General features: G+C 36.1%; 3 protein-coding genes across 5 annotated transcripts; 2 read left to right on the top strand and 1 right to left on the bottom strand.

The window, feature by feature from the left end:
- The first annotated feature begins 36,503 nt into the window (after nucleotides 1–36,503).
- On the top strand, nucleotides 36,504–117,103 carry rasa1a (RAS p21 protein activator (GTPase activating protein) 1a). The gene is made up of 25 exons (XM_056458396.1): nucleotides 36,504–37,432; nucleotides 74,616–74,768; nucleotides 76,674–76,809; nucleotides 79,604–79,674; nucleotides 83,389–83,506; nucleotides 83,620–83,651; nucleotides 85,639–85,691; nucleotides 86,180–86,330; nucleotides 89,899–89,977; nucleotides 90,065–90,188; nucleotides 93,483–93,639; nucleotides 93,837–93,924; nucleotides 96,056–96,136; nucleotides 96,490–96,647; nucleotides 99,566–99,642; nucleotides 101,168–101,340; nucleotides 103,729–103,888; nucleotides 106,627–106,769; nucleotides 106,927–107,042; nucleotides 109,123–109,209; nucleotides 109,297–109,364; nucleotides 111,706–111,794; nucleotides 111,876–111,953; nucleotides 112,042–112,176; nucleotides 116,052–117,103. Exons 1-25 carry the CDS (start codon nucleotides 37,056–37,058, stop codon nucleotides 116,133–116,135), a joined length of 2,988 nt encoding a protein of 995 aa, XP_056314371.1. The 5' UTR covers nucleotides 36,504–37,055; the 3' UTR covers nucleotides 116,136–117,103.
- A 2,444-nt stretch (nucleotides 117,104–119,547) lies between these two features.
- ccnh (cyclin H) lies at nucleotides 119,548–131,372 on the bottom strand. 3 transcript variants are annotated; one of them, XM_056458400.1, is made up of 10 exons: nucleotides 131,188–131,372; nucleotides 130,159–130,288; nucleotides 128,133–128,255; nucleotides 127,917–127,990; nucleotides 127,630–127,840; nucleotides 127,316–127,479; nucleotides 126,334–126,404; nucleotides 124,353–124,455; nucleotides 119,824–119,887; nucleotides 119,548–119,745 (listed from the first exon to the last, which is right to left on the bottom strand). In XM_056458400.1, the coding sequence occupies exons 2-10, from the start codon at nucleotides 130,273–130,275 to the stop codon at nucleotides 119,713–119,715; spliced, it is 960 nt and encodes a 319-aa protein (XP_056314375.1). In that variant the 5' UTR covers nucleotides 130,276–130,288; nucleotides 131,188–131,372; the 3' UTR covers nucleotides 119,548–119,712. The 3 variants fall into 3 exon arrangements, with proteins under 3 accessions (XP_056314375.1, XP_056314374.1, XP_056314373.1); XM_056458399.1 differs by lacking the exon at nucleotides 131,188–131,372 and adding an exon at nucleotides 130,485–130,682; XM_056458398.1 differs by lacking the exon at nucleotides 131,188–131,372 and adding an exon at nucleotides 130,490–130,682.
- Nucleotides 130,969–132,570, top strand: LOC130229540 (uncharacterized). Its single transcript, XM_056458397.1, is given in 2 exon segments — nucleotides 130,969–131,785; nucleotides 131,788–132,570. Coding segments are annotated over 2 exon segments (1,308 nt in total). The 5' UTR covers nucleotides 130,969–131,013; the 3' UTR covers nucleotides 132,324–132,570.
- Nucleotides 132,571–144,179: the final 11,609 nt, after the last annotated feature.

The following is a 144,179-nucleotide window of genomic DNA, read 5'->3' as shown; positions in this document are numbered from 1 at the left end:
TGGTGGCGATCGGCTTTAGCCTTGGTGAGCTCACCCACTTAGAGGAGGGTCTGTCTGGCCCTGTTCCAAGGGCGTTGGCACCTCTGGACAAAGGCATGGGCGGAGGGATCCGCGACTTCGGATTCTAGACTGGGAAAACTGATGGCTGGTAACCTACACTGAAACGGAGAAAGGCCCATGGCTGACACTGGAAATGAGTTGTGTGCATACTCCACCCATGGGAGCTGCTGACTCCAAGAGGTGGGATTCTGGGAAACCAAACAATGTAACATACGATCGAGATCTTGGTTGGCCCGTTCTGTTTGTCTGTTACTCTGAGGATGGAAATCAGAAGAACGACTTACAGTCGCCCCCAATAAACGACAAAAATTTATAGACAAACTGAGGCCCCCTGTCAGAAACCACGTCCGTCGTGAGGCCATGAATGCGAAAAACGTGATTAATGACAGCATCCGCTGTCTCTCTGGCTGAGGGTAATTTGGGCAGAGGAATAAAATGAGTAGCATTCGAGAACCGGTCCACAGCGGTCAAAACAGCCGTATTGCCACCAGATGGCGGGAGACCTGTGACAAAATCTAGCGAAATGTGCAACCAGGGTCTCGAAGGCACTGACAGAGGATGAAGGAGTCCAGCGGGAGGGCGATTAGAAGTCTTAGAAGCAGCACAAACAGAACAGGCCAAAACAAACTTACATATGTCCCGTGCAATAGCTGGCCACCAGAATCGCTGTTTAACCAAAAATAATGTCCACCGATCCTGCCTGTAGCTAAGTCGTTTGGCGAACTTCATTTATTTAAGGTTCTTATGGTCGGTCCAAACGATTAAGGGAACCCTCCAACCGCCACTCCTCCAAAGCGAGTTTGACAAAAAAAACAACTCCCTATTACCAATGTCGTAATTCCATTATGCGGGAGATAATTGGTGTGAAAAAATGTGCAAGGATGAATTCTGTTGTTTGAGGTTCTTATGGTCGGTCCAAACGATTAAGGGAACCCTCCAACCGCCACTCCTCCAAAGCGAGTTTGACTACCAACAACTCCCTATTACCAATGTCGTAATTACATTCTCCGGGAGATAATCGCTGTGAAAAAATGTGCAAGGATAAATTCTGTTGTCCGAGGATGCATGCTGGGACAGGATAGCGCCTACCCCCACAAACTGCCGGGAGGGATCAGGGGTCACTAGAATGGGGGCTGAAACAAAACGGCCCTAATTTTGTGAATGCAGCCTGTGCTGTACTTGACCACCTGAAGGGAGTCTTGGGGGAGGTTAAGGATGTCTATGGGGCAGCAAGCTGGCTGAAATTGCAAATAAAACGCTGGTAAAAAATGGAGAAGCCCAAAAATCTCTGCAGGGCCTTACGAGACTCCGGAATTGGCCAATTCACCACAGCCTGAATCTTCTCTGGATCCATGTGCACCCCCTCGACCGACACAATGTGTCCTAGAAAGGGAACAGACTATGCATGGAAAACGCATTTCTCTGCCGTGACAAAAAGCCCATTCTCTAGCAGCCTCTGAAGCACTAGCCTGACATGCTGCACATATTTCTGGAGAGAACAGGAAAAAATCAGAATGTCATCCAGATAGACATAAATAAACTGATCTATCATGTCAACACGTCATTTACAAGTGCCTGGAAAACTGCAGGAGCATTAGAAAGCCCAAAAGGAAGAACACAATATTCAAAATGCCCCCTGGGGGTATTAAATGCAGTTTTCCATTCATGACCCTGCTTAATGCGAACCAAATGATATGCGTTGCTGAGATCTAATTTCGTGAAAAAAAGATGCCCCTTGCAGACGCTCGAACGCTGAAGACATCAGCGGCAAAGGATACATATTCTTTACCGTGATGTTGTTCAGCCCTCGATAATCTATGCAAGGTCGAAGAGACCCATCTTTCTTTTTCACAAAAAATAACCCTGCCCCCGCCGGTGAGGAAGAAGGGCAATTGATCTTGGCCGCTAGAGAATCAGAAATATATTTCTCCATGGCCTCCCTCTCAGCAATAGAAAGAGAGTATAATTTGCCTTTAGGTGGAGACGTACCTGGCAATAAGTCTATAGCACAGTCATAGGGACAATGAGGAGGCAGAGAAGCAGCTCGAGACTTACTGAACACTCTCTTCAGGTCGAGGTACTCATTGGGCACGTTTGACAGGTCCATGCGCTCCTCCTGAAACACAGAACAAGACACAGCAGAATGAGCAGATGAAAGACAAGACTCATGACAGTTCTCACTCCACAATAATGTCGTATTAAGACCCCAGTTAATATGAGGTTTATGGAGAACCAACCAAGGATGACCTAAAACCACCGGTGTGAACAGTCTGTTAAAAAAATTAAATGTGTTCAACATGATTTCCACACGTAATAAGTTGTATGGGTTTAGTGGAGTGAGTGATGGTGGGAAGGGAAAGTCCGCTGAGATCGCGTATTTCAATGGGTTGTGAAAGGGCAATAACTGGAAATTTAAAACTGGAAGCAAAACTAGAGTCAATGAAATTCCCCTCTGCCCTGGAATCAACAAAGGCATGGGTGTTCTGGCTTTCGAAAACATATGATAAGGTGATGGGCAGTAAAGTAGCCGCCGCAGAGGGTTTATCCAGACTGATTTCACCCATCAGTAACCTCTTACATACTGATGGGTGTTGTCTTTTACTGGTCAAGAAGCCACATGATGTCACGCACCACCACAGTAAAGGCAGAGTGCCTCATTTCTCCGCCGGCGCTTCTCCTGCACAGACAGGTGAGATCTGCCCACCTGCTTAGGTTCCGGGTCAACACTACCTACTTTCGCCGAAGCCAGAGGGTCAGAGATTGGATCGAAAAACCTGCCTTGCTGCATGCGGTTCTCTCGGCGAAGTAGTCTAGTGTCCACCCGGATAGCCAGATCTACTAGTTCATCCAGAGTCTCAGGAAGATCTAATGTATAGATTTCATCCTGAAGACGGTCTGATAATCCATGCAGGAACATGTCCCACTGCGCCTCCGTGTTCCAGCCGCATTCAGCAGCCAAGGTCCGGAACTCAATCGAGTAATATGCCACGCTTCACTTCCCCTGACGGAGTTCGGCAAGGATTTGGGCAGCCTTTCTCCTGGAAGCGGCTCGATCAAAAACTTTTTTGAGTTCCTTGGAGAACAGCTCGAAAGGAGAACAGCATGGCAGTTTTTGTTCCCAGGCTGTAGTTCCCCATTGAGCTGCCTTACCCGAAAGGAGAGTGATCACAAAGGCAACCTTAGACTGCTCTGTGGAGAACAATGATGGTTGCAACGTAATGTACAAGGAACACTTGGATAGAAAGGACCGGCATAAGTGAGGCTCTCCAGAATAGCAAGTCGGGGGAGGAAGGCGAGGTTCAACAGAGCGGTTAGCAACCACCGATGCTGGCCACACTTCAGGGGCTGGTGCGGCCTCAGCTTGAGCCACTCCAGTAACCAACTGTTGGACCTGAGTGGTGAGCAAAGAAACCTGGCCGACCAGAATCTGAGCCAGAGTCATCGCCTGAGCAGTGGTGGCCAATGCCTCATCCTGCCGGTCAATCATGGAGTGGCTGAGTGAGACGAACTCGGAGATCTGGGACACACTCCCTGAATCCATAATAAGGTCAGTTCATTTTGTCACAATTAAATAAGGATATAGTGAAGGATCCAATATGCAAGTAATAAGTTTATTTGATGCAGTCAAACTAAACCAACAGGGCAGATAATATGAGCAAGGACATGGGGAATACTGGACAGGAACAGACAGACGAACAGGGTCCAGCAGTCACTCCTCACAGTCCTGAGCACAGACAGAACACACACGAGCAAACACAATGAACTGACAAGGAAACATAGAAGTGTAGCCCAGATATCGTGCCCAGGCACGATAATGAACCTCAGCTGCAGAGCTAATCAAAACAGCTGAGTGCCGTCATAACACGTGACCATGACAAATACACGTGGACAACCAAAACAAAAAAACCCACGTGACAAAACAGACACCCCGGAAGGCGCACAAACCTGCAACCGTGACAAGCATAACATGTAAGCCTACATAACATGCAAAGTGATTGTTCAACAAAATACAGGTGGTATAAAACTGATAATAATCAAATCACCTTGGAATATTTACAAAAATTGAGCTTTAGTAAAAAGAGAGCACATATGCACATTTATTTCAATGTTTAAATCAGCTCCAGAAATAAGTTACTCTTGACCGCACGCTGAGAGAAACCAAAAGTAAAGCTGAAATACAGCTCAGGTAGCAAAATTCATGTGCCTCAAATCTGGCCCACACCAGACACTTACATACGGCCCACATACCGCATTGAATGATGGCACTTGGGCGGTCCGCTCCTGTTACCCAGATCTGGGCCACAATTAAGCCATAGCAATATCACATTTCAGCCAGAATTCAACCAAATGAACCAGAACTGACCCTATTCTGGGCCACAATTTGCTTTTATTCTGGCCCAGATCCGGCCCATACCAGACACTCACATCTGGACCACATACTGAATGGAATGATGGCTCTAGGGTGGTCCGCTCCTGTTTGTCAGATCTGGCCCACAAATAAGCCAAAGCAATACCAGATATTAGCCAGAATTCAACCAAATGAACCAGAATTGACCCTATTCTGGGCCACAATTAGCTTTTATTCTGGGCCAGATCTGGCCTACACCTTACACTTGCTGGGTGTGGCAAAGTACAATTATCCCAGCATGCATTGCAGTATGAATACATTATATAGCTTATTGATGCTACAGTTTTCATTATTTGCTTTTGATTCTGCTGTTAATGTTGATGTTGTTGATTTTGTCACTTTTAGTATCCTGTTTGTAATGTTTGTGAGTTTTGTTCATTTTGTTAATTGTCACCATTGTTGAGGTTCATATGCTGATTATTGATGTCTCTGTGAGCAGATGTTGAACCATAGAATTTTTTTAGCTTTTTTAGAATTTTTTAATTTTTATAAACCTTCATAATTCTGTGGCACGTGCAAGCATGGTATTTCATTACTTTTAATAATTGATTAAACATTGGTTAACATCAGTAAATTATAATCTTTCATCACAGGTTGTGCCTCACTTAATTTTATTGCTTTTTTTTTTACTTGTCTTGTTTGCTGTAATGAATAAACTTTTCAAGCAAAGTTCTTAAAAGTTACAGCAGCCCAAAAGAAAATTTATATTAAGAGGTTTAGGGCTATGAGCCCAACAAAAGCAAACACTTTTCTCCATGATGGTGACTTTAGTCTATGTGGTCCACATATGTTTCATGATAACTGGGCCACATTTGCCAAATCTTCTCTGGGCCGCTTTAGGCTCACAACCACATTAGCCAGAGTTTACTGTGCCAAATATTTGCCAAAAGTGGTCCACATATGTCTTAAGACAACCTGGCCACATTTGCACCTACACATGTGAGCCACTTGAGGTTTAGACCCAGATTACCCTAAATGACTATGCCACATTTTTGCCAACTGTGGCCCACATTTGTCCTCCTTCATTTGGGCCAAATTTTTTCATTTTCCACATGGGCCACATTAGGCTAACATTCAGATTACATTTTGCCATATGTGCCAAATCTTTAACCATATGCATTAAATGGCCCATATATGAATTTGAATCTTTGGCCCCCCTTTGCCATTGTACAAGTGGGCCACTCCAGGCTCACATTCATTTTGTCTGAGCCGAAGGAATACCACCAGTGCAGCATAACTGCCTAAAGTGGCCCACATTCATATGCTATCTGGGAGTATAATAGAGTGCAGTACTTTAAACGTCTAATAGGTGAGGGGTCAAAACCACAAGTGGCTATATGCACAACAGTCATAGTGATTAAAAAATATATGTTTTGGGGGGGCTGAATCTCGTTATATTTTTAAAGTCAGTTGCGGGCCGAAGAGAGGAGAAGGGGCGGGGGTGTAAATGGCCAGTGGGAAGGGAGTTTGTCACCTCTAACGGGTGACATCAAATCATGAAAAAGTTTTTGTTCACTGACTTGTCAATTTTTAGACTTAAAACAATGTCATCCAAAGATTTATACACTTAGAGGATCATAATCCTATCTAAAATCATATATGTATGGTAGCACCTTATTATCTTATGTCAAGACATCTCAAACAATGTCATCTTTGCATTTAAAATGACTGAGTGACACTTAATGACAGTTGCCATAAGCATTCATAAACTCTATCTCTCATGTCATGAATATAAAGTTGTCTTGACAGTCTTACAAACAAAGTCATACACGAGATATTTCATTTATATTAACCATAAACTATTTAGTTTTAAAGTAAGAGCATACTGTATATTCAGATTTTGTTTCTCGATTAGAGGAAGATATTTTCTGCCCTATTCTTTAGACAAGCAGGGCAAAGCTAGAAAAAAATAGGCCAAGTATTGCCAGTAAGGACAAAAGCATGACTCGTGATCCGCAGGCAAATCAACATCTTTTGTGAGATGTGACAGCTGAGACCCACAACAGGTGCTGCTTTGATGACTCATTAGGGCATAAATCACAAGATAAGTCAAAGCATCAGCAGTTAAATGAGATTTACTCAGGCCTGGTTTAAAAGCCATCTTTATTAACATTTTATTATGTTATACAAACACTCACCAGCCACTTTATTAGGTACACCTTACTAATACTGGGTTGGACCCCCTTTTGCCTTCAGAACTGCCTTAATCCTTTGTGGCATACAGTCCATTCAAAGAGCTTTTGGTCCTTATTGACATCATAGTATCATGCTATTGCCGTAGATTAGTTGGCTGGACATCCATGATGCGAATTTCCCGTTCCCCCCATTTGCCAAAGGTGTTCTATTGGATTGATGTCTGGTGACTGTGAAGGCCATTTTGAGTGCAGTGAACTCATTGTCATGTTCAAGAAACCAGTCTGAGATGATTCGCGCTATGACATGGTGCGTTATTCTGCTGGAGGTAGCCATCAGAAGGTACACTGTAGTCACTTTGGTACTAATGAGCCCAAAGTGTGGCAAGAAAATATCCCTCACACCATTACACCACCACCACCAGCCTGAACTGTTGATACAAGGCAGTATGGATCCATGCTTTCATGTTGTTGATGCCAAATTTTAAACCTACCATCTGAATGTCACAGCAGAAATGGAGACTTATCAGACCAGGCAACGTTTTTCCAATCTTCTGTTATCCACTTTTGTGTTTGTCAAGTTTAAAACTTTTGCCACTGTGTGGATTAATAGTAAATGTGTGTCTTTGTTATTACTTATGGTTAGGAATAAAGCAATACGCTGGTGTTTAACTGTATTGCTTTAATGCACTCCTGCAATGAGCTCACACATACAGTACACTCTGCACTGTGGCTACATCAACAATGTTGATAAGGTGTGATAACCGATTCTTTCTGTCTCGCGTTGAATGCAGTCGACCAATCACAACAGACTGGCTCATCGGACCAATCAGCGCAGATTAGCATCTCGCAAAGGTGGGGTTTGGGAACAAACAAATCACTGAGCAAACCATATGGGAGTCGTTGGGATAATTTGGTAAACATAAATGCATATTATAAGACAATAAAAGTGTTTTTTGACCTCAAATACATATCAGACGGTTATTGGAGACCCTCAAAACCAAAATATGACCTTTTTAATGCATAATAGGGGCTCTTTAAATGGTCGAACAAAAAAACAAACAGTGTTACAACTAACCCCGGTTAACATACAATCCCCGGTTTCCCTCTAAATTGGATTTTTCATTATTTCTATCCTTACTAGATCTGGTTTCTTTCTGTCTGTACAACATGGCAATCATTTTTCTAATTTATAATGATAAAATGGTCTAGAACTCTCAGAGCAGCTCTGGAGATAAGGTCCATGTCTCAAAAGTAAGACCTCAAATCCTGAAAACACTGTGTAGAAAACTAAACATGCTATTCATTGTCAGAGACAAGCAAAATTGGCAGACTTAATATTTAAACAGTCTTTTGATGGTTAAAATTTACAGACGTTAATCTATATTACAATTTGATAAAGGTGCACAGTCATAATTTTTATTTATTCAACCAAAATTGTCCCAGTTTTTTGACATATTATCTTATTCAGTAAATGCATTTTTTATAAGTGAACTCCAAGATTCCATTAGAATTTCATAGTGCTTCACTCTTCTTAAACCAGGGGTTTGCACATGGTGGTCAGTAATATTACATAAACTTAAATAAAATAATAAAAACAACAGCAGCAACTCGTTGACTTCAGGAATAAACATTTTTCCTTATGCAAGGTTTAACAAAATACCAACACAACATTATATAATTTATTTTTATTATAATGTTTTCAGAATAAATCACAATTTATTTTCTTTTGTAGATTGTTAACATAATATTCTACACATATGGTCAAAATGACTTGTAGTGAGAGTCCAGTTCGGCTCTACTATGACAATACAATGTTAGATGCTATAAATACTATACAGCATCATTGAGGGAGATTTTAAGCATCATTCACGTCCTCTCACTCTCTGGACCATCTGATGGAAGCGTATTGATCCAGCTCTCTCAAAAGTGGCTTTATTGAATCATCTGGAGAAGTTCTATGATTGATCGACTGAAAGTCACCATTGCCAGTTTACTCACTCCTTGTTCAGCTCAGTTGCCATCTGAAATCATAAAGCAGTCTAGTTTTTTCCTATTTAGCATTTTTTTTTTTTTTTTTTTTGCATGCTTCTACATTTGTTGGCACTATCAGCTTAAATGTTTACTCTTTTGCTAAGTGTGTGTCAACAAATGTTATACTCATGTCATTGTAAATTACTATCAGCATAAAAAAATGGTCAGTGCTGAGTTTTGCCTTCGTTTCACGATGCAGATTAGAGAAAAAAGAAGGCCACTTCAGAAAATATCTTCTGGGAATTTCTATTATTTACACTCTGCCTTCCTGTGGACTCAATGTGACTTGACAGCAACCATATGAATCTCATAAATAAAACCATGGGTGTTTAAAAGCAAGAGGGAAGCACAGATTGTTGCCATGGTCAAAGGTGACAGGTTACGTATTTTGGGGGTTAAAAAAAAAAATGAACCCAGTTAATATTCCACAATTCACTGGATTACTTATTTCCCTCCATTTGCTAATAGCTCAAGTAATTTTAAAAGCTTTGTCAGCTAAATGAATCCCAAATCATACTAATTTAACGACACTTCATTTACATTTGTCAACCCAGACTCTTTCTGATTTTGTACCTCTACATATATTTCTGGAGACCATCAAATACATTTCTGGAAGCCGTGTTTTTTTGCAGTTTTTGTTTTCGTGAATCCAACAGAGGCCACTGTGTTTGCTTTTTGAGATCTCAAATTTCTCTTGCGGGTGCCATTTGTGCCTACTGTTCTCTCATAAATCCACCAGAGGGTGCTGTTGACTGATTGCTTGACTGACTAACTGACCGACCGATTGACAGACCCACCCTCCTCCTTCCCTAAACCCAACCAATAGTATTTTAAAAAGCAGATTTGAGCAGGTTGAGCACAGATTCTGGCTACATAATTCACAATCTCCAGAAATGTATATAGGCCTACATTTTCAGAATGAGCCTATGTTGGCAAAATACATCCCAGGAGCTGTTTTTTTTTGCAATTTTTGTTTGCGCGAATCTACCAGAGGCTGCTGTGTATGTTTTTTCAGATCTCAAATTTCTCTCACGAGTGCAATTCACGCCTGCTGTTCTTGTGTAAATCCACCAGAGGCCACTGTTGACTGACTGAATGTCTGACTTACTGACCGACCGATCCCCCACTCTCCCACTTTCCTAAATCCAACCAATAGTGTTTTAAAAAGCACAGATTGACCCGCCCACCTCCTTCTCTAAACTCAACTGCAGTGTTTTAAAAAGCAATCCAGAAAAAGAAAAGCTCTCACCTGATTTTTGCCACGTTTTCAAATATAACCTTATTCTCACCCTGTTATTTACTTGTTTATTTTAATTTTTAGCTTTAGTTTTTGTCTTACCTGCTTTCTAGAATCGGCCTTCACCAGACTCAAACCCTGTTGTCACCGTCAACTAGCTACCGGACGAACTGGTAACAGCAGGAAAGCAGTCCACATAGTAAGCAGTCAGCTGGTAAGCACGAAAAGGAACGCCATCATACATCCCGAAGCATTTGTTTTAAAAATGAAATGCAGCCACACGTACTTCTGGCTACATAATTCGCAATCTCAAATAAATATAGGGCTATGTTTTAAGAATGACCCTATGTTGACATGTTAAACTTGTATATCACACATGCATGTAGTGAGCTGCATATCACATGCTAAGATACTTGATATTTTGCTGCTTGATGATGACATTGCCACCCTCCCTACAGAGAAGGAAATAGTAGCCGCTTTTCCACAGTTTAGGCCAGTGCAAGCCAGGGCTTTCATCAGGTCAGCTGGGGCCAATAGCTCTGGAGCCACAAGCGAGTCATCCTTTTAGTTGTGTTTTTCTGCCACATACTGCTTACAATTCAAAATGTCAGAAGGATTGTGAGCTACCTTTTTCACAGTCCGTATTGATACTAAAAATTAAGATCAACCAAGATTTGGCCTTTAGCTCTGCATGAGGTTTCTGTCTTCCCTGAGCTTGCCTGAGGACTTTCCTGCGGGATAGGTAACATTTGTTGACCAATAGGAGCGAGAGCCCACTCTACTAGGAGTATGGTATCCTCCTGGGCTTGGACGGACAGGATTTCTATTGATGATATCTAGATATATACATGGCTTGGTTGATTGACTTATTTTCAACATAGACTCGTTATGAAAATGTAGCCCTATATATATTTCTGGTGATCGCGAATTATTTAGCCAGAGATATATATTGCGCACTGCATCTTTAAAACGAATGCTAGGGGTGGTATGACGCCATTCCTTTTTGTGCTTACCAGCTGAACACTTACCTCCGTATGGATGGCCTTTACGCTATTACCAGTTTGTGAAGTCTGGGGAAGAACGGCTCCAGAAAGCGGGTAAGGCAAAAACAAAAGCTAAAAAAAAAAAAAAAAACAGTAAATAGCATGGTGAGAATGTGGTAAAATCTGAAAACGTAGTAAAAAACACTGCAGTTGGGTTTAGGAAAGGGGATGGGCGGGTCCATTGGTGCTTTTTAAAAAACAATTGGTTGGAATTGGTTTAGGGAAGGGGGAGGGTGGGGTTATCGGTCCGTTGGTCAGTCAGTCAGTCGACAGCGGCCTCTGGTGAATTTATGTGAGAACAGCAGGCACGAATGGCACTCGAGAGAGAAATTTGATATCTGAAAAAGCATATTTAGAAGTGTTTAAACTTCTAAGGTCTAAGTGATTTGATCTGCTCTTTGCATGATGTGATTGGATCCGTTTGACATATGCAAACAAATGCAACTTAAGTAAATATTCAAAAAGGAACACTCTGTTTGGGACTATCATGTCTTATTCAGGGCCAGTGTGGTGCTAGAAGAGCCCAGAATCCCTGAAAACCTCTCAATCTCATTAGCTTTCCATACATTCAATCTCTGACCTGTGTGTCTTAACTAGCAGCAGATATTAATAGCTAATCATATCACTCATTATGCCGTTGAACGTATGCCAGCAGAAGCAACCCACATCACACAATCTCCCTTGAGGCAGGGATTATAGATGAAAACCTCAAACATCCTGCTGGAGTCTAACATGACATATGGTTTATGCAAAGCATATGTTTAAAACTCATTCAAAAGCAATCTGGACTTCTTTATTTATTATTTTATAAAAAATTTTACTATTTAATGGTGCAACATCTGAATGATAACTATTACCATATTAACTGATATTATTACAGTACACATATTACGATAACAGCTTCTTGTTTAGTGCTTCACAGTTGTAGTAAAAATGTCATCATCAAGGATCGTGAAAAGTGATTTATATGTCAAAATAAAGTTGTACTGACAAATAAATAAATTAATTAATAACTGAAAAATCTCATCTCATTTTCATCCCTTATCCAGGGCCGGGTCGCAGGGGCAGCAGTTTTAGGAGAGAACTCCGTGCTTCCCTCTCCCCAGACACTTCCTCCAGCTCCTCCGTGGGATCCCGAGGCATTCTCATGCTGGCCAGCCGAGAGACATAGTCCCTCCTTGGTCTTCCTCGAGGCCTCCTCCTGGTGGGACATGCCTGGAACACCTCCCTAGGTAGGCATCCAGGAGGCATCCAAAAAAGATGCCCGAGGCACCTTAGCTGACTTCACTCAATGTGAAAGAGCAGCAGCTCTACTCCGAGCTCCTCCCGGTTGACAGAGCTCCTCGCCCTTGTATCCGAGATCTTGTCCTTTTGGTCATGATTCAGAGCTCATGACCATAGGTGAGAGTAGGAACGTAGATTGACCGGTAAATCGAGAGCTTTGTCTTTCGGCTCAGCTCCTTCTTTACCACAACAGGCTGGTACATTGACCACATTACTGCTGTCACTGCACCAATTCACCTGTCAATCTCACATTCCATCCTTCCCTCACTTGTGAATAAAACCCCAAAATACTTGAACTCCTCCAACTGGGGTAAGGACTTTCCTCACTGAAAAATGTAGATATTTTTAATTTATAGATGTAAAATAAAACACAGTAATATTTATAAAATATTATCTTATTAAAAACAGTCATAACAGCAGGTTTTAATGGTGCTCTTACATAGTGAAAATTTTTAAGGGTATATGATTGTTGATTAAAGACATTTGATTTAATATTGTATTTTATTTTGTTCTAGTTGAAATAAAACAAATAAGACTTGATTTGAAAAAATATTATAGAAAATACAGTGACATTTTTCTTGCTGTTAAACATCAATTAGTTGGGCTAAAATTTATATTTAAATATATTAAATATATATTTATTCAACAGGTCTGTCTGGTTCTCGAATCTGATTAGAAGCCGTGTGATATTTTGCAGTAACATAGTGACAGCAGATCAATAAATTTGTACTAATGTACTCTTGAGGCTTTTTAGTCTAGAATGTAGTTGTTTAGATTGCAGCTATTCAGTTTATTTATAAGGACAATGCCTATTTTAAAATATTTATAATTTCGGAAATTGGCGGCCATCAGACTGTCACACTGAGCTGAGCAAAGACGTGACAAGATGGCGACAGAGACCTCATAAAAGTCCTTAGGGGCAAAAAACTCAATGTTTTCTTTTCGTACATCTGATCAAATCACTGTAAAACAGGTAAGTGACAGTCTAAGTCGATCTCTCTCTCTTGTATTTCGCAGTGCTGTATTTATACCTCAGTAATCTGCTAGTGTTTGCTTTGCTTTGAATATTACAGAGTTAATTACTGTGATCTCCCAATTGCAAAAGAGCAATACTGATAAATCTGTAGACTGATGGCATTTCATGCCATTCAGCCTTATAATCTTAAAATGTGAGCAAAATCACCTGTTTTGTTATCAATTTAGACAGTACGCTAGAGAATCATTCAAATACTAGCTCTAAAGTGACGTTGGTAAAGTAGCAATGGTTTCTGCTGTTCTGACATCAGTTGCAAATGTGAATGAATGGCGGAAGAAAGTAGTTCCTTGTACAAAAGGGTTTTTGAGACTCTCTGTGTTTGAGTTTCTTTTTATACACACAATTATGCCATTGAACGGTTGTATAAGTGCAATACCACACGTATAGCAGGTTTATATGGCTGTATATTGCCACTGGTGGCCTGTGGCCTGGTGCCAACACACGCTTCCCACCAGTGCCAAAATATAGCCATATGCCACTGCTATGAGCGTGATATTGTTCATATATACCAGGGGTGGGCAAACTCGGTCCTGGAGGACCGGTGTCCTGCACAGTTTAGCTCCAACACTAATCAAACACACCTGAACAAGCTAATCAGTGTCTTCAAGATCACTAGAAATCCATAAGCAGGCGTGTTTGATTAGAGTTGGAGCTAAACTGTGCAGGACACCGGCCCTCCAGGACTGAGTTTGCCCACCCCTGATATATACAATATATATATATATATATATATATATATATATATAGATAGATAGATAGATAGATAGATAGATAGATAGATAGATAGATAGATAGATAGATAGATAGATAGATAGATAGATAGATAGATAGATAGATAGATAGATAGATAGATAGATAGATAGTTTAGAATTTTTGTGTACTGCAAAGCTTTTATTCTGTGATGATGTCATCCAGCTGCCATTTTTCAGTCTGTCATACATAAGAGCCATTCAGTCTGCCATATTATTGATGTTTCAGCCTAGTAAATTTTAAGAGGGAAGGTTTGCCAGAGATGACGACTCATGCAGGCTCCCTTAATGCTCTTGTAAGTCTTACCATGGCTGCTTCAGACGGGAACAGAGGTGAGCTGGGATAAAATCATCTGTAAATTACATTAAAGCTGTTCTGCTGTAGGCGCAGTGCCATGAAATGCATTTCTCAAAGTGACAAAACTCTTCAGTGTGTATTTGTGTGTATCTATTCAGCATATGTGTATAACTTTTGTTATAGTTGTAGACAAAATTGACTGCAAACAAGAAATTTACTTATCTAGCAAGAAGACACATACAGATAAGTCAAAGACAAAAAATTTGTTTTCAAGCATCAAAAAAATTCTAACGTAATACAGATTGTAATGCATAAATAAATAGTAAATGAAAAAACTCTTGAGTATTAGTCCTTAGGGGAGAATAACTCAGTGTTTTCTTTTCGTACAGCTGATCAAATCATTATAAAACAAGTAAGTGACATTATAAGTTGATGTCTCTCTCTTTTGTATGTTGTAGTGCTGTATTTATATCATAGTAATCTGCTAGTTTTTGCTTTGCATTGACTTTTTCGGGGTTAATTATTGTGATCTCCCGATTACAACAGAGAACTTCTGGAAAATATCTGTAGACTGGTGGCATTTCATGCCGTTCAGCCTTATAGTCTTAAAATGTAAGCAAAATCACCAGTTTTGTCATCATCATTTAGATATTACGCTAGAGAACCATTAAGATACTAGCTCTAAAGTAACATTTGTTTAAGTAGCAACGGTTTCTGCTGAATGAATGACAGAAGAAAGTAGTTTCTCATACAAAATGATTTTTGAGACTCTCCTTGTTGATTTTCTTTTTATACACACGATTATGCCGTCAAAATGTTGTATAAACGCAATATCACACGAGTAGCTGGTGGGCATTCACACAGGGAGTCAGCATCAACGCTTCCCATTCACTTTGAATGGGTGATGTCAAGCATTGTCAAACTGAATTGTGGATCTGTCGGCACCCCTTCAGTGGTGTTGCTCACTGCAGAAGTTGGGAATTTCTCAACTCTTCAAGTGCCAACGAATGTGTCAGCCAATCAAATCGCTTTTATGCAAATACTCCAGCTCAGACAGCAGCTGATTGTGGACTTGTTTCATTGGCTGATGCAGCTATGACGATCATGTCAGCCCCAATTTCAGACACGCCCTCCGTCAAGAGTTGACGCTGAAGCCCCGTGTGAATTCATAGTAAGGCACCCAGTAAGGCACCCACAGTCCAAAGACATGCGGTGCAGGTAAATTGAATAGCTAAATTGGCCTTTGTGTATGTGAGTGTGTGGGTGTTTCCCAGTGATGAGTTGCAGCTGGAAAGGCATCTGCTGCGTAAAACATGTGCTGGATAAGTTGGTGGTTCATTCCACTGTGGCAACCACTGATTAATAAAGTGACTTAGCTGAAAAGAAAATGAATGAATAAATGAATGAATAATAATTATTATTATCATTATTATTGTTGTTATTATTATTAGGATTGTTGTTGTTGTTGTTGTTTAAATTTTGAATATATTCATATTTAATTTTAGCATAAAACTCTTATCTTATGTTGAATGATGATGAAATATTATATCACCTAGTTTGACATTCTGTTTTCACAATAAAAACTATCATTAGCAACAATAAAATATACACTTGCAATGCTGGCGTCTTGTTTTTTTTACCCGTATACACAGTATTTTAGTTAAATTAATGAATAAAATTATTTACTGTGAGTGTTTGCTGTGCACACACACAACCACAATATATTGTTTCATTAGCTGATGCTATAATTAATGCCTGCCATTTTTAAATCAACAAAACATATTTATATTCACACATCTGAATTATACTCTTTAAAATATTTCTCCCAGAATAGCCTAATCAGCCGCACTTACACGTGTCATGTAGTGTGACAAAAGCTCTGCATGTTGTAATGATGCTTGAACACCATATAAATTAGTCTTGTCATCCTCAATGGCAATAATTTAGATTATTTTATTCTGCTTTATTGCTGTTGTTGTTTTATGAAATCTGATGTTATCCTTATCCACAGAGAAACAAAATATGTTCATGCTGCATTGTAGGTGATAAATAAATGCACATCACTGTCATAATTAATTATCAGCATGATACACTATCTTTCAAGTCAAATGATTTTTGTGCCCAAAGTTCTTTTTGCTTTTACACATCTTTTTTTTAACACTAGTGATGTTGTCATACAGCCATATTGTAGACAGTGGTCAGTGTGCCTTATGAATATTTCATGAAAGCCATTGCAAGAGAGACAAAAAATCTAATTGAAGACCAATATAAAATAACACCATGCTATGTGTAGCCTGAGGTTTGCCTGCAGCAAAGCATCATGTGTGCTTGTTTGCCTCTCTTAGTCCCTCAAGGGAACAATGAGATGTGTGTTGTGGACAGTCCATGTATTTTCTAGCACATGCGAATCAAGAATTGATGGACTGAGGCATGCTAAAAAGAGACATGAACATGGAAACATGGAAGACACATAGACTTAGGATGCATGGGAGATTTTTAAAGATGCAATATGTATTGTTATAATATAGGTGTTCCAGCCTGACCAGCTTAAACCAGGCTGGAAATGACTGAAATGGCCAAAACCCCTATAAAACCAGGCTGGTCGACCAGCTAAAACCAGTAAAACTGCCTAAGCTGGTTTAAGTAGTTTTTTCAGCAAATATTTTCCTTACAAACATATTTTTGCCGCATGTTAGCAGACCACTGTAATCCACACATGTGGGTCCACACGCAAGCTGTGCTTTTATCACTGGGAAATGGAAACAAAACCTTCATTGTGGCACATTTATAAATGCAACTCTGATGACCCGTGTCTCCGAACAATTCTTTTTCTTCTACTTGTTTGAATTACTGTTGGCATTGAAACAAATGTGCATTAAAGGTGAGCTGTGATTTCTCTAACACACAACATAAGCCTTTTTTTATTAACATGTGTTTTGACACCAATGTTAGATGTCAATTTGATATCATTTTGACATCAAGGTACAGTAGTTTTAATGCATTGTAGGGAAAAAAATCCAGTTTAAATATATTCGAAATTGAAGCTTTACGATGAATATACCATTTCTTATTTTATAATACTTTCTGTGGTCTCAAGGTTTGGACATCAAATTGATTGGCGTCTTTTAAAACTTTCTTGATCTTTTGACATCAAGGTGCCCCTTGGGACACTGTCTTTTTTGGTTAACTTTTTTATTTAGAAAAGATCAGTGTGCTGTAGTTTTTTTTTATGAAAAGAAATCAGCTGTCTTGTCAGTCTAGCTTGAGCACTCTAAAATTTTCTTTGCTGCCCACCACTTGACATTACCCTGGATACTTACTGTCTTGGTCACAGCTGCGCCAGCGAGAAGAATGTGGAATGGGTTGTGCAATCAATGAAGATTGGCCACCAGGCTTCTCCAACACTGTAGTAAAATCTTCATGTATACATGTACATGTATGACTTCTTAACCACCCCAAAGAACCACTGAAGAACCAATTTTTCTGAGTGTAAAAAGGAGGTGATTTAACAAATTATTAGAAAAAAAATCAATAAATAAAAAGCGTTTAGAGTTTTATTTCTGATCACAATTCTCAGACTTTGTTGGCACACTTTTAAAAATAAAAATATGACATATCTAAACAGACCTGCATCATGACGATGATGAGACCTCACTGTTGTTGAGTTGACCTTAATTTGTCCATAACCAGAATGTTTCATCTCTGTGTATGAAAGCACTCATATCCTCTAGTGCACTGAGCTGGCTAGAGGACTGCTTAAACATTCATGGATTTCGCTCATTTCAGAAATATAAAATTCATATCATTTATTTTTAAGCACTCTGGCTGCTTTTGGACATTTTTCCCCTTCAAGACTTTCAAGAAGATAGTGATAATGCTAAAAATTCCCTACAGACACTTTCTGACCTAGACTTTTTATAACACTCATGGCGGTTTTAAAGTTTTATTTTAATGTACCCAAAGATTCATTGACATTTTGACCTAACTGTAGTGATTTTATACAATTGGTTGGAAAGGTCATGTTGGATTTGTTAAAAACATTACAATGTATAAAGTCTGACAGATTGTGGCCCACGATGTTCTATAAAAAGAAACACATTAAACTGTTGTTTTGCATGACATGTTGTGCCAGAGTTAGCTAAAAAGCTAATTTACATATGTAGTCCTTGGGAAGGAAGTTGTAACAAATTTAACAGTAAAAATAATACATTATACACTTACAATAGAATAGTCATTTAGGTTACAAAACTGTCATTCTCACTTTAAAAAAGATATGGTTGTTTTAAAAAGCCCATATTATACATGAAATAGGGTCATATTTAGGTTGTAAGGGTCTCCAACAACAGTCTAATATGCATGCAAGGTCAAAAAACACTTTCATGGTCTTATAATCTGCATTTATTTTTACCTAATTATCCCAATGACTCCCATATGAATCGTTCAGCGATTCATTTGTTCCCAAACCCGTCCTCAGCGCGAAGCTAATCTGCGCTGATTGGACCGATGACAGCCTGCTGCGATTGGTCGACACGGATAAGGCTTTAGCGCGAGGCAGAGTGAAATGCCCAGCAGCTAATCAACGATATAAAAGTAGTCACAGTGCATACACGCTTCATAGTGGATTTTGGCTGCCAGAGGGTGAATGTAAACACAGACGATGGACTAGAAAATACTGACGACTAACTATTTTATTGAGCAAAAAGTCCAAGAACTGGCGAGGAGATCTCCTAGCCCGTCGCAGTCTACTTGCTCTTTTCACACACACACACACACACACACACACACACACACACACACACACACACACACACACACACACACACACACACGGCCGGCGTGTCCATAGAGGAGACCTAGGGCGGCAGAATAGAGAGGGCGCGGCGCTCCGTTATATATCCGCAGTTTTTGTTACTTCTGTATTGGCTTCCCGAGGTAGAGCGGGAGGTTGCCCCTTGGTTTCGTAGCCGCGTCATCACGAAACACCTAATGACTCGTTATCAAGACGACTCGTTTGAAGCACTATGAGTCGACTCTTTTATAGATGAATCAATAGTTTTAAACACTGTACACTTACAGATTTAAGCCTTAGGTGGACATTTCACTTCACTTAGAGCTGTGTGACACACTACATGGAAGGGCATTTTCAAAAACCCATAATATGGGCTCTTTAAGTACATTTCACACAAAAAAAGTGGTCTTTGTAGAACGTTCCTCCTTTCGGCTTGGTCCCTTTATTAATCAGGGGTCGCCACAGCTGAATGAACCACCAACTTATCCAGCCTATGTTTTACACATTGAATGCCCTTCCAGCTGCAACCCATCACTGGGAAACACCCACACACTCTCATTCACACTCATATACTACGGACAACTTAGTATACCCCTATAGCGCATGTCTTTGGACTGTGGGGGGAAACCAGAGCACCCAGAGGAAACCCACACGAACACGGGGAGCACATGCAAAGTCCACACAGAAATGACAACAGAACCAGCCAAGGGTCGAACCAGCAACCTTCTTGCTGTGGGGTGACAGTGATACCCACTGCGCTACCACAACACCCTATCATCTGAAATTTTCCTCTAAAATTTGTGTTTTTCTCAGCCTATTATGTTCAATTATTTCACTTTAAAGGCAATGAAAATAACCTATTCTTAGGGCAAAATTACTGAAAATACACACAACAGCCTGAGATGCTAATTTTAAACGAAAATTTCAGACGGCACTTAGAGGTTTTTACACTCTTCATATGTATTTTGATTGATAAAAATTCATTCATTTAAGGATTTTAGACCCAAGAAAATAGTGCCAAAACACAAATTTTTTGCAACTTTTAAAGTTAAATTAGCATATTTAATTTTTTTTGTTGAAAAAATGTAAAAATTAAATGTTGATTTAAAAAAAAAATTATCTTTGCCAAGAAAATAAATGTCTATTAATAAACATTTTGGCATTTTTTGGCTCAAATGGAACATTGATTAATCATTAATGCTTTCTAAATGGGAAGTTTTTGTTATTAACTTTATGAGTGTAACATTCCTGTATCTACTGTAACAGATTTACGAAAGTAAGCGAATATGTATGAGTAAAGTGTATTTTTTTATTTTATTCTGTAAACTACTGATTTCATTGAGAGTATTATATATTTATTTATTTTTTTATATTTTTATTTATGCATAAGATATCAAAAAATTGCCACGTTTTCAGGTATGTACACCACCTGACAAAAATCTTGTCGCCTTTCAACTTTTAGGAACAATAAATGATAAATTGACTTCTGGTTGACCATTTGGTATTAGAAGTAGCTAATATAAAAGGTAAAGGCCTCTAGATTACACTTATTTGACCAAAATAAAATATGATCATGCCTTGATTTTTAATTATTTAATTAGGACAGTGAGGTCTGACTTAGATTAGAGATTAGACAAAAGTCTTGTCTCTTAACATAAACAATGTGCAGCATATAATATAATATAATATAATATATGTTCTACAGCATAGAATATATATTCCACTGCATTATAAATATAATGCAGTGGAAAAAGAATGAAAATTGTGTATGACTCTCATGAGCTTGGAGGACTGCATCAATACATCTCTGCAATGACTCAAATAACTTAAGTCATCTGAAATGGCAAAGAAAGTGTTCTTGCAGGACTCCCAGAGTTCTTCAAGATCCTTTGGATTCATTTTCAATGCCTCCCCTTCATTTTACCCCAGACATGCTCAATAATGTTCATAACTAGTGACTGGGCTGGCCAATACTGGAGCACCTTGAACTTCTTTGCTTTCAGAAACTTTGCTGTGGAGGCTGACGTAAAAGAAAGTATCGTGCTGAATATATCCTGCTGAAGAATTTGCCCTCTCTTGTTGTTTGTAATGTAATGGGCAGCACAAATGTCTTGATACATCAGGCTGTTGATGTTGCCATCCACTCTGAAGATCTCTTGCATGCCCCTATAGTGAATGTAACCCCAAACCATGATTTTTCCATCTCCAAATTGATTTCTGTCAGAAACTTGGGTCAATGCGGGTTCCAACAGGTCTTCTGCAGCATTTGTGATGATTGGGATGCAGTTCAACAGATGATTCACTGGAAAAATCTACCTTCTGCCTCTTTTACAATTGATCAACTATGTCAAGTTTTTATTTGTTGCTCTTACAACTGGGATCGATGACAAGACTTTTGTCATGTTGTGTATATTCCTTTTCACACAACACAATTCTAATGTTTCATTAGAAGAGTCAAGAAATCAACATTTGGTGGAATTAGTCATTCACTGGAATAACAAACAATTACATCAGTAATAAATCAAGTACATCAGAAAAAGTGAAAATTGACAAACGGTTGCTTCAGTTTTATTTGACCTTCTACACTTTCTTAATTTTTATATGACCTTCTTGCTGGTAATCACATCAGACATTTGATTGTAAACCATGATTCAAGAGAAACCTATGTTCTCAACTAAAATATCTAGATTTTTGAACTATAGCTCATCTAAGATTATTTTTCAGAAGTAAATATCCTTCAGATTAACTTCAGAAGTCACTCACACACATGCATCCACATGTATGCGTGGACACACTCAGAGAGAGAGAGAGAGAGAGAGAAATGTTTACAATGACAAAGTGAGGGTCTAGTGCTGATCAGCAGGTGCTCGTGCTCCTCTGCTTGGCTAACAGTGTAAGATGGACGATTAGCTGCACCCTGCTTTGAATCTCATTATCGTGGGTCTGGCAGACGCCATGGCAGCCGCAGGACAAAGAGCCGTCCCGTTTCCCTACAAATCATCCACACAACACAAGCCGGTGTCCCGCAGCGCCGCCCAATCACACCACTGAGAAAACCTATTTCCAGCACAATGCAATGAATTATTACACACTGGATTGGAGAGGGTGATTATCTTGCACAGTTTCTTGACTCTATGAACAGAGTTCTGACTGCAGTAGAGGATAAAAAAAAACACAAAGAATTACGTGTTTACAAATATATACAGTGCTCAGGATTTCTCAGTGAATAGTTAAATCTATTAAAATAAGAGTTTGGTCATATAACATCTTTAGGAATATATAATGCATTTAAGTGTAAACATTCATTCACTCATTTTCCTTTGGCTTAGTCCCTTTATTCATCAGGCCAACTTATCCAGCATATGTTTTACACAGCAGATGTCCATCCAGCTTCAACCCAGTACTAGGAAACATCCACACTTACTACAGCCAATTTAGCTTACCCAGTTCACTTATAGTCTTTGGACTGTGTGGGAAACTGAAGCACCCGGAGTAAACCCACGTTAACACGGGGTGAACATGCAAACTCCACACAGAAATGCCAAATGACCCAGCTGGAACTCGAACCAGCGACCTACTTGCTGTGAGACGACAGTGCTAACCACTGAGCCACTGTGTTGCCCTAAATGTAAACAAGCTATTGCAAAAAATTTATTTACCAACTGCAAAATGTCAACTAAATTGGATATTTGTTATGTTTCTCTTGGTTTTGCCTGTTTATTAAAGTTTATATAATATTTTTCCACAACCCATTACTTTAGGTGTTTTGATACATTCAATACATGTCTTTAAATCAAAAAATTCTTATTGCCTTCAGGATCCTTTATGGCAATGTTACAAAAGAAATGGTTTCCACAATATGAAAGGATCATTTGTTTTTAATTTGTTAACCTGATAAATGTTTGCGAAGCATCAAATCATCATATTAGAAGGATTGTGAGACACTGACATGTGTTGTTTACTTATTTACAACCATATCATCCTGAAGCCCAAGACCAGTTACTCACTTAAGCTAAGCAGGGCTGAGCCTGGTCAGTACATGGATGGGAGAACTCATGGGAAAGCTAGCTTGCTGTTGGAAGTGGTGTTAGTGAGGCCAGCAGGAGGTGCTCAACCTGTATTCAGTAGTCCTAACGCCCCAGTATAGTGAAGGGGATGCTATACTTTCAGTGGTCACTGTCATTTGGATAAGACATTAAATCGAGGTCCTGACTCTCTGTGGTACTTCTCGTAAAGAGTAGGGGTGTAACCCTGGTCCCCTGGCAAAATTCCCTCCATCGGCCCTTACAGATCATAGCCTCCCAATCATCCCCATCCACTGAATTGGCTCTATCATCATCTCTCAACTCCACCTATAGCTGGTGTGTGGTGAGCGCACTGGCGCTGGTGTCCTGTGGCTGCCGTCGCATCATCCAAGTGGATGTTGCACACTGGTGGTGGTGTGGAGAGACCCCCCTCTCATGATTGTGAAGCATTTAAGGTGTATGGCCATACACAATAAATGTGCTATTAAAATACACATTACATTTCATTACGTTACACTATCTATCTGTTATTTATACCAGATATTTATTCTCATGTTTATTATGCATTTATATTTTAGCATTTATCAGACTGCTTTTTTGCTATTATTGAATGCGACTCACCCTCGTGAACACACACCTGGAGCAGAGGGCTGTTTAGGGAGCAGTTGAGGTCTTTCTTCAGTGCCTTGCTCAAGGGAATCACTTCAGCTGTGGTATTGAGGGTGGATGAGAGTGCTGGATGTTAATAGAACTACTTTGTCAAAAAAGTACTAATTACTCAATAAGTAACCTAAGTACTTGACTCAATACTTAAAATCCTTATAAATCTCATAAAAAATGTATTTTGCAAACATGGCCTTTAAGCTTTATATACAGTGGCTGAGAGAACTTAGCATGCTGCAATTTAAGAAAACACATGCAATTACAAAAAAAACCATCAGCAAATTAAGAAAACATCTTCATCAGTTTGACAGCACACATGCTGCAAATCCTCATAACGCAAACACATTTTTAAAAAGCATTTTCCCACAATGCAAACAATTTATAAAAAAAAGCACTGCATTTCTTCACAAAACTTGCAAATAGCACAGAACACAATGGAAATGTTTCAAGAGGACCCAAAAATGTGACGGACGCTGTGCCTTGACTGGTGCTCAGTGGAGTTGTAGATTATCTTTGAAAGGTGAGTTTTTTGTTAGTTTATTTTAACATCCTGATTTCCTCGTCTTTTGTATTTTATTAGCCTAAATAACCATAACCTAAATAGCCAGGTCTGTCACATTTTAGGGTCCTCTTGAAACATTTCCATTGTATTCCGAGCTATTTGAAAGTGTTTGGGTTGTGAAAAATGCAGCACATTTTTTAATGTGTTTGCGTTGTGAGGATTTGCAGCATGTGTGTTTTCAAACAGATGAAGATCTTTTCTTAATTTGCTGGTGTTTATAGTTATTGCACATGTTTTCTTGAAATGCAGCACGTTAAGCTCTCTTGGCCACCGTATTTATCCCCCCTACAAAAAGGAATAATTAAGAAGAGTTAATCATTGTATATATCAAAAAGTCTAAATAATGATATCCTATATCATTTGTCAAATTGTCATTATGCATATTTGGATACATAAACACACACACATACACACAGACAAACAATTACATGCTTCTCTGAATTTACACCATATATGGACACAATCTTATTTATAACTTGATTAAATTCAACAAATAGACAGAATTGTTCAGCAAAATATATTTGTATAACAGCAATACTCTGCATTAATCTATACAGAATTGTTGACTTTATTACTGGTATGAAAGGCAAGTACATTAAGTAACTTTTTGTTAGAAATGCTTTATGTTTGTTTCTGTGTATGTTTATATAACTCCTATCTTCATTTATAGCACTTCATTTTCGCATTGAAATATAATATCTCCTATTCAGATATCACTCTGCTGCTGATAAAAGCATGAACAAGTTTCTCTAAGTCTTCACTGGAAACAAAGCATCTAATTCTTGCAATGTTTTTGAGATGATAGTATGCTGATTTACTAACTGCTTTGATATGACTATTAAAACTCAGATCTGACTCCAGAGTCACACCAAGATTTTTGACCTTATTTTTTGTTGTTTGACCCTTAGAGCCAAGGTACGCATTCACCTTGAGAACCTCATCTCTGTTCCCAAACGCAATCACTTCAGTTTTCTCTTTGTTTAACTGAAGAAAGTTTTGGCACATCCAATTGTTAATTTCATCAATGCATTGGCAGAGGGTGTCAATGGGGCTGTAGTCATTAGGCAGTAAGGCTAGGTAGATCTGAGTGTCATCAGCATAGCTGTGGTAGGAAATTTGTTTTTTTCTCATTATTTGGCTCAGAGGGAGCATATAAAGGTTGAACAGGAGTGGTGCCAGAATCGAGCCTTGTGGGACTCCACATGTCATGGGTGTCCACCTCGACCTATGGTCACCTATACTGACATAGTAACCTCTTCCTTCAAGGTAAGATCTGAACCATTTGAGGACCGTCCCAGACAGCCCAACCCAGTTTTCCAGCCTATCCAGAAGTATGCTGTGATCGACAGTGTCAAATGCGGCACTGAGATCGAGCAGTACCAGCACTGTTAGTTTGCCTGAATCTGTATTTAGGCGGATGTCATTGATTATCTTTATAAGGGCACTCTCTGTACTGTGATGTGGTCTGAAACCAGATTGAAAATTGTCCAAACACCCCTTGAAGTTTAAGAACTTGTTAACCTGGTTAAAAACAACTTTTTCAATGATTTTGCCAATGAAAGGGAGATTTGAGATGGGCCTGTAATTGCTCAATATGGTGTTATCCAGGTTGCTCTTCTTCAAGAGGGGTTTAACAACTGCAGTTTTAAGTGAGTTAGGAAAAATCCCTGAGAGAAGTGAAACATTTACCACTTTTAGAAGATCCATTTCTAAACAGGTAAACACCGTTTTAAAGAATGATGTGGGGAGCGTGTCAAGACTGCAGGTTGATGTTTTCATAATTTGCACGATCTCTTCTAAGATTTTGCCATTAATTGCCATGAAATCGGACATAATGTCTGATTTCTTAAGTTGTGGTTGAGTTAGTCTGACGTCGACACAACTTGGCTGATTGGATGAGCTGATTGTCTTTCTGATATTATTGATCTTGTCAGTAAAGAAATGAGCAAACTCATTACATTTGCTTTCAGAGAGTAGCTCACTGGGAATCAGACTGGGGGGGTTGTGAGTTTCTCTATCGTTGCAAAGAGTTTACGAGCATTGTTTACGTTGCTGTTTATAAGGCTTGAAAAGAAAGTCTGCCTAGCAGTTTTTAGTTCCATATTAAAAGCACGAAGACTGTCTTTATAGATATTATAATGGATGACTAGTTTCGTCTTTCTCCACATACGCTCAGCTTTTCTGCACTGTCTTTTCGTCATTTGTATTCTTGGGGACATGGTCCAAGATCCCCTTTGCCTGCTAGTTATATTCTTGGCTTTAACAGGAGCAATGTCATCTATGACATTCTTAACTTTAGAGTTAAACAAATCAAGGAGAGAATCAACAGAGTCTGCAGATATACTTGGTGCTAGCGATAAGGCCTTCATAAACTGCTCATTAGTGTTCTCATTGATGCATCTCTTTCTGACAGAGACAGATCTATCTTTAATAGCTGGAGTGATCAATATGTCAAAGAAAATACAGAAATGATCAGATAGTGCAACATCCTTAACAACAGTTGATGAAATGTGTAAACCCTTAGTTATAAGTAGATCAAGAGTGTGTCCACGATTGTGTGTGGGTCCTTGAACATGCTGAGTCAGACCAAAAGTGTTCAAAACAGTCATCAGTTCTTTTACAGCATTGATTTCTGGATTATCAATGTGAATATTAAAATCCCCAGCAATGGTAAAATAGTCAAATTCAGAGGTTACTATTGATAACAGCTCTGTAAAATCATCAATAAAAGTTGGAGAATATTTTGGAGGTCTGTAGATAATGATCAGTAAGATATGTGGAGCACCTTTTAGTGCTATACTCAGATATTCAAAAGACAAAAAGTCACCAAATGACTCTTGTTTACACTCATAGACATCTTTAAACAGGGCAGCAATGCCTCCACCTCTCCTATTGGCTCTGCAAACACTCAAAAAGTCAAAGTTTAAAGGAGCTGTTTCATTCAGAACTGCTGCACTACAGCTGTCATCTAGCCAAGTTTCATTTAAAAGCATAAAATCAAGGCAATTTGAGCTGATAAAATCATTGACTAAAAGTGACTTATTGTTAAGTGATCGGATGTTTAAAAGTGCTAACTTAACAGTTTTAGCTGTTTTTGCTACAGTAGTCTAGCTAATGGTGTAGTTAAGCTACGCTAATTATATTCTTTGTTCTCTATTTCCACATAGGGATGCCCATCCTGACACCTCTAGAGATTGTGCAGCACCATTGATGAGATCCAAGACCTGTGAAGAGATTAGATTATGCCAACCATTGAGGACTTCAAGGACAATACATACACTTAAATACACTTCATTAAACATGTACACATAGACATCACCTACATGCTATAAAACTGCAGGGTAGCAATGTTTATATATAATATATTTGATTGTGAATTAACTTAATTTGATTGTAATGCAATAATGTGCACCTTTTGTAAAGCTGCTCTGAAACAATTATTGTAAAAAGTGCTTTACAAATAAACTTGAATGAAATTGAATTAACTGCAATTACCTAAAACTTAAATGTAACCAATTACTTTACTTTTCAGCAAATAAGTCATTTAACAGGTTACTTTGTGACTAATTACACCTAACACTACAATCCATCTACCTCTCAAGATAAATAAAATTGTATGCATGAAAGCAAAGTCTGTGTTTGTACAGTAGATGCAAACCAGTTAATTTATTACATGGATGGCCATAGGAGCAATGAACATAGAGAGCTTCTATCAATATGACAGAGGCAAGTGTTTGGTCTCCTATACTGTGACATTTAAGAAATGTCATTGAGCTTTATATAGTGTCCTCAGCACTAGAGGAGGATGTTTTGACTGTACAAGGAACAGGGAGCACACATGTATCTTAGTTCCTATGACTACATCAGATTATTGCCTGATTACTGACATCCAGCAACATCTCTGCATCTTCTCAAGCACAGCGCTGCAAATATTGCCTCAACTGTACAGAGACACTATAGAACTCAATATAATACTAATTATAAATAAATACATTTAAAATATTTGAAAACTAAGTAATTTTTCATTCATTTATTTTCCTTCGGTCATCACAGTGGAATATACCGCCAACTTATCCAGCATATGTTTTACGCAGTGCCCTTCCAGCAGTAACCCAGTACTGGGAGAAAGAGAGAGAGAATTTTGATTTTGTTGCCATTTCAGCTTCTATGGCTATGTCATGGAAAAAACAAACGGATCAAGTTTACCACATTTTATAAATTCTATAATTATAAAAATATTCTTCTTATTAAAAGTCAACAGCAATAAATAATAAACAAGGTAAAATACATAAATAATGATAATAATGATAATATATAAGATAAAAATCTAAAAGGTTTACTTTTGGTGTAAAAAAATTTAAATTTTAGAAGGATTTCCATTTAAAAATATTTCATTTAAAGTCTCTTCAGATAGAAATTGTTGTCTGATAGCATTAAAATAGGGCATTCCACAAGAATATGTTTAACAGTTTGGTTTCTGTTGCAATATTGACATTTTGGGGGTTCTTCTTCTTTGAGTAAATGTTCACGTGTGAGTCTTGTGTGCCCACTACGGCCTCTTCTGTAAACATTCTCATCATGTTAAGTTATAAAATTATTTAGATTTTCTTTCTATTTCTGGCTGATTTTTAAAAAGTTTATTTTCTGAGCACAGATCCCAATCTGTTTGCTATTTGTTTAGAATATAGCCTTTTATTAGTGCCTTTAAATCCGGAATAATGCACTCCTTTAGCTTTCCGGCCAGGGCTGTTTTGGCGGCTTTGTCAGCTTGTTCATTTCCAATTAATTCAGCATGTTCTGGGATTTAGCAGAAAACCATATTACAAAACTTTCTCTGCAGTTCGTTCCCCAGTACAGGGAAACACCCATACACTCTCACATTTACCTGCATGTGTTTAGATGTGAACGTGGGGAGAACATGCAAACTCCACACAGAAACGCAAACAGACCTAGCCGGGGCTCGAACCAGCGATCTTCTTGCTGTGAGGCAATGGTTAATTGGTTAATTGACCATTTAAATAACAATAAAATCAGTTAACACATTTTTTATAGATTTTAAACAGTTTTTCTTTTCCACAAGCAGTTCATGTTGTTCATCAGATTGTCAAATGCCCTTTGCCAGTTCACTTGTGATCAGACAATCAGATTTTGAACAAACAGAATATATGCTATCTCAAAACACTTAAACAGACACAAGAGAAGTCAGTACTGTTTTATTTGTGTTATAGTTTTTACACTACACTAAATATTACAACAGTGGTGAAATGCCTCAATCTAACAAAAACAATGTGTATGTGCAGTTAAGTACCAGAAAAAGTAAACACAGTATAATAAAAAAGCTGAATTATTTCAACCCAATTTTGGCTAAAATATGGACAAAGACAACTGATGGGTTCATTTTTTAATTTAATTTTTTTGGAACAAATTTACCCAACATTTAGGTTTTTCAATATTGGGTAGATATAACCCAACATTTGGGTTGAAGTAACCAAGCATTTACTGTTTTTTTTTTCTTTTACTGCTAACAAGCATTGTGATATACTGAAGCATGTTTTCAAAACTGTTCACACAGTGTGCATTACAACATGACTCTAGACTGCAACACAACTCTAGACCAAACAGTTGAGCGCACCTTCAACACCTGATAAGAATTCTTATTCAGAAAACATCTAAACACTGACCTAAAAAAGACTTGAACAACACGGAGCGCTTAATAAATAAATTTATTCATTTTCCTTCGGCTTAGTCCCTTTATTCATCAGTGTTTGCCACAATGGAATGAACCGCAACTTATCCAGCAAATGTTTTACACAGCGGATGCCCCTCCAGCTGCAACCCACTACTGGGAAACACCCATACACTCTTATTCTCTCTCTCTCTCTCTCTCTCACACACACACACACACTCATACACTACGGCCAATTTAGTTTATCAATTCATCTATAGCGCATGTCTTTGGACTGTGGGAAACAGTGCCACAGTGCTAACCACTGAGCCAAGGTGTCGCCTCTATTAAACAACTTTTATTTTTGAAGTTTGAATGATTTTTCATGTTCATCATTTACCACCTTGAATGTTAAAAGAAACGTGATAAAAAAATTAAAATGCTGCAACTTTTTTTTTTTCAAAGAAAATGTAGTACTTTTACAGTAAATGTGAAAAATCACAATTTTTCTTAATCACTTGAGCAAATATTTCAAAACATCAAGCAGATTAAAGAGGCAAACTTTGAGTCAAAACATTTCCTGTATTGTAATCCACATCAAAATGCTGGTTCATGTGAAAATATAGACATTACACACGTAGTTCCTTTATCATCAAAGGATGCTGATCTCATCTGTTTTGTCATACGTTTTGTACAAACCTGTGAAAGTGTGCTCATTTGTCTCTCAAAGCCCAAGGTTTACAACATGCTCAAGAAAACTGTGGCCATGGTAAACTTTATCTTCTCAACACTCTCACTATCACCATCTTTATCACTGTATACCTTCTTTTTCCCTACCTACCTGTATTTTCTGATTCATTTACCTAACAAAATCTGCTTCAAGTTATCCATTTTTTACAGAAATAAAAATGAAAAATGGTAACAACACTAAACCCTAAGTAGACTTTAAGCTGAATTGTGATCAGCTTGGAATTATCATGATGTTTTCTGGTAAGATATTCAAAATAAATACAGCAAAAAAATGCATGGACGCTTGTGCAGCACCATGAAGGCATACAAGACCAGTGAAGAGATGAAGCCAACCATTAAAGACTTCAGGGACAACACACTTAATACACAAATACACTTCATTGAACATGTACACACAGACATCACTTATATGTAGGGCCAGACAGATTCTACAAACATTTTTTGTAGTTCTGAGCAGAATTGTCTTAAAAATCTGCATATTTATGCAGACCTATTTTGGAAGTAGCATAACTAAAACCTTAATATATGAAATAAAAAGTAATACCTTTTTAACTTTTATTTAGTGTTTACAATGCAAATCCAATTAAACCCACTTTATTTGGTAAAGAAAGCAAGTCTCTCATATAATATCTCTACTAAAAGACAGAAAAAAATATTTTATTTAACTGTATTGTAAATAAATCATATTAACATTTTCATATTAGTCAATAATATTACTGAAATCAATTTAAAAACTTAATATATGTAAATTTACACACATTCACACAAGTAAATAAACAGAATCAATGATGGGCTAAAAATCTGCGCGCGCAGATTCCATGTGGGCCTACCTATATGCTATAAAACTGCTGGTTAACTATGTTCATATACAATACGTCCAACTGTTCAAATCTATTAGTTAATTAGTTAAAGTTATTACAAAGACTCTAGAATACAAAGGACGGTGATGAGTCTGCTTACAGACAGGAGGTTAAGGAGTTGGCTGTCTGGTGCAGTCACAACAACCTGGAGCACAACACGCTCAAAACAGTGGAGATCATAGTGGACTTCAGGAGAAACCCCCCTGCTCTCCCCCCACTGAGCATCATGGACAGCATTGTGGCAGCAGTGGAGTCATTCAGGTTCCTGGGCACCACCATCTCTCAGGACCTGAAGTGGGACACTCACATTGACTCCATTGTCAAAAAAGCTCAACAGAGGCTGTACTTTCTTCGTCAGCTGAGGTTGAACCTCCCAAAGGAGCTGCTGAAACAGTTCTACACCTCCATCATTGAATCAGTCATCTGCACATCAATAACTGTGTGGTTTAGCTCAGCTACTAAATACGATCTCCAAAGACTATGTCGAATAGTTCGGACTGCTGAGCGAATCACTGGTTCAACCCTTCCTACTCCCTAAGAACTGTACTTATCCAGAGCGAGCAAAAGGGCTGCCAAAATCACTCTGGACCCCTCACACCCAGCACACTGCATCTTTGAACTTTTACCTTCTGGTCGACGCTACAGAGGACTGCACACCAGAACAGCCCGACACAGAAACAGTTTCTTCCCTCAGGCAATCCATCTCATGAACACTTGATGATAATTGTGGAACCAACATCACTACTTGCTATACACTTTTATACACGTATACACTTATTTAACAACACACTTTATATGCCAATTTGCACATAACAGGTGCACGTATAACGTCGTATATAGTAATATACCTGTACATACACTTGTCAATTTGTATATTTGCATTCACTACTTGTATTTTTTTAAATATATTTATTATCTGTTTTTTGTCCTGTGTCTGTAATCCTGTTGCACTGTAGAAGCTCTGTCACGAAAACAAATTCCTCGTATGTGTGAACATACCTGGCAATAAAGCTCTTTCTGATTCTGAAGACATGTCACTCGTATCTTTTTGAGTTGGGAAAAGTGTAACTTTTCAATATAGTATTACGGTCAATATGGTGAATAAAGCCTGCCTTCTAGTTCCAGAGCCAATCATCGATTGATATAAGGCGAATAAAGCCCACCTTCTAGTACAGGAGCCAATCATCGATAGACTGACATAAATCCGAGAGAGGGCTGAGACCAGACATGAGTTTCTACCGATTTTGTGTGATTTGGGTGTTTAAAAATGAAACTAAAGGGGCAGTTGTTGTTTAATTTTATTGATGATTCCTAATATCAAATTCAATCAACAGTTCATCATCAACAGTTTTGGAGAATTTGATGTTTCCTCATTCAAACAAAATGCCCGGGCATACTGCCCAAGAGGCATTTCAAAGACGGCCGCTGATTGAATTGAATTGCCTTAAAGGGACTTTAGTTATTAGTAACTCATAAAGTTATGGTTACTATTAACCTTAACCTTTTTTCTGAATTTGACTGTAATGCAATAATGGGCATCTTTTTAAAGCTGCTTGAAACAATTATTACCGTGAAAAGGGCTATAAACTTGAATTGAATAGAATTGACCATCAGTCTATTTTAAAACTAATGTTATCATAGCATAGCAAATAAGGCCACTTTTTTTGCCACTTGTAGAGAATAAATGAAAAAGTGTATGGGAATTTTGAAAAAAAAAAAAAACAAACAAACAAAAAAGTGTTCAATGCATGTACGTGTCAATGCCACGAATAAAAAAAATGGTTCAGTTTTTTTTTTTTTTATTGCAATTTTATAACACAGAACATACAAGGGCAATAACAACATTACATTGACATCAAAACAAATACAATATAAAAAGAAAAGAAAGAAAATTACAATTATTCATAAGCAAAATTTAAGGCTTTAAAATAATTACAGTTCTTTTTGCTTTGGTATTTTTTTGTTTCTTTTATCGTACATAGGTAATGACCTATTTCTATTTTAAAGTGAGTAAAACTTGTTTTTTTTCACTGCCAATTTACATTTATGAATAAAAAAATCCATATTTAATGAGCAAATTAAAAATATGCCAAATTTTTAAGTCGACTGTATTCTCATAAAAAAAATAAGACATCTTTTTCTTTGAATTCCAACGCAATATTTGTACTCTGCTTAACAAAAAAGAAAAGATCACTCCAAAACAATTGTGTATAAATACAATCTTAAAATAAATGAACAATACTCAAACAAAATGAACAAAATTTTGCAGTTACCTGTTTTAAAGGATAAATACGATGAACAATTTTAAATGATACCTCTCTAATTTTATTTGTTATACAAAAACATCTGCAAATCTTAAAAGTCTCGTTCCAGTTAACATCTTGAAATTGTGATCTCCAATAACCAATGGCTGAAGGAACATTGACAATCCGGCAAATCATTCTAAGATAATTATTATTAAAAAATATTTCTTTTCTATTTAAACCTTCCAATTTAAGGTTTAACATCTAATTCAATTTAACATCTAAATTTGTATTTTGAACTATATCATTTTCTAATAATTTCTTACGCTCTGAGGGAATACCATTAATTACATCATATACTCTTTGACATGTATATAAAAGAAACATTTTTCTAGAAACTCTACATAGGTAAGCATATGACATACTATTTAAAAGGTGTGAAACCAGCAAAATAATATTTCTAAACCAATTAATTTAAAAAAATAGACTTATTTTCGGTGTGTAATATATCTATTATTCCAAATGAAACATTTGTGAGGGGAAAATTGTGTTTATATATAATCATCCATGATAACAATGCCTGTTTGTGAAAATTAGAAAGTTTTACGGGAAGCTTATTGGTTCACAGTTTGCTCTGCATAGTCTTTTGTTTGGCTGATTGTGTGAACAGTTTTGAACTTGTGGCTTCGGTATTGCACAATACTTGTTAGTGGTTGAAAAAAATGTAAGCAGGTAGGCCTATATCTGGTTACAGTGTGAAACGTGAATTAACTATGAGTTGAGGAATGATATTTGAAAACAAGTACACTTACATCCTTTTCTTGGTACAAAAATAGGTGAACATAAATAATAAAAATCAACAAAACATCCGGCGGCACAGTAGCACAGTGGTTATCACTGTCAGATCACAGCAAGAATGTTGCTGGTTCGAGTCCCGGCTGGGCTAGATGGCATTTCGGTGTGGAATTTGTATGTTCTCCCTGCGTTGGTGTGGGTTTCCTCACACATGTGCTTTGGGTGAATTGGGTATCAAAATTGGCCATTGTGTATGAGTGTGTGTGAATGTGAGAGTGGGTGTTACCCAGTACTGAGTTGCAGCTGGAAGGGCATCCGATGTGTAAAACATATGCTGGATTAGTTGGCAGTTTCTTCCACTGTGGCAACCCCTGATAAATAAGGGACTAAGCTGAAAGAAAATTAATGATTGAACAAAACAACTGCAGTTGCATTTGCAGAGAGCACATGTTTTCTTTACTTAGGGTAGAAAATATCAGAAAGCTGTCAGTTGCAGAGATGCAAGATAGTCAAATTAATTACTAAAATGATAAATAAAAACTCAATTCAATAACTTAAACATAAAAAATGTTAATGGACTAATGAAAACTTTATGTTTTAAAATCTAGTTAAATAAAATAATAAATACTTTAGTGTAGGCCTACATTGACTTACCTCAGGTCCATAGCCTGCCTGGTGAAAGGGGTGCTTCTTTTTTTTCTCAAAAAGTGGACCTTTTTGCAGTTATATGCCTCATTTTTTATTTAACTATGAGGTTTAAATGAAGCACTTTAGTAACATCTTAAGCACTGTTTTAGCTGGATTCTGTTGGATGGTCATTATAACCACACTTTTTTTATGTACCAAAAATATTTCCTATAGATTTACAATAAAGAAATAAGAAATAATTCTCGTTAAATTAAGAAGCAGTTAAAGTTTTTAATTAAAAACTGTGGCCTATTATTTTTTAGGCAAATAACTGGCCAGATCAACTTTCCTCAGTCAGAATTTAGACATTTGAATGATAAAAATTAAAACTTAATAATAATAATAATAATAGGGTACGTTTTTAAAATTCATGGAAAACAACAATCTAAATTAGAATTTAAATTAATTTTAATATGGGCAGCATTTGGTCCTTCACACATTGGTCATTTTTGTTTCAAAGAATAGGTCCATTTAGAATAAAAGTTACTTGTAAAATATTTTCTCTATTTAAAAACAACACAGTAGCGAAAGATGGCTTTACTTACGTCAGATTGTAAGTTTTCTTGCACAGCTGGATGTTGAATTCATTAAAATATTTGTAATTAATTGTTGGCCAAAACTAGCTGAAATCACACTGAAGCAAAAGCTGACAGAGGATTCCGTTTGGTTTTAAAGCCTTTTTAAATGGATTATTTTCACTATTTATGGTGGTATTCAAAATAAGACAAATGAGCTCCTTTATGGGACAAATTCTGGACTTTTGTCAGTGAGGGGTTCTTTGAACCACCCGAACCACCCTACGGGCCTGTACTGAGAACTGAACATACCCAGCAACATATTTTTCAGAGATGATCGGATTTTTAGGATCATTTTGAATTTCAAACATCACCATGATTATTAAAAGAAGGAAAAACTCAGCTTCTTGTCATTCTTTATTTTATTTATTAGATAATTTAAGAACTAAATTAGATTAAACATCTCTAGAAAGGACACTTTTAACAATTAATACTTTTTAATAAAGTTTTATTAACAATTTAATAATTTTAAAGTTACATAAAAGTATGTTTTGCTCTTATACGCCGGTGAGTTGTGAATATGACCAGAAGCTGCATTATCCGACTGTGCTCGGTGTGTAGTGAGCCTCTGTAATCTACTGGTTTGGTCTGTATTCTTCTAGCAGGGTCTGCGCATGAGCGGGGACGCGCAGGGAGAGGAGTGGGACTGGGAGCAGCTGTGGCAAATGTTCCACCAGTCCAGCAATCTCGAGAAGAAAAGACAATTTACGGCTGAAGAAAACACTTTGACGCGCTCTCTGGGCGAAATCGAGTGGGTAGACGCGTGTCGGGTGTCCGCGGTCAACTGCGAAGCGTTAAAAAGTAGCAGATCGGCGCGGTTTCTGAACTCACTGCAAACAAAATAACAAGCCCGAAAGACTGACAATAAAGCCCACAACTGACACCAGCCTGAACCAGGGCCTCGATACACCATCATATCATCTACTCGGACATTCACCCCGCATCATTTTACAAAACCCCTGCTTGTTTTTGTGAAACTCGGGAAACAATGAAGACCTGAACTCATGTGCTAGCCGCTGAGTGTGTGTGTGTGTGTGTGTGATAGAGAGAGCTCTTCTCTGTTCTCCAGGAAACTTTCTCCCGTCGCTTTAAAAGCCTGGAAGCAGAAGAAGCTTTAGCAGACTTGGGGAAGAAGCTTAGGCTGTCTTCTTGATTTCTGCATGGAGGTGAGGGGCGAGGACCGGGGATCGGACGGCAGCAGAGGCCCCGACTCGACCCACTTTCCTCTTTACAGCAAACCCGCGCGAGTGCGGGTCCCTGTCCCGGATCCTGAAATGATGATTTACCCGAGTGCCGGAGGCGAAGAGCTCGCGGGGAGAGCCGCTGCGGCCACCGGCTGCGAGTCTCCCTCATCGGACGGACCGGGTAGCAGCCGGATGTCGCCCACTGACGGGCCGACGGTCTTCCCACCTTTACCGCCCCCACCGCCGTCTGGACTCGGGGGGCAGGGGAGTGTGGATGAAAGCGATCAACAGGATGGGCCAGAATATGAGGAAGAGGAGGTTGTTTTCCCCCTCTCAGCACCGCCCACCAACCAGTAAGGATTCATCCCGCACACATGTATCATTTTTTATTCATTTATCTTCGTAATTCATGATTGGAAAGCAGTTCTGCAGCTCAACTGTGCTCATCTTATTGGCAGTGTCTCAAAAACTGTGCATCTGTGTTAGAACTGCTTTTCCCAAAATTCATCTACATATTTGTTAGTATAATGGATCACAGTTCAACTCTCGGAACATACGTTCAAAATAGTGTGTCTGCACCAAAATAGTTAGGTTAAGAAACGTGCTTAAAATCAATCTGTTAAAAAATAATACAACTTTTTTTCAGCTGGTAAATTGCCACACACTATTCCTAAAACCAATTATGGGTAATAACAATACTAGTAAATAGTAAATACACCCTGGTAGTTCACTTAATAAAATGCTAGTGTAACTTAGCATTAAATGTACAAAGAGAGCACAAAAAAATCATTTGTGTTTATGTATGTGCATCTATATATAGATAAAATATATAATATCACATGTATTTAAGTATATTTAGTAATCTGATTTATTAGGTTTCTGGTTTTAAGTCATTAATTCCACTGCTTGTTTGTAGTGTTTTAGTGTAGTATTTCAAATTTTTTTAACAGACAGCTCTCTCAAGCGTACACGACAACACAAACACATTCACACAGTTTTCTGTCAGGTTAAAGATTGTTTCTATGGCCTAACCCTACCCCTAGACATAACCATCATGGACAAGTTCAAAACACTAGATAAAACAAAACATGTTATGTTATATTTGTAATCCTTCATAACCAATGAAGACAAACATGTCCTTCTGCAAAGGATTACTTGCACGTTTATGAATCCTCTTTTTATAACTTTCAGATGATTTCACTTCCTCATATTGCAGAATGTTAGATTATGCACACTGCAGCAGTTAAACCATTTAGTTTATAATGTTGGACAGCCATATAATCTAACCACTTTCTTTCATCAGATAAGTAGTTTCATGTTGTTTTTCTCTCTCTTCATTCCACGACTGCATAAGGCATTAAGCATTTTAATATCACAAAGTTCCAACCCATCTATCGCAATATTCACACTAATACCTTACATGTATGCAGACTTTCCTTGTGCACACATTGTGAAACCAGTTACTTATAAATGATTGTGACTGCTTTCTGTGCCGTTCATTATCATCATGGTGGAAGGATCAGTGGCCGAATCTAATGAAGAATGTCAGGGCGGCGACACTGACTGTTCTTGCTCTTTATATAATGATAAGTTAAATGATAGTGTGTAATTTATTATAGCTCTCTTTATCCTTGGTTGCTCAAGAGCAGATTGATAATTGGGCAATGAGCTTTATATTTAAAAATGTTAAAACAAAATTAAAAATTTCAAAAATACAAGCAAAATGTTTTTTTAAATGCATTTTCTGCTAAAACTTCTAACATTACAATAATTTTTATTCTGCGATTATACATTGCGATATGAATACAGTTTACTTAGATGTGTTAAAAAACTATTTTAAAAAATGGCTCATTTTAGATTGATTGGGATGATTCTGTAGGCGAGTGCATATGCATAAAATATAAGAAACAACATACAAGAATAGACATTCAATAAAGAAAAAGATTAAATAAACAGCTTTTGATTGTTTTCAGAGGAGTCGAGCTGTATTCAGGTATAAACTAGTTCAATAATCAAATGTAAGACAATAATACTGCATAGTCTTCTTTTTAGAGACAATTAAATTCAGTACAATTTTATGCCTGAATACTTTTAAAGAGCCCCTATTTTGCATTATAAAAGGTCATGTTTTGGTTTTAGGGTTTCCAACAACAGGCTGAAATGCATGCAAGGTCAAAAAACACTTTCATTGTCTTATAATGTGCATTTATTTTTGCCTAATTATTACAACAACTTCCATATGATTCGGTCATTGCAGTTAAACACCAGCATGTTACTCTACTCTTAAACCTAACCCCAATTAATATCAACGACACACATTCAGTATTAATCCACACAGTAGCAAAAGTTGAACTATTCTGAAAATAGACCACGCCACGTGTTGCATTTTCAACGTGGTTTTGGATGCAACATGTGAATAGCCCCATGAAGGTTTAACCTGAGAGATACAGTACAAGCACTGATCTATAATAGATAAGTGATTACAAGCCGCATGGGGCGATTACAACAATTAAACACATATTTTGCAAATCACACAAATTGATTTTTAATTACACTTACATTTTATGATTCAGAGGTAGAAGAAACTGGTCCATATGAACTGCAACAGTTACTGGCAAAGTCCTTGTCAATGAGAAAGTCCCATACATAATAGTCTCTGCTGCTCCTTCCTCTAATAGCAACAAACGGTCGACAAATCCAACTTTTGGTGTAGGTTATTGTATTAAAAATGAGAAAAATGACAGGAACAAACAGCACACGGTTGGCTATACTGTGGTGTTGTTGTGAAAATTAACTTTAACTCTTTATTCCCTGCAGCCAAATCTCCATCTGTCAGTGATCGTCATCTATTCGCGCCATGATCAGTCCCGTGATATCCCATGTGCCTGGGCTTCTCCGCTAGTGTCTGAAGGGAAAACACGTTCACATTTTACCGGAACCAGTACTACATATTTGATGATGTCAGAGATCAGAACCCAACTTGATTCATTCATTCGACGTATATTTTTAAACCCAGCTCACTTTCAGATTTAAACCTCAGCTAAATGCTTTCATTCACTTAGTGCTGCATTACACACTGCATGGAAGGTCTCTTTAAATCCTTCACACAGTCACAGGCCTCAAAAAACACTTTTATATTTTATTATAATATATAATTCTAATCCAGATTCCAGACTTAACATTGCGTATACTCACGAAGTGATTATTGCGAATGATCAAATTACGATATCGATGCTGAAACTAGGGTTGGGGGATGTCAACCAATTTGGCATCGTATTATGTCTAATGTGAAACATCGCAATGGACGATGGCATCGTCGTTGTAGGTGGTGGTGAATAATTATTTATGAATGATTCATTAATTAATAATGAATAAATTATTTGTAGCCTATTTCAACTACCTGACCCGCATGGTCTTTGTTTTATCCATAACCAGATCATAAATAAATACAAAAAAGTTACACACAAATTACCACCTGTCAATCACTTTTTCAGCGGGACTCTGGCATGAATAGGCAGAGTGAACTGTGTCATTATTATGGCGTGGACAAACTTGTATGGAAAAAAAGGTTCACGACCAACAGGAACTTACCAACAGTATCTGAGGTTTTCGCTAAAATTACTAAGTACAAACGTAAGAGCGAAAAGATTGAAGCAGTGTACTGATACTGTGACACATTACCTGATAGATTCAAAAGACAGAAGAGTCATTAGATAGAGACAAGAGTAATTAAATATCTCGTTTAACAACTATGGTGTGATGCCATCTAGCAGTACATCCTTGATAAACTGTCCGATGTACACTGCTCTCTGGGGTTTTGCGCTCAAAGCAACCGCTGAGGCGCTGACATGCGCTGCAGCACATGACAGGGTGTGTTTGTGTGTGTGTGTGTGTGTGTGTGTGTGTATTTACGTGATGTGCATTTTTAGCGGTTTAGTGTGGAAGGAGGGTTTTTTAGAAATGCTAGGTGAAATGCCAGTGTGGACGTGGATCGTTTTCGTTTTGCTGCAACGGGGCGGAGGATCGCGATGCCGGCTCAGCATCGTGATGCTTATCGGCCATCAGCGGTGGATGATGGCATCGTCTATCGATCCAACCCTAGCTGAAACGATATGTTGTGCAGCTGTACATGATAGATCCATCACATTGCTTTCCAAAAATAAAAAAACAAAATCTAAAATTAAACTAAAAGTGCTCAGGGGTAGCTTAAATAATGTGTTGGTGCTCTTTGGGTAAGGGATTCACCAGAATAAACAGCAAAAGTCAGTCCAAGGCACTCGAAAAATGTGGAAAAAATATGAATATATATTATAATATATATTGTTTAATGACATGGCTATTCCTTAACTTTGCCAACACATTTCAGCAAACACTTGCCTTCATCAGAGTAACCATATATATATATATATATATATATATATATATATATATATATATATATATATATATATATATATATATATATATATATATATATATATTAAAAAAAAGTGTATTTCTTGTTTTATTAAACAACCAGTTGCATAATGTGTCCATCAAATAATTTCACAGTGACATTTTGGATAATTTCTGGTTCATTATCAGTGGTTTTATTGAACGGCTTTCTGTAAAATGTATCATTCATGTGCTGCAAAAATTTGACCTGTGGATTTTGCACTTCTGCATAGGGTTGTTAGCTTGTGAGATACACTTTTGCTGTAGACTGGTGACCCAATTAGGATGAAAGTTTCCTCAGAGCTTCCAGATGATTGACTCTATGAACGCCTATAAGGCTGTGCTGTGTTGCTGAACCAGAGGTGATCCATAAGCTTATATTACTGCATGCACTCAGCGACTGCTGAGTTTGTGCCATGATGAGGTATTATTCACATTTTAGCCCTTATCTGCTCAAAATGGCTTAGGCTGTGACATAACCGAAGGCTGCGTTGGCTTATGGCTCAGTGCACGTCTAAAATGTGCAACACCTTTGCAGTGAAGAGGAAGCAAGCAAGTGTCCCATGTGACGAAGGTTACATTAACAGCTTGTAGTCGGTGTTTTATTTTTGATGTACATGTTGACACCGGAATGTAAAAAAAGAAAAAAACACTTCCTCCTCAGTGTGTAACTTATAACCTGTATAGCCACATATTCTCATGATTGATCATTTCCAGATGAATTTTCTTTAACTGAGACAGTCGTTTCAGCATTTTCTCACAGTAGCAGGTTGAATGGCAGCGCAGAGTGCTACACATTCTCTGTCTTGGACGCATGTGTGACTAAAGTTAGTGCTTTCGTCGTGCACAGAAGACAACCACAATCATTCACGCCTCTCTACTGCGCGCTTCATTCATAAACAATGATGCCGGCAGCAGAATAAATATTTCACAGATGCTTTCTACTGTTTAACGAACACACACAAAAAAAGGAGAGCATATGAAGAGCAGGGCAGTGCTCCTCTCAAGCCCTGGGTCTTTAGCGAAAATAAATAGCACTGTAGAGAAAGAGCAGGTTGATTATTTCCACGAAGATTAGAAAGGATTTGGATTCATAAACGGTTTCCCTCAAAAGCTGGAAAGAGAGCAGGAGAGTTTGATTTGGAGATCAACAGCAGCGCATATTGTGTCTGCTAGATAAGCAATTGCTCAACAAACTCACTCTGAGTCAAGGGCTAATTGAGCACCCATGCTGGTTAATGGGGTATATGCACAGCTAGTGTTTTTCAGCCAATGATGAACCTCCGGTGAAAAGTTTGTGACTATTTTTATAACAAAAAGTTTCTTTTACAGCATCGATGTTGTAATGTAACTACAATACATTCAGTGAAATAGACTTAAGCATTCATTTAGTTGTTCAAGCGTAAAACAAGATAAAAGACTATGCAAGGTTATAATAGTTTTGGATTTTTCATTAATTTTGACTTTTTGTTTTCAAATTCAGTTTGTTTTAGAGGCAGATTTACTAGCTTTTATTAGTTTCTATATTTTGAAATTGCTTAGTTTTAGTTGAGTTTTTATTAGTTTCAGTGTTAGTTTTATTATTATTTTTTTTCTAAATAAGGATATGTTAAAAAAATAACTCGACCAAATAAAACATTTTTGAACATGTATTCAGAGGACACATGAACACTATTATCTACCACTACCATCTACCCATTCTCAAATTAAAATAGAACAGCCCACAAGATAGCTGCCTTAAATAAAATATCCGTGGAAGGCTGCTTCTGTGGTTAGATACACAGTAGTGATACGAAGTTCGGATCTTTAACGCAAACCAGAACTTTTGTGACAATCCTCCCATGTTTGAACTCAACATACTAAAAATATGTAGTTAGCTATCATAATTTCAGTCGGTCATCACCATGATCTGAAAGGTTTCTTACAATTACGTTTTGCAACCCAACTAAAGCATGATTCACTTATTTAAGTTCCATTACAATTTTCTGTTATGAAATAAAGTTTCATTTCTCCTGATCCTCTCATTTAAGCCCTCAGTTTACCCGCGCTACAGTTGTTCAAGTTTAGTTCAGTTTAGTTTAGCAGGCTGTCATGTATGATTTATGTTTGGGTCACTAAATCATGCATGCATAGTATTATCGGTTCACCGCTTTGCTAATCTGATTTCAGTGTACTATTCTAATAACTGAATAACTCTGTATTGGTTTATTCCAAGTCAGAGGGGGTATTAGGCATATTAAAAAGTAAGTAGTTTATGCATAAGACATAATGAAAACACAAATCGTTTCAAATGATTCAGTTCGATTTGGTGAATTAGTTCAACGGGTTCACTTAGAAGATCCGGTTTGGGTTCAGTTCACTGAATCAAGCCTGGATTATACTCGTTTGTTTTCATTTACTATAATAACATTGAGACCAAGTAACCGCTAGTGCAGAATCTTCATTAAAAATACTGGGGTAAAATAATCATATTTTAAAGACATGGAGGGGGGAAAATGTAATTTAATGGAGTGCTTCTTGTCCGGGACTCACCCTAAATCAGTCCTTAATTGTGGCAATTTATAATGGAAAGACCGGAAGCGCTAAGGCTGGCTGGCTGACTGAAATTAAAAGTCCTTGTGCATATACCCACCTGGCTTTTTCTTTCCTCAATGTTTTTTTTTTTGAGAAATACAGGGACTTTGGAATGCCAAGTGGTGCAGTGAAACTGCTGGTTCCTCCACTGAAATGTGTTCATGTAGCCGAGAGGCTTATTCGTTAGAAAAAGTCTTCTCTTTCCTCTTAAAAAAAAAAAAAGAAAAGAAAAGCTTGAAACAAATTCTCCAATTCTTTTTTTTTTTTTTTTTTTTTCTTTTTTTGACCGCATTCATGACCTTTTGTATTTAGTTAAAATAATAATTTTATTGGACCATGCAGGATTTTTCAGAAATCTCTAAATTGCTCTTAATCTTCTTCCGGATCTGCTTTTAACCGCCTGCCTTGTTCCCATTTTGTAAAAAACATCCGAGCTCTAGTATTCATTGTAACATTGCACGTTTAATATCATTCCTTTGCTGTTGCTGGACATCTATTGATTTCTCTTGAGAAGAATGTAGGTCATGTAGGCCAAGCTCATATGATGCTTTCCCCATTATAAAAGGTCTAATGCTGTAAAAGCTCTGCCCTTTTATGGATTGTCTAAAGAAGTTACAACATCCATTTGTTTGATTTCATCATACATTCACGAGGTCCAATGAATATTAAAAAAATGTTGTGAAAGCAGAGCATTCAGAGCATATTTTCATTTTGAGATTATTGGCACACAAGGATAACTGTCTATGTTGTCAGTTGCCACCAGTCATTGATTAATGCACAATATTTTATATACTATTATTTGAATTTTAAATAAATCTTTCAAGCCCTGTTTCCACCTGGAGGTAACATGTAATTTAAGTGATCCAATCAAATCTAGAAAAATATAAAATTTTAAGCAGAATTTTATGCAAAAAGATTTTGAGTCTTTCATAACGAAAAACTTAATATGTTAAATAAAAAAAAATAATACATTTTTAACTTTTATCCCATCCTATTAGAGCCACTTATTTGGTAAACAAAGCAAGTCCCTCATATAATACTCTTATTTCATCGTACTTTCTGGCAGTGGTTTAGTGTGATGTGCATATATTAGTCAATGATTGAACTGATTCAACTCACAAGGCAATGGGAAAGCAAGTGAATAAAAAGATATGAGTGGCACCTATGATTTCGAACAATGAATGCTTTTCATAAGTTTTCTTACAACAGATGTTGTAGGTAGGAGGAGAGTAGGTGGTTATTTGAGGCTTGTGACTATATCTGAACATTATTTGCACTACAAAAGCAATCTGTTCTTTGAAAGTGGTCAAACTAAAAATGTTTGACTGCATTTATAATTGTATTTGGGTTGTGCACTTGAGATCAGAATGACAAAAATGCATTCCTAAAGGTGAGCTGCTTGTACCTTAAGGATGTTTATTCAGTGTATTTGTGCAGCTGAATACGTCAGCGCTCTTCTAAAAACTCGTCTCAAAAAAAATTGAAATTGATGCTGAGCAGTTACTATTGTGTTGGTGTTTTAAAAACAGTGACGACAACTACAGAAAATTAACACTAAGCTTGGCAAGAAAATAAATAAAAATGCTTTGTTGTAGGCATGCCCTAAGAGTGTGGAAGAACATCTGTTTAACTGTAGAAATTTTTGTAGCGTACACATGTCTTACAAAAATTGTATGATATTTAAGTTAGTTAATGTTTAATTTAATTGTAATGTTTATAACGGACCAAAAAGTATCCATGATCTTGGTTTTAGTTTTTCACTGGGTTGTCTCATATTGTATAATCAAAACATAATTACCCACTTAAATGTAACTAAAATGCATTTAGTCCCAATCCCAAATCTTTTTTTGTACCCCTACCTCTTACCCTTGGCCCTTGTCCGTTTCTGAAAGGATCGGACGTCAGAAGCGCTTCTATAATCACGCGCACATTATTAATATAAGCTCAAGAAGTTCATTATTTCAAATATAGACACGCGGCTAGCTCTATCGAGAATGTGAAATCGCTCGCACTTTTAGACATACTTGTAAACAACTACGGTGCACAGGGTAGATTCTACTCTTCTTTTTTGGCTTGTGGCTGTTCATCAAAAAACAACAAGGTTTGTTTGAGCTGGAGTCTACCATGCCTCGTTATTATATGTATATATTATTACAGTGTAATGTATTGCCTGTGTATTTAAAAATGGCGGTTCCTTTGTTTTCATTCTCCTGCTTGTGTATGGGGTGGTGATGTATTCTCTGTATACCAATAGCGTTCAGCTGCACATCTTTCTCCGCCTTTTGGTACCCTATTGTTGTTCTACGTACCCTTTAAAAAGGCTACCCAAAAGTATGGTTCGCTTTTAGGTTAGTGAAAATGGCCATAAAAGCATACCGTACCATACCACTAAGTGGAAAAAATTGGGATTGGGCCTTAATTATTCACCCTCCAGTCTTCTGAGGTGTAGGTTGTGGCTGCGCAATTAACCAAAGGGTTGTGTGCATGTTTTGTTAAGTAGGTTCTGTAACCAGGAGTAAATCATGCTTTCAGATGCGGCATTGTGTTTACTACACAGAGTTGTAGTTTACTTTTAAGCTACTCAAATTTAAAATCAAAGATGGACTTATAGTAATTACCACTGGCTTAATTTATATCTATCCAATGCAAAACAATTTTGTATTGTTGTATTTCATGCTTTTTCAGCACCATAGAAAAGCAACCTAAGCTGGGGTTTTTTGCGCTGCTGTAACGTTTTGCACACCTTTTGTGGATGAGGGAGCAGAGGCTGCTGGCAGAGAGTTGTTCATCAGAGCAGCGATTTGGAATCAAGGGAACGTTTCAGAATGTCATCGATATCATTCATAGAGCTCTTTGAATTTTGCCACCGAATGAATCCACAAGAGATTTCAGTTTATGCACCTGAGCAACAGAGCAGTGAACCGCTTTGAAAGTGCATTCCACAGATGGCACACTGTACCTCCACCCTCACGTGCACTGTGTACAGAATGGAAAAAATGTAAATAAATGAATACTTCGATTAATACTTCGACACCTGTGTTAATTTGATTATGCTTACTGCAATTTATTAACTTGATCACATTATATCAAATTACTGTACGTTTACATGAGGAGAAGTTCAATCGCAATATTGCCTTCTAATCAGATTAAGATTGTCCATGTAAACAAACTCAATGAGGATGTTTACATGGACATCAATACTCGATTTTAATACGATTAAGACAAAACTCAGATTAAGAGTCTACCATGTAAACAGCCATTTTTGATTACCTAATCTAACTAAAGTCACAATCGAACTAAACAGAATGCCAATTAAGAGAGCACATTTTTAGTGCGAGCGGGAAACGATTACTCATCTAGTTCCTCCCGAGTTTGTCTAGGGGGCATGAATGAAAAGTAAGTGAATAAAACCCAATAGCATTAACTGCATTGGTGGCCTGTTGCTTGAGAATTTGTATCCGCCATCGTCTGTTTGCAATTAACTGCAGTTAATTAAAAGTTAAAAACAAAAGACCCAAAATCTCATATGATGCCATGACAAACAGAAACTGTTTGTTGTTGTTTGTCTAAGGAAACTAGCATTGAATAGTGACGTAATGACATTAATTGTCAATTCAAAGCACAAATTGTACTTCCCTGACAATATGTGCATGATTATAGCCGATGTCTAAGAATCACGATTGAGATTTAATTTTTTCAAATGTTTGTGCTCACCTAATATAGGTGAATTTGTCTTTAGTAAAACATTAAAGAGTATTTTAAGTAGGGATGCTCTGATCATGATTTTTGCAGCAGATACAGAGTACCGATTCGTTGTCATTGTGATCAGCCAATACCAAATTCAGATTCTGATGCTGCAAGCTTTTTATTACTTGGCCATTGCAAAAGCACATTTTCACTCTATGTATGAGATCTTACCTTAATAAAAGGAGTAAATTAAGGATGTTGCAAACATGTAATGATCAGAAGCAGCTTTACAAAAAAAAAAAGATAAAACAAAAGAAAATTACTGACAATGCAATTTGGGAACATTGCTCACGTGTTGTAGCACTGTGGATGTATTAACCCGGGTTGTAAACTCGTAAACAAACACTTGCAATCGGTTATGAGATAGGCCAGATCAGAGAGAGTACCGATTGAGTCGTGAAATGTGATTATCGACTGATACCTATCACCGGCCAATTGATTGGAGCATCCCTAATTTTAAGCTGAAACTGGTGCTGGTAGCTGTTGGTTTTGATTTTTATGACAGTAAACAAAAATAAATAAATATATACACACAAAACAAAATTAATTTCCATACTGTAGCTCCTAACAATTTAGTGGTGTTTTTATGTAGTGAAACGATCTGTGTAAGAAACTGAACATCATCTCATTTGATCCACATCCCCAGCAGCATGAGTGTGTAACTTCATGAAAAGGAGAAAGGAGTTTGCATAAAATTTTCGAAATAATGTAGATTTGCAAAATCATTTACACAAGAGTTACTTTAGTTTCTTTTTAGACCGTTTTTTTCAGCTAACAGCAAATTCCAAGATCGGTGTACAGCACTTTGGGGATATATAATCCATCCCTCATGTGACCCCGTTTCAGCTCGTACAGCACAGTAACTGCTTGCCGAAGATGGGACTCTTTAGTCATCCATCTGTGTGCTGGAGGACAGTCCCCGTGTGCTGACTCTAACAAGCTGTGACACTCCATCATGTGTGAAGAAAAACAAAGCTGTTTGGCAGCTGCTCCCAGAACACGTTCATCTCCACCTTTTCTCCAATGTGGAAACTTCTGAAAAATTACTTTGCTGATCCAGGCGCTTTGCACAATGGTTGGTCATTGAACAAACCAGTCGGATTTTGATGGTTTTGTGTGCTGTGCTTGCTCATTAAGGGTCTTTACACTACGTTTTCAGCAAAAACTGTTTTGCCTGTTCATCTACAGGACAAAAGCATTTTGAGGACTGATAATGCATAATTTGAAAAACAGGTTTCAAAGACAAGTTCTTATGCCAAACACTTCTAACAATCTTACACATAAATGGTGGTGTACATTGTAGTGTTGTCTTCAGCAAAGTGTTTTTTTTTTATTTTATTTTTTTTACCAATTTTAAAACCAACACCAGCGATGCAAAATATACACCCGACAAATTCTAAATACATATCAGCACTGATGACAATCTTTGAAGCCATTTTTAGATGAGGCCTTGTAGATGAGGCCTACAAACTACTTCCCACAAAGTGCTAATTCTCACTTAGTTGACTGTGCCAAATACATTTTTGGCACTTTTTTGAATATTTGTTGACATTAGGGATGTGCATCTCAGAACTGAGACCAATATGATACACATCTTGTTTCATAGCCAACAACACAGTACATTAAAGATACATATAATGCAGCTACTGATATGATTCACACCTATCAATATGTACGATAAAATTACAATTCGATTCAACACAATGCAATTAAATGCAGTAGAAAAAAATAGGATCACTTTTTGTTTTATGGTCAGGATAAGCTCGGTTCCGTAAACAGTGACAAAAGGAAAGCTGCTATGTTACCTGCTAATTCTTTCTCATGAGCTTCTATTATAGCTTGTAGATTCTCTATTTGGGTTTATGCCAGCTTTACTTTTTGAAGATAGCTGAACAAACAGCAGAACATTCGAACATTACAATCTAAAACTGCTATTTAAAACAACTAAAGATTAAAGATAAAAATTAAATAAAGAAAATAAAGAGAAGAGTAAAGTTTAGCACATTTGCTATAAGAAACACTCAACATTTGAGCTTAGAACTTATCCAATTATAATACTCCCTTTACCGTTACTGCTACCATGAAATTTATGTACATGCTGGTATTAATTTCTTCTGAAGACACGTTTAAAGTCAACAATGTAGTTTAGCAAAATGCATATTTTGCACAAGATTATTGTGCTATTAATCTGTTTAGCACAGTGGTCCTAAACTTTTTTATCACTGCGGACCAGTCAATGATTGACATTTTTACTGCAGACTGGGTGGTTTTGGTGATTCGTAGGTTGCTAAGCAACCATCAACCGATTTCTTAGAGGATGACAAGCTGGGAAAACATTGCTGCCACTCTAATACAAGTTTTATTCATAGTGAAAATTACATTTACATTTAGTCATTTAGCAGACGCTTTTATCCAAAGCGACTTACAAATGAGGACAAGGAAGCAATTTACACAACTATAAGAGCAGCAGTGAACAAGTGCTATAGACAAGTTTCAGGTGTGTAAAGTCTAAGAAGCAAAGCAATAGTAAAAATTTTTATTTTTTTTATTTTTTTATTTTTTGGAGAGAGAGAGAGAGGGCACAGTTAGTGGTATAGCCAGAGAGGCAGTTGCAGATTAGGAAGGAAAGTGGAGACTAAACAGTTGCATTTTTAGTCGTTTCTTTAGTCGGCTTGTGCCTTAAATTTGGCCACTCAAGTGACTGAGACGTAAGCAAAAGAATATGGTCATTTTTCACAACTTTACTGGTAAATTCAAAAAATACAGGCAAGAACGTTCTGGAATGTTTCCGGAAAAGACCATTCACACATCCAATCCAAAATACCAGTAAATTCTGACTTTAACAACCAGAAATTACCTCTAAAAGGCTGCGCTTGTATTGGTAAACATAGGGTCAGGCTTTTGTTGAAGATTTTACTAAAAGTTTTAGCATTCATGTACCTGCTTTTGTCCCAGAGACATCCAGAGGCAGAAGCATGAACCGCAGCTAAATGTTGGCTGGAGTGGACGTCTCACATCAGCGCGTTCTAAATGGGAACAAGCCCTTTCCAGCAATTTTCCTTCTGTGTTCACACAGTGCAACATTCAGGCAAATTACCAGTAATGTTACAACTTCTCTATCTGGAAAATTGCCGGAATGAATTTACTGGTGTTTTCAAAAAGGGCCTATTCACACATGATCCCTTCTGGGAAAATTGCTGGTAATTTTCAGGAGAAATTTGTATGTGTGAAAGGGGCTATAGTCTTAAGTCTTATTTTTGTTTGGTAGGAAGGCAAATGTATGCATACATTTTGATTAAATTGTAAAGGTTGAGGAACAACTCAACATTAGGGTTGGAAATTATATGATTATACTTTTTCCGTAAAACCAGTATTTAAATCTTGAGTTGTCGTCAGGTCCCACCTTTCTTAGCATCTCGCATCCCGTTTGTCCCCTCCCTTCCCTTCCCGTCCTGCGTGCTCTATCTTTTGCTGAGCTGTTTCATGCTTTGCATTATTTGAGTGACTGCCTTCACAGAGGAAGGATGTGAAAAACAGACCAGGTAAATTCAAGCAGAAACTTCATCCTACAGCATCTTTTAGTTCAGTCGTTCACTTGGAGGGATAACCAGCGGGGATTATTTGACTTTTGGATGTCAGATCAGAACATATGTGAGGTGGAACCCTTCTCTATTTGATGCAGACTGAGTTTCGGTTCAGTGACTTGAAGAGAGCGAACAGCAGGTTCTCTGGGACATGGCGACAACCAAATGGGAGGTTTGTCTGGTGAGACTGAGAAGAGCGACCCCAGCAATACGGCAGCTGAGCAGGATTAGTTTGTGAGTGAGTGAACCGGACAGCCCAGGATGCAGCAGAGGATGAATTCAGCGTAAGTGGGACATGAGAGCTGCTTTTTAGAATCCGAGAAATCCAACTGACAGAATATGGAGTGAAGAACATCCATTTTCCATTTTACACTCTTTGCTAAGTTTACGTTCTTGCTTTCCATATTTATCAGTAATCATTTTTTTTAGTTACATGCTCATGCTTATATTAAAATCGATACCTGATGTGTTCAAATTAACATGTTTATATTTTCTTTCTTAAATTGAATATTTCCTTAATAATTTGGTCTTTTATCATGCTTTGAGCAAAAAATCTTATATATTTTAAACCACTATTTACAGAAAACAACTACTAAAATGTCATTGCATGTGAGACAGGTGGCATGGTGGCTCAGTGGTTAGCACTGTCGTCTCACAACAAGAAGGTTGCTGGTTCGAGTCCCGGCTGGGCTAGTTGGCATTTCGGTGTGGAGTTTGCATGTTGTTCCCGTGTTTGTGTGGGTTTTCTTTGGGTGTTCCTGTTTCCCCCCACAGTCCAAAGACATGCACTATAAAGTCTGATTTATACTTCTGTATCAAGCGCACATGTATGCTCCGGCACAGCCTTCGCGCGGTAGTATAGCCTGCCCCGTGGCTGATGCCGATGCTGACGTGCACCTCTCAAAAAGTTTAACTACACATTGCAACGACGCGTAGCACAAGCTCTGATTGGTCAGCTTGGTAGCGCTGAAGAGTGTGATTGGGACAGAGAGCCACGCAAACCAGTTGAAGTGAGTGTTTACAAGTGTCAAGTCCCATGAAGGAACTCCATGTAGAAAGTTTTGTTTTTACCTTATTATTAATGTTGTTGCATGTTTGCTGATTCGTGCCTCAAAATTCCAGCGAGTTTTAGCTACTTGTACATTAAAGTAGTGTTCAGAAAAAAACAAAACACCTGAGAAGAAACTCGACACAAAGGAACATAAAAACCTCACTGCCATCTAGTGTTTTGGAAGTGTTATTACAGAGCAGCACAAACAGCACGCAGAAGTATAAATGCACGGCAACGCGCATGGCATGCGCCATGGATCAGGCCGATCATTCGATGCAGAAGTATAAACCAGGCTTAAGTGAATTGGGAAAGCTAAATTGTTCGTAGTTTATGAGTGTGTATGGGTGTTTTCCAATACTGGGTTGCAACTGGAAGGGCATCCGCTGCGTAAAACATCCGCTGGAAAAGTTGGTGATCATTCTGCTGTGGCAACCTCTGAAATAGAGACTAAGACGAAGAAGAATGAATGAATGAATGAATGAATGTCAGACAATTAGTTTTTATACATAAAAACCCCGGTCAGGCATGTTTAGAACTACTTTATTTGTGGACAATTTAAAAGGATTTAACAAAACAGCTAAGTTTTAACTAAAACCACTAAGTTTTGCTAATTTTTATTAGTGGAACATTTTAACATTTAAAGTATAACTGTGCGTTCACACCGAAAGTGGTGAGAGCGTCCAAGGTCGCTCTGGCCGCCCTGGCAACAACACTGTCTGCCTTCACCTCCGGCGGCGAGAGCGTCAAAATTTGCTACATTGATCTTGTATATAAAGGATCCGTTGCAGCATATCAGTTACATTCCTGCATGAAACATGCTTTCTAGCGTGAAAATGTTGCGCATTTCTTATCAAATTTATTTAACAATGGAAGGTCAAGTTGCATGTGGTGTGGCTTTGCTCTACTTAATTATCCAATGTGTCTGTATGTCCGAAATATCCTGAAGCAGCAATACTGTTTTGTACTGTCCCATGAGATTCCCGCTTTTTTTAAAGATAAATATATAATGTTACAACATTAAAGCACATCAGTAACTTATTTAATGCATGTTCCTGTAAGAAAACATTGTAAATAATTGAAAATCCGTCGACCGTAATAATCAAAATAATAATCCCTTGGGAACAACTGTGGTCGGAACCAAAGTTCTCAGGTCTGTATTCTCTGAACTCCTCTCAAGTGGTGGACTTCATTCTGATTGCTTATCGCCGAACCGCGTCATAGCTCATTACCATAAAGTTGACTTGATTTCAACTCTCCTTGACGCCCACACTGGCAAAGAGGCGGCGCTCTGCTCCTCGCCACTTATCGCCGCCGACTCTCATTGAAAATAAATGGCTTCTGGCTATTTTGACGCTCTCGCTGCTTTCGGTGTGAACGTACAGTAATACAGTTTGGTATAATAAGAATTTAAGTACTGGTCAAAATAAGTGACTTGCTGGCAGCTAGCTCTCTGCAACTCTCACATGGTCACACCCTGAACCAAGGCAGGGCTGCGCCCGGTCAGTAGCTGGATGGGAGACCACATGAGAAAGGTAGTTTGCTGCCGGAAGTGGTGTTGGTGAGGCCGGTAGGGGGCGCTTAACCTGCACTCTGTGTGGTCCTAACACCCTAGTATAGTGAAGGGGACTGTATACTGTTCAGTGAGTGCCATCTTTTGGATAAGACGCTAAACCGAGGTCCTTACTCTGTGGTCATTAAAAATCCCAGGATGTCCTTCGAAAAGAGTAGAGGTATCCTGGCCGACTTTGCCCACTGGCCTCCTAACCATCATGGACTTCTAATCATCCCCATATCAAAATTAGCTTGATCACTCTGTCTCCTGTCCACTCATCAGCTGGTATGTGGTGTGCCATCTGGCACAATATGGCTGCCTTTGTGTCATCCAAGTGGATGCTGCGCACATATTTGTACATTGTATTACACTGCATGCTCATAAAACATGTCACCGATGTAATTTTTTTTTTTTTTTTTTTACTTTTTTTTTTTTTTAAATGAAACATTAAAGTAAATCATTGCATTTACCATGTTCTCAATTTTTTGCCACTTGATAAGGACACCAAAATGGGACGCATATGCATACAAAAAAAAGAAAATGAAAGCTGTTTTTATTAGTATTAAATTGTAGGGATGCAACGATTATAGATTTTGGTTGTACGAATATAGTCTGAGAAATAATCACGGTTTCACGGTTATCGCGATTATTATGCATTCGTTAATTTTAAAACACTACTAGTTAAAAAGCTGGTAAAGTTGAAAAAAAAAAAAACTAGTAAAGCTGTACGGGTCGCTTACATGTCATATGAGAAGCACATAAATACTTGTTTATCAATGTTTATAATTAACTTTTCTGTGAACAGGATTTGATTATAACTGCAGATCAATGACAATGTGAAATAGCCTACTGTAACATCTGTAATTATATAAAATAAATAAATAAATGCAACATATATGAACACACACAGCCCCTTACAGTCTTTGACATGTTACCAACTACAGAAGAACTACACACAGCAGACATTTAGTCCTTATTTAGGTTCAAAAAACGACACAAAAATATAGCCTACAGTCAGTGAAAACATCTCATCTGTGTCTGTAATCTTCAGCAGCATATGTAGCCTCTGTTAGAGAGTAATTTCATCCTTCTGAGTTCATAATAGTCTAAAACGTTATGATAATAGTTAAACAAGGCAGTTTGTTCACGTTTGCCAGAAAAATAATGTGCTTCTTTTTTCCAGCTTCTTTGTTTTTTCGCGTGTCACTTTCGCGTTTGTCAGTTTCTGATAGGATCGGGTTTCAAAAGCATGTCATTCTGGCTTGTTGCATAAGCAAATGGCGTTTCTCTGTAAACCAATAGCCTTTTCTCGTGTTTGGTACCCTTTAGAAAGGGTGCCTAAAAAGTGGTACGGTTTGGTTCAGTATGCCTTTTGACAGTGGAAACAGCCATAAAAGCGTACTGTACTGTACCATACCACTCAGTGGAAACGGGCCATTAACTAGTGCGCCAGAAAAGCAGGAGCACGTTACGTCGCGTGCCCGTCCCTCCATTGGAAATGAACTTAGTTAGTTAATAGGCCCATTCATAATTAATCCAGTGTGCTTGGTTATTAGTCTCGATGTATAAAGTAGCACACAGTTTGCATAACTTTTAGTTGCTGCAGTTTTGTTCTGTGCAGAAATGCGGTGTTGAGAATCCTTTACGATTAATTAACCGTGACGAATTAAAGCGCGGTTGAGTGGGCTTCCCTATTAAATAGTGAATCTGTTTAGTTGAGCAAAAGCTACTTTAAACAAATTACTGTGTGTGGTACAAATATGGACAAGCACAACTTAAATTTTTAAAACAGGGGTTGGGTATGTACATATTTGATACATATTTGACCCAAATTTGGGTTAATGCAGCTCAACGTTTTTTTTTTAGTGTCTTGTAATACAAACATTACATCAATATTGAATATTACCAGAATAACCTATGAAGAATTTTAAGCTATATCACTCACCACTAGTTAAAACTGAAAATGCATTGTTTGATTGAAAAAAAGGCTATTGTTTAAGTTTTTTTGCAATTTATTTAATGTGATTCATGATGAAAAGATGAAAACAAGTTGTCTCAAGTGGACAGATATTATGCATGGTTTTGTTGATGTCACTTGCCACTTGTTTTGAGCTGAATTAGTAATGTTTTTTTTTTCTTCATTATAAATGTTTCAAACCATTTGAGTTGATTATTCATTGGCTTCAAACTGTCGAGGTGTTTTTAAAACATTCATGCTGGTTTTCCAGTGGCCTGACGCATGAATCTAGCTGAACAAACTCTTCAGTTGCAGAGTATGGTTCGAGTTAACAAAACCAAACAAATTAATCCTGGCTTACATCAGCTTCAAGAGTTTCACAGCAATCAATATAAATGTTCTCTTTGAACTCAAGGTTTATCATCTAATGAGTGGGTTAGCTCAATCAAGTGTATTAAATAAGAAAAATAGGCAAAACACTCAGTGTGCTGGGGTGCAATGACTATAATCGAGAATCAATATAACTAGATTGATCTGTGCCTGTGATTGATAATGTTTCCACATTACTCACAGCTGATTGGAGGGTATGTAGACTTGCAGAAGCAAACTTGGGTAAGAGGGTGCAAGGTCAGTGGCTGTTATGCAAGCATGCATCTGTGGTTTGAACTTTATGCAATTTTCAATGGGTAGCCTGTTTAGGGAGATCAAGAAATGTGACATGGGCACTCTATTGATCTCATTGCAGAAATTCTGTATCATTTAAAAAAGTGTAAGGGTGCAAGATGAGAGTTCAGCCAGAAGTGCAAGTAGTCCAGCCTTGAAATTACAAGAGCTTGACCAGAAATTGTGCAGGAGTCAGGCAGGTTCTGATCTTTCTGATGTCGTATAGTGAGAACTTGCTGCTTGTTATTATGCTTACTTTGCATTGTGATTCTTGAAGGACAGCTGGTCAATTGGGATTGCCAGCTATTATCCCATAGATGCGATAATAGTTAGTGATCCCAACTGGATGGAGAAGTTGTTGAATGGCCAGAGTTAGAGAGAAATTACGAGGTCTGTGCAGCTACTTTTGTATCATCTGGTTAAAATGGAAAAACAGAGCTTTGTGTCGTCCGCACAATAGTGATATGTGAAACCTTGTAATCAGGTTATGGGTCCTAGGATGTGTGGTCACCAACTGATGTGGTTTGGACACCTCTTCCCTCCAGGCAATCCTGAAAGATCTGCTGCTGAGGTAAGACTCCAGCCAGCAGAGTGGGCTTCCAGTCATACCCACTGAGGAGAGAGGGTGGATGAGAGAATGTGATGCGTCTCTGTATCATAGGCAGAGGACACCTCCAGTTAAAGCAGAGCTTTAGAATTTGGAACCTGCTTTAGCAATCTGTAATCCCCTGTTTCTACTGAGTGGTATGGTATGGTAAGGGTCACCCTTATCAGGCTTGCATTTGCACTGCCAAAAGGGTACCAATGGAAAGTTTCAGTCGACGTCATTCCTGCTCGAGGAAATAGCCTACTGTAACTTCTGCAATTATATGAAATAAATAAAAAAATGCAAAACACATGAACACATACAGACCCTTACAGTCTCAGACATGTTACCAATTAGAAAAACTACACACAGCATACATTTAGTCCTTATTTGGGTTCAAAAACAACACGCAACATATAGCCAAGTCAGTGCAAACCTCTCATCTGTATCTTTAATCTTCACAGCACACGTAACCTCTGTTAGAAAGTGATTCCATCATTCCAAGTTCATAAAAGTCCAAAAGGTGGTGATAATAGTTAAACATGGCATTTTGCTCATGTTTTGGTTGCTGAAAGAATCATTTGCTCTTTTGTTTTTTGGGCTTGTCCTTCATGCCTCACTCTCGCGTTTGTCCATTTCTGAAAGGATCGGATGTCAGAAGCCCTTCAATAATCACATGCATGTTATTACCATGAGCTCAAGAAGTTTGTTATTTCAAATATAGATGCGCGTGAGCTCTCTCTCGAGAAAGCGAAACCGCTTGCGCTTTAGACGGCCTTGCAAACAACGAGGCACAGCGTAAATTCTGCTCTTCTTCTTGGCTTTGTAGCTGTTCATCAAGACGACGACAAGGTTTGTTTGAGTTTGAGTCGACCATGACTTCTTATTATATGTATATGTTAATACGGTTTAATGCTGTGTATTTAAAAATGCTGCTTCCTTTGTTTTCATTCTCCTGGCTTGTGCACGAGCTAGTGACTTATCTCTGTAAACCAATAGCGTTCAGCTGCATGTCTTGCTCCCCCTTTTGGTACCGTTTTGTTGTGCTAGGTACCCTTTCGAAAGGGTACCCAAAAAGTGGTATGGAACGGTTCGCTTTTTGGTACCTTTTGACAGTGGAACAGCCATAAAAGTGTACAGTACCATACTGGAAACAGGCCAAAAGGCAGTGACTGAGAGTAGTGCAGTCTCAGTGGAGTTACTCTGAGCAAGAATTAAGTCCAGAATTAAGTATTCTGTCGGACAGCATTGCGAAGAGGGGTGTGCTTTAAAACAAGTTGATTAGCTTTAATCGTTTCATATTAAAAATTTCTCTACAGAGAGGTCATGTTTTGATATTCTTTTATTCGCAAACAGTCACATGATGCGATTTCACAGTTCAGTGTTCACCAAGTTTGAAATATGAAATGCAACAACATGCAAAACTTCTGGTCTGCTGCATTCGTATGTGTATGCATAGCAAAATGGCTAAAGGTTTAGTTTGACCCCATGCTTTACTATGGCAATGAAACCCAATCAAAAACAGCCCACATTCTTGAGACTGAAAATTGAGTTTCCTCAAACTAAATGTAAACTTACCTGGATCAAATTTTAAACGGAGTGCAACAGGCCGTAGGCGTTTTCATTTGATGTCCCCCTTGTGCACACGATGAAGTAGACACGGTTGACAGCTAGCAACCTAGTCGAAGGGCACTGTTAATGCCATGCGGTTTCATGACTCTCATACTGATGAACGGTGACATGACGTCTTTAGAGGTGTTTTTGAGGCAGTCGAGACCCATCAAGAGAGACGGATGAGCCGAAAGTGCTTAAGAGAGCGAATATGACCCCTCAATCAAGTCTCAACAAGCCCGCTCTGCCCCCTCTTCTTCCCAGATGAAGTGTTGTAAATTGAGAGGTCCAGCTCCTGATGTCTGGTATGGACAAATTGCGTAGAAAAGGTCATGTTTTGGCCAGCTAGGAAGATTTCATCCAGGAAGAATATTGTTCTGCATCCCTACTATCTTGTCAGAATCCTTTTGGGCCTTTTTTAGTGAATAATTCAGACGGTTAGTTTCTTTCAAGGCTTTTTAGATCTAAAAATACCAGCTTTGTCTGGAAATCATAAGATATTCAAGTGCTTTAGATTGAGGTTGAAGTTGAGTGTTGAGTGCCGACACGCTCTCTTATTGGGTTAATTTTGCACTCAAGACATTTTCGCTTCATGTGTGAAGTACCACTTTTCTTGTGAAGTGTCATGATGGTGTCTTGTTTGTGGGTTAACAAGCACATGGTTTTCTCATCTTTATTTGAGATACAGAGTTCAGTTCTGTCAAGGCTGTGAATGAACTTGCTGATCTTGTGTTGCAGTCTGTTTATTTTTGCCTGCCTTGCAACACATGTCATTTGATTTCAATTAAAACAAGGTGCAAAAAAGACTGTGTCAAGGCAGGCTTTATTGAGAAAATGCCACATGTCCACTTCCTGTTCCTCTGCTTTTGCATAAATCGGGTCGAGGCAAACAGACTTTTGCAGTGAGGCTTCAATATGTCAGCTCTTTAGTCTCAAATGCAGATGTGTAGCCACAGATCTTGAGATGGTTAAAGTGTGTGGTCTGAAGGCGCTTGCTTGTTTTTTGGCATGAAAACAGGGAGGTTATTGCACACAGTTTTAACATATTGAAATGTCCAACCTTTGAAAGGTGAAGCGTCAGTTTTGCATTGATTCCTGCTTGTGGTTTATTTTATGTAGTGAAGTTAGAACAGCAGATCTGATATTCTTAACCAGCTGAAGATGATGATGTTTTATTTGTACTGGTTCACCATTTTTTAAATGTATTAATATTTTTAAAATTTTTTTATTATTTATTTAAATCATTTTTTAAACTGCTTTATAACTCGCAGTTTCTATGGGTTTGTAAATAAAGCATTTTTCTTTTATATAAAACATTTTTTGCAATTTTATCAAACATTTATAGTAAAACTATTCAAATGTTATCCAATATACCTAATGAATCCAGTATTTTCAGTGAAACTGTTGATTCGTTCTTAATTTTTTTCCCCCTTATCAATGATAAGCATACAAACGAGAACAAAGGAGGAATATTTTCAAATTTGGTGAATATAAATGATACTAAAAATGCAATGATAAAAAAATATTCTAATTATAAATATGAAATGAATCTAATCCAGAGGTCACTTTTTGAGCATTTAATTTGATTATTGTCATATGAATACAGGTAATAAACTTAAAACATCTTTTGTTGACTTTATCAAAATAAAATGTTTGCTCATCTTAAATAATGAACCAACCAAAAGTTTAAAAGCATGCACATCATTTAAATCACCATATTGCATTTAGTTTTGTTAGTATTTTAATTCCGTTTGCTATTAGATTAGGGCTGCAGGAATAATCGAAGAAAAATCACAGTCTCGATTAGACCTCCCACACGATCTTAATCCAGCATCTCTACGATTCAGCCAATTATATTTTCAAGTTTGCAAAAGTCATCACATTGCTTTATATTACCCAGCAACGTGGGCACCTCCAAATGTTGTTAAAAGTGTCACATACTGTATTTATAAGGTATAAGTCACCCAAAAATGTAATTTCTCTCAATGTAATGATGTATTCGCGGCCGCAAAACGACATGTGAGCTGACACACTAGTTGTTTACTACCAAGAAGACGCGTGCCCGCGAATGATACTTTAGTGAACAGAACCTACATAGGCTGTGAATAACAGGTAATAAAGCTGTAATGTTTAGTTTGTTCCACAGAGCGATCGTTTGAGAACCACGTGGGAAGTATGATTTGCATGTATGTATTTTTTCGTCAAAGTGACTGCAGCCATGACATGAGCATCTAATTCAAGATTTCTTTCCAAATTAGTGCTATTATACCATCTGGTGAAATTTCATTCATATCACAATACACATTTTTTTCAATATCGTGCAGCCCTATGAAGATGCTATTGCTCTTTAAACAATGAACATCGAAAGGTAGTACTTAAAACATTTTAATAAAACATTTTTCTTTCATCCATGTGCCATTTTGTCTTCCCAAAAATAAAAGGCAATTGTTACATTTTCATTTGATTCAAAAAGTATATTAATCTTTAAAAAGGTTGTGCCAATACTATTTCAAATTTTCATTTATGATTTATGAAACCTTCTGAAACTCTTCAGACATTTCTAAAACATTACAGCATGTCATAGGCCCTACTATTGACAAAGCTTGTCAAGTTTTATAAATTCAGTTAATGAGATGTTTGATTATGAGCTCCTGTTAAACAGCAAAGTTCTATTTTGTTTTTGGTTTAAAGTAGAAAATTGAAATACCTTCGCAGTGAAATCCTTTTAGTAAACATTGCGATGCTGTTTAAGTTAATAACAGCGGCATATAAATGAATATGCTAATATGCCCTGTTTAAAACACCCAAAACAAATACTTTTTTGCCCTGATTTAGTTTTAAATGAGATTACATCAGTTCATTTTCAATCCTGCTGGAAGTATATCGAGGCCTTAAGATTTTATGAGATCATTTAAATGGACTTCAGAAAAACTAAACCAGAAAATGCACATCTGAAATACGTTTTGCCTTTTGAGTCTCTTCGGAGCCCTTACCAAATTGGACAAATCAAATGTAAAATTACACACACAAACTTAAATTACAGATCACATGCTTAAACAGTTTTTTAAGAACAGCCTGTACTAATCTTTTCATAGTTATGTGCTTTGTTGGAATCTACAGAATTTAGCCAGTTTCAGTTAATATGTTTTAATGTTAATATTTGGACGTTTTTGTCTTTTTAGTCCTTCACAGAAATCTAGCAGCCTTATCAAACGCATTGTCTGTTTCCTAAATGAATGTCATTATTGTACACCATACTGTAACCAAAAAGCAGATATGAAACATTTACCTGCTTCTTGTCAAGTGCACCACATGAATCACTGGACTGTTGACACTGTACATGCATCTAATTTAATGCCAGTGTTCCGCTTCCAAAGAGGAAAAGAGATTATGATGTAATTTACTATTTTGATTCATGGTTTCTGTCCATTGGAGTCTTAAGCTAGCGATCAAGCACTGACATGATCAGGCATTCCTCAGGAGACTGTACTTGTTTTTATCCCATCTGGATGTGTTGTCTACCCATAGGCCTCGTTGTCGGCAGAGGAACTGCTATGAAGGAAAGATAAGGAAATCACTAGCTTGAAGGACTGTTTACAATGAACCTGATGTCAGGCCTGTTTCACACACAGTTATGTAGTCTGTATGCTTTCTGTGCCCAGATTGACACACACTAAACATCGATGCAGTTTTAGGAGCAGTGCGTTGAGTATTGAGGCGAGTCTCAAAAATAAAAGGATTGACTCAATTTCATCATTTCATCATAAATGCATGCATTTAAAGTCTTCTGTGTCTTACAATAAACACTTGGTTTTTTGTTTTTGACCATGGGAAAAATGAAGGAAAAGTACGCTTTTAAGAACCTTGTGTTGATTGTTTTATTTATAAAGGTTTGAATTTGAATAAGGATATTAACTTCGCTTCGCTGCTTCGCTGACAATTATATTATCAATATTAATTTTTATTTACTATTCTTTAAGGGTTTTTTAGTAGTAGTGAAATCTTTGGTGTATATCAGGGCTGGGCAATACAGCAAAAACAAAAAAGTAAAAATCACAATATCATGTTTCATATCATTCTGTATCGATAATTAAATATTTTTTAACAGTCTATTTAGGTATATTACTTTTTTTACCACTTTGTTTTAATTTACCAACATTACTAAGGCAAATAGTTTTAATAGTCAAAAACTAAATATTTAAACAAAATATCTCATCTCTTTAAAATAAAATAAACATAAGTGTTAAAGAGACGAGGGCTGGGCGATTTGGCCAAAAATTTAAATTTCGATTAATTGAACATTTTAACTCGATTATGATTAATGGACGAATATTTTATTTATTCATTTTTTTTTTTTTGCCCCCATAGTTTACCGATACGTTTTGTACAGTAAATATGCTTACATACTACAAGTGAGAGATTTGTGAATGAAAGTTGCATTACATGATTTTAAAATAATTTAAAGTAAATACACATCTATGTATAAAAATCTACTATCTATGATTATTTATTGAACGTCAACCTTTAACAACTGTGACTAAAATACACATTGCCTTAACCAACAGTGACTTTATTTCTTATTAAAAAGTGAAAATTATTATTATTATTTTGTTCTTGTTTCACTTTTGGAAACAAAATTAATTATTTTCAATGTTTTTCATATTAAAAGTAGTAAATAAGCAGTATCTCTTCTAAATAAAATAACTCTTGTATATCCTGTAAACAAATATTTAATTTAAATAATATTTTAATGTAATGAAAAATATGCTGTCTCAAGGCATTATTGGTGCATCTTCCAATCATCATCAATGTAGTGCAAACATGCGACGTGTTGGTAAATTTTTTTGAGAGATGCAGGGGTATGTGACTGGACCATACCTGTGCGTTTGATGCAGAAGTTTAAATCAGCCTTAACAGAGCGGGGTCACATGACTCCACATGCATTAAGGAAAGTAACTGAAAAAATGGACCTGAAAAAAATTAGATTGATTTATAGGTTCTGCATTTCGATTTCGATAACTTTTCAATTAATCGCCAAGCCCTAAAAGAGACTCTTAATCTTAATAAATCAAATGTTACAAAGTTTGTGCAATGGTAAAGTGTAAATGCTCAACCATCATAGCTAAATTTAAGGTGTCAATAATAATGAACCTCAAACTCTGTAAACAAAACAAATTATGATAATCAAATCTGAGCTTTCAAGTAAACGAACCAACAACCATCATTATTCAGATACATATTGCAACATTACAAATTGTGAAGTTGGATCACTACATTACCTCCTATGATAAAAAAAAGCTTTCAGATGGGATGCACAAGAAAAGAAACCAAAAAGCCACTCTGGCTTTTTTCCCTTTTGTGCCGTAAGTCATGCACCTCCTTCGGAAATGACAAACTTACACCCTAAGCTTACTGGCATTCCTTCCAAGGCGTGCACTAGGCCTGGGCCTATAAACAATATTGCATCGAATCGCAATACATTTTATGTCAATAACAATGATAAGCTCTGGACTTTTCTACTCTATATTGATCTAAGAGCCGCAGCAGAAATGTGCAACAATGGGAATCTAAAAGTGTGTTGATATTAGAGAAGTACCAAATTTTCTGCCACCGAAGATTTATCATCCAAAAATATGTTTTGCTTTTTAATGAACCGACTTATTTTTGTGGCTTCAGTAATTGTTGAGGTACTCTTTTAAAACGGGAAGCCTTAACAACTTATATCGAAATATATCATCACTCAGCAGCCACATTTTAATGAAACTATAGCCTTCATATTGAAACTTCATACCGAGCTTTTTTTATTGTTATTGATAGTGTTTTGTCAATAAATACTGATATTGATTTTATTGCCCAGCCTTAATATATAATATAATATAATATAATATAATATAATATAATATAATATAATATAATATAATACACAATCCACGTGATGGAGGTACAAAAAATGAAAGGGTTGTTGCCATTTATTTGAACTATGATGCTTGTTTAACCAACCATAAACTATTAACTAAACTTTTTTTTTATAAATATGTAGATAATTTGATTTAGATAGAGATAATGAGGGCCCACGCAGTTTGTGTTACACCACTGTCTGTTCATATACAAACTAGAAGGACACTATTCAAAGTGGGTTACAGTTACATTTATTCATTTAGCAGATGATTTTATCCAAAGCGACTAAAAGTTAAAAAGCAAATTCATGCACATCATTTAAATCATCATATTGCATTTAATTTTGGTACTATTTTTATATAGTTTGTTATTAGATGGTTTGTTCTTATGTAATAATATATAAAATACTAGGGCTGCACAAAATATCGTTTCAGCATCGATATCACAATGTGAGCATTCGCAATAGTCACATCGCAAAGATATGCAATGTACAGTCTAAATTGTAGTTGAGCATGAACTACAGAATTGTATTTAATCACTGTATTTAAATGGAATTTATATGATTTATGCAAAAAAAAAAAAAATCTTTTTAACTTAGAATTTTTCTCTTGCTTCCAGTCCAAATATCTAAATGTCAAAGTGAACACAAGATTATTTCACTTACCCCACTGGCAGATAATTTCCTTAAAACAAGCAAAAAAAAAAAACCCTCTTAATTTCCCTTATTTCTTCTAAAGGTGAAACCTTAACAGTATTTTTACTTTATCTAAGAGTCTTTTGATATTTTGGACTAGAAACGAGACAAAAGGTAAGAAAAGTAGGGCTGTGTGATTTGGAGAAAATATCTAATTGTGGTTTTTTTTTTGACATTGCAATTTCGATTTGATTTGTGATTTAATTTTGTAGTCAAGCTTCAGTTCAATAATCTGTATCGTAGCTTCGCACTGCTAAAATGCAGTGAGTGTTAGTTAGAAAAAAGGAACTGAAAAGACGTTAACAAGCTTCAACTTCTATTCAGTTTTGTTTCCAATATTCAGAAATTAAACAAATTTTTCTCTAGAGCAAACAGTAGTGAGTTATGGCGTTATCTCCTGGTGCCTTAGGGGAATTTTTTTTTTTATCGTGTAACATCTGCAAACAACTCTGAAATTGTACTTTGCTGTTGCTAGCCACTAGATTGAGTGTCATTAGTGATACTTTTAGTTGACTTTTTAGCAAAAAGCTAAACCTTATATAGCTGCCTGTGGTGAATTTTTTTTTTAGGTGCTGGTTGTTGTATTTCTTTGTTAGCTCTTACAAATGACCTGTTTTTGATCGGTGTCTGGGACTTTGAAACCAAAATATTTCCATATTACCGACATGCTGTTTTTCTTTTATAAGAATTCATCTATTAATGCTTCTGAAGGGGCAGACGCCATCATCCCACTTGTCCACACTTTCCTGTTTGTTTGTTTTATTGTGGGCTTTCCACATCGTTCGGTTGCGCAATTCTGATTGGGCAGAACAAAAGTGCGCTCAATCCATTTGATAGTAAGATTTGCTGTGGGTGGGTGAAATGATATAATACATATATATTTCATATCGCAACCTCCTGCGATTAGCTAATTGCAATTTTCAAATTAGGATTGCGATTTGATTTTGATTACTCGCACAGCCCTAAAGAAAAGCCCCCCCTTTTTTTTTATTTATTTATTTTTTATTTTATTTTTTTCAATTCCTGTACCTGAATACTGTTAGACTCCCCAGAAAACCGTCAAATAGAGCTATTCAAACTATATTGTGAAACCGTATTCATATCACAATATTGCAGAAAAATGAAATATTGCATTATCAGGTTTTTTCAATATCGTGCAGCCCTACAAATTACTGTATGTAAGATGCTATTGCTCTTTAAATATGTATGTAATGACAGTTTAGAGTATTGTGTGATGGGCTATTGATGTGAACAGATCTCTTGGGTTTTGTGACTTTTGCCACTTGAGTGTTTGCTTGTATACATCATTTCTTCTTTATCATGGCCATTACTAAGGAGTCCTTTATTGTTTTCCACATAGCTTTTGTTTTCTTGGGCCCATGATTAATTAGAAGTTTTAATAGAGCACGCTATCCAGCTCGCTAATAACCCTGCATTGCTGATGTCATTTTTATAGTGTATAGAGCTGCAAAACAGCCCCGCTGAGAAGAAAACGCAGCCTCTGGGAATTATGAGGGACTCTCCTCCTGCTAACAGTGCACTTTTACTCAAAGGACTTCTTCATAGAGCCTGTCTGTTCAATAAATTAATGCAGAGAGAAGAGGAGCTTAGCCTAGTTAAGCCTGCGGTGTGCAAATTACGCCTACACACTTTATCATGCAAGTTGGCATGGCCAAGTGTGATCGGTTTTTACCCTTCAGACTGCATGATATGTGTTCAAAAGCAAGCTTGTGACAGTCATGATCACAACATTTTTTTAAATTATGGAACCTTATTTATTATTTAAAATTCACCAAAATTGAAACTTCTGTCATCATTTACTCCAGTGTTTCCCAACACTGTTCCTGGAGGCACACCAACAGTACATATTTTGGATGTTTCCCATTAATTTTAGGTTTTCTCTTCTAATGTTCTGATGAGATGATTCACGTGTGTTTGAATAGTAAGAGGTTGAAAATGTGGACTGTTAGTATGCCTTCAGGAACAGGGTTTGAGAAACATTGGTTTACTCATCCCTCACTTGTTTCAAAAATATTTGAGACATATTCGCATTTATAAAGTATGACCTTATTCTACATCCCTAATCCTATCCAATACCTAAACCCAACTATTACCTTACGAATGATAAATAAGCAGATAATTAGCAGGGTTCAACTTTTGCTGAATTTTTTTCTACTGGCCCAATCAGCCTGATTGGTACAGTGGTTCAGATTTTTACTTGCCCTGCCAAAATATTCACTGGTCCTACCAAAGAAAAGAAGTTAATAGCTACTTCTTAGACATATATTTTAAATAATGTGACAAAAATAATGTCTGTGAATCTAGAATTAAAATATTTTAAAAAATAATAATTGTATAATGAGCAAAATTGAAAGTGTTATGCAAACAAAAAGAGCAGTATGGATAACGTCCAGGTATTTTGTTGCCGTTCTAAATTATTTAACAAAAGGTGGCTAACTTTCCAAATTGACGGCAAACAGCGCTAAACATCACTTCATTGGTTTTCGTTATGTTGTACCCATGTAAATGTCCAAGACGTTAAAAACAGACATTTTCTTTTAGCCTCATAATTTGATGTTGCCAGCATGTTGCCTTCTCTTTGATGTATTAGTGCTAACCAAGTTACGGACAAAAATAATGTGCTCAACTAGGGCTGGGTATCGTTCCAAAAATTTCGTTACCGATACCCTGAATTTGATACCGGTTCCGAACCATACTTTTTTCGATACTTTTATTTTAAGAAATAGATTTAAACAAGATTATTTTTTCAGGATGTTCGTGACACTTTTCACAGCAGGCTTATCTTTAAGACCAATAAACAAAAGAACAAAAGCACAAAATGTTTAGTTAACACAATATATTAGTGCAAACAGTTTTAATAAAGTTCAAGCAGTTTTAAGTCAATCAATTTTAAGTATTTGTGAGGCTTACTGCTGCTTAAAGATTTAGTTCATCCAAAAATTGAAATTCTGTCATTAATTATCTACAAATTAAGATACTTCCTGATCCTCCCATGGATAAATCATTGAATAAAGTTATTTTTGTTTACTTTGCGCACAGAAGTATTCTTGCAGCTTCATATAATTCTGATTGAACCACTTATATTGCATGGACTTATTTTGACTATGTTTTTGGTTCCTTTCTAGGCATTGAAAAATGCATATCCAGTAAATCTAATCTTTCTCCACAGTAGAAAAAGGCAGCAAACCTTTAACAATAAAATTTGTAACGGCCTGTAGCATTCATCCTTCCTTTCTTTGTTGATTTTTACTTTTTCTGCTAGTGTAAATCGATTATCACTTGATGGTCTCCTAATTCCAGGGTAACCCTTCTCAAAACATCCAGTCAGATAAGAGGAACCGAAAAGCAATATGGTGTTCATGACTTCACAGATATGGTAGCGTTTATAGGCTTAAAAGCACAAACTGTTACTAGATTCTAAGACTGTATTTTGCACACAATTAACAAATAGTCACAGAGAAATTAAACTTTAGTAATTGGGCCAGAAATGATCCTGTCTGCTGTCTTGAGCGTCTCTCACGCTGGCCCCGGGCCATCGGGCAGTCCGTATTGTTGATTAGTAGTTTGAGCTAAAAATCGTAGTTAACGGTTTGTTAGCGTTAATTGTATATTAAATATTGTGTGACCAATGTAAGAAATTGACTAAAGTTTAGAACCACCTGAAAGTAAATGATGAGGAAACCCCTTTAGAGAGGTTTTTGAGCTGAACCCATGGTTGTTGCTGATTCATGCTGTATGCAAGTCCTTTATAATCACTGTGAGGGTCAAAAATAAATTATTGTTGCCTGTGTCTTGTAAAACTAAATATTTAGGATTATTTGCAACTTTATCACCTGTAATCCACAGCCTTGAGTTTGTGAACAAATTATTCTTTGGAAATGGCTCTTTCCAGAGAACTAGATGGACCAGTTTATGAACCAATCACTTTCAATATTAAACTCTCCATCAAAACTTAAGCCCGACAGTCACACCTTTTATTGATCCAATGATGCCAGGTGTGCCAATCGAAATGCCTTTAATGCCTTTTTATAGGTCTAAGGTATTCAGATTTTCTGAGCTACTAAATTTAGCTTTTTAATCCATAATCATCCAAATTAAAAACCAAACCAACAATAATATACAGTTGAAGTCAGAATTATTAGCCCCTCTGAATTTTTAGCTCCCCCGTTTGTTTTGCTCCCCAATTTCTGTTTAACGAAGTGATTTATTTAACATATTTCTAAAAATAATAGTTTTAATAACTCGTCTCTAATAACTGATTCATTTTATCTTGTCATGATGACAGTAAATAATATTTGACTAGATATTTTTCAAGATACTTCTATACAGCTTAAAGTGGCATTTAAAGGCTTTAGTTAGGTTAATAAGGTTAATTAGGCAAGTTATTGTATAATAATGGTTTGTTAATTAGACAGTCGAAAAAAAATTAGCTTAAAGGGGCTAATTATTTTGACCTTAAAATAGTTCATAAAATTGAAAACTGCTTTTATTCTAGCCGAAATAAAACAAATAAGACTTTCTCCAGAAGAAAAAATATTATCAGACGTACTGTGAAAATGTCCTTGCTCTGTTAAACATCATTTGGAAAATATTTTAAAAAGAAAAAAAATTCAAAGCGGGCTAATTATTCCGCCTTCAACTGTACATCCTAATATAAAAATATGTCAGTCTGTCTGTAATGAATCTGTCTTGTATGAGTTTCACTTTTTGAATTGATTTACTGAAATCAACTTTTAAATGATATTCTAATTCATTGAGATGCACCTGTATGCACAAAATGCTGGGTTGTTTTTGAGTTGTAAAATGTAGACAATCCCGACTGCTGGGTTAGTTTTAAGGCCAAAAACGTGATAAAAACTGCTTAAAACAATAAAAATCATCATTCTTTTTGTTTTATACAATATTATTTGCAGTTTTAACAAGTTGCCAGTGACAACAAAGTGAGTTGAGATGAGTTTTCAGTAGTGCTCATTTTTGCATTGCAGGAATCAGCTTGTCTCAGCTTTTAAAGTTACATTTGGTTCAAGTTCAGTTAATCCATAATTTACCAAAACTTGGGTTGAACCAAACTGGGGTTTTCTTTGTAGTAAAGTATATAAAAGTTATTAGGGATGTGCGATTAATCAAAAAGTAATCGGAATTGTGTGTTAGTTTCAGTTGTTCAGCGTTGATGTTAAATAATCATACATAATATATAGTGTGTGTTTACATCAATTATTTTAAAATCAAGTAATGCACCCTACATTCAAAAATCTCTCACTTGTAATTTGCTAGCATATTTACTATAATAAACTTGTCAGTGAACTATGAGGACAGAAGCATAATACAAGTAAATAAAATAATCGTAAATAACATTAATTGTAATCAAATTGAAATGTTCAATTAATCTAAATTTAGATTTTAGGCTAAATCGGCCAACCCTAAAAGCTATAATCACTTTTTTCTCAGGTTTTTTTTTCTTTGTAAGTGCATTTTTATTAATGGACACAACACTTATAAAAACCTATTCATAACAGCAAAGATGCTGCACTTTATGATAATTTTACTGCCCACACGATACTACAGAAATGTGAAAAGTTGAACAAGCAGCCTCTCATGAGCAAAACTTTACAAAGTTCCCTTGGAAAGTGTGACATTCAGTACAAGGCATGGGACAATAACTGGTTTCAAGTGTTACTGCGGTTTTGAAAGTCAAGGTATTAAAACCGCAAAAAAAAAATGTTATATCGTTGCTAAGGTATATGTTAAGTTTTTTTTTTGTTTGTTTTTTTAAAGGTTTTTTTCATGTATTGTAAAGAAACGTGTTTTTTTAAAACTAATGAAGATAGCAGAAGTCAAAGATTTATTTAAATTATTTAGCCTGACATGTTTACTGTTCCAAAATATTATAAATGTTTCCTAAAATGAAATATTTTGTGTTCAATTGGGAAAAAAAAAAGTTGTTGTTTTTTACTAAGACATTTAAAAAGAACTTATTTTAGAGCAGTAATCACAATACCATGATACTGCGAAACCAAGGTTATCATTTGCACTCTTCGCCACATTTGCTGCCTTATCATACTGTCAGTATGTCTGGGTGTGGGAGGGCTGTGTGGCCATATGATGTCATGCCAGCTAGAGTCAGTGTGACATTTTATTATGGGCAAGACTCACACAGTAATGATAAAATACTACAGTTTCTCTAGTAATACTGTGTCTCACTTTCATCTCTCGCCTCCTCTGTTCCCCTGTCAACATTTCCTCTGCACATCACCACTCTGACAACATGCATTTACATAGAAAGATTTGCTGACTTTAACAGTTTTTTTTTTTTTTTTTACATTGCATGCAGTGTTGATTGACCGGTGATTCTTAAGCATTTGAGTAAAATTAACTTGAATCTATACTAGGGCTTTATACCATTTTATACCATACACAATATACCATTTCAGCTTCAGTTTATTCATCCCTCAGAAAATCTGAGTGAAATTATAGCTGACCAAGAACCATATTGTTGAGTGATTGTGAAGTTTTTACATTTTTTTTTTTATTTATTACTATTATAATTTTTTTAATAATAATTTTTTAGGGGTTTTCACCTTCATTGATATGACAGTTAAGATTTACAGACAGGAAAGTGTGAGAAGCAGAGAAAGCGAATAGATCGGCAAAGGACCTCGAGCCGGGAATCGAACTCGGGTCGCTGCGAGAACCTGGGTGCTATATGTCGACGCAGTAACGACTAGGCCATTGGCACCGACAGTGATTGTGAAGTTTAACCTTAATTTGTGTACAAGAAATGATAACAATGAAAATTAGTGTGGTTTATTTATAAACTAATTTCGAAAGGAACACATGTTTATGATTGAACACGGCTGGTACCGCATGAGCGCCATTTATTGCACCAATCAGATGAATTCTGACACATTATACATAACATCTTCATCTTGAGCAATCCCCCCTTCTACCCCTACTCCTCCTCTTCTCTGAAAGGGTGGCACAGCGGCCCAGTGGTTAGCACTGTTGCCTCACAGCAAGAACGCCGCTGGTTTAGCCCCTAACCAGGCCAATCTGCGTTTCTGTGTGGAGTTTGCATGTTCTCCTCGTGCTCGTGTGGGTGTCCCCTGAGTTTCCCGGTTTCCTTCCACCGTCTAAAGACATAGACCATAAGTAAATTGACTACTCCTAAATAGCATCTTAATACAACTCTTACCCAGATATATCTCAGCACAAGATAGGGAGTTCTCGAGACCTACCTAAGCTCAAACTACCCTATCGCCCTTCAAACGGGAGGGAGCCCCAGGCTCGAGGATATTCTGAGCTCAGGGCTCTCCCTGGACCGCATGCAAAATACGCTTTATTACCAATCGTCATCTAAGTGTGAACTCTTGAAATTGCATTTAACTTAAATATAATGAAGACTATGCAGTTTTATTTGCTTACATTTCACTATTCAACTTATATTCACCAAAAAGAAAGTAAAAAAAAATCATTTATACAAGATTATCAGGCCAACAAAATCATCCCAATCAATATCAAATTATGAATTCTTTCCAAATTGAGCTATTCAAGTCATCTGGTGTAATAATTATACTTATATTGCAATAAATATAGCAAAAAAACTAAATATTGCAATTTTCCAATATCGCGCAGCCCAACTCTGAAGTATGAGCACACATTCTATGGTGTTGGTATTTTTTGGAAAAATGTACAGAATATCATTATCGTTTTTAGACATATAAAGTGCACAATCTGTAGATTTAGAGATGGATTTTTTAGCTTTGTTTGTTTTTGGAAGGGCCTTCGACTTTTAAAGAAAAAGTTTATTCCAGATGTACACAATCTTTTTGACTTTCTTTGTTTATTTATATTTTTTCTTCACTTTCAGCTTAAGATCGAAAAAAGGACGCTGCTGTTTATCAGTGTTTTTATTTATTATTTGGATAATTCTAAGTTGTATGTTAAAGGATATTAAATACACTTAACATTTAATTGAAATATACAAATATTAGATTTAACAACATTAGCTGTTTCCATCCTATTTTTATGCTCATTTTGGATATGGACATAAAATAAAATCGTTGATGGAAACGCCAAGATGCACAAAAACTACGGTGGAAACACTTTTACCAACAAGATTGATTCACTTTGAAAGTTTACTTACATTAATAATCAAGCTAAAGTTTATTTATGTCCAGCAGTGATCACGTAAAGTTGTCCCTTTTGGTTAGCTGATGATTTGTAGGGTTATACACATTGGCTAGGTCTTGGGTTTCTTTTGCAGAACATTAAATCAGACAAGGAAAAACTACCATGAACTAAAACTTCTGAAAATGTAAGCAGTGTTGTTAGAAAAGCTACTGTTTAATTTAGAGAGCTCCATGTTTTTAATGGATGAGTTACTGCAGTAAAAGCTTTTTCATATTTCTTGCTGTGCTGAGGCGCCTTTTTTAGAGCGAGATTTCACTTTTAATATTTCCGCATGAGTTTTTGTCAAGGGGAAATTCTGCAGCAAGAACCCTGTCATATCTCGGTTGAATGAGAGGGTGACTTGAAGGATTTTCCTTCTTAAAATCTGTTCAATCTCTTTAAAATCCTATTCAAATAGAATCTCTGCTGGTCTCTCCTTTTTTTGTCTCTGAACTTCTGAAGGCCGTTTTTTTAATATAGAATTTTTCCATTAAAGCAAAGACTTTTTCACAAAAATGGAAGGTACTTTGGAATAAGGTGAGCCAAATATAGCAGGGCTAGTCAATTAATTTGTCATGGGGGCCAGCTCATGTGAAGCATCCCAAATGAGGGGCCATGGTATATGACTTGCAATATGAGTGATGACACAACAGCAATGTTGGAACAAAGCAGCCAATGGTATCCATAGTAGGAACAAAAAATACTATGGAAACCAATGGCTGTTTTCCCCCAACATTCTTCAGTATATCTTCCTTTGTGTTCAGAAGAAAGAAACTCAAACAGGTTTGGAACAAGTGGGGAATGAGTAAATGATATCAGAATTGGTGAACTATCCATTTTAAACTGTGAGTACTAAGTGTGAACCTGGACTAAATGTGTAATTTGGTCCTGATCAAAGAAACCAAGACAACTAAACTACAGTACAAGTGTGAACTCCCTAAATGAGATTTATTGCTGAATAAGCTCACTGAATGATATATGTGTTTTTCTTTTAGATGGTACCATGGAATGTTGGACCGAACCATTGCTGAAGAGCGATTGCGTCAGGCTCGGACACCGGGCAGTTACCTCATCAGAGAGAGCGACCGCCGGCCTGGCTCCTTTGTACTGTCCTTTCTCAGCGTGACCAGTGTGGTCAATCACTTCAGGTGAGTGGCCTTTCCTTTCACAAGATTTAGTTTCATCAAGCATTCAGTAGAAGTGAGTAAACAAATGATATTACTAGGGATGCATAAAAATGCTGGGCAAAAACGGAAACAAAAAATACTGGATTCACTTGGCCGAAAACCAAAAATGCTTATTTTAGTAAAAATAAGTTAAAAAGTTAAATAAAAAAGGCTCTAAAGAGCAAAGGAAATAAGCTATAGAGTGAACCAAAATTAGTCATTTCAAGATGCAAATTTGTAACGACAACTAGGGCAGCACGAGTCTGGCTAAAATAAAAAAAAATTTTTGCTTAATCAAGATCATGATTTTCTCACGATTCAGTAGATGTAAAATAAGCGTTAATATGTGTTGGTGATTATTATAGTTATTTCTCAAACGTGGTATAATAATAGTATTAGGCCTGTGTGTAGGTCTACTGTTGGTTAAAATGCTACATTTTATATAAACTTGCAATAGTGTAGACTTGAATAAACTTTAACTTTGTCCTGGTCGGTAATTTACTGTAAAGTGATGACATCAGAATTAGGCATGGGCCGGTAAAAGATTCTGACGGTATGATAACCTTGGATAAGAAGATCACAGTTTCACGCTATTGTGATAACTGCTCTAAAATATATTATTTTTAAATATTTTATTTTGAGAAACATTTTAAAGTATTTTGGAGCAGTAAGCATATCAGGCTAAATAAATCAAATGAATCAAATGAGATCTTTTCTGCTGGAGATACTGTTGTCCTAAAAAACAAAACAAAACAAAAAAAAACGTAAAAAAAAAACAAAAAACATTACACAAGCCTTAACTTTTCCAAACCGCAGTATACCATGAAAACAGTTATCATCCCATACCTAATCAGAATACAACTATTCATTACTCTGAATTTGAATTATTATGTTTGAACATATGCTTGCAATCTGTCATTAACAACGTTATTAGACCATTTTTTCACTGGTATAATGAGACATTTGTCATTATCAGATTCCCTCATGCATTATATTCAATGTTATATAGGCTAGAGTAATACTGACAATGTTAAACATTTATTCTCACCCACAACACTTTGTGTTCCCTATTAAAAAAAAACATAAAATGCTTGTCGTAATCATAACTCTAAAATGCGATATGATTATTTAATTGATGTGTGCACTTTCAGTTTCACTTTTACTGCTGAGTGCGCTCATGTGAAGGCTGCCGTCATTCCGAGAACAAAACAAACTGAACGTTATTTACAACTTTATTACCTGTTGTTTACAGCCTATGCAGGTTCTGTTCACTAAAGTAGACATCATTCACGTGCATCCTCTGTGGTAAAACACACAGCTCACAGTCAGCTCACGTGGAATTTTATGGCTATGAATACATCGTTACATGAATGCAGAAATGACATTTTGGAAAATTGCAAGCAAGCAAACAGACAGAAGAGCCAACAATTTTTGCAATAGCAGGATTCAGGTAAAGATTAGATTAGCTTGCAAATGCAGCTCACATGAATAATAAAAACTATATGCTCAGGGTATATACAGCCAAGGTTACAGTTCAAGCTGCACATCATCAATAATGAACCAGCGTATGCATCTCATAATGATCTGCTCATAAGGGAACAAGCATTAAACAAAGTCTTTTAATAGTATATTAAATTTAAACCACAAGCCACAGTCTTCACGAGTGTTGCATTTTGATTCTACCGCTGAACAAAGCTCTCACAATAAAATAAACATGACCATTTGCACTACTCGGGTTTTACAGACACTACAAGTGCCTTTTGAGCATCTGTTGAATGTTTGAAGTGACTCAGTCATTACTCCCAGCAAATGTCAGTCTAATTTATTCTGACATTGTGATTTTAATGCTCTAAGGTGCAACATTTTCTCATTCATGTGTGTTTTTAGGATCATTGCGATGTGTGGAGATTACTACATTGGTGGACGACGCTTCTCGTCCCTGTCAGACCTCATTGGTTATTACAGCTATGTGTCTTGCCTACTGAAAGGTGAAAAACTGTCGTCCCCAGTAGCTCCCCCTGAGGTACATTTCGAATTTTGACAATTTGTTCATGTTCTATTTGTGTTTGTTGCTACATTTAAAGGCTGCATGAACTGGAATCATATAATTTTGTGCATAATTTCTGGTCACACTTTATTTTGAAGGTCAATTTGTGGAATTTAAGTTACATTGCATCTACATGCCAACTAAGTTTCATTAGATAATAAGACTCTTAGGTTGGGGTTAGGGTTAGTGTAAGATGACATGTTCTGGCGAAGATTCTTATAGTCAGTTAAATGTCTGTTGAAAGAGCAGTATCAAAAGATATTAAGCAGACAGTCTACTAATACTCAAACGGACCATCAAAATAAAGTGTTCCCTAATTTTCTCATAGCAAACTAACGGTAAGAGGGTTAAGATTATTTTAGCTGAAGACGGCAAACATGAGGCTGCACAATATTTGAAAAATTGCACATTGCAATATTTTGTTTTGCTGCGATATATATTGCGATATTCTATTCAATTCAATTCAATTCACCTTTAATTCTATAGTGCTTTTACAATGTAGATTGTGTCAAAGTAGCTTTACATAGAAAATTATACTGATTTGAAATAGTGTCAGTTCAGTGTGGTTTAATGTTTACTGCTGAGAGTCCAAACACTGAAGAGCAAATCCATCAATGCGCAGCCCTACAAGTCCCAAACCATGCAAGCCAGTGGCGACAGCAGCGAGGAAAAAACTTCACCAATTGGTGAAAGTGAAGGAAAACCTTGAGAGAAACCAGGCTCAATTGGCCACGACCATTTTTCCAATGGCCAAATGTCTTGTGCAGAGCTGCAGTCTAGGTGCCGGAGGCTCAACAACGCTGGCTGTCAGCGAAGACTCGTCTGTCTTTGTAGCATCACAGGAATCAGTCTCATGCTCTCCCCTCCTTCATGATAATCTCTGGGGGCCTCTGGATGAGTATCCGCAGGTGGACATAGAAATAAAAGAGAATAATTAGCGTAGCTGCTGTTCATAGTGTATATAAACAAGATTCAAAAACCTGTGTGGAGCACATTCTTGCATCATACCATTATGTGTTGCACTGTGTGTGTGCTTTACTAAAAAGATAGGTCTTTAATCTAGTTTTGAACGCGAGAGTGTTTTTGTGCCTTGGACATTATCAGGAAGGCTATACTAGAGTTTAGGAGCCATAAATGTGAAGGCTCGACCTTCTTTACTCGACTTTGCTATTGTAGGTACTACCAGAAGCCCTGAGTTTTGAGATCTTTAGAAGTGGGTTGGATTGTAGCGAGACAGAAGGTTTGTTAGGTAAACAGGAGCTAGATTATTTAAAGCTTTATAGGTAAGAAGCAATATTTTAAAATCAATATAAAATTTAACAACCAGTGTAAGGAGGATAAAATTGGGGTGATATGATCATATTTTATAGACCTGGTAAGAACTCTGGCAGCTGCATTTTGTACTAGCTGAAGTTTATTAATAGAGGATGCTTGGCAGCCAGCAAACAGAGCATTACAGTAATCCAGCCTAGAAATCATAAAAGCATGGACTAGCTTTTCTGCATCTGAGATGGATAGCATACTTCGTAACTTAGCGATATTTCTCAGATGAAAGAAAGCAGTTTTTGTGACATGGGAGATATGCTTTTCAAAAGTTAAACTACTGTCTAATATAGCACCCAGATCTTTTATAGTAGAGCTAATGCTAACTTTGTATCCCTCTAATTGCAGGTTGAGTTGTGAGATCTGCTGTGTACAGGATTTAGGCCTTATCAGTAGTAATTCTGTTTTGTCTCAGTTTAAGAGAAGATAATTGTTGGTCATCCAGTCTTTAACGTCTTTTAGAGACTCAACTAACAGTTTTGATGTCTCATCAGGTTTAGTTGAAATATATAATTATCATCTGCATAGCATTAAAAGCTGATTCTATGTCTTCTAATAATGTCTCCCAGGGTTAGCATGTATATTGTAAACAGCAAAGGGCCTAAAATGGATCTTTGAGGCACCCCATACTTTACTGGCCTGACTTGTGAAAGCTGTCCATTAATATTCACAAACTGGTAAAAGTCAGTTAAGACAAATTAAAACAGTTTCACCAGATAGCTTAAATAGCACTTTTTAGAAATAATTCATTGATTTAAACTTATTTGGGATTATTCTGAACGATTATGGGATTGTTCTGTAATATTATTGGGATGATAGAAATATTTAATATCACATTATTCAGGTACAGAATAATCAAAAATAAAACCACTGTAACAACGCCGACTGCTCAACAAGATGTAGTTATTTATACAAACACACTGTATAGTCTTCATTGTATAAATAATTCAATAAATACATCTATATTAGCAACAAACAGTACAATTTTGTGTGCCTGAATACTTTAAAGGCTCTGCTCACACAGTCACAGGCCTTAAAAACATATGCAAATGATAAACTTTCACTCCATTATGGTCAAACACGTCAATGACTCAAAATCTTGTGTTCTGATCTGTGGCTACTGCTAAACTAATCCAACATATAAACTTAGCATTGGACTTCCTGCGATGTGTCTATTGCAGATGTGCACATTGCGATATTGAAACAATATACTATGCAGTCCTAGTCAAAACCGTTAAAGAGCAAATGGTCAGACTTTGATTGAAAACTTTTTTTTTTTCAGTGTATTGACTTAAATTGATTAATTGTTCAACTGAAGAATAACAATATGTGCTAGCAAAATAAACATTGTAAATTTTATACAGACTTTAGGAAGAAGCAATGTGTTTTGTTCATTGTTGTTGATATGTGCTAGTTGTGTTTTAATAACCTCTCATTCTCCTTGTAGCCAGTGGAGGACCGGCGACGAGTGAGGGCCATACTTCCATATACCAAAGTGCCAGAAACTGACGAAATCAGGTATAAAAACCTTCTTACAAACTCATCTTATCTAACATTGCTGGGTCTAGACAGTGTCCTTCATGTTTGAAGAATTTAAATTGATTTCTAGACTGTGACCTTAGAATAAAATACAAAAAAAATGTAGTATTAACAAAATAGTTTTATCATTAGTCTTAAAATCGTATTATCTGAAAACACTGTTCTTTAGAGTTTGCCTAAATCAACTGCAAACTTAAATGAATTAAAGTTTTATATGATCAATCTGGTTCCTTCAGGAGGCCACTTGTGTAGTTTGCTGCAACAAAATCTCTTGAGCAAATCACAATGAGTATGCTAATTTCATAGCGTTTCATAGGCCCTACTATTGTGAAAGTTTGTAAAGTTTTATAAACGTGGTTAATCAGATGTGTTTGATTATGAGCTCCTGTTAAACAGCAAAGTTCTATATGGTTTTTGGTATAAGGGGTAAAAATTTAAATATCTTAGCAGTGAAATCCTTTTTGTAAACACTATGTTTACATGACCACCAATAATCTGATTATTTGCGATATTAGCGATTTTTGATGACCTTAATCCGACTAAAGTCATAATCGAACTAAACAGAAATCCAATTAAGACATGTGGAGTATGCCTATTTTATCATCATATCGCATCATTGGAGTGCAGTACAGACATGTAAACACTGCACAGACATGTAATGACTTCTCGCCATGTTTTGAGATAGGATGTTTCACACACATGGCTGTTTGACACTATTGACTATTCACTATCTGCAGCCATTGAGTCAGTAAAGGGCCACAGACATACACATTGTGAAATGCGGAGGTTTTTTTAAATAAAATTTCATTAAAACACAAGTTTTTACTTCATACTCGCATCCAGTACCTCATTTTGTCACAGGGCACAAATAATAATATCCCTGAATAAAAGTGAAACTGCCAAACTGCATTTAAAGTTGAAAAATTTTAAATGAAACGCCTGAAATTACATGAAACTCCAGAGGAAACGTGGATAGCGCGTGACGCAGTGACGTTAATCAATCTATGTGCTATAACATTTAAAACGGGATCATGACAGGAACATTCAAAAAGTAACTCATGTAAACACCTTAATCATATTATTGTCTTATTCAGATTAAGGCAGCTAATTCGATTACTAATGTCAATTATATATAAATGTAGTCGTTGTCAAACTAAGTCAAATCATGAATTTTAGTTATGTTGTTTTGGGGTTGTCAGATAACTTTTTTAGTTTTAAATTTTGTTGTTGTTGTTTTTTATAAATACAGTTTTTAAAACATACATACATATACATATATATATATATATATAGAAATTGTGACATATATAACAGAACATATATTATACATATATATAACAGAAATTGTGGCTACTAATTCTGACTTCAACTATATATATATATATTTATATATATATATATATATATATATATATATATATATATATATATATATATATATATATATATATATATATACCGTATTTTCCGCACTATAAAGCGCACCGGATTATAAGACGCAGTCTCAATTACGGGGTCTATTTCTGTACTTAACCCATACATAAGGCGCACCGTATTATAAGGCGCACGCTAAAATACACTGTCTGCAAAAAAAAAGGTAATGGAAGCAAAACAGTTAACATAGTTTAGTTGAACTTTATTGTACTATTTAACAATACACTCACATTATTTTTTTAATCAGTCGTCTCCCACAAATCCATCAAAGTCCTCATCTTCTGTGTCTGAATTGAACAGCTATGCAGTTTCGTCATCAAACACGCCGGGTTCTCTCTCATCATTGTCTGAGTCAGTCTCATTGCCGGGTGGCTGTTCAGCAATGATGCCGGCTTTTGCGAAAGCTCGGACAACAGTTAAAGCAGACACCTTAGCCCAGGCATCCACAATCCATTCACATATGGTGGCGTAACTCGCCCGGCGCTGCCTACCAGTCTTAGTAAAAGTGTGTTCGCCGTCTGTCATCCATTGCTCCCACGCAGCTCGCAACTTCACTTTAAACGCCCTGTTTACACCAATATCCAGCGGTTGGAGTTCTTTTGTTAGTCCTCCCGGAATGACAGCAAGCTCCGAATTCATTTGCTTCACTTGGTTTTTACATACATTCATATGTAGTTTTGATTGGTTTATTGCTGCTGCGTACGGAGTGTACGTTTTACGTCTCTGTGTCGGCGGGAAATGCTCCGACAGCCAATCAAGCGGAGCGCTTTCCGAAATCACACAACAACATTTTTACAGATTTTTGAACTCTGTGCACACATAAAGCGCACCGGATTATTAGGCGCACGGCCGTTTTATAACAAAATTTAAGGCTTTAAGGTGCGCCTTATAGTGCGGAAAATACGGTATATATATATATATATATATATAGCCACAATTTCTGTTTAATGGAGAGAAGATTTTTTCAACACATTTCTAAACATAAAAGTTTTAGTAACTCATTTCTACTAACTCATTTATTTGATCTTTTCCTTGATGAGAGTAAATAATATTTTACTAGATGTTTTTCAAGACACTTCTATACAACTTAGTGACATTCAAAGGGTTAACAATGTTAAGTCATTGTATTTTGATGGTTTGTTCTGTAGACTATCAAAACAATTAGCTTAAAGGAGCTAATAATTTTGACCCTAACGTGGTTCATAAAAAATTAAAAACTGCTTTTATTTTAGCTGAAATAAAACAAATAAGACTTTATCCCGAAGAAAAAAACATTATCAGACATACTGTGAAAATGTCCTTGGTCTGTTAAACATCATTTGGGAAATATTTTAAAAAGATATATATTCTTATTCTTATATATAAATATAGATACTTTTTTTTTTACTGAGGATGCTTATGCTGACAATGAGGAGTCACAGCATAAATTGATTTCTAACCACTGCATCCCCTTAGAAAACAGACAACAAGACAGACCTCCGATAGCCCCGTCCTCGTGGAATTTTACCAGTGTCTTTCTTCACTCGAACTTCTCTCGATATTTTTTAAAAAGTGGGTTGATGGTACCGATTGACTTCCATAATAGGAAAACAATTATTATGGAAATCAATGAGTACCATCCACCATTCTTCAAAATATTACTTATATTACTATTATTATTACTATATTACTATTAATTTTACTATATTACTTTGGGTTTAACAGAAGAAAGAAACTCAAATAGTTTTTGATCTAGTAAAGAGATTTCATTTTGGGGTGAAATATACCTTTTGAAATGTTTAAGATTTTTAATTAATTTAAAGATTTTTAAGAAATATTTAAGAAGAATATTTAAGCTGGTGATCATCCTAGTATTCGAAAATATTAGTCATTACATGTACAGTTTCACATACTGTACATTAAAGGAGGAGTCAGGTCTTGGGGAATCTGATAATAAATATGGAATGTTTTAGTGTTAAATAAGTAAGACATCAATAATGTGCAGTGCTGGAGTACTCCAGGACCAGGATTGAGATGATTCACTCCAGTAGCAGTTTGGAGCAATCTTTTGTTGTTTTCAGCAGCACTTATAGTAAGCTACAAAATGTAACAGTACAAGAAAGCAATTTAGATATCAAGAAACAGTCAACAGTACTTTCATTATTTAAGAAACTAGTGTTTCTGCCAGTCACATTTATGACTACTTTTATGCTTTCTTATTCTTTATCGCATTTTTTGTTAAAAATGTTTTCTCTTCTGTATTCTTTGCATGTCTCTTAGTTTTCTAAAAGGAGACATGTTTATCGTTCACAATGAACTGGAAGATGGTTGGATGTGGGTGACCAATGTTCGGACAGAAGAACAAGGCCTTATCGTAGATGATCTTGTGGAGGAGGTGGTATGTGTCTCTAAGCCTTTATCCTGTAAAAGCTCCTTAGAAAAGAGAGTGATTTTGTGATCTTCCTGTGAATTTGCATATAGATTAATGGATTCATTTCAATTTATTCTCAGGGTCGTGAAGAGGATCCCCATGAGGGAAAAATGTAAGTCTCTATAGTGTAATACAATGTATCTTTTAACATACAATTAAAATGGGGGCTGGTGGAACAGCTGTAATGTAAAGAAAAATATGTTATGATTCATTTCTTTTTATGCATTCCTCTTTTTTGACTTTTGAATGGCTGTCAATGTTCAATGCTTTATATTAGTAATAGTGTATTTACACAATCTACAAATGTTAACATCTAAAACTTTGATCCCTTAATCTAATCTTATCCTCACCAAATCACCAGTTTAAACTGTAAGAATTATGTAGCAATCATTTTCAACATGACTTCTGCCTAGGTAGTAGTGCTGCACAATTAATCAAAGACGATTGTGTGCACTAGGGCTGTGCGATACGGGCAAAAGAAACCTATCACGATTTTCTTGAACAATATTGCGGTTTTGATTTTAATGTGGATTTTGTTACAGACAGACTGAATCTCTTTACAGTGTGAATTTGAAACATATTTCTAAAGAAAAACAATTAGATCTTTATCAAAGACCTGTAACATGCCTCTTATACAGACAAAAAATCTAATTAAATAAAAATCACCTAGTAAATCTGTAACAAATTGTCTCTAAAACAGACCTATGGCAATAGAAATGTGTGTGTGAGCGCACGCGCCATCAAAGTCAAGTAAGGCTCTGATGTTCTGCTCTTTGTGACGCTGCCGTGAAATAGGGCGTTAACATATCACTTCTTTTGTACACACAAGTCCATTATTTCCAATGGAGGCACATGGATTGCGTGCACATTCTAGGTGCAACCAGCTGAAAACATCTCTTTTCAGACAAACTTTAAATTAAACATTTCAGAATGCCACACCACGAGTCATGCAACAAGAGCTGACCGATCAGCTTCATACTTTGTATGGAACATACACATTTTGGTTCCATTTTGGAACGCTCACACGTTCCACGGGCTTTTAGATGCAATATACTGTATGACTGACTTACAAACTACCTGGTTCTGCCATACATCAGCCTTCCTGTATCCAAAGTAACTTAATCCCATACCACAGATGTTGACTCTTTTGGCATCAAGTCCTCCTGTGCTGAACACATCATCCCTGTATACGCAGGCTATTCAGTCTCCTCGTGCTCTGTTGCGTTATGATTGGTTCAAATACTATACTGCAAGAAAATTAGAAATCGCACATGTCTAAATCGCACAGCCCTAGTGTGCACATTTTGTCAGTAAAGTCGGTTCTGTGATTAGCAGTAAATCTCCAGCACTGTTTTTTAGATATAGACAAGCTACACACAATTGCATTCATGATCACAAGTGGTTTAATTAGACAATTATGGGCTATTATGAAATTGGGGATAATCATTCTGTAATTAATGACAGCTGTTTGTGGCTCTCTCTGTTGCTGCTACATCTGAAAGCACATGAAAATACAACATAATAGCATGTTTTTAGTCTAAACTCACTTCATAACTTCAGTCAAGTGTTTAAAATCAATTGTTCTGTGAAATGATTCTATGGTCATGGGATTATAAGTCACGTTGAATCAATAGCAATTAAATCTTCTGTTTATAATGGAGATATATAGACTACAGTTTTTTTTTCTGGCTGTTTCTTTATGGGTGTTTGGAGTTTTCACATGAGAGCGCCCTCTAGCATTCGGAGGAGATTTACTACTGATTACAGAACCGTGCTTTCTTGAAAAGATGTACATGAAAATCACAGCTTTTGATTAATCATGATTGCGAGTTCATTTTGATGTGCAGCCCTACCAGCTAGTTTGGGTTAGTTTAGTGCTCCAGGTTCTGCCAGAATCCTGTGGTGCATGTATGAGCACGAGCATTTGAGCTTCCGGCTGTGGCTCGGATCAGCGAGCAGCTTTAATAGAGATGTGCTGATCCCTTGCACTGTGACTCTAGTGGTCTCGCTGACTCACAGAGCCTGAGGTGCTGCCCTCTGCCCTGCTTGCTTGTCTCTCATTTCCTGTTCCCTCATGTTTTCCTTCTTTATCTTCACAGCTGGTACCACAGGAAGATCAGCAAACAAGAGGCCTACAACCTGCTATTGACAGGTACATAAACATGAGTCAGTGCACACACAGCAAATAATTGCTCTACAGTTCATTCCAAAATAAAAGTGAATGATTATTTGCCTTTTATTTTGCATATTTGTACATGCTTATTTCTTCTAATTTAACATTAAGATTTGACTTTGGTTGTAAGATGTTTTCCCGTAATCTAAAAGCACACCAGGATGATTTTATGTTCATAAAAGGTTTGTGGAAGGAACAAATAAATAATGACAAGCGTAGACTGTTGGATTAAATATTTCTTTAAATAATAAACAAATAATTGAAATAAAATATTCATTAACCACGTCTGATTAATTTGTGTTTGACTGCTCTTAGGCTCACATTAGCATATTTAACAAATGTTGAATATTCTTACAAGAATTAGAGGCAAATTGCGCACATTAAAGTACAACAGAAACTCTCATTATTTCATAAATGCCTTTGAAGACTGCTCAAAAGCAGGTCTAACACTCAGTTTCTTCTCTTAGTTGGTCAGGTCTGCAGTTTTCTCGTCAGGCCCTCAGACAACACACCGGGCGATTACTCCCTCTTCTTTCGTACCAATGAGAACATCCAAAGGTTCAAGATTAGCCCCACTCCCAACAATCAGTACATGATGGGAGGACGCTACTATAACAGGTAGGAATGCAGGGTGAGGGTTAAATGCCTGAAAGCATCCTTTGACTTGAGAATAACCACTTATAACCCTTATAAATATATATTGTTTTTCTTTATACGGCAATTTTTTTTCAAGGCTTTGTAATTCAACAAATATTAATTTTATTCACATTTATACTATTTATGTTTACTAGCACTAACTGTATGGTAAAAAAAGTTACATGACAAAAAAGTAATTTTGTCTGTCTGCACCATATTTAACATGACAGAAGCAAAATACCACAGACATCCAGAAGTGCAGGATAGTGCACAACACTCGCAACTAAATGAACAAGTTTATAATATAATTAATTAACCTTAAACCTCATTACATTATTAAAAGTACATACTGGGTGACCAATGTTGTTAGTTTGAGTTCACAGATTTAAAGTTGTTTAAATGGTATGTTTGCTAATGCTAGTTATTTATTTTCAAGATCTGAGGTAAACTATCTGCTGCCGCTTTCAGGGGGACTAAATATCTTATAAACTGGTATTCAAACTCACATTGGTTACATTTAACACTGAATAAAGCACATAATCAGCACCTGAGGTGATCATTGTCATGGTAGTTTATGCTGTGTTCAACAGCGGTGTTGCAGAAATAGGCACTATTAGTAAAATATGAATTTTGTTTGTGACCATCATGAATGGTGAGGACAAAAATATATTTTAGTGTCGTGTTGAGATATGGTTTGACATGACCTTCTCACTCTAAAGGCTGGTTTATACTTTCGCCTCGCACAGCGAAACAGACAAGGCTTTTATACTTGATGTGTTCGCCGTTGAGATATTCTTTAACATAACAGGGGGCGGTCAAAAGAAACCAGTAAAATCAGATGGATAAACAGAAGTAGAAACTTTTCGGAACTACGTCAAATCATTAATATTGTTCAAGATTTATTTTTAAACTAATTATTTTTTATTATTTTAAATATTATAAAGATTTTTATAAACTTTCAAGATTTTTTAAATTCAAACTTTGATGCATCACTTGCTTTTGTTCATATCTCACACTGTTCTACCTAGTATAGTTTATTAAAATATTATTTTAATAAAAGTTATTGCTCTCCAAATATTTGGCAAGAATAAAAGCAAAAAAGACACTTGCTAAAAAATACTAATGTTTATTTAACCCACTCAGCAATTCACATATTACTTATGGTCATCTGGTTATCCCTATGATCACGCATGGAGGGATCATAAAGATCTGTGCAGTCGTACCTGTTTCAGACAAAATCTCTTTAAAGTGGTTCACATTCAACTCGTATCAACCCGCACAAACGGTTTGCTCAAGTCTCAAAAAAATTGTGCGCTCTACTAGCCAAAATCATGTCGTGCGCACCCAAAGTGATTCTCCGCAAACTCTGCGATGGCGTCACATTCACCGCATGCAATCAAGCGAACTAGTGGATGCATTGTTTAAATGTTTTCTTTTGCAAAAATAAATTCATATTTGACAGCTAAAAATATTTTTTAAATAAGCCATTGCTCTTTCATTCTCTTCAAACAGTGCTTTTGTGTAGCACAAATCCGGGTGTCCCCAGAGTCTTAAATTTAAAGTGTAAAGCTACCCATTTTGTACAACTAACAATCCCATAAAAAAAGTTTAACAAAAGTAAAATGTATTAACTCTTTTACCTGGTTTCAACACATTATTTAAATATGTGGCTAAGAAATAACATTTTAATCGGGCAACAAGTTAAAAAAATCCACTGGCCATTACAAAAAGTGCTTAGGATTTTGCCCTGTGAAAATCAGAAATTTCATTCATAATGGTCTTAAAGTCTTAAATTTGACTTGATGAAACCTGCAGAAACCCTGTCAAATGGTGTTTTTGTGGTGTTTTATATGAATGTTTTATTTGATGTGTGTTGTCTTTAATGTGCTTTTAATAACTGTATTCTATGCAAATGCAACACCCAGGAATGTTGTTTACGCCTAAAGCTGTATGATTTTGCATGATAGGTCTTTTTCGAGTGATCAATTCCTAATCCTTTGCATAATGTTCTTTTTTGCACCTAATTTAATTATGCTAGAAGATGCTAGCAGTGCATTAAATAGTGCTAACAGTGAGGTAAAAACAGGCAAGCAATGTTCTGAAATGACACAGGATAAAAGCTGCATGCTCTCAATGTTTTAAACATGTTACTTGCTAGCAGTGTTTCTGTCTGATGTAAAATACTTCTAATTATTCAGACTTACAATTTCGTTAAACTGAGCACATTCACTGACAACAATTCGTCTTGTGAATTTTGTATCTAGTTTTTGAAGCAAAGATGAATTAACAATGCTTATTCTAATACTATTACATGTTTGATGTGTACAGGGTGGGCCATTTATATGGATACACCTTAATAAAATGGGAATGGTTGGTGATATTAACCTCCTGTTTGTGGCACATCGGTATATGTGAGGGGGCTCATGAAATAAAGTTATGTTAAAACCAAGCACACCATAGTTTTTCTTGTGAAATTCCCAATAAGTTTGATGTGTCACATGACCCTCTTCCTATTGAAATACCACAAAAGTTGGATCCAAGATGTCTGACTTCAAAATGGCCACCATAGTCACCAGCCGTCTTGAAAAGTTTGCCCCCTCATATATACTAATGTGACACAAACAGGATGTTAATATCACCAGCCATTCCCATTTTATTAAGGTGTATCCATATAAATGGCCCACCCTGTATATCGTTGTCCTTAATCATTTGTTTGTCTTCATTTATTACCATGCTAATTCATACTGGAAACATGCTAACAACATGCTAAATTATACTGGAATCATGCTAACAACATGTTAAATCATGCTAGAAGCATACTAATTCGTGCTAGAGACATGCTAGCAACATGCTAATTTATGTTGGAATCATGCAAACAATATGCTAATTCATGCTAAAATCATGCTAACAACATGCTAATCCATAGTGGAAACATGCTAACAACATGCTAATTCATGATACAATCACGCTAACATGTTAATCCATACTAGATAACAACATGTATCATGTCTGCTATCATGATAACAACATGCTAATCTGTACTAGAATTATGTTGTTAACATGCCAATCCATACTACATGCTAACAACATACTAATTCATGCTAGCATCAAAATATAACCAATTCAAAATCTATCTATCTGTCTGTCTGTCTGTCTGTCTGTCTGTCTCAACTATTGCCAACAGGCTTTCTCAACCCAGCCTCAAAGTTAGTCTCAGCAAACTTTAATAATTGAGTTACTATTATAGTATACTATTATAGTAAATGTTCAACTAAACCTAGACATTTATGAAATAAACTTGCTAGAGAATATTATCTGCATGCACATTAGAATATAATCTACCCACAAACATAATTTCTAGTAACAGATTTTCATTTTCACTGCATATCTCCACGAATCATTTTAGAGATTAAACCTTGTCCCATATATTGTGGCACACAGCAATTTCATTAAAACGCAATACTTTTTAATTTTCCACTCCGCAATGAAAAATCACAGAGCTTTACTTTCAGCTGGTCTCTAATTAAGTAATGCTTTTTTCCTCTCTCAGTGTTGACGATATCATCGAACGTTACCGAAAAGAGCAGATTGTGGAGGGCTACACCTTGAAAGATCCTGTCCCAGTCCAGGTAAATAAATCTCACTGTAATAAACTCAAATATTGCTGTGGATCCTCTCAATAACAGGCATGATATTGTGTTGTTTTTGTTGAATAGCAAAAAGAGCAAGTTCTCTCCGACTTGGTTGATGGCAGAGAAATATATAACACTATTCGACGGAAAACAAAAGATGCTTTCTACAAAAACATCGTCAAGAAAGGATATCTTCTCTTCAACAAAGGTACCCATGATTACATTCGTTTCCATTCTGCTGCACTTCTCGCTGAGTTTGACGTTTGTATTCGTCACTCAGCGGGACTTGGACTGATCTTGAGAGGATGTGGGTAATTTGAAGCACATAAGCCCCACGCGAGTGTCTTTGATCACCTGCGAAACGCAAGGGAAGGCTCTTCACAGACAGCTTAGGACGAGCCACGCTGAACAAAAAGCAAAATCGTGTACCTGAACACACACAGAGCTGTCCAGTTCAATGACACAGGCTCCGCTTAATAAAAGATTTGCCACTCTGTGGGGCTTGTTGCTGATGAAAGTGTATAAGTCTGAATCAGTTCTGACACCCTGTCTGGTTTGTATTCAGCTGTTGTTTGTGTCTAATATCCAGATGGTTTAATAGGTGCTAAAACCTTTATGCCTTAAATGCCGACTGTCATTTACAGGCTCGCTGTGCGCAGATTAAATTTCTCAAACCAAAGGCATTAATAAATGAGATGTTCTGCAAGAATTGATATGTGTTTAGGCATTGTAGGGGATCTGGGGTTTTTTCGTGTACTGCATGTTAAAATTAATTTCACAATGGGCTGATTAGTGCAATATTGGCAGAAATATTTATTTTTAGTTGTAAGGGTCATTTTCGCCTAAATATTAAGGAAGTTATTTAGGCCTGTCACAGATAAATAAAGGCCAATTTATACTTCTGCATTGAGTGTGTGTTGTGTGGTATGTCCTGTGTAGTCTTCCACAGTCGCATACTCTTCTTTGTACTCTGATATGCATTATAACTACACGTCACGATGCAAGCTACATTTGTGATTATAGATGGTACCGAAACTTGATACTTTGACGGTATCGGTGCTAAATTATAAAAGACTGAAGTATCGATAAGCTCTAATGTTAACGGTTCTACTATCGGTACTGGATAATTGTTGCTGAATGAACTGCAGCAAGTCATCCTAGCCTACAAACGGTGCGTGATAGTCTTGGTTGAAAAAGCCACGCACTGCAGTGCGCAATGTTGAAAATAGATTGACTGCATCAAAAAGACACTCAAATTGTGCAATGGCAAGAAATAATATAGATCGCGCCACCAAACACATGAAAACGAGTTAAACGAGCCTGATTTTAAAATTTAAGGAGTAGAAAGTACAGATGTTTGTGTGAAATGTTAGGAGTAAAAGTAAAAAGTTGTCAAGAAAATAAGTAGTGTAGTACAAATTATTTGTTTTGGTGTGTCCCTAGTACTGGGCCGATAAAAGATATTACATCGAATCGTGATAATTTATGTCGATAACAATCTGTTTACAATTTTTACCCAATATTGATCTAAGAGCCAATAACACAGCTGAAATGTGAAACAATGAGAATCTAGAAGTGTGTTGGTATTAGAAATGTACCGAATTTTTGGCCACCGAAAATTTGTCGGCCTCTAATTTTTATGGATTCAGTCATTGTGGGGTTCTCTTAAATCTGGAAGCATTAACAACTTCGAAATATCGAAATATATATCATTATCATTCGATATGGAAAATATTTTTTGAGATTGCATTTATGCTATATCGCCCAGCCCTAAGTGTCCCACACATCTCCTCTCGTTGGGTAAACGTCAGCGCTTGTTGGCCCAAATTGGTATGTCAGTTTTGCATCGGATAAAGAGAGCACTCTGACTGGTCATTCAGCAACAAATCAGAGCCCTTATGTGACGTAGTGAAGTGACGTAGCAAGTAAACAATTCAAGTCAAGAAGGAACACAAAAAAGCCAGCTGTAATTTTGCTATATTTCTCAAATATTTGCCAGCAATATCTATTATTAGATTATCAGACATATTTGCAGGAGCATTATTAGATATGTTTGCTGAGAACGAGAAAAAAAGATACTGCCCCCCGTAGTCCAGAAAAGACTCTTGCGCAGGCGCAGAACATGCACGCTTGTTTCAGTCGACTGCTGTTCGTTTGGTGTTACAGCTAGCTTTTTGGTCCAGATGGAACAAGACATGAGTCAACGTGAGGCGACAGCAAATGTCCATTAAGCAGTATTTACATTATTAATGTGCATAAAAATAGGTGAGGAAACAGTTAGTTAAAACGTTGATATGGAAGCAAAATGCCTCATTTTAAAATGAAAGACATATAGAAATGTATTATGTATTACAAGTACATGTATTATTATTTATTAATATATACATATATATTTATATAAATGTAAAAAAATATATGATATCTTATTTACCATATTAGGTAGCCTACTATGTTAGTTGTGCAATCTGACACGATCATAAAAATAAAAGCTTCTTAATTACGGTCTCTTGTCAAGACAAGATCTAAAACCGTAGAGATTAAGCCAAAGGAAGGTTGTATAACTCTTATTTTTATCCACATTCTTACTTTTTCTTTCTCAGATTTCACTTTCCAGAGCATCTGACATCATGTACCTCACTCAGGACATGCGTTAGGGATTGTGCTACCGTAATACACCTAAAACATGAATTGCCGAAAAAAGCATTTTTCTCGAAAGAGTTAAACAAAATCATTTATCGATTTGATGCACATTATAATAGGCGACCAGCCGTACATGTAAAGCAAACATAATGTTTTTTAATTCGGTCATGTTTAGCGGCCATCATCCTTATACCAATCTCCATTATTGTATGCTGCTTGCATTTCTGTCTGTTCCATTGCTCCGTTTGTTAGATGTTTGCTTCCACTTTTTGCAGTCTGAAGCACATCAAATGCACAAAACGGCCACTTTGCACTGTGTTGTTCACTCGATTTGCACCACAGAACGTCTAATCCCATTTTTGCGTTGACAATGTTATGTTTGTGAGGACACAGTTGAGACGTCATTTTTTGAGAGACACTCAAATACATCACACGCTACATATGCAACGTCTATAAGTCATGTAAAACAATTAATTGCAAACTGAAATAAATATAATTTGATTATATGGTTTGGAATTGGATGTTTTATGAGACTATTTACCTTTTTTGTGATTATTTTGCATTTGAATGAATAATTTTGCAGGATCGCAAAAAATTTTGACTTTTTGTTGATTTTGCATTGGATTCAGTGATTGCAAAATCACGAAAAACTAGGTGGTCTGAAATATAGGCATATTCTTGGCATTTCGAGGTTGACTTCTATGTCAAGAAGCCTATATTAATCATATACTGTAGCTCTATAATAAATAATCTGTCTATTACCCTTAAGATTTTAATGTTCTTTTCAAAACTGGGGGCCGGATTCACAGATGTTCAGAAAGGTAAATACATCTTATTCACCTTCCCACATATACTTCCACAGGTAAAGGCAAGCGCTGGAAACACTTGTACTTCATCCTGGAGGGCAACGATGCTCATCTCATTTACTTTGAGAGTGAGAAACGAGCCACCAAACCCAAAGGATTGATCGATCTGAGCGTCTGCTCCGTGTACGGGGTCCATGACAGTCTGTTTGGCAGGTATGCTACTGTAATGATACACAAGTCACTAGTGTACTTGTATTTATAAAAATGGTTTGCATGCAGATTCAGATTGGTTTTGTGTGTAATTCAATGACAGCCAGACAGTATAGCTTAAGTGGCTGCAATGTTTGGGGCCAGTGTGTCAAGCACTATTGATGTTGTGTGTTTAATGGTGATGCTATTATTGTGTCCAGGCCAAACTGTTTCCAGATTGTGGTTCAGCACTTTAGCGAGGAGCAGTACATTTTCTACTTTGCAGGTGAAACACCTGAACAGGCACAGGTACATATTGCTTTAACAGAGTACAAGTTTTAATAAGTAGCAGGGTTTATTTAGGTCTTTAAAAGTATTTTAGTATACTTTTAAAACAGAGCTAAATTAAATTGATAAAGTTATGGCGTTTTTGATTTTTTTTTTTTTTTGTTTTCTAATACAAATATCTAAACCCAAATTGAGACATTTGCTTGAGATGCAAAATTAAAATAGTTTTTTTGAGAAATTAAACAAAATTAGTTCTTGCTTCAAACAAGAACTTGAAATATCTTTTGGTGGGTTATAAATCAGGTTGATTTTTCTAAAAAATTTAAGAACGTTACCTCTTCGCAGTGTGATTAGAAGGTTCAGAGCAAACTGTGTTTATATTCTAGTGTGTGGAAGAGGAGTTACTCTTATGTTCACTGTTTATCAGTTTCCTGTAGAATCTACAGTACCATGCAACTTTGAAATACAGTAACATACTGCGGAACTGTCCTACAGTAAAATTCTGTTCATATTACAGTTCACTTTGCAGTAAGTTACTGTAAATCAATTACAGCAAAATACTGTATTTACATTTACAGCAGCATTTATCTTGCTGTATTTGTATTTACTGTAATGTTTATCCTTACTGTAAAATAGTCATTTTCACAATGCAACTTTGAAATCCAGTAACATACTGCATAATTGTCCTAAAGTAAAATTCTGTTCATATTACAGTTCACTTCGCAGTAACTTACTGCAAATCAATTACAGCAAAATGATGTATTTACATTTACAGCAGCATTTATCTTTCTGTATATGTATTTACTATATTGTATATCTTTGCTGTAAAATAGCTATTTTCACAATGCAAGTTTAAAATTCAGTAACATACTGCAAATCTGTCCTACTGTAAGATTGAGTTCATATTACAGTTCACTTCGCAGTAACTTACTGGAAATCAATTACAGCAAAATACTGTATTTATATTTACAGCAGCATTTATCTTGCTGTATATGTATTCAGTATTCATTTTATCTCTTTACTGTAAAATAGTTATTTTCACAATGCAACTTTAAAATTCAGTAACATACCGCATATCTGTCTTACTGTAAAAGTGAGTTCATATTAAAGTTCAGTTCTGTATTTACATTTACAGCAGCATTTATCTAGCTGTATATGTATTTACAGTATTGTATATCTTTACTGTAAAATATATGCATTTATTTTCACCTTTTCAACTTTAAAATACAGTAACATACTCCATAACTGTTCTACAGTAAAATTCAGTTTAAATTATAGTTAAATACTGTGTAATTTACAAAAATCGTTAAAAATAAAACACTTATTAATTTCAAACTCTTGTTTGCCTATTATAAATAGACACTTAGAAAAGATAGATATATTGTGTTTCCTGCAAACTATTTATTACCTGCAGAGACCCTGTAATATGTTAAATAGTTTTTATCTTTTTCATATGTGACTGCATATTTTTACCCTTATTTTAGAGGTTTGTATTTATTTTTTATATACATTTATATAAATTATTTAAAAAATAAATCGATTTGATTTGTATTAACAAAAATATCATTTTTATGGTTTTAATTAGTTAATAACTATAATAATAAATTTGCTGATAAAACAAACAGGGTTTCAGAATTATTTCATATTAATTTCATTTGTGTAATTTAAAAGTCAGTTTGTCTGGATTTATTTGATAACAAATACTGGATAATTTTGTGAAATGTTAATACAACTTAATAAAATCATATAATGATATATATTTAAATATAATTTATTCCAACACTGTATAATGAAATTCTTTAAAATATATTTATATATTTTATATTTTAAAATAGAATTTATTCCAAGTTATTTAAGTTATATTAACGCTTATCTTGTTATCCTTGTAAAATAAGATGAATAATGTTTTTAGGAAATTTTTATTGTTGAAATTTGGATAAATATTGTTGGAAAAAGTTTTAAATGTTAGAATACTGTATTTAAGTGTATTGTGTGTAAAAATCTTTATTGTGACTTGAATGAATGAATGAATGACTCCACCACTACTGACACTACAAACTAAATCGATTTTAGTCGAAAAATGACAAAGATTTTTTGCTTCATGTATTAATCAAGCTTGTTCAAAAGTACTAAATAAATCTTTCACCCACAGGACTGGATGAAATGCCTTCAGACATTCTGCAATAATCTTCGAAAACCCTTACAGACTACATACAACAAGCGGTTGCGTCAGGTAAGAGTGACCAGCCGTTGTGTGTCAACTCTCGCTGTTCCCATGAAGTGTTATCTGCTGTCCCTTTAATCATGAGATAAGGTCTTTGGATGCCAGTGAATGTGCTGTCTGAAAATGCCACAGCTGAGCTGTCTGCATGCTGGTGAACAGCCCGATGAAAAACCTTTTCTGAGCACCTGATCCCCAAAAAGGCTATTTGGGATGAATCTAAAAAGCACATCGTCATTTTCATTACCACAGGCATAGTTTTGGGAAAAGATCCATGCGTGTCATTTTGCCTCTGACATCTCATCACTTATTCATTACAGAGAATGGAAAAAATCTCATGTTTGCATACTGTTCTCTCACCTTAGGTTAGCAGTTTAGTCCTGTATGTGGAAGAAGCTCACAAACTTCCCATCAAACACTTCACCAACCCATACTGCATCATCTCGCTGAACAGCGTGCAGGTGGCCAGGACTCATCCAAGAGAAGGACAAAACCCAGTGTTCACTGAGGAGTTCATCTTCGAGTGAGTGTGTTCCAGTGTTTCCATTGGTCATGTAATTTCTGCAATGTTATTGAATTAGGGCTGCAAATTGTTTTGCTACAATACATATGGTGATATGAATAAAATTGTACCAGATGATTTAAATAGCTCTATTTGGAAAGATTTCACTCATTTAGACCGACTGGAATGAGCATCTGCATAAATGATAATTGATAACAAGCAAAAATAAAGAAAATATACAGTGCTTTATGGTTTTCTGCCGAGTTGAACACTATTCAAGGACAGAAGTTGAACAATCAAATTTAAAATAACATAGCCATCATTGTATAAATAATTTAAAAATAATAATATTTAATAATATCTTTATATCTTTAATAAATAATCCAGTGGTGTAGATTTAATAGGATGAAGGGGATGCGTCCCCACCAATATCCAACAACTATTGAAATATCCCCACCAATAATTTACTTTACTTTAAAAAAATATAAACCTAGACACGCAAAAAGGTTTAAATCACGATTTCTTCTCGAGTCGCACCCCCCTCTAAACATTGTGAACATTGTGATTGGTTGTGCCTTTCCCTGCTGTTATGCGAGAGGCTGTAACTGCGTTCAGATACAAGCAGCGCCAAAACAACAGCGCATGGATATTTCCTGTGCAAGAACAAGGTGTGTGAGGTGTGACAAACAAGTGAGGATAGCGGCAGTAAAAAAGGTGGACATACAGTAAGGAGCCTTTTTTGACAAAAAGTGTAAGTCACATAAACTCAAGTTCACCACAGAACGGGTTCATCATGATAATGTCATTAATGCTCATGTTTTTTCCCCTGCCTTAAAGCACGTTAACGTTAGTCTAACGTTATAGCAGACTGATATAGTCTGTGAATAATATGCCCAGAAAACTAACTGCAGAATAAACAACTACATGTAAAAGTGTAGTGATTCCTGCCAGTTCTCCTAGTCTCTCAGAGTAGCATGTCTAATTTCGGTTGAAACAATTTGTTAGAAAAACTATATACATGTATATATGCATAACTATATATGAGACATTTTTCATTTGCACTATGGCTAAAATAGATGGAAGTCTTTATTAAATTCTCACTTCATCAGTTAATAAACATTGAAATTTATTTAGCAGTTATTGACCTGATTTTCTATTTAATTATGAGATATAAATATTGCATTTTTGTGGCATTTCAAGAACTATTTTTTGCTGGATTAGCTTGTCGAGTGGTTATTGTAACCACACTATTTGATGTACCAAAAATATTTCCTACCATTTTGTCAAATTGCTTACCATAATATTTTACTTTGTGTTTATTTGCAAATGTACATTTCAACTAGGAGTTTTATATTACAGTTTTATAAATATTGAAAATTTAGAACAAAGAAACGTAAAAAGATACCAATTTTTAAAATACAAATTTATTATCATCCATCATAATTTTTTTAGAAAAATCTGTTTAAACCTGTTTTAAATTAAAAACTAAAGCCTATTCACCTTATTCTTTGTGTACGAGCGGGCACAGCCATTTGAATCTTTTTGGCTCGAAACTTCTCATCCGATCTCATTGTTACGCTGCTTGTTACGCTGCTTGTTGTTGCAAACTGATATTTTCCTATTATATGATTCTGCTTTGTCTGTATAATCATCAACACACTTGTTTGTAGAGCAAGTGGTTTGACCATATTCTGCGGTTTATTATTCCTAGTCATTTCTCCCATAGGCGGCTGAATCGGAAGTTCTGAAACAATCGCAAAAACGAACACACTTCTGCATTGAAGTAAATAGTCAAATAACAAGCCATTTGAATAATAAGAAAAATTCGAACAATAATAATAATCCAACATTTGGTCATCTGAACCCCCCTTGGCTACGGGCCTTAATTTAACTTTAATTTTATTTTTAATTTTTATAACTTTTTAATTAATAATATATTTTAATAGTCAGGGGTGTGTTTGATTCTCCCTCCCTACCAATGCCAAATGTAAACCTACGCCCTTGAAATAATCTAATCCAACAATTGCGATATCGATGCTCAAGCGATTTATTGTTCAACCCTATATTGAATTCTAAAAGGTGTATTCCGGACAATGAAAGTTAGTGAAATTTATTAATTTATTTTGTCCAATTCATGGAATGTGTCAGGGTTAGTTGTTTGTCATTTAATATTTTTCTTCCCATTTACTAAAATGTGTTTTTGTGTACTCTGATTTTCTTTCATCACATTTTTTTGTCTATTTGTTATGGTTTGCTATTTTTTTTAATACATGTTATTCCTTTACTGCTTGTTAACCGGCAGTCAAATGCAGTCACCATGTTGTACCTGTTAAAATACTGTCTGTGGCTGGTTTTGTCTGCTCAATCAGTCTCTCCGGAATTTTGTTGGTAAATTTTCAGATTGTGCCCTAAAATTTCTTCTTTTTGTCAAAATCTGTGCTGGTTTGCTGTGGCTGAACTTTCATTGTGATGATGTCACATTATGTGCATCTAAAGTGGGTCACACGCATAAATAGAAACGCAGTGTCATGCTGTGTTAATGACATCTCACGGTATCACACACTGGATACCTCAACCTTTTCTATGTGAGAATATAGTTTTATTTAATGTTAAACTCTGAGCAATGTGCCTGCTGGCCAAAAGCTATGGGAAAGCTGTGACAGTTTAAAAAATGGTAAACTCCACAAAACTTTGCATTATTTTGTGTTAAATTCAGCAATCATAGAATCAGTAAATTCTGTAGGGACTGATTGACACAACAGTCTGTTTTTCTGTTTATTACAGGTCATGGAAATTCACCTTTTTATTCAATAAAATTCAAGGAATTTAACATTTGACTTAAAGTGGCAACCCTGCTATTTTGACTCTCAACACTCATTTTGAGGTTTGAATGTGATAGTTTATTCAAATTCTGATTATATTCTTTCTCTCTCTCTCAGTGACCTGTCGTGCGACATCAACAGATTTGAAATAAGCTTAAGCAACAAGTCCAAGAAAAGCAAAGAAAGTGACATCTGTGAGTATATCTTGAATAGCACAATGAACTGCACAGCATGCCATATTATTTTGATAATTGTCAGAAATAATCCCAAAAAGAAATAGAACTCTGTAAAGCCACATAAAACAAAAGCACAAATACTAAACTACACACACACACACACACACACACACACACACACACACATATATATATATATATATACTACAAGTTCAACATCCAGAATTAGCTGAGTTGACGTGATGGCAAGCAGCAGATACACAACACCCAAATGGCCACACCGTTAATTGTGCAGAATTTTTAGCCTTGATATAAATTAAATGGATGAGTTGTAAAAAAAAATACACCCTCTTTCACAGTTGTCATGAAGAGTAATATTAGCTGTATACACTAAAATCATTTATTGTACCAGACTGAAAACTTTTTTCTGCAGTAAATTTAGAGATTTTAACATGAGAGTCTATAGGATTGACTCCCCCTTTGGAGCTAGCTTCAAGTGGCCAGTTGATGAACTGCAGGTTTTTATCGACTTTACAGAGAAAGCAAGAAATTGCCACTTGGTTATCAGACTTCTGAAGTAGTGCTAACCATGTTAAAAAGAAAGAGTTTCTCAACTCCAGGTAAAAATGATGCATACCTTGCTTCATTCTTTTACCCAAGGTTAAAAAAAAAAAACAGGTTATATGAGAATATCCCAAGGTAGGTGTAGTGTGAAATTTTGTTTTACGAGACATGAAGCATTCTTGTTATTGTTAAAGATTTAAAAATAAAATGTATTTAAATAGCATACATGTAGCCAGTCACACATAAGGCAGTTGTGGCAAAAAGTTCATTTTAGACTGTGACCTTTCGATGGAAACGGAATTTGAGGCATTATATCATTAACCACTGTCTATTTTAGGGGTAGAGAAGGGGGAATTCAAAGCTTGTTTTTGTTAACTCATTCAACTTACAATAAAAAGTTTAACATATAAAGATAACTGTTTATTCTATTTTTGTCTGTGAGAACTAGGTGTATGCCATCTCTTATATTGGATGTAATTTTGATGCTTTCTGCTTTGTATATAATAAGTATAATGATACTGTAACCTTTATCTGAAAATCTGAAGAAGAAAAAAAAAAGTCCAGTCCGGTTGACCCAAGTTATTGTGTGTCTTAATTGACTGTATATCATAGATAGTTCACCCAAAAAGGAATCTTCTGTCATCATGTCCTCATCCTCTACTTGTTTCAAACCTGTTTGAGTTTCTTTCTTCTGTTGAACACAAAATAATGTTGGCATCTATTTTATTAATTCATTCCTACTGTGGATGTCGGTATTTACTAGTTCCCGACATTCTTCAGAATATTATTTGTACTGAAGGAAAGAATTTCGAAAAAGTAATCTAGGTGGAGGAGAAAATGGTGAGCAAATGTTCATTTTTGGGTGAACTACTCCTTTAATATCCATTTCTTTTTTTTGCACTGTTGTGCCCTCTGCTGGGACTGTGTGGAACGAAGCACAACCACTTCTCTGATGTATTTCCTTTATATGTTGTTTCAGTGTTCATGCGTTGCCAGCTGAGCAAGCTGCAGAGGGGCCAGATGATCGATGAGTGGTTTCCTCTGAGCTCCTATGTGCCGCTGAAGGGAATTGAGCCCGGCTCTTTGCGTGTAAGAGTGCGATACTCTATGGAGAAGATCATGCCTGAGGAAGAATACAGTGAATTCAAAGAGGTGTGTGTGTCTATACACATATACAATATATAGTCATTGTTATTTTACTCCGGTAGCCTTGTGGTTGATTATGTGGACTAGGCCTGCACAATTTTGGAAAAATCTAACATTGCAATATTTTTTATTCTGCAGTATATATTGCGTTATGAATACAATCTCACAAGATGAGTTGAATAACTGTTTGGAAAGAATTGATCATTTTAGATTGATTGGGATGATTCTGTATAGGAGTACATAAAATATAATAAACAATCTACAAGTATAGAGAAATTCAGTAAAGAAAAAATATACAAATAAATAAACAGCATTTTATTGTTTTACGAGGAGTCGAAATGTATTCAGCATACAGTTATTGAACAAACAAATAATAAATAAATAATACGCATAGTCTTTGTCTCATAAGCAATTCAATAAAATGAATCGTTATTACTTTAATTACTTGTATCTTTTATATACAATTTCTTATGCCTGAATGTTTTTAAAGCCCTCACACAGTCACAGGCCTCAAAAAACACTTGTGAAATGATCAATTATAATCCAGACTCAACATTTCATATACTCGGGAATGTGACTATTGCGAATGATTACATTGCGATAACGATGCTGAAACGATATATTGTGCAGCCCTAATTTGGACTGAAAACGGAAAGATTTTCAGTTCTTGCCTATATGTTCATAAGCCCTTAAAGATCACTGAAATAATTTATTTTGATAAATTGTCTAAACCAGGGGTGTCCAAACTCGGTCCTGGAGAGCCCGTGTCCTGCAGATTTTAGCTCCAACTTGCTTCAACACACCTGCAGGGATGTTTCTAGAAAGCCTAGTAAAGCTTCAGTCACAATGCACTTTTCTCCCCATAGACTTCCATTTATACGCACGCAAATGCGTCAGACCAGAAACGCAAGGTCATGCGGCAAGTTTCGCAAATTGCTGCGTTGGAAAGTTTAAACTTGGTGAACTTGCATCACATGATTGCGTGAGACCAATTGAAGATCAAACATGACCTATTTTCGCAGCGCCGTACTACAGAATTTTGCGTGTACAAACTCTAGTGTGACTGCAGCATAAGAGCTTGATTAGCTAGCCCAGGTGTCTCTAATTGGGGTTGGAACTAAACTTTGCAGGACACTGGCTCTCCAGGACCGAGTTTGGGCACCCCTGGTCTAAACGAAATGAAACGAAATAAAAAAAAGTAATTAAAAAATGTAGACGCTAGTTTCTGTCTGTTAGTTTTAAGGATATCTATAAGCTAGTGTCTTCAAAACAATGACAAAATTTGCATTTAGAAAATATGAAGCGTCATTTACTTGAGCTAAATCAAAGTCCATTTAAGGTCATTTCACTCTGTGTCCTCCTCTCGGGCAGTATGCTCAGCCACTCTGTCTGAAAAACATCAAATTCTCCTAAACTGCTTGCCAAGCTTACGATTACATTACATATTTGGAATTACTAATAAAATTAAACATCAATTTTCTCATAAGTTTAGTTTCTAAACTTGAATCAAACATTATCGGCATATTTTCAGGTATGCCTGAAAATGCGCACTCAAAAGGAACGAGATCACAACACCAACTTCATTTATGGCCATTCTACACATTATCATCCTCTGGATAATGATGGTCTGATTTTGCTCCTCTTCTGAAGTAATTCACAACTTAATCTTGATGTCGAATTTCCTCCAGAAATGACAGTACGTTTGAGTAGTTGCTGCTTTCATGTGATGTGCGTTTGGCAGGATGGACTGTACTTTGTGTTTATTTCATACAGATTACAAAACCAAAAAACGTTTGTTTTCAAGTGCACTTGGTTAATTTAAAAGTACATATTTCAAGCTTTATTTGGAGATATATATATATATATATATATACGTCTGTGAAGCAAATATTCCCTGAGTTTTCAGTGTGTTTGTTGACCGCCAAACTGTCGTAAAAGCACCCGTCTGGTTCGAGCTTCGTCAGTCTATAGTGATCGATGATTGGCTCCTGTACTAGTATTGACTGTTACACTTTTCCCCATTTAAAACTATACGAATGATACATCTTGTGTATTCTGTACACTTTGGCTAAATCACTCTCACTGGCAGTGCTGTGCGAAAACCAAACGCTATTGGCTGCTTTTTAAATGGGAGGAGCTACTCATTGCTTTTTATGAATCACTAAGGGAAACAATTTTACTAAAAAAAAAAACATCTAACTCTTGAATGGTCTGAGGTTAAATAAATTAACACTTTTTCTTTCCAGGTGCTTTCTTTTTCTTTTGTACAAACCTGTAATTTTTTGTTTTGTTTTTTTGACTATATATTTTAGAAATACAAATCTTGATTTTATGTAAGCATGTATATTTTGGGTAGACTGTCATTGCTGACTTGCTCTGTCTGTGCTTGTCCAGCTGATCCTGCAGAGAGACTATCATGTGATCTATGCATTGGCGCACGTGTGTGGTCAGGACCGCACTCTGCTGGCCAGCATTCTGCTACGCATCTTAAGACACGAGCGAGCGGAAGCCCTGCTGCTGAGGACACTGAACGACAGAGAAATTAATATGGAGGGTAAGACTCTCTCTTTCTCTCTCGCTCTCTTTGTTTATTCAGAGTTCAATCTTCAACAGTAAACAGATGTCACGGCTGCGTCAAGGCTGGCCAGTTTCGCTCAGGCTTCTTCATCATGCTTCAGCTTCAGAACAATGCTTTGACAGCTCTGTTGCTGCATTTTACACACTTCCTCTTTTGAAGCTATAAGCAGTTGTTCATTTAATAGAGTGAGTAATCGGACGCTGTCTTGAAGATGTGCAGTGTGTTCAGAGAAGAGCTGTCACTGTACCAGTGTTAGTACGAGGCACTTTTTCTCACCATTTGTGGGTGAATTTACGAACACAGTGATGGTGAAAGTTCGGTTCGTGAATATGAATATTAGATTTCACAGCTTGACTCTTTTGAGAGATTATGAATTAATCACCATGATCTTATAAATATTTATTTTTTAGCATAAAAGCATTTGTAAAATTGTTTAATTGATTCCACTATACAGCTCTAATTTAAAGCAGATTAGATAATGCTATTGTAAATTGACTATGAACTTTTTAATTTTGAATGTGTAAATCAGTGGATTATTTCATATACAATGTGCAAATAACACATAATAAAAATAATAATAACAATAATAATTGAAAAAATAATTTCAAACATTTAAAAATATTGTTAAATTTCACCTGTAAATGAACAGTAAATACATTCATAATGTAGCTAAAGATCCTTATTTTAAACATTTATTTTTTAAGTTTAAAGGGCACCTATAATGAAAATAATCTCTTGGAAGCAGTTTGGACAGAACTGTGTGCAGGTATAGTGTGTCCACAGTCATATTGGGGTGATATAAAGACAATAAGTCTCTTTTTTAAATTTCCTGACATTAAAATAGGACCCCCCCCATTTTGAGGCCCACCGCAGAATGACTTGAATTAACTAACATTAAAGGCACAGCCAACAAAAACAGCTACATTGTATTTAGAGCTGAAAATTCCAATATTCCAAAAGGTATAATAAATAATCTGATGGGTGTTTTGAGCTGAAAAAGACTTATCTTAAATCTTGAAAAAGGGGTAAAATAGATAATTTTAAGATCATTTTTACAAAATATACATTTCTGCATAATTATTAAGAAATGTTTGAGCACCTGATCAGCATATTGGAATGATATCTTAACAAAATAACATAAAATTTAGATTTAAAAACTGATTAAAACAGAAATAACTATTTAAACATTAATATGTTTTCACAATATTGCTGTTTTGACTTTTTTTTGTGTTTAATGCAGCCTTGTTTACCATTAGAAACTACTTTCTAAAACATCAAACATTCATCTATATATTATTATTATCATATGTAAATATTCATGTTTAGTATAGAGAATGCAACTTTATTTTTTTATTTATTTTTCTAAACCCAATAACACACTCGTGACACTGTGAAAAGGCAAGACAAGTTTATTTGTATAGCACATGTCATACACAATAGAAATTTAAAGTGCTTTACATAAACAAGAATAAAAAACATAACTGTGCGATCTGTGGGATGTAGCACAGTGCTCATTCAGTAAAGGCAAGCTAAACAGATGTGTTTTGAGTTTTGATTTGAATGTGCCTAGTGTTGGAGCACATCTGATCATTTCTGAAATCTGATTCCAGCAGCAGGGTGGCGTAGCAGCTGAACATTGATTCACCCTATATAAATGTAATCATGAATATAACAATGTATTGTTATTAGTAATGTATAGAACTTATATTTTGGATACAATTTTTCTAGATATAAGTCACATTTTTTATCATCATCTAAAACTAGCAATAATGACATTAAGGTCACATAATGACATTTTTAAGCGTCGTTAAATGTATATGACAATGATTTAATCTTTACCATAAACATCAGTGGTTTTATTCAAACTATAAACTGTTATCCCACTACTTCTATGTTCTGTGTTGATGTGACTGTTTGTAACTTCATAACTAACTCAAAAGACTAAAGACTGAATCTCTTTCATGATTTTTGTGTTTTTACATTTGAATGCAGCGATTCGAAGGATTAATAAACATTTGCAAATCACCATCATTTCTAATTTATGTTGGGTGGGTGTTGAGATCCTGATCTTTTAATGATTAATCGTGCAGCTTACGCTGAATGCATTAATACAGGCTAAACAAGTAGTGACAGAAAACCCCTTTAATAACCTAAGAAACCCACCACATTCTGAAAAACCCATCACAACTTCCTCTGTTATCTTATTTTACAGGAAAGCCTAAATGCTTTCATACATGTGATTTGAATGATGCATGAGACTCTCTCTTTGTGATCATAACAAATTTCGAATTATCTACAAAAACAAAAAAAACAAAAAATATTAATCCACGAGCCACGTGTGATCCGAACCGTAGGTTGTAATCAGTACGAATTTTGGGTCCGTTACACCCCTAGTTTATAATGAATGGTGAATATGCACTTGTGTATATGCATTTTTTACTTAAATCATTGTGAAGTGAGGGGAACTAAAAAATACACGTTTATGATGTTTGTAAACATCTTGTTTAGCCTGTTTTACATTATTTCTTAATGACAACATGAAATGTGACTTGTCACTGCAGCTTATCATTTTTTCCTTTTTTTCACTCAATAATACAATTTTGACTCTGAACAACCTGAAGTAATTTTTTTAAGTTGAAATCAGTACACTTGTGAATTGCCCAGTGTTTATAACAAACATTCCTACATTGTGTTGTTTCCTTTGGTTGTTGCAGATGAGGCAACGACGCTGTTTCGTGCCACCACTCTGGCCAGTACATTGATGGAGCAGTACATGAAGGCCACGGCTACACCTTTCGTCCACCACGCTCTTAAAGACACCATACTGAAGATTATGGAGAGCAAGCAGTCCTGTGAGGTACAGCAAATAAACAAATACTAATATCACACTGTTAACACTGTTGTGTTTTGTGTTTCTGTGTGATGTTCTCTCCAAAGTTTAGGTAAATTGGCTTTTGTGTGATTGCTGGTTCAGATTTCCCTCATGGACAATGTTTTCTGGTTTTGCTCTGTAGTTGAACCCGTCTAAACTGGAGAAGAACGAGGATGTTAACCTGAATCTGGCTCATTTACTCAACATCCTGTCAGAGCTAGTGGAGAAGATATTCATGGCTGCTGAGATCTTGCCTCCGTAAGTATGACTTCAATCTGACCTGCATTACTGCTATTGGGGCTGGGAGATATGGTAGTGTATATATATATATATATATATATATATGAGCAATATCACATGTGTATGGCTGTATATTGGCACTGGTGGGAGGCGTGCGTTGGCTCAACAATATACTGCTAGGAGTGTGTGCTTGCGTTTATACAACAGTTTGATGGCATAATCGTGTATGTAAAAAAGAAAATCAAACACGGGGAGTCTAAAAATCCTTTTGTATGAGGAACTACTTCTACCATCAGCTGCTGACGTCAGAACAGCAGAAACCGTTGCACATTCACAGTCACTTTAGAGCTATTTGAATGATTCTCTAGCGTAATGTCTAAAGTGATGACAAAACAGGTGATTTTGCTCACATTTTAAGATTATAAGGCTGAAAGGCATGAAATGCCATCAGTCTGCAGAGATTTACTAATATTTCTCTGTTGCAATCAGAATATCACGATAATTAACCCTGAAAAAGCCAAAGCAAACACTACCAGTGTCCGTGGTATAAATACAGCACTACAAAATACAAACGTGAGAGAGAGTGACTTACTCTTACCTGATTTATGATTTGTTCAGCTATATTTTGAAACTTGCGTTGAGAAAACGCTGAGTTTCTCTCCCTCTGAGAACTTATGTGGTATCTGTTGCCATCTTGTGGCGGAACATCAACCATCACTTTCTTTGGTCTGCTCAGACAGGCTGATGGCGGCCAATGCACTGAATCTCCTAAATTATTAATATCTTAAAAAAGGCACTCACCTTATAAATAAGCTGCAAAGTTACAATTTAAATAACTATATTCTAGACTAAAAAAAGCCTCAAAATACATTATGTTGTCCAACAGCTGCTATATTTGTCAAACTGTAGACTGTTTTTTGCGGAGTAATATATGGTGAAGGGTGAAGAGGCTGGACGAGTGCTGTTATTTGCAGAATATGTCACAGCTATCAGCCAGATTCAAGAAACAGACAGAACTGTTTTTATTTATATATATATATTGGCTACAGCAATACACAAATATCTTTACATATGAAAAAGAATTAATATATATATATATATATATATATATATATATATATATATATATATATATATATATATATATATATACATATATATATACATATATATAATTTAAAAATAAGACATGATTCAAGTTGCATTCTCTTAAGCATCTGGCAAATTTAATTGTGTTTTGTGTTTGTGTTTAATTGTGTTTAATTAAATTAAGTGCTTTATGCATTCAAGCGATCAACGTAATGCAAACAAATGTTTTCATATTAAACCTGCTGTATTAATAGATTTTTGCCTTGAACTACACATTTTGTATCTTGACTTTTTCTTTTTCAATTTAATTTATTCCAGATTTTTCAACAGTCATTACTGCGGTATTCAGGGTCACATGATCATTCAGAACACTTACTGATATTGCATTACCATTTCTGATTATTTTCAATTGTCCTAAAAAAGAACTGATGAATGAACTTGTATAATAATATACTTACTGAATATTATATGACAAAATAGTATGGACTCTTTTCACATTTCTGAGTTTCTCGGCAGTGGAAGTCTTTTTAGTTGATTAAACTTGGAGCACTGTAAATGGGAGAGTACCAGAAATACATCGTTAGCATTCCTGTTTAATTAACTAATAAAAAAAAAAAGATAATGTTATCATGATTCCAGAAAAAGTCAGAAGAAGAGAGCCAGAAGAAAGAATAATGTCAAATCCATAGAGGCTGCATTAGAAACACCTTGCATATGCGATTATTAGGCTTTTTTTTAATAATTAGATGGTATAGTACAAAGTATAGCTTTATAAATATAAATATGTTTAAAAAAATCAAATTATTAAAAAAAGATGCTGATGAGCCTTTAAACACATCATAACTGTCTTGTGAAAAAGGGTTATAGATGTCCAGTATTGGCTATTTATTGGTCATCATGGATGAAAACATAATTACTATATTACCATCCTGTCGATGTCATATACATTGTACACTTCTTTTTACAAAGCAGTTTATAGTGTTGGTTGATTGTCTATTTTCTGTCCCAGGACCCTGAGGTACATTTATGGCTGTCTTCAGAAGTCAGTGCAGCAGAAATGGCCGACCAACACTACAATGAGGACCCGAGTCGTGAGGTAACACTGTGCAAACATGCACAAATGTAGCTTGACAAAGAACAGCCTCTTACAAAGTGGCAAAATGTGTTTGTGTGTGTCCTCCAGTGGTTTCGTCTTCCTGAGACTCATCTGTCCTGCCATCCTCAGCCCCAGAATGTTCAACATCATCGCTGGTAAGTACACAGCCTCACTCGCAAGCTCCTTTACCAGATGCAACACATTTACCTCAAGTAAACAGATTTTTTTTGGTCTGATTAAGACATTTTTCTTAATAAAAACTGCACATTTAATACACATTTAACATTTACAAAATATTAAAAAGGTTTTAACTAAAATTATTAAACAATTTAAATAACATATTCGTATCTAATATTTATAATATGTAATTTAGTATTTTTATTGTTTCATTTTACTAAAGATTTCTGACTTTAAATTTGGATGAAATGTAAAAAAAATCTAGTAATTTTATAAACATGTTCAATAGTCTGTTGAAATGCTTGATTCTGATTGGCTGAAAGGTGTGCAATAACACTGTTTAATGCATGGGTAGTCCCGGTCAGTTTTGACCACAGTTTATAATAAATGCACTTCCCTCAATGATTAGAAGTAACCATAGCAACTCAGTGACAGTTGTCATGTCATGGACACTGACATGTGCTTAATCAGTGTTGATGGGGATTAACCAACTTACAACTATGCTTCCGAATATTTACAAAGAGGTAGCTAACGCATTATATGAGTTATTAGATATGCCCTTGTCATTAACCTGCACACGCATAATCTCTCTTGTGTATTGCGTTTACCTCTGTCACTCTATGCCTGATAGTGACAGTTGACTCAATGTGGGGACTAGGAGATCTAACATGTGTTAACTGACACAAATTCAGTCAAATATTGCGCTGCAAAGAGAAATCTAGTCTTAAGTAGTCTACTTGGCCAATGACCACAGAATGAGAACCATATTGGCATGCGTTAAATTATTTTAAAAGCACTTTGCAGATGCAACCACCCTCTGCTTTGCTTCTGGCAGTTCTTTGTCTCTGCATGGTGCATTAAAAATCCCTTAATGCATGGCAATCCGTTGGTTATCACATACTTAAACAGTACATTAAAGTAATACAATATAGTACAGTGATGTAATGGAAACCTTATATGTTCACACAAATCTATAAAAATGATTAAAACCAGTAGTTGAGGATGTCATCGTGTTCATTGTAAGCCATTGAAATCCAGCTTTTTAGACTGGGAAAGTAGTTAATTTGGCTAAGAGTGGGAACCATGTGTCAAATACTTACTTGTTCATAAACTGAACACAACGCATACACTCAGTGGCCAATTTATTATGTGCACCTTACTAGTGCACTGTTGCTGCAGATTTGTCGGCTGCACATCCATGTTGTGAATCTCCTGTTCCACCACATTCCAAAGGTGCTCTATTGGATGGAGCTCTGGTGACTGTGGAGGTCAGTACAATGAACTCATTGTCATGTTCAAGAAACCAGTCTGAGATGATTCACGCTTTATGATATGGTGCGTTATCCTGCTGGAAGTAGCCATCAGAAGATGGGTATACTGTGGTCATAAAGGGATGGACATGGTCAGCAACAATACTCAGATAGGCTGTGGCATTGACACATGGGCCCAATCAGTACTAATGGGCCCAAAGTGTGCCAAGAAAATATCCCCCACACCATTACAGTTGTTTACAGTTGTTGATGCCAAATTCTGACCCTACCATTCGAATGTCGCATCAGAAATAGAGACTCATCAGACCAGGCAATGTTTTTCCAATCTTCTATTGTCAAATTTTGGTGAGATTGTGTGAATTGTAGCCACAGCTTTCTGTTCTCAGCTTCTTCTGCTGTAGCCCATCCGCCTCAAGGTTGGATGTGTTGCGCATTCAGAGATGCTCTTCTGCATACCTCGGTTGTAATGAGTGGTCTTTTGAGTTTCTGTTGCCTTTCTATCAGCTGGAACCAGTCTGGCCATTCTCCTCTGACATCAACAATGCATTTGCGCCCACAGAACTGCCGCTCACTGGATATTTTCTCTTTTTTGGACCATTCTCTGTAAACCCTAGAGATGGCTGTGCGTGAAAATCCCAGTAGTTCAGCAGTTTCTGAAATTCTCATAACAGCCCTTCTGGCACCAACAACCATGCCACGTTTAAAGTCTCTTAAATCACCTTTCTTCCTCATTCTAATGCTCAGTTTGAACTACAGCAGATCTTGACCATGTCTACATACCTAAATGCATTGAGTTGCTGCCATGTGATTGGCTGATTAGTAATTATCAGTTACAAGCAGTTGGACAGGTGTACCTATTAAAGTGGCCGGTGAGTGTATTTGCTTGACATCATGCAATTTCAGACCCCCAAAACAATGAAAATGAAAAGCTCGAACACAAAGTTTTGTGTATTTAGATGAAAATTGTATTGTGTAAATCCCCTCTAAAGATATACTGGTATCGGTCTAATGATATTAACCATGATGCAATCGTGTTTTGTCTTTTCAGACCCTCCATCCTCCACAGCAGGCCGGACACTCACCCTGGTAGCAAAGTCTGTGCAGAACTTGGCCAATCTGGTGGAGTTTGGTGCCAAGGTGTTTAGATTGTCACGCTGAGTTCTAAAATGATCAGCGCTGAGAGAATGCTAATGTTGTGCTGATGTGTTTGTGTTGCAGGAGCCCTACATGGAGGGAGTCAATCCTTTCATCAAGAACAACAAACAAAGGATGATCATGTTTCTGGATGAGCTGGGGGTAAAGTGTCCTCTTTTCATTTTTTAAAGCAGCATGGCTCAGTTTATGAGCTCTGTGTGAACCCGTTTTCTCTGTTCTGCTCCTCCAGAATGTTCCTGATCTCCCCGAATCCACCGAGCACTTTAGGACTGATCTGTCCCGTGACCTTGCTGCCCTGCACGAGATCTGTGCTACTCATTCGGATGAACTCCGCACCCTCAGCAACGAGAGAGGAGCACAGCAGGTATGGGTCTGTATTGCAGTGCATGCTGGGAGGACATATGCAAAACATGATGTGCAGTCAAACGGTTGTTATCACTAAACAAACCATGGTGTGAAGGAATAGATTAACTATATCTTCATGCAAAGACTGCTTTAGTTAAGTTTTTTAGGGTTCACACTTTGTCTGTCCAGGGTATCCGCGGGGTCTTAAAGTCTTAAATTTCATAAACAAAATTTTAGGCCTTAAAGTTATAAATTCACTGAAATATTGTGCTGTGTGTATTAAATCATTTTAAACAGGTCTTAATTTTTTCTCTGTCTAAGTAAAGCTACCCAATCAGGCTGACACCATCTAATCACCAACAATCCATCTCAATAAAATCAGGGAAAGAAAACTAAAATCAATTACACAGTTTCTCATGATAATAACAGAGCAATATATCACTTTACTTTATCTTCCATTCATACAAAAACTTTTTACAGAAGTAAAAATAGACATTATATTTATAAAAAGGCATCAAACTTAAGGTTTTATAACAGAAATACATTAGGTTGAATAAAAGTTATACTCAATCAATTTGGACCAAAAGCCAACATATATATATATATATATATATATATATATATATATATATATATATATATATATATATATATATATATATATATATATATATATATATATATATATATATATATATATATATAGGCACAATTTTTGAATGAAAATCCTTAGTGTTCAGCTCTGTATGAGTCTAAAATTTCATTCATCATTGTCTTAAAAAGTCTTAAATTTGACTTGAAACCTGCAGAAACTCTGTCTGTCAGTGAATAAGGGTCTTCTTATTCCAGGCTCTTGTCTGAGGCTCTTGTCAAATCTAAAACTTTTTGTTTTTTGTAATCATCATCCAAAACAATTGTCATGCACAAAAACTTTGCGCACCAAGTCTGATGGATATTATTACAAAGCAAAAAAATCACAAGTACAAAATAAAGCCTTCAAGCAGTGAGGGGGATTTTTGTCGTCGTGTTGTCTTTTTAACAACAGAGAAGAATAAACTGTTCCTCAAATATTCCATCCTGAGATCGCGTAGAAAGGCAGAAATTTAACCAGAACAAAAGTTTCTGAGGCAGTCTCTATAAGCGTGAACACAACATGAGGTTGTATTTGTTTTTAACAGAGAATATTTCAGATAAGCACATCAGACTGTGTGCAAGGACGTTAAGGAATCATGAAGCATATTTGCACAGCTTAAAATGACAGCACTTCAACCAAAAAAAAATCAGTAAGTTGCAAGTGCTTTTCTTCTGTCAGAGTGTTTGAAAAAGGCAGATTGCTCAGTGCTTTGCATAAAACACACACTCAGCACCTCACCACACTGTTTGGAAAAAAAAGTGGCACTCTCGTTGGAAACAATTGAAAAAATATGCTTGCCTCCGGAAAACGCTTCAGTGGACAAGTATGAATGCTGCCATCTGAACCTTACTGTGCACTGAACATGTGGACTGCTGATAAGATGAATCTCAATCCACTTCCGACTGCACTCTGGTGCAGTTTTAGCAGAAATATGAACTCATTACAGATCAAAGATCTAAAAGGACCAATAACAGAATATGATTCAAAAAGTAGCGTTTGGAAAATGCCCCATAAAAGTGGTTCTCAAACTTTTTGACTTCAAGGGCCACCATTGTCAACTAGAATATTCTGGTTACTAGGACAATCCATAGGTTGAAGAAACCAGACAAATATCAATATCTAAGTGTTTATTTCCATATTTGACATAGTTCATACTAATTGTGAATGTTTTGGTTATCTTTGTAAGAATTTAACTTTATGTAGCCTGTTTTAAATGATAAAATGTAGATTATACACTAAATCAACTCTCTTGCTTTCTCTTTTTCTCTCATCAATGTAATTTTGACAATCCATAAAAGAGTTAGTGATAGTTCACCCAAAAATGACAATTCAGTTGTTAATTATTCACCCCCATGTTGTTCCAGTCCCCTGAGACCTTCGTTCATTTCCAGAACACAAATTAAGATATTTTAGATGCAATATAAGAGCTCTTTTGTCCTCCATAGACAGCAAGGTTCCGGATTTGTCCAGAAAAGGAATCAAAAACATTGTCAGTGGTTCAACTGTAAACATAAAAAGCTCCATGAACACAAATGTAATTGGTTCGCCGGTGTTTCCGTCGTAAGGTTATCAGTGCGTATTTACTGCATGTTGCAATTACAGTGGGCAGCACAATATACAAGCATCATTGTTACAACTGGATCAAAATTGTAACATTAGGGTGACAATACGGACCAGGTAAACTGAAAAGAGATCTGATTTATTAACAAAAAGCATAAATAACAAAAGTATTCAAAGCATGTGATAAGTACAGAAAAAAGTACACTACAAAAGTAGTGAAAAGCATGTGTATGGTAGTGAACTGAGCTTATGATCCAAAACAATCTAAAATGAATCAAAAACGCCAGGCAGGGAGGTCCGGCTAATAGAGCTCTCTTCTCATTGATCTGATACTGACATAGGCAAAGCGTTCTTGGAGCTTTGTATAATTACAGTTAAAGTCATCTAACTACTAATGTGTAACTTTTGACAATGTTTTGGTTCCTTTTCTGGACTTTGAATGTCTTGAGACCAATGCTGTCAATGGAAGATAAAAGAGCTCTCGAATTTCATCTAAAATATCTTCATTTGGGTTCTGAAGATGGACTAAGATATTGGGACTGGAATAACAAGTTGAAAAATTACTAAAAAATGTGACATTTTGGGGGAAAAATAACCCTCATTTTAAGGTTCCCTTGAAACTTTGCAGAAAATCACTGGTCTGGCCTGTAGTCCAATTTAGTTAACGTTGATAAACTCTTCCAGGGGGGCTTGTTCTAAGGCTCTGTCCACACAAACATGGGTATTTTCAAAACAACATTGTTTTTTCTATACGGTTTTACTGTTTGTCCAACGCAAACACTGTCAGGAACTTTCTGAAAACTCTGGCCAGGGTGAAGATTTTTCAAAACTGGGTACAGTGTGGTCATGTGGACACTACAACAAGAGTTTTTGACTCGTGATGTCAGGCAAAATTCCACACATTCGCGGAAAATGCTTATTTTGTATTGTTTGACCGATGGACGGTAATCTGCTTCTGTTCTCATGTTAGCATTGATTTGTATACAATTCACTTACTTAAAGGTGCTGTATGTAGATTTTTTGACTGTTCTAAAGCTTAGAAATACCATAATATATTATCAGATATTTAAGAAACATGCTAAGTGAACATACTTGTTTGTCTGAAAAACAAAGCTGAAAATGTGCTTTCCGTTCCGAAACGTCTATCTTTGTTTTAATTCTTTTAAACCCACCTAATGCCACTTTAGCCAATTATATTTCAGCACCCTAGGTTGCCTTCAGTCAGTCAGAAAGGCTCTCAAAACATGCATCTGTGACTGAAATGTGAACTCCGGTGGACACGGTGGGTGCAATACCTAATTCAACCACTGGGTGTCAAACTTACATACTGCACCTTTAATTCCACGATTGGTGCGAACTCACCATAAGTGTCATTATCGCCCCCTGTTGGTTTGCTGTGCCCTTAACATGTGCAGTGCGTTTTCATCGGACTGAAATACGTTTTAAAAAGAAAGCGGGAAAAACTTGTGTATGTGTGGACATGGCCTAATTCTCCAGCTACCTGTTTTTGTTTATCATTGCATCTCAGTAACTCCAAAATGTCACCCATTACATGCAAAACCTTGTGGCCACAAGACCACCCTGAGGAAATGACAGACACACACAAAAACACTTACATTGTGGGTTTCACTGTGCCATTTTTAACCCAGCAGGAGAAGCAGCAGCAGCATATAATCTAGTCCCTTTTCTTCTGTTCCCAGCACGCGCTGAAGAAGCTGCTGGCCATCACCGAGCTCCTCCAGCAGAAACAGGTGCAATATGCCATGTCCAACAGCAGCAGGTAGTTCCACCTCCGTCTTTCTGTTTGTCAGTTTGTCTCCGTCTTCATGGAGTAGCCAATGGGACCCCCAGCATGTTCCACCCTCATCCTCCCCTCATGTCAGATCCCATCCTCCCCATATTTCCCATTCGTCTCATTGCCTGTGCCACAAGAACTATGCAAACTACAGCTACGAAACAAAAACGGCTGGACACCAATGACTTTATAATCACGCGCTCGGGTTTGGCGACTCTCAGTATCATGGGTACATATCAAGCTAGCAGACACCTTCAGGTCTGCAGAATGATGGTTGTAAACACAGATTGCCAAAGTGTATCTCTTCATCTGCTTGGTCCGAAACTGAACTGACACAAAGCTGCGACCGTTCTTTCTCTATAACTGGATTATGAGCTAAATGCTTTTTATACTGTAATTTGTTACTGATTTACATGGCTATGAATATGCTAAATGTGCTGAGACTAGTGTCCCCTTTTCCCGCCTGTTCTGTTTACTTCCAATTGTGCCGTAGACTGGATTTAGTATTGTTGTTTTTCTTTTCATCATCCTCAGAGAGTATGATTTTTATATCCGTACAATAAATTCTCTTGCTGGAATCATGAGTATAGAATTTGAGGTAACCGTATTTGTTTTCCATATTGTACAATATGTTTGATTGGTTCGGTCTTCTTCCCTGAGACGATTTCAAAGCCAAGATAAGTTCTCAGGAGAAATGTCGATGGTAAAATTGAAAAAGAAAAAAGTTTACAGCAGTAAAATTGATTATAGTAAAGATTGTACCAGGAATGCATGCACTTATTAAACATGTTTTATAAAGTTCTGACTGGCTTATGTCTCAGATCAGCTCGTCAATGCAGCTTTTAATAAGTAAATAACAAGATGGCTGTTGTGCTACTCTGAAAATATTCTAGTGTTTGTCTACATTTTCAGTTCTTGGTTTTGAATAAAGGACCATTATTATGGTTATAGACTGCATCTGTGGTGTCAATTGAGCATAATTTGAACCCAGAACATCCCTTAATCTCTATCTTTACTGATGGTGTACTAAAAGCATATGATGAAATTACAGTACAGAGAGTTCACATTCAGTGGATCATTCATTTTAATATTATTATATATTTCTAAAGTCTTTTTTTAATGTTGCATTTATTTGATTAAGATCACAGTAAAATAATGATTCAGTAATATGAACATTAAATTGTAACATTAATAAAAATACTAATGAACATTAGACTTCGTAGTCAAATGATCCTTCATAAATCATTCCAGTTTAATGTCTTTGTCCATGTAGAAGCATATGTTTGCATATTTTCTGAAAACGGTGAAATCATTTTCATCTTAAAATACTTTTTTTAAGTAAAGTTCAAACTCTCAGGACATTTTTAAAGTTTAAGTTCTCCCAAAAAAGAAAATTGTCATTACAATCCTGTAAGAACTTGTATATGTCTTCAGAACAATAATCAAAGAATTTTAGATGAAATCTTGAAGTCCAGAACAGGAACAAAGCATTTCATGTGACTTCAACTCAACTGTGACCATGTGAAGCATTTTGTACCCATGTGTTTTATAAATAAGACTTTGTTCGCCCTTTTCTTCTCTTCCACGTCAGATGTGTGTGTTTACCAATGCTGAATTCAGACATCATTGATTTTTAAAGTAGTCACAGATGTTTTTCGCACTGCATGACTATCTGGGCTAGCGTTCTGTCGGTGCTTTGTTTACACTGCAAGATGGATTGATTGACAGAAGGTTTCACACTGAATGACTTTAAAATTGGAAGAATCGACGACAACTTTGTCTTAGTCCGCAAACTACATCTCACAACCAAGCGAGAAGTGACTCGTTCAGTCTGATATTCTGACAGCTGAGATCTTACACATACACATATACATATTTGATTTTTTTATTTTTTTTTTAATAATCTTAAGTGATTGTAGCATGTCAGACTGCACGAACATGGTTGCCATGTCACACTGTAAGATCTCAGCTGTCAGAATATCAGACTGAACGACAATAAAGACACGCCAAACTCCCTAGGAGCTTGACGTCATCCATCCGTGACACTTCGTCACAGCAAACGCAAACAATCTGTACCACCAATTTTGCACACAGCGTGTCTCAACCATAAAACCAGCAATAAAAAAAAAACTTGTCTTGACATTTCCCTGTGGCGGTCAATTTGAGTAGTCGCATGAATTGCATCATTCGATTTTTATTATTATTTTTTAATTATATACATACATACATACATATATATATATAGATATATACAATTAAAAAAATAATAATTAAAAAAAAGTCACTGTGTGAGCTGAACTTTAGACAGCAAAAGTTCCCTCTAAAAATTGTCAAAAAAATCTGGTTCCATCAGAATACTATAAACTATTTATGCACACATAAATCAACAACTTTATTCAATAGTGTCAGTATAGCGCACGCATTCACATCACGTGTCACACATCTGACATATTACCTCTGATGCACCTGTTTTGTTTCAAACAGAAAGTTGCGCATGGGCATTTGGGACGCACATCGTTCTTGTGAACCCTCGCCCTATACTGACACTGAGAAATGGTCATTTTTTTGTGCATACGAAAGTATTCTCGTAACTGGTTAATATTCTGATTGAAACCCTGAAGGCACGTAGTCTGCTTTAAGGTATTTATCTGGACTGTAGTTGTTTATGAAGGATGAGGGAGCTCTCTGATTTCACCTAGAATATCTTCATTTGTGTTCTGAAGATGTACAAAGGTTTTAAGGGATTTGGAATGACATGAGGGTGGGAAAATGAACATTATCATTTTTGGGTGAATTAACCCTTTAATTTGGGTTCTGAAAATGAACATAGGTCTGAGGGATTGAAACAACGAGTAATTAAATGACGGAATTTTCTGTCCTTTAAAGATGTTTTTTTTAACAATATAGTTCTGTATTTTGAGAAATCTTTTTTTTTTATTTTTTAAATTTTCACAAAAAAACATTGAACAGCAGGGGTATCAAACTCAGTTAAGTTCCAACCCTGCTTCTAAATCACTTACATCTAAGTTTCAAACAAGACTGAGGATTCTTAGTTTGATCAGGTGTGTTTAATTAGGGTTGGAACTAAACTGTGCAGCGCTGCGGCCCTCCAGGAACTGAGTTTGACATCTGTGCCTTAAGGCAGTGTTTCCCAACCCTGTTCCTGAAGGCACACCAACAGTCCACATTTTCAACCTCTCCCTAATCAAACACACCTGAATCAACTCATCAGAAGATTAGAAGAGACTTCAAAACCTGAAGTTAATGGGTCAGATAAGGGAGACATTCAAAATATGTACTGTTGGTGTGCCTCCAGGAACAGGGTTGGGAAACACTGCTTTAAGGGAAGTTTATATACTCCATTAGGTAGTAATGTCACAAAATAATCAGCAATAATGTGATTTAAAAAAAAGAAAAAGATTTATTTGACATCACTAAAAGATTTACACATCATTTTGCTGAAATATTTACAATTTAATAATGAGAAGCTCATCCTTTCCGGTTGCCAGATGGAATCACTCGACCTGTTCTCAAATAACTGCTGCCAGTTTAAAGTCAATTACTCATCACAATGCATCCAAATCATCATCAGTCCACTCCTGCAAAACAGAAAACCCATGAGCTTCAAGTGGCAGCCAGAAGACGAGCATCTGAAGAACAAATAATCATAAACATACTTCCTCTACAACCATCTGCCTTTTCACAACGTGATCGTCATCTTCATATCCATGTTTTCTTTTCCTGAATGACACGGAGAAGGAAAGTGTCAGAACCATCTGCTGCTCTCATCTGAAGACTGCATTCATGTAGACGCCCATCACTCTCACACACATCTGAGCATGTGACCTAGTGCATCGCTAGCATTAACCATGTAGTTATAGATCACATCTAGATTTTGTCCTCGTCAATTTGTTGATTAATTGTAGCATCGACACAATAGCAGACCTTTAACTCTCTAATGCATTCTGGACATGTTATATAGAGTATTTGTTGTGGTCAAAAAAAACTTTTTAAATTCATCCAATTAGATATATTAGTGTAAAAAAAAAACCCAAAACAAATATATCCCATATTTATCCTTTTCCCCTTTTCTAACACTTTTATACGGAGACCCGAAAGGGAGAAAAAAGTTGGACGAAAAAAAATAACTGAGTGATAAGAAAATATATATATTAAAGTTTTTGCGTTCCCTCGCAAAACTGTTGTTCGACAAACACTTCCTGTTCACTTCATACATGTCAACTCTCCTGTTTTTGGTAGGATTCTCCTGTATTTTACCATTCTATCCCACTATCATCCTATCATTAAGTATTTGCCCATATTTCTCTGCTTTTTTTTAAATCCTAAAAGCACGTTCAAATCAATATAAAAATGTCTGCATTCACTTTCTATTCATCAAAGCTGTTTGTTGATCGTCACCCTTCTTATGCAACCTCTGAATCAGTGAATGCATGTATAAGTGCTGACTGACAGACGCACTCCGTATGATAAACTGATCCAAGATCAGCTTCTGTACACGCCATTTAAAGAAGAGCTCAAGTGCAGGATTTGGGTTTGTTTAAACAGACAAACACTTAAAATGTTTGTCCTGCATGTTTTATTTTAAACAACGAAATTTCTTTTAAATGAGCACAAACAGTTACTAAAGTAATTGAAAGCTTTCATTATAGATCTGTGCGTTCAACAAAACAAAACGAAAGATCCATTTGCTGCTCTTCACTTGTTTGATAACAGAGGTGTCACTTCAAATGGTGTGTACAGAAGCTGATCTGGGATCAGTTTATCATACAGAGTGTGTCCGTCAGTCAGCGCTTATACATGCATTCACTAGCTATGTTTCCATCCCCCTATTTTTATGCGCATTTTGCGTATGCGCATAAAAAAATAAAAATATAAAAAAAACGTTTGATGGAAAGTCCATGATGCGCTTAAGTTTTGAAAATGCACATTAAAAACAGATGCGCATATCTGTGTAGGATAAACTTTTTATTCGATAAGAAAAGATGCGCATAAACAACGATGGAAACACTTTTAACCGCACAAATTTCAGTATGCACATTAAAAAGGTCATGTGATTTTGTTATAAGAGATACGAAGTGAACAGGAAGTGTTTGTGGAACAACAGTTTTGCGAGAGAACGAAAAACATCTTTTTGGAGGAAACGTAAAAACTTTTAAAAATGTATGTTTTCCTATCACTCAGTTTTTTATTTTCTCCCATCCATTTTTTTTTTTAATCTCCCACAGTTTTTTCTTCTTCCACCCATTTTTCCCCCACCATCACATCCCTTCCCTGGTCTCCTTACTTTTATAACTGAATTTTATTAATAAATGTGTAGGCCTATTGATGAATAATTTAATGCATTTTTCCCCTCCACCTGAACGTTTTTTGCAATTTGCAAGTAAAATTATTTTATATCTGTGGACTTTTTTTTTTGTTTTTTTTTTATTTAATACATCCCAAATTCAAATGAAATAAAGGGATAGTTCATCAAAAATGAAAATTGACTATTTACTCATTCACGAGGGGTTCCAAAACTTTTTGAGGGCCCTTTTTTTTCTGTTTGACATATAAAGACGATTTGAAGAATGTTGGAAACCTGTAACCACTGACTTCCATATTAGGAAAAACTAATTCTTTGAAAAGTCAATGTTTACCGTTACCAATAAATAAATAATAATAAATAAAATTAGACAGACAGACAGATATATATTTGTGTTAAACTGAAGAAAGAAACCCAACCCGGTTTGACAAGTCAATGTTTTTTTTTGGTGAACAACCCTTTAAATTTACATACAGTCATCACAGTAATGTTAGTACTTCCAATTCTCCCAATATATATATATTCTTATATATGTAATAAACTAAAGCAGCATTTTTGTGCTGAAATTAAAAACTGTAATTATTAACCCTTTAACTGTCTGCTCTACCAATAGGTTGACCATGTTTAAATAATATCTGTTAATGAAACAAAACATAATCCTGTTACACAACTACACTTGATTCTGAAAAACAAAACAAGAAAACATGTTTAACGAGAATCTGAAATATTGTATGGCCTAGTTCAAAAAATAAAGATTTAGTGTTCAAAAATGTTTGCCAGTCATGGGTTGCGGCTGGAAGGACAAGTTGGCGGTTCATTCCGCTTTGGCGACCCTGGATTAATAAAGGGACTAAGCCGAAAAGAAAATGAATGAACGAATGTTCAAAAATGTTTTATTTTGATTATGTTTTTAAATAAATTGGTCCTACACTAAATATTTTCAGATTTTTTAAAGTACATGTATTAATTCCTGTACATTTACCATAAACCAACCTATCAACCATTTGGTAGAGGTGGATATTTTAGAAAAAAAAAATGCATTGTATTTACTAGCGACATTAAAAATTAAGAAATACAATCCAATTTTTTTTTTCTTTGGTGGGGCAGTTAAAGGGTTAATGATAATAATAACAAAAAAGGAAAATGTAAATCTAGTAAAACCCTCCCCCAAATTACGCAAAAATAATAGACATTCTGAATGCATTATGAGGGTTATATATAGTGTAAGCAAACATGAACAAACTGATTCATAGCACATAGGAACTACAATAGCGTTGCCTCCTGAAAGCACTTGATTTCTTAGTCAACTAGAAAAATCGCTCAAGACATGCTTGATTCCTAAAAGGTCACAATGCCTAATTTTGTCTTTATTTTGCAGAACTGAATGTACCTTTATGGCTGTAGCCACCACTATCCATATCCTCTGAAAGACACGATTGGTAGCAAAGATACCAAGACTCGTTCTCCCCAGATGCAAATGAAGACGGCGGAAACTAGCTCTGACTAGTTAAACAACACACACTGCCAATCTCAAAAACCCACAGAATCACAACATGATGAACCACACAATAAATGGTGTGAGATATTATTTCCGGTGAAGAAAATCTCTTAAATCTTCCAAACCACAAAACTCCAAGAGAATACCAAAATCTGAAAACCCTGTTGACTCGAGGCTTCTTGGACCTGACTTTGATTCCTACCGCTGGTGCAACTGACCTAGAAGCAGTGACCACTAGACTGGCATCTGTAGCATGCAAGAACTCTGGTGCCACATTGCTGTTGACCATCAGGGAAGCGAGATGCACTTATGGTGCAAGCCTTAAGAAACCGTCTACACTCAATACTACCGCACAACCTCTTCCTGTTTTGCCCTGCGGTTTCAGGTGCAGGTAGGCTTCGATCCTACAGATAGCAACTGATTCCTATCTTACCTTCTGAGCCGCTTCGCTTGACAAGATGCTGCATCCTGGCTTTTATCTCTGAACCAGTGTTTGTGTGTGATACATGAGCAGATCAGTGAGTCCGATTCAATTTTGGAGAATAGATTACACGCGGTTGGTGCATGCGTCCACTTTTAATAACTTAATCCTCCGTTCTTCCACTGAATCGAGAATGGCGACAAACTCAAAACCATAAACTTAAAGCTTTACAGTGTAGATTATGAGCTTCCTGGTTCATTTTCCATCACAAAAGAATCCAGCATCAACTTGCTGACTATCAAATGATATTGGTTTATTATTATCAGCCTGTTTGTGTTTCTCGACTTGTTAATTTGGCAGTTTCTCGATGTGAACTATTATGATTCCCTGAGTTATGCAAATCTTCTCTAGAATTTATTAGGCGTAATCCACGGTGTTCTTGTTTGATTATTTTGACAGGTAGTCCAATTGTCCTCCATACAAAGAAAGTACTACGGTGCTACCATTTGTACACTGGTGATTTTCGATATATATACGACGGTAATGAATGATAACCATGGTACATGTCCAAAAAAACTGTTATAACTATTGTGCCATGTTGTAAAAGTATGGTAAACCCTGTTGATGTGCATCCACAACCGCTGACTTGAAAAGCTCACTTTGTACTCATTTCCTGTTTCCATCTACAGCTGATGTAGGATTGTCTACAGTGCATTTAGCTGCATTTTATTACCCAGCAAAACCGATGAAAAGCATGACGCATAGTTACCCCTTTTTTTCTACTTCAGCTAGCTCATGTATTTTTATTTTTCTATTTTATACTCAAAAACCACGACTTTTGCATCTTAGATACAAAACACCAAGTGACTAACCTGGCTGAATAAAACTCTTAGTATGAGAACGTTTGTTTGTGTGTTTGTTTTTTGCTGGTCTCACTGAATTTACTTCTCCCACAAATACTCACAGGTTTGTAGCAAATTCAGCATGAATCCTTTCCAGTTTCTGTTTGCAGATACTGACCTCCTCAGCTTTGGGAAGCTCGTACGCTTTAACAAGACTTGTCATTCCTACAATGAAAACATAATCAATATTGTTGTCCACATGATACAACAGTGCCTAGATTTCCCTACCCCTCCGTCTGACAACCAAACTTTATTTGGTCTAAATGTCAATGTACAATGCATCCAGAAAGTATTCCTAGCGCTTCACTTTTTCCACATTTTTTTGTTTCAGCCTTATTCCAAAATGGATTAAAATAATTTATTTCCACAAAATTCTACACACAATACCCCATAAAGACAATGTGAAAAAAGATTAGTTGAAATTGTTGCAAATTTATTACAAATAAAAAACCTGAAACATCACATGTACATAAGGATTCAGTTTTTGCTCAATACTTTGTTGATGCACCTTTACCAGCAATTACAGCCTCAAGTTTTTTTGAATATGATGCCACAAGCTTGGCACACCTGTCTTTGGGAATTTTTGCCCATTTCTTTTTGCAGTACCTCTCAAGCTCTATCAGGTTGGATGGGAAGCGACGTGTACAGCCATTTTAGATCTCTTCAGAGATGTTCAATAGGATTAAGATCTGGGCTCTGGCTGGGCCATTCAAGGAAATTCACCGAGTTGTTGTGAAGCCCTTCATTGATATTTTTGCGGTGTGCTTTGGTTCATTGTTCTGCTGGAAGATGAATCGTCGCCCCAATCTGAGGTCAAGAGCACTCTGAAGCAGGTTTTCATTCAGGATGTCTCTGCACATTTCTGCATTCATCTTTCTCTCTATCCTGACTAGTCTTCCAGTTCCGGCTGCTGAAAAACAGCTCCACAGCATGATGCTGCCACCACCATGCTTCACTGTAGGGATGGTATTAGTCTGATGATGAGCGGTGCCTGGTTTTCTCCAAACGTAGCGCCTGGCATTCACTCCAAAGAGTTCAATTTTAGTCTCATCAGACCAGAGATATTGGTTTCTTATGGTCTGAGAGTCCTTCAGATGCCTTTTGGCAAATTACAGACAATTCCTTTGTCTTCATGCTTGGTTTGTGCTGGGACTCTATATAGACAGGTGTCTGCCTTTCAAATCATGTTCAATCAACTGTATTTACCACAGGTGAACTCCTACTAAGCTGCTGAACATCTCAAGAATGATCAGTGGAAACAGAATGTACCTGAGCTCAATGTAGAGCTCCATGGCAAAGGCTGTGAATACTTATGTACATTTGATTTTATAGGTTTTTTATTTTTAATGAATTTGCAACAATTTCAAAAAAATATTTTTTTCACATTGTCATTATGGGGTATTGTGTGTACAATTTACAGGAAATAAATCAATTTAATCAATTTTGGAATAAGGCTGTACCATAAAAAAAAATTTGAAAAAAAGTTAATTGCTGTGAATACTATCCAGATGCACTGTGTGCTTGCAACTTCTTGACAGTTTGCGTTTGTAGGAGTGGCCTGCCTATGTATTTTGATTACTTTTGACTTTGTTTATGTTCAGGGAGAAAGGTAAGCTTCCTGTATTTTTCTTTGAAGATTTACAGGTTTAGTTTATTTACTTTGCAGATTCTTTTGTTTAAAATTTTGGCCAATGGCCACCCTGAAGAGATGCTCATTAAAATTGCTACCTTTATCTACAATAAATCTATTCAATTACTTTCAACCGGGTGTCCGTGTTTGGTTGTCTGTTTTTCCACAGACTTGGGGCATAATAGTGACTAACTGCAACATGGTCATTTGCAGCTGGTTAACCAAAACATCAAGATAATGTTTATCTCTGGGATGTTTGTGTCTGATCTGGAACAATGTGCTTGGTAAGAAACTGTATGAGTATTGGCCATTCAAGTCTAAATTGAAAAGGTTTTTCAAGATTTTTAGTGTTCATGGATTTCTCATAAGGTTAAAGCACGGACAGATATAAGGTGGCACAGTAAGTTACTTACGTCTCATTGACTCGTACATCTTTGAGAGGGTCTCTTTATCCTCCTTAAGCCCCATACATTCATTTAAATATCTGTAAATGTCAAAGAAAACAAGGTTATATTAACAAAACGTTCATTTTTTATATATTTTTTACACAATACAAATTCCAATACAGACTAATATGATATATTTATATAAATTAGCTAAACATACTTTTTTTTTAATAATAACATTTTAGTCTCATTTTAGTCTGACAAGAAAAGGCATGATGGTGGTTTTTCACCTTTTAAAAAAATATCAATCTTGTATGAACTAAAACAACCCTTGGAAAACTTAACCATACAGTTGAAAGCAAAATTATTAGCCCTCTTCTGAAATTTTATTTATCTTTAAAGAGTTCTATAATAATATAAGTACAAAGAGCTGTTTAATGGATAGAATATTTTCAACACATTTGAGCATGCTATGCTGAATAAAGATCTTCATTGAGATCTTCTACATCGTCCTTTTTCTCTTTCACATTTTTAAGTATAATAATTTTAATAACATTTATTACGTCTTTGCCATGAAGACAATACATGATATTTTACTATTTTGCAAGATTTGAATAGCTTAATTGGAATAGTTAGGTTAATTATGAAAGTCATCGGACAACACAGGTTAGTGCTCTAGCCAATCAAAAATAAGGGGTCTAATAATGTTGACCTTAGAAAAAAATATGAAAACTGCTTTTATCCCATTTTAACTCAAATAAATAAAACTTATTCTAGAAGAGGTATATAATAGAAAACATTGTGAAAATGACTTTGATCTGTTAAAAATCACTTTGGAAATAGTTTAGGAGAAAAACCTTCATCTGTACCTAGACTAGAATCTTTTTTTCATACATCTAAAGTGATAAACATACGTGTCAAGTTTAGCATCAGGAGTGGAGAGTCTCTTTTGCAGCAATATCCACAATATTTTATAATTTGCAAATGTAAAAAATAAATAAAAACTTACACCTCCATCTTGAGGCCAGCACGTGCAGCGCTATTAAGGACAGCAGTGAGAGCGATCTGAGACGGAGAGAAGAGCAGTCCGGCATCTGTCATTGCTGCTCGGTTGAGAAAGTCTTCAGCACTTTTCCTCAGCATCTCTGGGTTCTCTAACAATGGGTATCTGGTCTGAAAAATGCAGAAACCAAGAAACCACCGACTTTTAATAATGAGATATGCAATGCATCACCAGCTACAGTATATTTGCCCTAATAACATTATCTCAACCAATGCTGTGTATTTGAGATAGGATTGACTGCAACTAGGCTTTAGGCTCACCTTCAGATCAATCAGAAAACCCTCCAAAGGTCGATATGGATTGTGAATGACCAGATGAAAATTCAGCTGCTGGATAAGAAGCAGTTCATACTCCAGAATCTGTTCCACGGCCCTCTCCTGTCCCGCTGGGCTCTCCTGAAGATTCCCCACAAACTGAGTGCTGGACACATTAAACTCATCCACTTTACAGGACAGATATGCACATGTCAACCTGGAAAAAAAAAAGACAGCAGAATGTCAAATACTTTATAATCTTCTAACTCATTCCAATTAGTCACTATGCTTACATTATTGTCCGAGGATGATACTCCATTAATGAGTTGTTCAAATAGAATCTTCGAAAATACATGCAAGCTGTACCCTGAACAAATAAATAAATAAAATAAGATACAAAAGACAGAAAAGGATAATAAATAAATCATTGTTCATTTAATAAATATGCAAGTAATATTTATTAAATATGATATTAAATATGTTTAAATGGTAACACTGTTATTACTTACCACAACAGATTTAGGCATAACAGGCTTAAACACAGCACAGAAGTCTAGCAATCTCTGCTCATAGTGTTTGAAAAGCACTTTCTCTTCCTGCTCATTGAGAAGTGTGGATTCATTTATTCCAGGCTGAAAAAGATAACGTTTTGATTTGGTTTATTAATCTTAGGTAATTAATAAAGCATTAAAATCAAAAGTTGCAAAATGTTTTATTACTATTATTATTATTTAAATGGACTTAAATGGGATATATTACTACTATTAAAAAAAAAATTGCCATTGTTTGTGCAAACAATGTTTCAGTTTTTTATCTGTTAAAGCAGAAATTTCAAAGTATGCTGGAAAGTGGCAGCAGCCATTGACTTGTGTAGTACTTTTGTTCCTACTATGGATGCCAATGGCAACAGGTTTCCAACTAAGCATGGGCCGGTGTAAGTTTCTGATGGTATGGTAACATTTGATAAAAATATCACAGAATCACAAAATATCACTTACAGTTTCACGGTATTGTGATTACTGCTTTAAAATAAATTGTTGGGGTTTTTTACCAAGGCATTTAAAAAGAACAACTTTTTCCCCATTGAACACAATATATTTTCTTTTGAGAAACATTTATAATATTTTGGAAGAGTAAACATGTCAAGCTAAATAATTCAAATAAATCATTGACTTCTGCTGTCTTTGTTAGTTTCAAAAACCCAATTGAAAAAAACATTTGAAAAAAACCCTACATGTACCTTAGGCGCAGTATAACAGAAAAATCTAGCAGTTTTAAAACCTTGACTTTTCCAAAATCCACTGTAAACTGGTTATCGTCCCATGCCTATTTCCAACATTCTTTAGAATATTTTGTTTTTATGTTCTACATAAAAAAGAAATTACTATTTTTGGATGGCCAATCCCTTTAAAAGAACTCATAAGTAATAAAGTCCAATCCTATAGTTTTATTAATTAAACTAACATCACCTATCACAAATGTAGCTATTTTTCCTTGTTGATGCTACTTTAACTTTTATGACATTCACTTACTGTAGTGTAACCTATTGTACTTTTCCATCATTTTGCAATTTACTTAGGTTGAAATGTTCTTTTAATCCAAAAGTGTAAGTACGATCAATCAAAACTCATCAGTGTAGGGTCCTTTTTGGTAATATATCTGTTAAAGTAACTTTTTTTTGCAACTTATACCAATGTCATAATATGGTATAATGGAATAAAAGCCTTAGCAATCATCACAACATGAAAAAAAATATAATCATTATGCATAATCAAAGATTACTCATGGCATTTATGGTAAATCTGTGATTACACAAATGATAAGCAATACAAAAAATATAGAGCAATTTCAGTGTTATGGATATGTCATTTGCAGTAAAATCTCAAAAAATAAATTCACAAAGAAAGTATATATTAACATTATATTGAAACATCTGTTTATATTTTCCAAAACAACTAACCACAGAGTTATGGGATCAGAAAAATATCAATCTGTAAACACTTTTATATTTTAAATGAGGAAAATATGCAAGCGTTATGGATGTGACCAAAAAAGTTAGCGAGTTTACAGTCTACCACATACTTTGTAGCAATTCTGTGAATTAAACAGCACAACCCAAAAGAAACAATGCTAATCAAAAAGGATAAGAGTTGGCTCACTATAGAACAAACATGACTGATTTGATTTTATCTGACATTTTTTGCATTTATGAAAAAAAGCTTCATTATGGATGTTACGTCTCTCCGTTATGGATGTGACAGATGTGAAATTGGCACTTGTGTGATTTTGTTTTATCAAATATAATTGTTTCAAAACATTAACAGACATTTTTTTAATATCTTTAAAGCACTGTAAAATACTTGCTTACACAAAACATGCAGAAACGGTTTTGATATTTTGGCGAAAAACAATTTTTTTTTTTCATAGTAAGGTTGACATTTGCATGGAATTGCTCAATACTAAAAACATGATGGTATCTCATTACTATAATAAAACACATGGCTATAAATAGACAGATATGCATGTGTGAATTACCTTGCCACTGGACAGAGCTTTTGAGCAAAACTTCTGATTAGCTTCAAGTCTTAATTTATCTAAAGTTTCCTCTTTATCATAAGTCCAGAATTTCTTCTGTGAGCTGTTGTGATACATGTTCAATCTAAAGCTGTTGACAGAAAAGAGAAAATATGATTACTCTTCAGATGTGCGTTTTAACCTAGTGCAGCTAGCCCAATTATCAGTTGTAATCAAGTTACTAGCGTTAATTATTAGCATTCAATTTAATGAACTGCATTAACGAGGCAAATGTTTTCATATCTTATTGAAAGCGTACTGTTTTAAAGTTGAAATAAAACAACAACCTCACCCCTCTTGGGCACACGATGACGTTCCTTATATTAAGGCTAGCCGTACAAACATTAAACTTATAAAAGACTCAGCTGAATATCTTTGTTTCCCTCAAAGTTTCCTTTCTTAAGATTATAATTGCGTGTTCTCAAAAACGCGAGAACGCGTCGCATGCGATACACGCCACTTTTAGGCGCCTTTGGATGATGTTGATTGTGTTCATCCCTTACGAGTCTGATTCACTTCTTCAAGTCGGTTCTTTCGAACAGTTTGTTTCAATGAGCCGGTTCAAACGAACACTAAGCAATAAACTTATCACATATGCTAAAACGAAGCATAAAAGCCATTTATAAACACATACTTTTGATTTTATCACATTCGTGTTGATAAAACTGCAACACAGTCGCGTTATTTATATATTTGTTTATTATTTTGAGCTGTTACTGCTCAGATCGAATCATTCTGTCAGAGCCGGTTCATTAAAGAGATCCCCTCTGGAGTTGGAAATCGAATCCCCATCACTTCTTCTCACCGCACATAAACATGGCCACGAGGAAATATATCCGTAGATCTTTGCAGGAAAGAAAACATATACTCGAGAAATATGATCGACTTCCTCAAATGCCCCTAAACGCTGCTGCACGTTTGCTAAACGTCTCAGCTCCTCTGCTTAGCATCTGGCTACGGAAAAGAAACATGAAAAACGCCAAGTCAGACCTTTCTGGAGCTGTTTATCTCTCCTGCAAGACACATCAATTAGAAGCAGCACTGTGGAGGTGGATAGATGATTCGTTTGCCGACGGTATTACCGTAAACGAGCCAATGATTCGTGGAAAAGCGATTCGAGTGGCTGAAGAAATGGGTCTCTCTAATTTTCGGGCGAACTCCGCCTGGTTGAAACGCTTTAAATCACGAGAGCCAGTAATACGAGAGATGTTTCAGGTCGATCAGAAAGAGGGGAATGCAGCTGGGGATCCAAAATCTGCAGATAAAGTGACAGAACCCAGGAAAAACCTTGGAGCCAGAAAGACTCATCGACTCGAAGCAGCACTCTGGCGGTGGATAGATCATACTCGGCAGAGCGGCGTTGACTTGAATGAATCGACTATTCGTTCAAAAGCTGCTCAGTTGGCCAAGATTGTAGGTTATGGTAATTTCAGGGCAAACGCAGAGTGGTTTGCGCGATTTCTAAACAGAGAGGGACTCATTCGATCAATGTTCAAGATTGGCAAAAATAATCCGGATAAAAAGAGTATGGGAAAAGTGGAGCCAAGGATTAATTTTGCAAATGCAAACATGCAACAGCTTGAAGACGCACTTGGAGATGGATCGACCATTGTCGTGAGAACAACGTTACAGTAAATGACTCAGTGATTTGTTCTGAAGCATCCCGGTTGGCTCGGATGATGGGTTTCATTAACTTCCAGTCAAATGAAGACTGGCTGAAGTGCTTTAAAACCAGGGGAAGAGTCGTTCAAGGTGTGACCAACCCCAACCAATGTTTAGAAAATCCACCAAATGACCAAACTAAGGAAGAAAGTGCATCCGATTACATGCAACAATATGATGACTCGAATACAACTGACCAATCTTACAGCGAAAGCGATGTTTTATCAGATTTGGACATTCCCAAACTCGAACCCACAGTCGTCTCAGCGGAGCTCAATGGAGATGTACACAGCGTCACTGTACCCTCACTGTGGCAGATGAAGGAGGCCATGAACACACTGGCAACCGGTTTACTCTACAGGGGATTCTGTGACTTTAAACTGCTTCATCGCTTTGAAAAAGAGGTGGACAATGTTTTGAGGAGATCTGTGACCCAAGGAAAAAACAACAGCTTGCAAGCCTAAAACCATATGTACTGAAGTATACAATGTACTTCCACATGTAGTCTTTGTTTTAGCATCATCATAACCTCTTTCACTGAGAAGACCACACGGGGGCGCCAAGTGTTTGTTATATTTAAACACGTTCCTCTTATGTTGGAAACAGTCTAATTATTTAGCCTATATGAATAAGAATGAATGTGTATCACATCATTAAGGTCCTTAATTTGTTAACGTTTGTATCTCCATCAATGATTTTATTTTTACACAAAAAAATAAAAGCTGTTCATAAAAAAAAAACATTGATAACTGTTTTTTTTACACACACGCACGCACACACACACACACACACACACACACACACACACACACACACAGTTATACCAAATATTAGTTGTTTTTTTTTAAAGAAGCCAAGGCATATGAAGCAAGGCAGCATAAATTACCAGGCTCCTATTTGAGTAGGGCTGTGTAACCTGATTTGCATAAACATGAGTAATTTATGAATAATAAATGTCCTTGTATTCAGCGTGATCCATTAATTTGCATATCACCATGGCACTACAGTTATTTTTCCTGTGTGCTGTGCTACTATGAAGCGATAAGAGCCTGCAGAAAACAGAATCAAAAGGTGAGTATTTACTGCCTATTTCTACTCTCTCTAGTCTCCTGCTGCTAGTTAGGTACAATGTGTATGTCTTAACCTAAATAACTGTCATTTTGTCCCATGCATTTGAGGCTTGTTTTCAGTATGTGGCTACAGTCTAGTACTAGTGTTCTGTCATTGTGTGAACTGCATAAACATGATGTTTCGTTGCATTATTGATGAGATCCAAGCTCTGCCTTATAGGCAGCTGGGAAGATGAAAAAACTGATGGATCATGAGTGTATTGTCTACTAAAGATGGTGCCAAAAAAAAACAGCAGCTTCACAAACCCTTGGTCAGTGTTTTATCATTATCAGGTGGTCTAAAATCTCATTTCCCATGTACGGACGGTAAGATTTCCTCTTCTGAATCCATCAGCGGTCATTTGCATGATCTGTTTGTCATGCAGCAGCTGATTTCTGGTGTCAGCACTGCTGGAAACGCAGGATTTAGGTTGCCAAGGATTTTACAGTTTGACATTTTGTCTGCACTGGTATTTGCTGCAGGTGGAGACGAGCAAGGCGTCAGTGCTTTTATCCATGAACTGTGAACACATTGTGGCAGATGACTTTCATTATTAGCTGATGTCTTCTCGTTTCAGTCTGTTTAAAATGGGTTACAGAAATTCAATGCACCTCAGTTGATCTTCTGTCAATATTTCCTATGCAATTTCAACAGATAGTGATGGTTTTGAATAAATCAATGTCCAGTCATGGTGAATTGATGGTGTGGAGAGATAGAAATGTTGACTGTGTCCGTGATAAACGGCTGACATTGATGCCTGAATATGCACGACACAAGCGTTGAAGCTTCTTGTTGAGGTCTGAGTAAATCAATGGGGCTTTAATAAACTCATTATGTTGTATTCAGACTCAAGCATGTTTTATGTACATATTCCAAGTGTGTCTATGCTTTTCAGTATAATCCTGGATATTAATTAAAGTCCAATACTGTGGCATTGACAATATCCACTATTTCTGTGATAGCGGACTGAAATACGCTCCTCAGATGCGAAAACAGCCCTCGAAAAATCTTCAAAAGTGTTTATACATGTATAATTCCAGTCAATTCCCCTTATTAAAGTAATTGTATATATAGGCTACAAGTACTATGGTTCATGAATGTTACGAGACATTCAGTTTAGAAGATTTGTTGAGGCCTTGTTGAGTAGGGCTGCACAATATATCATTTCAGCATTGATATCGCATTGGGATCATTCACAATAGTCACATCGTGAGTATGCGATGTTGAGTCTGGATCAGTTTGTTGTGTTGTTTGAGGCCTGTGACTGTGCGAGGGTTTTAAAAGCATTCAGCATTTGTAAATTTATAGTGATAAATTTTATTTGGATTGTTTCTAAAACAAAGACAATGCAGTATTATTTTGCATTTAAGTATTCAATTACTGCATACCTGAATACATTTGGACTTCCTCTGAAAACAATAAGACACTGTTTATTTAATTTTTTATCTTTTTTTTCTATTGAATTTATCCACACTTGTAGATTGTTTATTATGTTTTATGCATTTCCCTACAGAATCATCCCAATCAATCTAAAATGATAAATTCTTTCCAAACAGTTATTCAAATCACACTGTAAATAATGTTGGGTTTCACACAGTCGATTTAAGTTGCGACAACATGAAGGAATTAAGTTTACTTATTAGTTTTTACAAATTTAAGTGGTTGAACATAAAACAATTAAGTTGTCTAAAAAAATCTCCAGAATTGTGTGGTTTCAGCTCAATTTAAATCAGTAGTTTGAACAAACAGCAAACTTCATTTTTGGAGTGCATCTAGTGAAATTGTATTCATTTCGCAGAATTAAAAAAAATGCAATGTTAGATTTTTCCAATATTGTGCAGGCTAATACAGAGTCTATAGTGCACCTGAATTTACAAGTTCAGCAAAACATGTTAGCAAATATTACGTATATTTGTGTGAACCTGATAGCACTTCTTAGTCTTCCTTTTTCTTGCGTATATGTCATAAAAAAATTAAAAAAAAACTGTTGATGGTAATTGAGGGAGGGGAGCCCAGCTTATCAGTTTAATACTGTTCATCTGGCTATTAGATACTGTTTTATTTAGCATTTAACAGTACATAACTTTAGAATTATAAGGTTCTATCATACATTTTTGTCAAAATTGAGTTATTGACATATTCTTATTAAATGACAACTTATTTACATTAAAGGATTTTTTTTAAAATTGTTTACATTTTAAGATTTAATTTAAAAACAAATGTTACACACATACTGTTTGCTATATGGCATGCAAAAAAATTGAAGCTCAATATCTCCAAATCATTCAGAACACAGAACCTTATAATTCCAAGGTCAAGAGCTTTTATTACACTTAAAAAATATTGTTTATTATAATATTGTGATGTATAATTGCATATAAAACAGCAGATTTTATTGTGTGTCTGTGTGTTTTATTTAGACAAAGAACTTTTGCATTGGTGATTTACTGTATTTGGATTTGAAAATATAAAACCATCTCATACAGTCAGTGTGCAGTTTTTTATTAATCGTGTGAAATTCAGACCACTTCAAAATTATAAAACCAATTATGCTTACGTATATTGTCATTTTGGTTTATCTGTAAATTACTAAAAATTGGTGACAACACCAATGTTAAAGCAATTGAGGAGTTCAGCAATCAGCGTTTGGTTGAATAACTTGATTTTCAATGACAACAAAGGGAAATATTTGTTATCAATAAAATGTTTCTGGACAAACAAAATGACAGTAGTTTTAAACTCGTCTTTAAATGTATAATGTAACTCCTTTTTTTGCTTATATGATGCTACATAATGTCATTTAAAAAAACTGTTGTAGATAATTGAAAGGGGAGCTCAACTGAACAGTTTAATACTGTTCATCAGGATATTAGATATGGTTTTATCTAGCATTTAACTGTTTTATTACACTTATCTCAGTGTTTAATGCATTTTAAAAACTTTTTCTTGCTTATAATATTGTGATGCATAATTGCATATTTTATTTAGACAAAGAACCTTAGCATTAGTGATTTACTATATTTAAATTTGAAAAAATAAAACCATCTCCGTGCACTTTTTTATTCATTCATTTTTCTTCGGCTTAGTCCCTTTTTTCATCAGCATATGTTTAACACAGTGGATGCCTTTCCAGCTGCAACCCAGTACTGGCAAACATCCATACACACAGTTCACCTACACCACATCTTTCCCCACACATCTTTGGACTGTGGGGAAAACTGGAGCAGTTTTTTTTTTTAATACTGTGATAATAAATTGAGACCACTTCAAAATTCTAAAAACAATTATGCTTATGTATGTGTATGAATCGTTTTTAGTTCATCTGTAAATTACTGATGACATATCTTCCAAGTATAACTGTATTTTTTTTCTTTCTTTTTGATGAGACAACACCAGTGTTCAATGAGTAGTTCAGCAATCAGTGTTTGGTTAAATAAAATGACAACAAAGGGAAGTAATTATTTAGAAAATGCTCTAAATCAAACTCTTCAGCCCGCGACCCCCAAAATAACAATGCCAGTGGCTTGTGACCACCACATTTCTTGGAGGTGGTTATAAATATCAAAATGTTGCGCACACAGCAATAGGCCTGTATAAACACGAGCATATTGACAACATAAAAAAGGGCAACAGTCTAACAGTCATATAGTTTTATAGTCATTTATTAATGTACTTAATTTAATATTAGGGCAGCACGGTGGCGCCCTAAGCTAAATTGTCCGTGGTGTATGAGTGTGAATGAGAGTGTATGGGTGTTTCCCAGGGATGGGTTGCAGCTGGAAGGGCATCTGCTGCGTAAAACGTATGCTGGATAAGTTGGCGGTTCATTCCGCTGTGGCGACCCCTGATTAATAAAGGGACTAAGCCAAAAAAAATGAATTAACGAATGAATGAAAATCAACCTAATGAGACTGGAGGACACAACATTTTCAGCACCAAGTCTTTTCTTGGTTTAGTTTTGGAGATCACAAATCAGACATCATTCTCAATATTCATTCTTGGCATGTATTTATTTTTAATGTATTTGACTGGCATAAATGTGTCAGAAAGCTGAACCTGGTGCTATACAATCAATCTGCTACGTAAACACACCAATCCTATGAAAAATAAATAATTAAAAGCCTGATACCGTTTCATTTACATGTTGTTGTTTTTTTATGTAACAATTAACTAGCATTTTTTATCTTCTGTGGGTTATGGATAAAATATGGTCATTCTAATAGTTTAATAACATTTATTTGACTTCTGGAAATCACAAAGGGACCCCCTGTCCTTGTCCCGCGACCCCCACTTTAAGAACTACTGCTCTAAAATGACAGTAGTTTTAAAATGAAATTTGGAAGACATTCATTTATTCATTCATTTTCTTTTCAGCTTAGTTCCTTTATTAATCTGGGGTCGCCACAGCGGAATGAACCACCAACTTATGTTTTACACAGCTGATGCCCTTCCAGCTGCAACCCATCACTGGGAAACACACATACACACTCCTTCACACATAGGCCTGTCACAATAATCAATATATCGGCTTATCGCACAACACATGGACATGACCTCAATAATTTTTGGTGATGCAATTTATATCGGCCATTTATAAAAAAAAACAATTCTAACCACATTTTGGCTGATTGCACAACCTCTCTACCTCTATTACAGGTGTCAGTGTTAGTATGGTTTAAAAAACACTACAGTTTTTACCTCAAATTACTACAGTATATTTTCATGTGGGTGTCTGATGACTGAAAATAATTCAATCAAATATTCTCAAGAATAAAATATTATGTGTTCTTTGGAGGAGTGTACTTGCATTATGATGCTATTATAGTGTCAAAATGGCCTTAAAATGACAATATTATCGTTTATCACAATAAATTTTGTTGCTATATATCACACACTATACACTACGGCCATTTTAGCTTATTCAATTCACCTATTGCGCATGTCTTTGGACTGTGGAGACCAGAGCACCCATTTTTCCTCAAACACAACTAACAAATCTAGTAAATCTTTAGCAACTGAGAACTTATAGGAAATTTATAGTTGAAGTCAGAATTATTAGCCCTCTGTTTATTTTTTTCCCCAATTTCTGTTTAACGGAGGGAAGATTTTTTTCAGCACATTTCTGAACATTATAGTTTTAATAACTCATTTCTAATAACTGAACTATTTTATCTTTGCCATGATGACAGTAAATAATATTTGACTAGATATTTTTCAAGACACTTCTATACAGCTTAAAGTTACATTTAAATGTTTAACTAGTTTAATTAGGTTAACTAAGCAGGTTAGGGTTATAGGCAAAATATTGTATAACGATGGTTTGTTCTGTAGACTATTGAAAAAACATAGCTTAATGGTTCTAATAATTTTGACCTTAAAATGGTGTTTTAACAATTAAAAACTGCTTTTATCCTAGCTAAAATAAAACAAAAAAGACTTTCTCCAGAAGAAAAAAAATATTATCAGACACACTGTGAAAATGTCTTTACTCTGTTAAACATCATTTTGGAAATATTTAAAACTAAATAAATATATAATTCAAAGGGGGGCTAATAGTTCTGACTTCAACTGTATATCCTATTCATATATATAATACTAAATTATGTGTATCTGAAATACACATAGACAAGAAATTTACATACAAAATGAAATTTCTTCTCTATTTTTGATAAACACTTAAAATGCTTTTGCCATAAATAAATATACATCATTTTAATGCATTTAATCACAAGAGTTCTTGGTTTGGGCTTTGTCATATTCGGATGTGTACCAGACGCTGAACAAAGACAAGCCCAGACATTCACATATCATCCACTCTTTATGCAAAATTAATGCATGCCCCCCATGACAGCATGATTTAATTTCCTCCTTTCATTTTCTGTCGCCCGTTGCCATGGACACCGGCAGAGGGCTGTTGTGATATTAGCTGCTACAATATGGACAAGTGCGGCTCTCTCCATGAAGCAAACAGCTACTAAATCACATGACCTCATCAAATCTCTATTCTGCTTGCAGACCGGCTGGCACTGTGCCATGATCAAGAAATCTAATGTATTCATAGCTTACTTACAATTTCAGCTTGAAAACATGTCGAAAATTTATGTCGGACGTGGTTTTCGACTCATCGGAAGTGTTATATTGACAAAACCAAACTATTCTGAAACACAACAAACATTTCTCATCGCACATTTTAGAAAGTATAAGAGAATGCCATTGGCTTGCTGCGTTTGTTTCGACAACGGTGATTGAGCTAGACAGGATGGCGTCATAACACTGTGTGCAATGTTGCCTGTGTTGCCACCCAGAACATGTTGCCTGCAATGACCAATTGTGTGTGTTTGTGTGTGTGTGTGGAAGCATATTAGTCTGCCTGTGGAGTAATGTATGCCTGTGAATCCAAGTGTGGAGATCAAAATGTCTCAGGTTGGCACCGGGCACCTCCTCCCCACCATCAGCTACACCCCCTCCACACACTGCAGGTCCCATCCTAACCATCTCTCTCTAATTGGGCTCTGTCTAGACTCCTCAGCTTAATATTGCATCCTATATTGTCTCTTGTATGCATGGAATCTCCAGCTGTACAAAACCATACTGTAATACCAAATTACTGCTATCAGATTTGGGTTTCAAACTATTAAAAATGTGTTTTTTAATTAGTTTCACTGTAAGTTATAGAGGGAGAGTGTGATAAAATAATGTTTTTAGCATATCTTATCGGGATTGTTCATCTAAAAAAAAATTCCTACACGTAACAGATCATCCAAGATGTAGGTGACTTGTTTCATCAGTAGAACTTTAAAGAAGATTTTGAGCTGAATCAGTGGTCCTTGGTGATTCATTTAATGGTAGTGAATGTTTGTTGCTAGATCAGAAATGGTTGTAGCCGGAAGTTAATAAGAATTAATTTTATTATATTTTAAATTTCCCATTAATTGTATTTTATTAATGTCTATCCTCACCCCAACCCTAAACCCAACCATCACAGTAATGTAAAAACAGTAGTTGTATCGAGTATTATTTATGTTATCTATTAAATTACCAAATAAATTGTATTTTTTAATGCCTACCCCGACCCCGACTCTAAACCCAACCATCACAGTGCTGTAAAAATATAAATTATTGTAATACAGTGTCATAAAAAAATGCTGCTATATTGATGTGCATATCGCACTTCCGGCAGGCCGCATATCCGATCTAGACTTAACCATTGTGAATCAACCCTTTTCACAGTAGCGGAAGTCATGATGTGGGCAAAATGCAGTAAATGGGAGAGTATTTTTTACAAACATATTTGCTCAAACAATGAAGAAAATCTTATCCTCTATGCTTATCCTCCAATGAGGGACAGGGTTGGGGGGCACAACTCTTGTTTGTACGTTTTCATATGAAGGAAATTGTATGAATTCATTTGAATTGGCTGTTTTCTGACAATATAGTGCATCCGGAAAGTATTCATAGGGCTTCACTTTTTCCACATTTTTTTTCTCGGACCATAAGAAACAAAATTCTCTGCTCTGACGAGACTAAAATTAAACTCACTGGAGTGAATGCCAGGCGTTACGTTTGGAGAAAACCAGGCACCACTCATCACCAGGCTAATACCATCCCTACAGTGAAGCATGGTGGTGGCATGGTGGTCTTGACCTTAGACTGGGGCGACAGTTCATCTTCCAGCAGGACAAAGACCCAAAGCACACCGCCAAAATATCAAAGGAGTGGCTTCACAACAAATTTCCTTGAATGGCCCAGCCAGAGCCCAGAACTAAATCCTATTGAACATCTCTGGAGAATCTGAAATAGGCTGTACACCGTCGCTTCCCATTCAACCTGATAGAGCTTGAGAGGTACTGCAAAGAGGAATGGGCAAAAATTCCCAAAGACAGGTGTGCCAAGCTTGTGGTATCATATTCAAAAAGACTTGAGGCTGTAATTGCTGCCAAAGGTGCATCAACAAAGTATTGAGCAAAGGCTGGGAATACTTATGTACATGTGAATTTTCCGCTTTTTGATTTTTTAAAAATTTGCTGCAATTTCAAAAAAATCTTTTTTCACATTGTCTTCAAGGGGTTTTGTGTGTAGAATTTTGAGCAAATACATTAATTTAATACATTTTGGAGTAAGACTAACAAAAAAAAAAAAAAAAAAGTGAAACGCTATAAATACTTTTCGAATGCACTGTACATAAAAAAATGCTTGGTTCCACACAATTCCATCATGTTGTCCCAACACAAATGAATTAAGTTAACTTAATCGTTTTTACATATTTAAGTGGATTGAACATAAAGCAATTAAGTTGTCTAGAATGAATAAGTAGTTTGAACAAACAGTAAAAGTCATTTTTTTGGGTGTAGCATTAAATAACATTTTACAAATTTTCAAGGTAAACAAGTACTCTCGAAAACTTTCTTAAAGGGCCATGTAACCCCCCTCTTTCAGTTCAAGTCTACCTCAAATTAAAAAAAAAAAAAAAAAAAAAACTTCATAACGGGCGTGGAGCAATGTGAGCAGAGGGAATAGTGGACGTGGCCAGCAGAGCAGGGGAGAAAGAGGGGAAGGAAAAACTGTCAGTTGATGACAAAATGATACACAAACGATAAGACCCATGGTTTTATAGTTTACAAAGTTAAAATGCAAAGAAATAAACAGTAAGTACCTTAATATCCTGTTACATATGTTAGTCGTAGTTTTATACACACCTAAACACAATTTGTTATATCATCATAAAGATAATCATGTTTATAAAACACTATAAATGAGGAAGACTTCTCTCCTCCTGAATCCCTGGGTCTGAATGTAGACACATGGATAGCAGTGCAGCAGGTCTCTTGCCCTATATATTTCAACCATTAGCCCTGCCGGTAATCTGGAGGATTTTAAACATAGGTGAACCCAACAGCAGGGATGTAGGCGAAGTGTCTGAATGGTAACAAACTCACTGATAAAAGACAAAGTTTGCCATTCTCCAATTCTCATACAGCTCTCCCGACAAAAATGCTTGCTGCAAACCCCAGCTTTGCTATATCGGCCCTGGCAGCATCGCGGGGAAAACATGAAACCCTGTGAATCATGGAAACAAACACATATGACCTGTGCCATGCACAGACGCGGTTTCACCCAGTCATTGGGTCACACAGCTTGGCAGGTCTGCCTTGCTTTCGGAAAACACATGCTCACATGAATAACTAAGAAGCATGGTCTTCTCATAAAATAAGAAAACTCCACTATGAATAGTAATGAGAAAACTGACGCATCACCGCTGCACTAGTAGATTCGCGCTACGTCACCGATTTTGATCCCGCCCCAAAAATAATTTCAAACCCGGAGGATGAATTTAGCTGAAAAAAAGCTCCAAATTATCCAGTTTTCCCCACAATTTAACGATGACACATGCTAATGTTGTCGTAAATAATTCTCAACACACATAAATCTGTTAAAATCTCAAAAAAAGTATTCCAGGGTGCCTTTAAAAAAATTCCATTTGTCTCACTCGAAAAGGCCAGTCTAATAATAAAGAAATGATTCCAACTTAAGAACAATATTATAAAGTTTCACCCATGCTTGCTGTATTAAAAACCCCTTATAAGCATTTCAAGAGATTAATTATTTCTCTCCCGACGGCAATGACAGAGAAAATATAGGCTAAGTGGACACTCCTGCAGCTCCAAATCTAAATTCGGGCCCACTGTCATTCTGACACACTTCTCAATAGCAGTGTGCCCCTGTCAATATAGCTGGAGGTGAATAGATAATCAGACAGCAATCAGAAATTGAGATCTGCCATTCAAAGGCTATCTCAGTGTGGACGAGGAAGAGGACGGATAGCCTGAGAGTGCAAGCATTCATGTGAAAATCCAATCCTTCACAGTACACAGCCCCGGCAAAGCCTGCAGAATGACCCTTTTATCAAAGTGCCATGTCCGTAGCTCTTCAAATAGCCAGCATGCTCTCAAGGAAAAGACGCATGTACAAACCTGGCTGAGTAATGTATGACCTGTCTTCACAATGTTCTGGGTTTCTGACCCTGCATGTGTGTGTGTTTTGCTCGTGCGTTTTTGTATGTTGTCTGTCTATGGGTGTGCCGAGTGTTAAACGTGTTTTGCGGTTTTCATATGTGAAAATTAGATTTTTTTCTGATGTCCTTGGGAGTGTGACAAAACTTACTGTGTGAAATGACGATGTGGTCACTGTAGGGTGAGAAGGGGTTACTCACATTGTGGCATGAAAAATCTGGTACTAAAATAGATCATCATAAAAATATGTAGTAAAAGTACAGAGTAAAACTGTATTAACCCTGACTGCCAAATTAAAATAATAGTTTGGTAGTGTAGTTTTTTGCCATTATAAGATTCTGAAAATAAAAGTACATTCATACCATAAAATTATTCATTTTGTAGTTATTTTACAGTTGTATGTTTTGTTGCTATAATTCTACTAAATATATTACACCATGACAGTAAAACCATTAATTGTGGAGTTAATATGGCTTTACTTCAGTACTGTAGTGAAACAATGGTTAATTTTGCAGCTTTAACGTCAAACCATGGTTAATTGTGTAGTTACTGATATTTTACAGTTGTATTTTTTTGTTGTTTTGATTCTCCTACTAAATAGTTAACCCATGACCACTGTAAAACCATTAATCGTGGAGTTAATATGGTTTTACTTCAGTACTGTAGTGAAACAATTTTGCAGCTTTAACGTCAAACCGTTAATTGTGTAGTTACTGATATTTTACTGTTGTATTTTTTTTGTTGCTATGACTCTCCTACTAAATAGTTAACCCATGACCACTGTAAAACCATTTCTTGTTGAGTTATTATGGTTTTACTTCAGTACTGTAGTGAAACAATGGTTAATTTTGTAGTTACTATGATTTTAAAGTCAAACCATGGTTCATTTTGTAGCTGCTGTTAATTTACTGTATTTTTTGTTGTTATGATTCTACTACTAAAAAGTTAAACCATGACTACTGTATAATCATTAATTGTGGAGTTATTATGGCTTTACTTCAGTACTGTAGTGAAACAATGGATAATTTTGTAGCTTAACGTCAACCCATGGTTAACTTTGTACTGTAGCTACTGATTTTTAATGTTGTATTTTTCATTGTTGCTGCTATGATTCTTCTACTAAATAGTTAAACCATGACTGATGCAAAACCATTAATTGTGGAGTTAATATGGGTTTACTTCAGTACTGTAGTGAAACAA

The sequence above is a fragment of the Danio aesculapii genome, chromosome 5, assembly GCF_903798145.1.
Source record: "Danio aesculapii chromosome 5, fDanAes4.1, whole genome shotgun sequence".
Taxonomy (NCBI): Eukaryota; Metazoa; Chordata; class Actinopteri; order Cypriniformes; family Danionidae; genus Danio; species Danio aesculapii.
The sequence above is the reverse complement of the archived record's forward strand: the minus strand, read 5'-3'. Positions and strand labels throughout refer to the sequence as shown.

Coding starts and splice junctions, on each gene's coding strand:
- rasa1a (XM_056458396.1), top strand. CDS start 37,056: ATGGAGGTGAGGGGCGAGGACCGGGGATCGGACGGCAGCAGAGGCCCC. Junction 74,769..76,673: donor AGTGTGGTCAATCACTTCAG/GTGAGTGGCCTT, acceptor GTGTGTTTTTAG/GATCATTGCGATGTGTGGAG. Junction 83,507..83,619: donor ATGATCTTGTGGAGGAGGTG/GTATGTGTCTCT, acceptor ATTTATTCTCAG/GGTCGTGAAGAGGATCCCCA.
- ccnh (XM_056458400.1), bottom strand. CDS start 130,275: ATGTATCACAACAGCTCACAGAAGAAATTCTGGACTTATGATAAAGAG. Junction 128,256..130,158: donor AAGCTCTGTCCAGTGGCAAG/GTAATTCACACA, acceptor TATCTTTTTCAG/CCTGGAATAAATGAATCCAC. Junction 127,480..127,629: donor GTTTTCTGATTGATCTGAAG/GTGAGCCTAAAG, acceptor TGCATTTTTCAG/ACCAGATACCCATTGTTAGA.